The 144179-nt window shown below is 45.2% G+C and overlaps 1 long non-coding RNA gene across 1 annotated transcript; it reads right to left on the reverse strand.

The window, feature by feature from the left end:
* Window positions 1–37442: 37442 nt before the first annotated feature.
* On the reverse strand, window positions 37443–100882 carry LOC135460419 (uncharacterized). Its single transcript, XR_010443228.1, has 3 exons — window positions 100450–100882; window positions 73497–73612; window positions 37443–37639 (listed from the first exon to the last, which is right to left on the reverse strand). It is a non-coding gene; the product is annotated as an uncharacterized LOC135460419 (long non-coding RNA).
* Window positions 100883–144179: the final 43297 nt, after the last annotated feature.

Below are 144179 nucleotides of genomic sequence, written 5' to 3' on the forward strand. Positions count from 1 at the left end.
ACCTAGCTATTGAAGAATGGAGGGAGAAGACCCACCTTGCATTGATCAGCATCAACTCCGGTTTATTCATCAATCAGGCACCTTTTATAACAGTGTTAATTCACTTCATGCATATTGCAAAATCTGAGCTCACAATAGGTCAGAGATAACACACCAACTCCACCTTATGTTTCCAATACCAAGATTTGGGTTCTCAAAATTATTTTTGCTTTCCCAAAACAGCCAAAGATAGAACATCCACTTGTTATGAGAAAGCTGCCTGAGAACTCTGATATGCAAGGTTCTCAAGGCCTTTATGTTTGTCACTTTTACTTGTACTTAAAAACAACCTGAGAACCTCTGCTGTTTACAGAAACAGGCTGTGAGAACCTGTCCCCCACAGCTACCTTCCAAGCCATCCCTGAAAAAATCTCCAACACCTAGCAAGCAAAGCTGAAATCATAAGAGCTGCCTAATCACGAAGAGCTGAATATTCCCTGCTTGCTAGGGGCTGACCCATGGCCTTGGTTGGAGCGAGCTGGCTGCTGGCACCCAGTCCCCTTGGGGGCTGAGCTCTGGATCTGTAATAGCTTGCATAGGATAAGACCAAGCAAGGCTCATTTAGCCTACGACTCCTTTTCTCAGGAGCAATGAGCTGGAATTCCTCATTGAACAGCTTGTGCAACGGGGCGTGGACTGACACCTGTCCACTGTAGCTGTCCAGGGATAGCTGGAGACTGGCATTGCTCTGGAGCAGGTCCTCGAGCATCTTTTTGGTCAATCTCTCGGGAGAGTTCTTTCCCTCCTTAGAAAGTTTGACTGGAAGGTGAATACATTGAAAGTCACAACTGGCCAGCTCACGCAATCTTACCCTGGCCTTCCAGATCAGCTGAGCTATCAGGTCCTGTGGCTGTGTGATGGTTTTGGATTGCTGATGGGAGAGGAAAACCCTCTCTATGATTAGAAGTGAATACTTCTGACCTTTAAACCACTGGAATATCAACCCGTGTATGTGTGGTAACTTGCCCAAAACAATGAATTTGAAAGGCAGCTTGGGCTGATAACGATGAGCCTGCTTCTCAGCAAAGCCTTCTGCACTTTTTGGAGGGAGGTTTTTGCCTCTGGGATCAGTTCCCTGGAAGAAGCTAGCTCTCTCTCTCCCTTCAGTAAATTGAGAAGGGGAGCTAACTCCTCGTTGGTGAGGCCTAGCCAAGGCCTGACCCAGTTCGAAGACTCACACAAGGAATGGAGATCTGCTAGGGTTTTTGGATCACTCCTAATTTTCAATTTCTGTGGTACAACGGTCTGTGCAGTGATTTCCCAGCCCAGGTAATTCCAAGGTAGCATCCTCTGAACCTTGTGTTCCTGCAGTTGGAATTCAGCAGAGGTTAAAACTTTAACCACTAGGTCAAGTGTGTCTTGGAGTATTATGTCATCGGGGACACACACAAGCACATCATCCATGTAGTGTAGGATGATTGCGTCTTTTTTCTGGGTGCGCACTGGGGACAGCAATGAAACCACGTACCCCGGGCAGATGGATGGACTGCACTTCATTCCTTGATGCAATACTTTCCAGTGGTAGCACTTCATTGGGGCTTCTCCATTAATGGTAGGAAGAACCAAGAAGGCAAACCGTGGTGCATCTTCCGGGTGTAGGGGAATATGGAAGAAACAGTCCTTGATGTCTAGGTCAGACAATTGCCAATTTTGGGGAAGCATAGTTGAGGAGGGCATCCCTGGTTGGAGAGACCCCATGTCCTCAATTACCTTGCTAATTTCTCTTAAATCATGGAGGAGCCGCCACTTACCCTTCCCTGGCTTTTTTATTGCAAAGACTGGGGAATTACAGGGGCTAGATGTCTCTTCAATGTCTCCTTTAGCCAATTGTTCTTCCACAAGCTCCTCGAGCGCCTCTATCTTTTCCTTACTGAGTGGCCACTGTTGTACCCAGACTGGATCATTATCTAGCCATGTTAACTTGTGGACAGGGCAGTCCACAGTGGCCACTTCTAAAATCCTGGGGTGTCTTAGGGATGAACAATTTGACCCCCCACTGCAACATGGTGTCTCCACCCCTCAAGGGAGCTTTGTAATCAGTGACAAACAGGCGAACACTGGCCAGCTTTCCATCTGGTCCCTCAATTTGCACCATGCTTTTTGATATCTTTGCCAATATGACTCCTCCTACACCTTGGATTTTACCAGCCACGGGCTGCAAATCCCAATGTGACGGCCACAACCTTTCAGGTATGATTGTCACATCTGCCCCTGTGTCAAGCAACCCTTCCATGTGAAGATGTTCTGCTCCACGCATTAGGTTGCATCCCATGGGTTTGTCCTTGCCAACCACTTCTGCCCAGTATACACCTGGTGCCTTGTCATCTACTGAAATTTCTGCTGGAACAGGAATGGCCTGGGGGATGATTTGCCTCTTGGCCAAATAGAAGGGTGGCTGTGGACAGCGTGCCAGGAGAATGAGGTTAGGTATGTCCCCTTTGACGGTCATGGGAGCCACCTCAATCTCAATGGGTGTGTGTGCGGTGTCCCCAATAACAAAGTACTCACTGTCCAATTGTCATGGTTTGATGCTGGCGCAGTGCCAGTGCCCCCATGAAAATACACTCTCCCTGGTGTCTGCTGTGAGATGTGACCAGGAATAAGCAAAGTAGGGTCCCACTTAGAAATAAAGAAAACTTTATTAACTAAACTACAACTGTAAGTAAAAAGAAACACACAGGGAAAATTAAAACCTTCCAAAAACATTTCCTCCTTCCCCCACAAAATTCCAATTCATCCATCCCCCAAATTCCAACTCTCAGTCCATCACCACCTTTTAGATAATAAATTCTAAATTCATCAAGAGAAGAAGAGTCCTTCTTGTGCCATAGGCTTCCCCACAAAACACCGTTGAAATCTCTTGTGTTTCCATGTCACTCGTGGCAACGCCCGGAAAACATCTGCCATCGTGACCTCTTCCTTCCATGTCCAGTGCTCTCACTACTGAACATGGACTAGAGCTGATCTAGGGTTGTCTTTTTAAGGATGCTTTGTCCCGTTCCAAACAGAGCACAGTCTCATCTTTGGGACACTTGTCCCCCCCAAATTTCAACCCCTTGGGCCGAGGGGTACCAACACTGAACCCTCTTGGCTCTGAGCCATCGCCTCCCCCTGGATGCAGTCTCTGTGTCACAAGGAAACATGGTTCTGTCCATGGCTATAACAAGAAGAGTCCAGCAAAAGCTACTCCATCATCTCTTCCAGCCTAAGAGTCTTCTCTACTCTTCTGGCATCTTTCACTTGCATGAACTTTCATCATACTTGCCCATTTTGTCCTCTATTTCATCTCTATCTCTCTTCTAGGAAAGGATAATGTTCTCCAAATTTTTCATTGTCCAAAAAAGAGTTAAAAGCTCAGGGTCTGACTCCCCGGAGACTCCCACAGGGGCTGGACACCTTCTCGCTGCACCCCCCCCCCCTTCTTCTCCTTCTTGACTGTGCTTCTGGCACATGTTATCAAGTTTCAAGGTAGCAGTCACAGGCACAGGCTGTACTCTCTCTCCTGGGGGGGCTGCCACCTCCTGGTGCTTCTCCCATCCTTCCATGCCAGGGCCTCTTCACCTCCCATCTCTGTCCAAGGCCCAGGCCTACCTCACCCAGCCGCATGGCTTCCCCCTCCCCCGCCCAGCAGCAGCAGCTGGACAGGGGAGAGATCCGAACTCTTTCCTCGCTGAAACCCAAGAGAACTTCCCACAGGAGTGCTCTGCTTTTCAACCCCTGTGTTCTCAGAGGCATATCCATTGTCCCCAGTGGCCACATCAGGTGCCAATATTAAAACCTGAACACCCATTGGTGTGACCACAGCATTCCAGAAAACTTACTTCCTCTCAAACCACGACACCAATCTTGTGCGATCTTTTGTCAAGTTCTGCAAGTCCTCTGGTAGGTCCACTCCAATGACTGTCCACTGGGTAGACCTGAACACAAAAGCTTTGGTGGTCACAAGCTTGAAACGCTTGTGAGGCCACCAGATTTTATCCTGTATACAGTTATTTTGCTTTCCTGCACCCCGCTTCCCTTTTCTGTTTTGAGGGAGGTTTTCCCCTTAAGGAAGCCCACTGCATTTATGTTGTGGCACAGGGCGGGCAGGCACTAGTGTCCTAGTTTTTTTTGGTGTGAAGGGTGTCTTTTGTTGCTGGCTTTGGGGGCAGTCTTGGGCAAAGTGTCCTGGTTTTTGCATATGAAGCAAATGACATGTTGAAGGTGCTCTGATGACATCTGTTGCCTCCTGACTCCTGGAGATACAGCTGCCACAGTCTCTGGGTTTGTTGGCCTTTACCACGCCTCCCATGCAGCAAACAGTTCCGCCTTCCTAGCACACGCTTAGATCAGCTCTGCCAGTGTAGGTGGGGGGTTGAGAGGCAGTCCCAGGAGCACCCAGCTGCAGACTTCATTGGCATTCCTCTGTGCCATCTCTTTCACTATCTCCACTTGTGTCTTGGGGTCCCACACTTGTCTTTCAACCTGTGCACAGATCCAGTCAACAAACTGCAAGAAACTTTTTGAGGGAGACTGTTTAATGTCAAGGAAACTACTACTAGCTTCAACAGTTGGTAGCTGGTTAAAAGCCTTATCCTCAGCTTTTGAAATCTTATCTAAAATGAATTTTGATAACACTCGACCTTGGTCTTCAGGCTTATCCCACTCCCCCTAGCCACATAGATTTTCATAAGTGATGTTATTATTTTCTAAATCCTTGGCACCCTGAGGGGTTTGCTTAAGTTCCTCCAAGAGATCCCTGAGAGATCTCTTCCAGGAGCTTTCCCATAGATCAAACTGTGACTGGGTAAGCAGGCACCAGAAAAGATCTAGGAGGTCAGTAGGAACCAATTCAAGGGATGTTAACGTAGCTCTCATCATGCTTCTAAAAATTTCGCTATTTCTCCCAAATTCTAACTGACTTTTACATAACTCGCGCTTTGTCTGATAGGAGAAAGGCTGGTAGGTTCTAGGGCCGCTTCTACCACCTGTGTATTGAACAGGGGCTACCAAGGGAATTACTTCTTCCTCCCAGTTTTGAACCCCAGGGTTTTCCCTTTCATCTCCACCCCCATGGGACCGGGCAGGGGGACCACCCCCTCCTCCAGTCCCACCCTCATGAAAACCAGACAAGGGAATAACCCCCACCCCACTCCCTTGGGAAGCAGGTGGGGAAACACCCCTCACCCCACCCGCTTGAGGACTCAGAGGAGGTACACCCCCTGCCTCTGACCCCCCCACCCTGGCACCTTGGTAACTGAGAGGGGAGACATCCCCTCCCCCTGCCCCACCCCCGTGGGAACCAGGAAGGGGCCCACCACCCCAGCCCTTGGCTCCACCCTCTTGGGACCTGGGCAAGGGGGCGTGGGAAACAGGAACAGGCAAGGAAGCGAGGCAACCGTGGGAACCAGGGTCAGGGTTGCTGGATGATGTCATGGAGGGCGGGGACATGAAGGGAGGGGGAGGAGCATCCAAGGGAAGGAAGGGGTTGTGAGACCGGAAGGCGCTGGGGGAGGACACAGGGGGGCAAAAGGGATTGTGGGGAGAAGTAATTTGAGGGCTCAAACACGTAGATGCCGCCATTTTGGGCTCCGACAATATGGTCAGCAGTATCTTGAATGCCAACCATGTGATCGTAGCCATTTTGGGGATAGGGGAGGTCAGAACGCAAAATCGGGGTTACATGAACTAAGGTTAGAGGGGTGCAGGGAAGGTGCTCTGTCAGCCTGCGCACAACTGCCAGAGCCAGGGTACTGAGAGGGAGGTGGGAGGCCAGAGAAACAGTGGCAGTGCCAGGTACCCTGTGATTGCCGGGGAGCCTCGCTCATCTCTCTCAGTTCAGGGGCAGAAGATTTGGGAGGAGGGGTGGGAGAAGCCGCAGGAGGGGAAATTTGCTCTGGCTGTCCTTTCAAATTCCTCTTTAGCACTTCTTTCCAAATCACAAGGAACACAGGAAAAAATTGAGACACTGTCCCATCTCCCTGTTCCGCTTTCGCTGTTAACAAGGCTGCAATTTTGTCCCAGGCAGAGACAGAATTAACATTCTGCTGGGTCAACTGAGGGAAATGAAAAGATATTTAGCAAACAAAGCGTTTCAAAACTTCTTTGGAAACCATAATGTTTCCACTACTTAGGGTATCTAAAACTAGGATATAAATGCTTCTCTGTGTTGCAGAAAACTTTGCACCCATTTGGATGCTATTTGCTCTCTGCAGCACTCAATCTACCTTCCTTAAAGCCAGCACAAACAAAAACTGAAAGCACTGTGTCCACAGCCAATCCAAGAAAGAATCTGGGCAGTCTCTCTCCACCTCCTCTCTGGGGAACAGATGAAACTGCTGGCGTGCAAACTGTGCAGGTTTTAAAATGGAAGACAGCGGCTGTCGGCTCCCCCATGCCACATGGCCGCCACGCGGGTGCTCGGAGCTGCCTGCGCCGGTCCGCCGCCCCTTGCCGAGGTCCGCCGCTGCCCAGGCACGACTGCTCACGACAAAACCATGAGCCGCGGCTACTCTTCCACTGCCCGGGCCACCGCCGCGCTGAAACCTGCTCGTGCCACCGAGACTACCGCGAAACTTGCCCATGCCTCTGAATCACGCCGCACGTGACATTCTGCTGCTTCTCGGAGCGGCATGCCACAGGAACACAATCGATGGAACCACGCACCCTCTGGAACTGTGCGCAGTCACTGCTGCACCGCCGGAGCTGCTCCGCCCCTGTTCAACCCTGTGGATCCGCAAAAGAGACCCGCGGGACACACAAAAACCCTCACTCTCAGGACCAGACCTTTCCCTGCCCTGGGAGCTCACCCCCACCCTCTGGGGGCCCCCCCAGGGTCCTACTACTGAAATAAAAAGGGCCAGGAGACTTCTTCTCCTTTTTAAGGCCTTTATTAAAAGTGATCAGCTCCGGATTGGGCTGCAGTCTCCCGTCGCAGTCTCCCGTCGCGTCTCCCAGGGCGACTCAGAGGAGGAGGATATGCGCAGCTTTGTCCACTAGAGGCAGAGCTGGGGGATCCGGTCCTCGTGGGAGCCTTTAGGGCGTGGTGATCCCTTCAGATGTTGTTTTGGTCTGAGTCTCGCTTCCTCCCAGACCTGGCCCGGGGGCTCTCGAAGACAGGGTGAAGAACAACGAAGGTTTCCAGCGTCTCTGCAGGCTCAGCACTCGGCTCCTCACGTCCAGACATCACTCCAGTCTCTCAACTCTTAGGTGGCTCATTGTTTTTGGGGTTTTCTCAGTACGTTTGGAGCCCTATCCTCCCACAGCATGCTGGTCCTGGAGTCACTTTGCATAACCCCTCCCCCACCCTCTCAGGTCTCTTCACCCTTCTGGGAAAAGTGCACCTTAGCCTCGGGCAAGGCTCTGCTAATACAAAAGGAGCGATTAGCTACAATGACCCGTGATTACAATAACAAAACACGCAGAACTTTGGCAGGGACAGTGATCTGGCTGCCTTTTTGTAACTTTTTCTCACAAAAAAAAATTTTACAGAATTTTTGTTCATAACAACTACCACTCCTGGGCAATACTCACCTCTCTTGGGGACTTTGGTTAGCTGTGACAGCTATAAAGAAGCCCTCATCTGAAATCAGTCTGCCAGGGGCACAGCGGGTTCCCAATTCCACCCTCTAGCCTTCTTGCTGACAAAAACACCACAAAGAAGTCAGAGGAAGGTGAAAGTCCCAAAAAGCTAAAGTAATCCACTTGTGTGAATTACCAGCTTCTTCGTGCTGTCTGACCATCGTGGGAGATGACCACATGGGGCGCCACCTGTAGGATAGCCCGTGTCTCTAAGGCTGTTGTTTTGATAGTGGGGCCCTGGGAAAATGTTAAAGACAGACTCTGAAAATGTTAGGCTTTTTGTTTTGTCAGATCACTGCACCTGCGTAAGCAGTATGATAAATGATATAATTGTTAGATGTGAAGATTATTTAGTAATTAAATATAATTTTTGTATAATCATAAGAAGAATCATGAGAAACTATGTTGGCAATTTAAGGGGGTTATGCTTGGCTGAAATCTATGTATACAATAGGACAATATAAGTTTAATAATTAACATGAAAGTTATATCACAATAGAATATAAAAACATGTTCATCTCGAATGTATGATCGGAGTCAGATTTGGGTTGAAAATACCCCGATTCCCAGAGCTCTTAATAAAAGCACTGACATAATAATTTTCATGATTATGTGTTTCTGAACGCTAACAGTTTGAGTCCACTGTGGCTAGCTATGGACCCTGGCCCACACGGTCTTACATGGATGAAAGCAAAAGACGAGAAACGCTCTTCTTCATGTGGGAACAAGTGTCCTCTTTATTGGCTTAGGAAGGGACACCTCAGACTTTGTCGACCTCCCAGGTAGAAAAGAGACCTTTGCCTTCTTGCAGGGGACTTTTATACCCGAGGGAATGGGGGCGGGGGAAGAGGACCGCAGCCAATGGGATACCATTGAGGAGGGGCGAGGGGAGGGGTAACCAGGGGACAGACCACCAGGGGGTATAGGGCAGAGGGGTGGATGAGGAAGAGACCATGTGATGGGAGAAGGGAATAACAATCCAGGTGACATAACATAAACTATTTCGTGGAATACAACATATGACTGGTGTAATTGCACCAATTTGGAGGATTATAACTTTTGTTATTTGGTGTTACATCTTTTCTATCGGTGGACCTAATAAGGTCAAGGCAGGTCAAGTATTGGCTAGGATGTCTATAATAAAAATGCACACAATATACAGCTTTGGAGGACCCCAACAGCTCCAATTCCTGGGGTTTCTCTGGTGTTTGTGGCAAGATTTTGGTCCACTCATCTCAAGTGCCTACCGGAATGGGTTTCTTACCTGTATATGGGTATTCATTTGTTGCTAAAGGAATCCTGTACCAGGCACATCGACAGCAAGTTGTCTAGGCTGCCTATGGACAGGCATAGATTGTCTTGTTGTAAAGTCTTGGCCAGTGTGACTCAGATGTTCTGATTGGGCTGAGGGACAATCCCTGCACCAGTTGATGGAAAGGTGAGGAGCATCAGAAACCTTATATGGAGCAGTTGGAGGTTCCCTGCTGCTGAAGACTTAGGGATGACAAGTTGATCTGTGAGTTTGAAAAAATGAGTTTTTAGACTTGTATAACTGTAACAGCCTCTCATATTTTCTCATCCTATTCCTTCAGTTTATACTGAGTAGAAATGGGTGTGGGAAGAAAGAGGGAATAACAGTATAACAATTTAAAAAACGGGTAACAGTGCAATACAATCTGTGAGTAAAACTTCATGGAGAGTCTCATAATTTTAGTAGGTGGAGCAGTGGAGGATCATCTTCTTTTTTGACAAATATCTGAGTTTACTTTTCTTTTCTTTCTTCTCCTCCATGCCACCTGAGCCTGGTCTCTTTTCTCTCTTTGAGGTTCGGGGGAAGTGTCTCTGGGTGCTTGTCAGGATCCGTCCTAGTGAACAGATGACCTGATGGTTCGTAGGAGTGATCTCAGAGTGCAAAAACCAACACAATATGAGGGGGTTTGCAGTGATAATCAAAACAAATGCAGTTTTATTGAAATAACAACAGCAAAAATGTGATAGAGGGATTAAGGGAAAGAAAAAGAGAGGGGGGGGGGGGGGGATATAGCTACCAATGCAGAGACAAAGTCCTGTGGTTCAGTCCAGTCGAGGGTCCACCTGTTACTCTGGGGAGATCTCAAAGGCACGGCTGAATTGCACCCCAATTATACTCTTTTTGTTGGGGGAAGGGAGAATAAATTTCACAACTGAAACAAAGGCCTTTGGGGGGGAGGAATAAAAAGGGGGGTACACAGAGTCCAAGCTAGGCAGCAGGCAAGAACTATTGTGTTCGTGGTCCAGTGGTCACAACCTGCAAGCAAACATCTCACTTTGCTCAGCTTGCCCCCCCCCACACACCTCCCCCGGGCTGGGGGTTTCAGTCCCAGTCCTTGGAAGGAGCAGAGGGGCCTTTCAGGAGTTTCATGTCTCCGTCCTTGATGGAGAGGTTCCTTACGTCTCAGTCTGTCTGTCATGGTGGTTGTAAAACAGGTGAGGGTCTTCTGTGGGAGACGACCTGAAACTCAGAAGTCCAGCCAGGCCGAGAGGTGGGACAGCTTCCAAAGCTGCTATTGTGGCAAACGGGGCACAGTGCCCCCTTCTTAGCATACAGCAAACACACCTGTGAAAACAATAGCTTAACACTGAGCTTTCAGGTCTCAGGGCCTTGTTGGCATGTGACTTTCTCCTTCGGAGCCAGATATTCTAGACGGGGGGGGGTCTTCTCTTCAGTGGTCCTCAAGTGATGATTGTGAGGCAGATGAGGGAAAATTCGGACAGACTCTCACAGTGCTGCTTTTGGTGGTTCAATGTACAGCTTGATATTCTTGCCCGGAATCCACCATGGGCCAGATCCTGTAGACACACAAGCATAACCTCTACCCCAGGTTATTAATGGAAAGGGGCCCATTATTGGTTGGATTTGGGGTCCTTGATCAGCACAGGTGGCTTCTCTGTGAGCTGAGATCTGCTAGTGTTTGAGAAGTGCCTGACTATGGGGGATTTGGTTCCATAAATGAATTATTAAGAAAATTGATTATGTAAAGGGCCTTATATAATCTTTTTATGCTCGATGGTATTTCAAACCCCTCCCCCCTTCCCGCCTCATTACTGATCAAAGATTTTTTTGAGGGAGGAGTGAGCCCTCTACAATAGGTTGTCCCATTTGGGGAGTGGGGTATGCCAGTGGTGTGTTTCACCCCACATTGATTTAAGAACTGTTTGAATTTCTGGGAGCTGTAAGCAGGACCATTGTCTGTTTTTATAGCTTGGGGAATGCCCAGGATGGAAGAAAACGCTGGAAGAAAATGCTTGGTAGCATCTTTTGCCTTTTCTCCTGCATGGTCTGATGCAAATACAGCTCCAGAGAATGTATCTATGGACACATGTGTTATGAACAAAAATTGGGTTCATATTTTTTTTGTGTGAGAAAGAGTTACAGGGACGCAGCCAGGTCTCTGTCTCTGCCAGGGTTCTTGGTGCTTTGTTATTGTAATCACGGGTCGTTGTAGCTGATCTCCTCTTTTGTATTAGTAAAAGCCCTGGCTGGGTGGGGTGATGGCCCTTCCCCAAGGCAGTGCGCTCTTCCAGCATAGGGAAGACACCTGAGACGGTGGGGGAGGTTATGCAAAGTGACTCCAAAGACCAGCATGCTTTGAGACCTCGACTCCAAAATGCAACGAGAAAACCCTAAAAACAACGAGCCACCTAAGAATTGAGAGACTAAAGTGATGTCCAGACGTGAGGAGTCAAGTGCTGAGCCTGCAGAGATGCAGAGCCCCTCTCGCCCTGAGCAGAGAGTCGTCCAGACGCCGGGACCGGGCAGGACTGAATCAGGGAAACTAAGATCTGACGGGGACATCACGCCCTAAATGCTCCCACGAGGACCAGATCCCCCGGCTCTGCCCCTAGTGGACAGAGCTGCGCATGTCCTCCTCCTCTGAGTCGCCCTGGGAGACGCGACAGGGACTGCAGCCCTGCCGAGCCGCCCAATCCTAAGCTGATCACTTTTAATAAAGGCATTAAAAAGGAGAAGAAGTCTCCTGGCCCTGTTTATTTCACATGGATGTATGTAAGTCTCCTGAAGGGAGCATAATGGGTAACATTTGTTTGCCACAATTGTAGACTCTTGTGGCCCCGGGGATTAACTCCGGTCCCTATAGATGGCATAGCAAAGTCCTGGCAATTGAGGCAGGAACCCACAATTGCTCTTGCCTGTTCCCTTGTGATTTTAAACATACAAAAAAGGGCTGGTACATCTGGTGGCTTAACTTTGCTTGATTGAAGATGTCTGGCAGGGTGATGTGCACTGCCATGGATAAGGCATCTGCCCTCCAGTTGCCCTCTGTAACTGGTCCTGGGAGGTCGGTGTGTGACCTGACATGCATAATGTGGTACGATTGCTCTTGGTGGAGAGGAGATAGACCAGCTTCGAGAGCAAGCTATATAAATTTGGATTTGACACTTCTTTTAATAAATAATGTTCTTGTCTTTCAGCTGTTCCAGCAACTTAGGCTGAATCAGTAACCAGATTCTAAGGGATGTTTGAACTTCTCAAAGGCTCTGATAATGCCTGCTAATTCTGCAATTTGCGAGGATCCCTGAACAATTTGAACATCAGACTCCCACTCCTGAGTGTCAGGATTTTTCCAAGTCATAACTGACTTGTCGGATTTTCCAGAGCCATCAGTAAAAACAGTCAGGGCCTTTAAAGGAGTTAGACTCTTTAATGCTTTTGGGACCAAATTATAATATGCATTAAATAGTTTTTATTTTAGTTGGTGGATAGAGATTTCACCAGGGTAGCGGTCAAGAGTGAACTGGAGGTGTTCATTGGTCTGAAGTAAAGCTTCCAGACTACATGATGTCAATAGAAGGTAAATGCATGTGAACTCACACCCCACTAGGGCCCTGAGGTGTGCTCTGGCTTTTATAATGAGCTGAGCCATCATCTCCTGGGGTGTGGTAATAGTCTTATGTGGTTGGTGCAATTGGAACACCCACTCTATGATTAAATGCTGGTCCCTCAGAGTGGGGTCCCACTGGAAAATGAGTCCATGAAACTTGGGTGACTTACCTAAGATGACAAATTGGAAAGGCAGGGTAGGATGAGTGTGTGAGTGTGGTGGGCTTGTCTTGTGGACAGTGCCTCTGATACCTTTTGGATCACTACCTGGGCCTCCGGTGTAATAGTTCGTGGTGAGTTGAGGTCATCGCAGCCTCACAGGAGCTTGAAAACGGGTGCGAGGTCCTCATTTGTGATCCCTAGCAGTGGACAAACCCAGTTTATGTTCCCACATAGTTGATGTAGGTCTCTCAGGGTTCTTGGGTTGTCCTTGATTGTGAGCTGCTGGGGTACGATGGTCTTCTCACTGATCCGGAGTTCTAGGTAGGTCCACAGTCAAGTGCACTGAATCTTTTCTGTAGCAATTTATAATCTTGCTCCTTCAATGACTTGAATAGTCTTTTTGAGAACAATATCCAAATAATAGTCAGTCTCAGTGCATATTAAAATATCATCCATATAGTGAAAATTGGTAGCATCAGGGAATTTTTCTCAAATGGGTGAGAGAATGCGGGCAACAAACATTTGGCAGATAGATGGTGAATTTTTCATCCCTCAGGGAAGAACTTGCCATTGATACCTTTTTAGAGGGGCTTGTCTATTAAATGATGGCACAGAAAATGCAAATCTTGGGGCATCTCTGGGATGGAGAGGGCTGTCAAAAAAGCAATCTCTGATATCAATGACTGCCAATTTCCAAAGTCTCAGGAGCATTTAGGGTGAGGGTAAGCCAGGCTGCAGAGGGCCTATGTCCTCAGTGACTTCATTGATCTTCCTGAGGTCTTGCAGGAGCCTCCACCTGTCTTTGCCAGGTTTACGAATGACAAATACAGGGGTGTTCCAAGGGCTAATGAATGTTACTATGTGGTCCTTGGACAACTGCTCCTGCATGAGGGATTTGAGTGCCTTTAACATTACTTCTGAGAAGAGCCATTGACCAATCCACACTGATTCATCAGTTTTCCATGTGAGTTTTCCCACAGTGGTGAGGGAAATTCTAGCATTGTTCCCCATTGAGACAATAGGTCCCTGTCCCATAAGGTGATAGGTGCCCTTACCAAGAAAGGTCTTACTGTGGCAACTTGACCCTCAGGTCCTTCAATAAGGATTGTCCATTTGCTCCGCACAGAGGTGGCAGCTCCTTGAATCCCAGAGATGACTCCATTGGCTGGCACAAATTCCCAGTCCTTTGGCCACTCGGAGAGGGAAATTGTGGGATCTCAGGATCTGAGTCCTGAGATGCTGGGCCACCGAGACCACCTTGGGGGGCTCGGGAGTCCTGGAATGTTGCCAGAAGTGTCTGGTGGCTGCACTTTGACCCTACACAGGAGACGACCTGTATGAGGATAGGAGGACTTCACCGGGATGAATGGTGAAGGGATTAGTTAATTAGAGAGTGAGACACAGGGTTTAGGATTTATGTACAGGGGGGTTTAGAGAAGTAAGATGGAGGAATTGGGGTGTGTCCTGTCCTTCTTCTTCTTCTTCTTCTCCTCCATCTTCTTTGGTGATGGTGGCACTTTTGGATTGGTTATTACTGAAAGTGCACCCAGCAATAAGAATAAATGGTATTGGGGAAAAATGATAAATATTGTACACGTAACAATGGGTATAAAGATAGGTGGCTGTCCGGAGGACGGCACAGTGTGCTCATGGCTGACTGCTGAGCAGATCTTTGTTCGGCTGAAAGAACATCTTTTAGATAAACAATTAATAAACATAAAAACCGAAAGAAGAACTGAAGCCTCTTCTCGTCCTTCGATACGCGGGCTGCCCCAAGGCCACCTCGGGCCTTTCCAGGCCCCTCAAACAGCCGAGAAAACCCGACAGGAAATGATGGTCACTTTGCTCCGGTATCTGCCACACCTGGAAGATAAACTTTGTCCCCTTTGTTAAACAAGCCACACTCTATAGGAAGTCTGTCTTGGCCCACAATCTCTGCCCAAAATAACATAGGATTTTCCGGCAAAATGTCAGTCCAGGTGGGTATGAGAAAAGCTTGGGCAATGGGCGTGCCCTTAGACAAAAACCAAGGTGGCTCTACACATAGGACAGTCACAGTAATCTCATCCCTTGGTCCCATAGTTTGGACTTCCGGAAGTACTTGTAACCTGTCTGGTGCGTTAATAGAGTCCCCTATGATTAAAATGTCCCTTAGCCCATCAGAAGTTCCAAATTAACCAGTGGGAATTTGGTAGCTCACCTCATCATCAAACTGGATAGAAAAGGGCACTTACCAGCCTGCATTGTGTCCTTGCCTGAATCTGTTGGTAGCCCTCGGCAAGTGTCGGAACTCAGTACATCCCTCTGGGTGTCCACAGTTGCCGAGGACCCCACCAGGGGGCTCGGAGATCTTGGCATGCTGCCCAGAACACCTGGGGATTTGATTTTGACCCTTGGAGCAAGTTGCCAACTTTGTATGAGGACCTGAAAGTCACACAGGTTTGAATAGTGTAATAACAAAATTATCACAGGGTGAAAATGTAGATTTTAAAAATTTTGGTATGGGGGTTATGGGGACAAGATGGAGGAACCTGGGTGTGTCTAGCCTTTCTTCTTCTTGTTCTCCATTTTCTGCAGTGATATTGGCACTTTGGGATGGGTCTAGAGAAGAAGTGCACTGTCTAACTATTGGAATATGGAATCCCAATATTACCAGTCAGATGGTGCCTGGGCCAGTTCTGACCCTCGCTGCTGGGCCAAAGGCAGCACTGTGGTGTAATTCACCCCAGAGATACCTTGGCTGCTGGAGATTGCAGCAGGGCACTGAACAAGTCCAGGCTTGTCAGGAACTCCGTTTACCTCAGGAGAGAGAGCTTCTGGCGATGGTGAAGAGAAAAAGGAGAGGATTCCGCTGGAGGGTTGAATGTCCAGATGTTTATTCCATGGTTACAGAGGTCTGAACCGGGGCAACTGCTCGAACAGAATCCCGGCCGCATGGTCTGATTAGCCTTTTAAGCCCAAGGACAGGGGAAGGGGAGGGGACAGGTGAGCTACCAACCAGGTGAAAGGGGCAGGGTCTCAAGGGACTAGGGACACCTAGACAGGCCAATGACCTCTGGGCATAGGGGAGCATCCTTTGAATTTGACCAACCACACGACGCCTTGCTGGGATGCTACAGGGCACACTCAGCAAGGGGCGAGGGGGAAGGGAGAAGGGAATATTGGCACACCTGAGGAAGGGACCCGGAAGCTAAAAACACACCACAACACCTCCCCCTAGTTTTGTTTAAAAAGAAGAGGACTGTGTTTATGGTGCAGAATGATTGCCAAACCATGGTTGGTAAATCGGTTCTTCTTCTACAGGAGGGTCAGTGTTTTGCACTGAGGCCTCCAGGTCATCCATTGGAGCACTCAGGGATTCCAAATGGTAGACCTCAGGAGGGGGAGATGAGCTTGAAATTAACTTGAGAACCATGCGTTTGATTAGTCCAAAAACAATGCTAAAAACTACAATAACTATAACTAAAATAAACAGCACTAAAAACACAGCTTTCAGAATAGATCCCAACCAGCCCGCGAGTCCCCAGCCTTTGAACAGTCCATTCAGCCAGTTGTCAGTTTCTCTGTTGATGTCTGAGAGCCTTTGTCAAGGTAGTCCATACGTGGTTTGGGCTGCGGTACTATGTAGGAGATCGCAGGTGGGATGATCACGAGTAGGACAAGAAGCAGGCTCGGTCTCATGGCGTCTTGAGGCTACACACGAACAGTGGGATCTAAACTAGTACAAGGAACTTGAGACAGACATAAATTACAAACTATTCCAGATAGGAGGCTTAAATGGAATTTCCTCCAGAGAACGCGCGCGGCGTTTTCTTCTCCAGGCAGCGTGAGCAACCTGGGGTGCTTCTGCAGATTTCTCTGAGACTTTGGGAACATAGGGCTTTACCCATTTGGAAGGAACCCACCTTAAACCAGAGGGGGTGGACACACAGGCGTATCCACGTCCCCAAGTAACCAATTTGTAAGGTCCCACCATTTTCCAAGTCTCAGGGTCCTTTACTAAAACTGGAGGTTTTTCTTTCATCAACCTGTGACTGCTCCCCCCAAAGTGGCATAGGATGGGTGGGTTCAGGCTGGCAAAAGAACAATTCAGAAAATTGATTGTGAATAGCACCCTGGTTAACCAGATGTGGGGAGGTTCTACCTTCAGAACCTGTTGTTGCTGGTCCAGGACCCTTTTAATATCACGGTGAGTTCTTTCTACAATGGCTTGACCTGTAGGGGAGTAGGGGATGCCAGTTTTGTGCTCTACTCCCCATTGTTGCAGGAAGCTCCCGAATTCCTTGGATTTATAAGCAGGCCCATTATCAGTTTTCAGCTCCTTGGGGATGCCCATGAAAGAAAAAGCCTGTAAGAGGTGCTTAATAGCATCAATAGATGATTCTCCTGTGTGGGCAGAAGCATAGACCGCTCCAGAAAAGGTATCTACACTAACGGGAACATATTTCTGCTGTCCAAAAGCCTGTATGTGTGTTACATCTGTTTGCCACAGTTCACAACTGTTCAGTCCCCTTGGGTTTGCTCCCGTACTCACTGTAGGGAGTGCATGTTGTTGGCAATTTGGACACGTGGCCACAATCGCTTTGGCCTGTTCTTGAGTGATGTTAAACTGACGAACCAGGCCAGGTGCATTTTGGTGGAAAAGCTGGTGGCTGATTTTTGCCTGTTCAAAAACATTTGGGAGAGTGGTCATCACTGCAGGTGCAGCAAGAGCATCTGCCCTTCTGTTGCCTTCAGCGATAAACCCTGGCAAGTCAGTGTGTGACCTGACATGCATCACATAAAATGGTTGCTCTCGGTGAGTGACTAACTTTACTGGTTTTGAGAGCAATTCAAAAAGTGCGATGTTAGACACTTCTTGCAGTATTGCTTGATCTGCCCTGGATACTACTCCTGCCACGTATGCAGAGTCTGTAATCAGATTAAATGGTTCTGAGAACCTTTCAAAAGCCCCAACAACCGCAGCCAATTCAGCAACCTGAGGCGAACCTTCCACCTCAGCAATGTCTGTCTCCCCCTGCTGGGTTTGAGGATCCTTCCAAGTCATAACGGACTTGTGGGACCTCCCGGACGCATCTGTAAAGACAGTCAGAGCCCTTTTTAAAGGTCTCCTACTTAGAGCACTTCTCAATTTTTAAGTAAATTGAACATCTTGTTCAAACAATTTTTGAGCGGGCCGCGCTACGGAAATTTGTCCTGAGTAGGAATCCAGAGCAAACTGCAACACTTCATTTTCTTGAAACAATTGTTCCAGTATTTTCATAGTATTTTGACCTGATTTTAACTCAACTGGGATGTGAATGCACTTAAAATCACATCCTGCTAACTCCCTGATCCGGGTCCTTGCTTTCCAGATCAGTTCCGCTAACAGCTCCTGAGGCTTTGTCAGTCTCTTGGACCTTTTGTGACTGAGGAAAACCCATTCTATGATCAAGAGAGAGTCCCTCTGGTCCCGGTCCTTTTTTGGTGTGTCCTTTGCCTTAGGTGTTTGTTTTTCCTCCCACTGGAAAATAATTCCATGGAGGTGTGGCAACTTACCTAGGATGATAAATTTGAATGGCAGGTCAGGCCAGCATCGGTTGGCCTGTCTTGTGGACATTGCTATCTGAACCTTTTCTAGAGCTTTCCGTGCCTCTGGGGTAATAGACCTAGGGGCACCTGGGTCCTCTCCCCCTTTTAATAAATTGAAAAGAGGGGCAAGGTCTTCATTATTCAGACCAAGCCATGGTCTTACCCAATTCAAAGACCCACACAACTTGTGGACATCCGCAAGGGTCTTGATCCTTGGATTGATTTCTAGTTTTTGAGGAACAATGGTCCTATTTCCAATGTCGAAGCCCAAATACTTCCAAGGTGGCATCTTTTGAATTTTCTTTTCCTGGAGCTCGAACCCTGCAACAATCAATGCATCGATCGTTAGATCAAGCGCATGTGTTAGTAAATCATCATTGGGGGCACACACAAGGATATCATCCATATAATGATAGATGATGGCCTTCTCTGCGGCTGCACGCACTGGGGAAAGCAGGGAAGAGACATACCACTGGCAGATAGCTGGAGATACCTTTAATCCCTGAGGAAGAACAGTCCAATGGTACCTTTTCATAGGGGATTCCATGTTGGTGGAAGGGACTGAGAATGCAAAACGTGGTGCATCATCAGGGTGCAATGGGATTTGGAAAAAACAATCTTTGATATCAATAACAGCTAATTTCCAATTTTGGGGATACATTGTTGGGGATGGCATACCAGGTTGGGGAGAACCCATATCTTCAATTACATTATTAATTTGTCGGAGGTCACAGAGGAGTCGCCACCTCTTTTTGTCAGCTTTTTGGATGACAAACACTGGAGAGTTCCATGGGGACATGGTCTCCACAATGTGGCCGTTTTTTAGTTGCTCTTCTACTAGTTCCTCAAGCACCTTTATATTTTGTTTACTGAGTGGCCACTGTTTCACATCAACTGGTTCGTCTGTTTTCCACTTAAGTTTTTGAGTGGGGCGCTGTTGTTTAATGACTGCTGCACAAAAATGCTGTGGAGAGTCTGGAATATTAATTGTGACACCCCACTGGGCCATTAAATCTCTCCCTAACAAAGGTTCTGAATAATCTAACACAAACGGACGGATATTTGCCAATTGTCCGTTTGGACCCTCGAATTGAATAATGCTTTTGGATTGCCTTGCCAATTGCAGACCTCCTACACCTCGAAGGTGACCAGCAACACTTTTTAAAGGCCAGTGTGCTGGCCAGTCTTGTACTGGAATCACTGTGCAGTCTGCACCTGTGTCTACAAGCATCTCAATGCGTTTTGACTCCCCACCCCCACTGACATTGCACCACAATTTGGGTTTATCTGTCCCAATAACTTGGACCCGGGCGACTGTGGGCCCTTGTTTATCGACCTTTTCAGGTAAAGATGGCACAGGGATAGCTTGAACAACAATTTGTCCCTTGGGAAGAAACAGGGGTTGGTGGAAACAGTGCAGGCCGAGAACAAATTGCTTGGGATCTGATGTTGTCATTCGCGGAGCAATTTCAATCTCTTGTGGTGTGTTTTTGTCCCCAGTTATGATGTACTTACAACGAATTTGGTTCCAAGTACCCTTCTGTTCAGGATTTACAGAGACAAAATGCCAGTCAGTGTCCTTCAGGGGGAGTGACTCTGTCAGCTGCAACCTATAAGGCTCATTGACAGAAAACATGGTTAACATAGGATCACCTAAATCATAACAAAGGTTATTTTGTTTCACTTTCAACAGTGGACTAGCAGACTTGGTCTTTGAAGCACCTGCTTCACTTACACAAATGTTAATATTATCATGTGCTTGATTTGTTTTGCTACCCTTATTCCCTTGGCCTGCTCTTTTTATGTCTGCACGCCTGGCAGGCCGGCGCTCCCTTTTCAGTTTTTTTGTTGTTGTTGACCCCCAGGGAGGGCTTGTAGTTCTCTTCCCCTGCCATTTCTAAATTCATCAAATTGCCTTTTCAGGGGGCACTGGTTACTCCAGTGCCCTAGGTTATTACAAAGCAGGCATGGTTTTGTGGGCTCAACCATTGCCGGTCTCCGCTGATGCCCAGGGTACTGCTGTGCTGAGGGAAAAGGTGCAGGGCTGGCAACAGTGACACGCTGAGGTGGTCTTGGCAGCAGCCTTGGTCTGGTGTCTTCAGCCACAGTCATCAGAGGCACTTTCCTGTTACAGACTAGAAGTATATCTTTTAGTGTAGGGGGAGGTTCTAAAGGAAGGCTCAGGATTGCTGCTCGACACTGTTCATTTGCATTTGTAAATGCCATTTCCTCTAAAATCGCCCCCTAGCATTCACTTTTTTAACTGGTATTTCAATGGCTCTAGTTAACCTTTCTACAAATTTCAAAAAAGGCTCTGATGGTAGCTGTTTAATTTTACTAGAAGTATATCTTTTAGTGTAGGGGGAGGTTCTAAAGGAAGGCTCAGGATTGCCGCTCGACACTGTTCATTTGCATTTGTAAATGCCATTTCCTCTAAAATCGCCCCCTAGCATTCACTTTTTTAACTGGTATTTCAATGGCTCTAGTTAACCTTTCTACAAATTTCAAAAAAGGCTCTGATGGTAGCTGTTTAATTTTACTATAGGGCTCAAAAGGCCCTACAGGTTGGAGGGAAAAGAATGCTTTTTCAGCTGCTTCTTTTACTTTCTCGAGTGTTTCTGCAGGAATTGCAGTAGCTTGGATAGAGGGTGAAGACCATTGACCCTCACGACAAAGGTGCTCAATGGTGATAGGGTTACCACTGTTGTCTTTCGCTGTGTTTGGATCAGCATGCAAGCCTGGGAGAGCATCTTTTAGCAGTTGTTTCAATGCTGATTCCCATAATTTGAATTCCGTGGAGGTCATGAGACAGGAAAAGAGCTGTTTTAAATCATGTGGGATCACCACAGTCCTACTCAGTTCGGAATTTAAAAGGCCACGGAAATATGGACTGTGTGGAATATATTCTTTATGAGATTTACAGATCTCTTTAATCAATTGTCATCCAAAAAAACTCCAATTAGCAGTTGGAGCCGCCCCGGCCTGAGCTGCAGGCTGAAACGTAACATGAGCTAGTGACAACATGGGACTATGCATTGGGTCTGCTGCTCCCTACTCTGTATCCCTTGAATCAGAAGCATTGGGATCACAGCTACAGGTTTGGGAACAAGCAGTGGGTGGGTCCCCACCGTGGGAACCAGAGGAGTGGGCGGGGATGCAATGGGCACAGGGGGCAGGGTCAGAGGGCTGGCAAGGGGCGGGGAAACCATGGGAACAGGGGGCGGGGTCATGGGGCAGGCAGGGGTTGGGGACACCGTGGGAACAAGGGGCGGGGTCAAGGGCAGGCAGGGGGTGGGGACACCTGGTGACATCACATCAGCAGATGCCCCCTGGGAGGAGTAGAGGGGTGGAGCCGAGGATACTGCAGGAAAGTGAGGGGGAGGGGGGAAGGTGTCATGAGGAACAGGAGGAGAGGGGGATGGGGATGGAATTTTGGAATGCTTAAGAGGATTTTGGGAAGAAGAAGACCAGGTTTGGGAAGATGCCACGTGGCATTCACCATCTTGTGGACCCCCTAGGGACTGGGGGCCATTTTGGGCATCACTGCTCTCTGGAAAGCTGACACGTGCTCTGGGTTTCAGAGCAGGGGACACGGGGGATTGGGAAAGGTTCCACGCAGCCTGGCCAGGGCCTTGTGGACAGGAAAACTCAGGCATTTTAGCAAACTCTGGGAGTCGACTTCCCAATGAGTGTGCTCTCTTTAAAATACCAAGTTTTGGGGTAAGAGGTTTAGGGGTTTTAGAGCTAGGAGAGGGAGAAACAGGGAGAGCAGAGGTACATGGCTTGGCATTTGACTTTTTCTCCAATTCCTTTTGTTTGAGCAAGGCTGCTCGAATTTGTAAACTCTAGAACACAAATTTAGCTGAGGGTGTATTCCCAGATTGTCCTAAGGTTAACAATTCATTCGCAGCTTCATCCCAGAATTGAATATTGTGGATTTCTTCAGGAGAGATTTTTGGGAAGTGTAGAAAAAGCCATCTTATAAACTGTTTCAATTTTCCTTTTGAGAACTTCACATTACCACTGATTAAAGTGCTAACAATATTATAAAACACTCCTTTTTGTACAATGCTGAGTTTCGAACCCATGTTAGATGTAAAAGGCAAAGTACTAAATCCCACCTGACCGAAAACAAAGCCAAAATCAGGTACTGATTTCTAAAAAAAACCACAGATAGGAAAGCGATAATGAACAGACAAATGCTTCACAATGCAGCTGTATATACTGCTTTTAAAATTCCCGGGCAGCAGCAGCAGGGCACGACCTGCTGAGCCGAGGCAGACACAAAGCCTCCCCCGCCGTGGAATGCAGCCCCCCCGCGGAGCTGAGAGAGCAGCCACGCCACGTGGCAAACCGAAACCGGGGGCCCCTGCGCCGCATGTGCAGAGAACCCCCCCCCCACTCCACACCGAGAGAGATCCCCCGGCCACGTGTAGAGAGCCCCCTCCCCCGCACAGAGAGAGATAGAGCAGAGTCCCCCTCCCCCGCACAGAGAGCCGAGCACGCTGTGCTGCCGAGCTGGGGGGAAGGGCAGAGACCACTCCCGCTCCGGCGCGAATTCTAAAAGAGAACAACACACGCGGCAGAAAGCTAAAAGCCTAGAACGCAATGAATTGCCTCTGTGGAGGCTGCGCAGCCAAAAATGCAAAGGCGAAAAAGGAACAGAACTCACGGCAGAGGATGTTTTTGAGCTTCTGCTCTACCGAGAGCAGAGATACTCACCTGAAATGGAAGCTGTAGCTGGCTAGGGTCCAAGCAGGTCGCCTCACCGGAACAGGACCTCTCTATGTGCAAGAGAGGCTACCCTGTCCTCCCTCTGGAAAATCTGCTCACCAAAATGGACCTGGGCTTTCCAGAGGCGCCGAACAGCCTGTGAAACTTCTTCTGGAAATATTCCCAGAGTCTCTAGCTGAGAGCGATGCAACCAAATCCCTTTCAGCTGGGTGCACAGCTGCCAGAAGCCTGTCCGAGGTAGTGAGAGTCCGTCTGGGGCTGCAGAGTCGCTTTGCCCGACCAGGGACGCCAATATATTGGAATATGAATCCCAATATTACCAGGTAGATTGAGCCTGGGCCAGTCTGATCCTTGCTGCTGGGCCAAAGGCGGCAGCTGTGGTGTATCACCCCAGAGACACCTTTAGCTTGCTGGTGGTTGCAGCTAGGCAGCCGAACAAGTCCAGGCTTGTTAGGAACTCCGTTTACCTCAGGAATAAGGCTTCAGGCGAAGGTGAAGACAAAGGAGATGGATTCTGCTGGAGGGTTATATATCCAGAGCTTTATTCCATGGTCACACGGGTCTGAATCTTGGCAATAGCTCCAACAGAATCGCGACCGCATGGTCTGATTCACCTTTTAAGCTCCCAGGGGAGGGGGAGGGAAGGGGCAGGTCAGCTACCAACCAGGTGAGAGGGGCAGGGTCTCAGGGGAGGATGACACCTAGACAGACCAATGACCTCTGGGCCTGAGGGGCATCCTTTGAAAGTGCCGAACCACACAACGCCTTGCTGGAATGTTAAAACTGATTGACAGCCCAGCAGGGGGCGAGGGGGGAAGGGGAAGAGGGGTACTAGCACACCTGGGGTAGGGACCCGGAAGTTTAAAAGAGGCTATTACAACACACTGCAACACTACCTGCAGCCAAAACAAGCCAGCTGTTTCCCAGGGGTTAATTTCAGGGTGGCAAAAGCATCTGCTATGCCTTGCCCCATGGCTTGATATGTGACTGCCGTGGTGTGTTGTAATGTCCCCAAGCGGTTGCACGCTTGTATCATATCGAGTAAAGTGGGTTCAGGTTCAGGGGGTAAAGATTTTAAAAGCTGCTTACAGTCTGGGTTGGTGTTCTCGACGGCCAGTTTGAGGAGTATAATCTCCCTTGCTTGCTCGCTATTGATTTGTCTCCAAAATGTTTGTTTCAATTTGTCCACAAACTGCATGTAAGGCTCTTGTGGACCTTGTTTGATATTTATGAAGGACTGTTGTGGAGTTTCAGCATCAGGAACCTCAAGGAATGCCAGGCGAGCTGCCTCTGTAATACCCTGTAGGGTTCTCTCGGTAAGGTGGCTTGGCCATTAGGGTCAGTATGTGTCCCCTCCCCCACAAGGTGGTCAATAGTTAAGGCAGCCAGAGCTTGGTTTGCATGCCCTGCATATGTTGCAAATAAATTTTCCAGTCCTTTTTTCCATTCTCGATAAATATAGCATATTGTATCGGTGTGAGCAACAGATTTCCCAAAAACTTAACATCACTAGGAGTCATAAGGTGAGTAGTAAAGGTTGGTCTTAACAAATTACTAAAGTAGGGGGACATCAGTCCATTTTCTGCAGCAGTACGGTGCAGTTCCTTAACTTCAGAGTGATCTAGGGTCTCCCATTGTGGATTTCCTCCCCTTGGGCTAAAGGCCTTCCTTTGTAACCTTAACCAATTGTTATACGTATCCGAAGGGAGTAAGCTTGCATCTTTTTTCAGGACGGGGTTGAAAGAGTCAAGCTCCCCTTCACTGCAAGAGTGAGTGTCTGCCGCATAAGCGATAAGTGTCTGACGGCTCTGGGATCGCTGACAGTGTGGCGGTGGGACTGGGCGTGGTGATTGGGCTCTGTCCCTGGGGCTCGCCAGGGAGGGCATGTGGATGGAGGATGGGGAGCAGGACCTGGGCAGGTTTCGATCCAGTGTGGTTGCCAGGGCCGTCTCAGCAATAGCCTCATAGGGAGTAGCCTTGCAGGCTTCCCTGCTCCATCCCTCTTTTTTATCGCGTCCATGACCGCCCTCCAAGCAGGAAGCATTCAGAGCTCTGACTCGTGGCCAGGTAGCATAGCCAGGTCGTAGAGCTGTATGCCGACCTTTTCCCAGAAGCGGAGAGTAAATACAGAAGAAGGGGTAGCGTCGGGGACCATGTGTGACACCCATCGCAAAAGTGACTTAAGGTCATGCTTTGGGATGGGGGAACCATGCCTGCCCAGAAGGGCAAGCATGGTTTCATGGACATCTCTCTCTTTGGACATTTCCTTTCCCATTCCTTTAGTTCCCCTGGCTCACCTGTCAGTTGCAGCAGACCGGGTTTGCCAGCCCAGACGCGGTTCAATCACTGTCATGATCAGTTCCAGGGGCTCGCCAACTGCCCGTCAGTCAGGCTGGGTTTTCTTTCTCCACTGAGGCACCAATTGTCGGTGATGGAGAGAAACGGGGAGACTGACTTGGTGATCAGAATCCGATTTTATTTCGGGATACAAGCACTTATATACTATTTTAGGGACACTAGTAATGTGTACTACAACGATTAGGTTGAAATCACGTACACAAACGTATGCATATAACAACATCTCTTGCTTGCAGAGTTAAATAGAATTTCCTTTTTCCAGTAAACCAGTCTAATTAAATCTTCTTGCTATCTAGATCTAATTTTCAAAGTTCTGTTTGCTTTTGCCAAGGCATTTTATCTATCAATTCTCTTATGCTAATAACGTCCAAAGTACTCTCTGTCTCTTGCACCCCAATAGTGGATCACTCTTCCACAGGGTGCAGTCCTTCAAGGACAGGCTGCTCCAGCATGAGACCAGGATCCCTCTCTCCACTGGGTCTCCCACAGGATCACAGACTCCTCTCAGGCATCCACCTGCTCCGGCATGGGGCTCCTCCATGGGCTGCAGGTGGATCTCTTCATCCCCCATGGATCTCCATAGGCTGCAGGAGGACAGCCTGCTTCACCATGGTCCTCACCAAGGGCTGCAGAGGAATCTGCTCTGGCACCTGGAGCACCTCCTCCCCCTCCTTCTTCACTGACCTTAGTGTCTTCATAGTTGTTCCTCTCACGTGTTCTCACTCAGCTCTTCTCTGGCCTCAATTAAAACTGCATCACTGTAGTGAAACAATCAACTTTAGCCAGGGCCCCTTGGAGAATAGAATGCTGACACAGCGGCAAAGAAGCTTCCTGACTCCAGGGACATCCACCCTATACCCTATCCCTATAGCCATGTAAGGCAATATCTTGTTAACCCTACTATTGGTCACTTATGGTCACTCTAACACCTTTGCCATTGGTCAGGATTGGATCCGGGCCAAGGGTATAAAAGTAGCATACTGTACCCCTACTAACTCGGAAGAAGAAGAGCTGAGACCCTTCACGAACCCTCCAATAAAGCCATACTCGTGGAACAGCCGACGTCTTCTCCTTCTCCTCTCTCTACCATCTGCTGGAGCCTTAGGCCAAGGGAAAAGCTACCTAGCAAGCATAGCTGAAATCACAAGAGCTGCCTAATCACTATAAGAGCTGAATACTCCCTGCTTGCTAGGGCTGGCCTGCGGCCTTGGTCTGAGAGCGAGCTGGCTTCTAGCACCCAGTCCCCTTGGGGACTGAGCTCTGGAGCTGTAACAGCTTGCATAGGATAAGACCAAGCAAGGCTCATTTACAAACCCTTCTATCTGTTTGTAGATATAGAAAAAGTGGTAGCACATAGAGCATAGAGTACTGGCCCAGGACTGGGGAGGATCCAGGAAACCAGTGGCCTATTTTTCAAAACTGCTAGACCCTCTCAGCCGGGGATGGCCAACCTGCATTCAGGCAGTGGCAGTGACTGCTATACTTGTACAGGAAAGCAAAAAAATGTTTGGGGGAAAATGGAAAATTTATACCCCACACTCAGAAGTATCCAAAGCCAAAAAGCTGAGAAATGGTTCATTGATTCCCGAGGGCTAAAGTATGAAGCCATCTTAATGAATAGTGATTTAGAGCTAATTGTGAGTGACCAGCTCAACCCTGCCTAGTTTTTATATCCGGAACCAGGTGAGGAATTAATGCATAATTGTCTAGAAGTTATAAACTATCAAACTAGAGTAAGAGAGCACCTAACAGATCAATCCCTCCAAGGAGGGAAATGATTATACATCAATGGATGTTTAAGGGTAATCCAGGGGCACCGGGTATCAGGGTATGCTATAGTGGATGAAGGGTTGGTAGCAATAGAAAAGGGAAAATTACCTTCCAACTGGTCAGCCCAAGTCTGTGAGCTATATGCCCTAAAATGGGCTCTGGAACTATTGGCACAGATAAGGAGAACAATATATACAGACTCAAAATATGCTTTTGGCATAGTGCATACCTTTGGAAAAATTTGGGAAGAGAGGAGGCTATTAAATTCAAAGGGACTGATTCATAAAAAACTTGCTTTAGAAGTGTTTGAAACCTTACAATTACCAGGGAAAGTAACAGTAGTATATGTTAAAGGGCATCAAAAAGGAGCGACTCAAGAAGTGCAAGGGAACAATTCAGCCGATTTAGAAGCTAAAAATGCAGCAGAATCAGGGACAGAAAAACTAATGATGGTGTTACCCCCCGTGGGAGAAATATGAGAAGTCCCCATGTTTAGTAGGGCAGAAGAGGAAGAACTCCTCAAAATAGGAGCCAAGAAAGATAAAGAAGGGAAATGGAGATTAGCGGATTGGAGGCAAATGTTGAATAAGCCCCTTGCCAGGAAAATGCTGGAAGGGATACATGGGACAACACATTGGGGTACACAAGTGCTAAGCGATCAATTTCTGAGGGATTGGGGATGCATAGGAACTTTTGGGATAGCTAAGCAGGTGACTGAACAGTGTGTGATATGTCAACAAGTGAATAGGAAGGTCATGAGGAAAACAGCCAGGAGAGGGCGAGAACTAGCCTTAAGGCCCTTTCAAAACATCCAAGTAGATTTTACTGAGCTTCCCCAGGTACAATGTTGGAAGTTTTTGCTAGTGACAGTAGATCACTTGACCCATTGGGTAGAGGCAATACCCACTGTGAAAGCCAATACCAATGTTGTGAGCAAAACCCTCCTAGAATCAATCATTCCCTGATATGGGATGGTAAACAGGATTGATTCAGACCGGGGATCTCATTTCACATCAAAGATATTGCAAAAAGTAGTTTGAGCCCTGGGAATGAAATGGAAGTTACACACCCCATGGCATTCACAGAGTTCCGGTCAGGTAGAAAGAATTAATCAAACTCTTAAAAGAACTCTAGTTAAGCTAATGATTGAAACCCAAATGTCATGGATAAAATGTCTCCCTTTGGCCTTATTAGGAATTAGAACCCAACCCCGGTCAGATTTGGGGGTGTCACCCTATAAAATGATGTTTGGGTTACCCTTCCTAACCTCACTCCAGAAAGTTGCCACCTATGAAGAAGGGGAAGCAAATGCCAAAAAATATGTTATGTCTATAGCACAAACCTTAGAAGGGCTAAGACATAAAGGGGCAATTCCTCAAACTACCACCCTAGATTTCAGAATTCATAGTATTAACCCCGGGAATTGGGTGATGATTAAGTCACGGAGAGATCAGCTTCTAACTCCTCAGTGGGAAGGTCCCTTTCAGGTACTACTCACCACAGAATTGGCTGTGTGACCTGCAGAGCGGGGATGGACTCATGGCAACAGAGTCAAAGGCCCAGTAGAAGAACCCAAAGAATGGACTCTAACATCCAGGCTGGAGGAAATGAGATTGACTCTCTAGCAGAGACTGAGAGACAACCAAGAAGACACCAAGACACCCAAAAAGTAGAATCAAGCTTTCACCAGCCAACCCAAGAACTGTTGTTTGTTTGTTTTCATGTTTTAATGGGGAAGGATTACGAGTATCTGTTGAGGGGAAGTACATGAGGTACAATAAACAGGGCAGGAGATCTTTCTCCTTTTTAATGCCTTTATTAAAAGTGATCAGCTCGGGTGGGGAGAACCGACGGGTCCGCACTCACGCCTGCCAGGAGTGGTATGGAGGAGGAGGAAGAGTGCAGCTTTGTCCGCTGGTAAGCAGGCAGAGCTGGGGTTTCCATCCTCAGGAGAGCATTAGGAGATTCCCCACCTTTCAGTCTGACATTCGAGGTTCTCTTTCTAGCTGACATCTTTTTAGGTTATGGTGAAGAGTAAAAAGAGTCTTAGCAGACCCTGGAGTCTGTTCCTCATGTCTAGACATCACTTCAATTTGTCAATTTTGCATTGACTTGTTGTTTTTAGGGGTTTTTTGCTAGGTTTGGTGAGGGGCTTCTCCTGTTGCATGCTGGCTCCGATGTCATTTGCATGCCAACTCCAATGTCCTCTCCTCTTCACCTTCTGTGTGCCATCCTCCAGGAAGCAGCAGGGTGCCACTTGACAAAAGGGGGAATTCTTAACCATCAAAGACAGGTAGTTAATGAAAACAACAGGTGATTACAATAGCAAACAGGTAGAACTCCACCCTGGCAGCAACTAGCCCAAGCTGTGGACTCTGCAACCTTTTAAAAAAAAATGGGCAGCTTTTCTACTCATAACAGTCCCCCCTCTTTTTCTTTGATTTGGCTTAAACTTCAGCTTGCATCAACTTGCAATTTCTGACTCATGAGCATAGAATTTCTTTAATTTTTTTTATTGATTCTAAATTTCTTGAGCACTCTGGTAATCATGGTTACTTAACTTTGTTACCTCTCCTGGTTTCTTCAGGTTAAATTTTTTAGAGATCCCTAGGTTGGTCTGCATGGCAGATATTACCATTTTAATGAAGCAGGGAAGTAAGCATAGTAAAAAGAGCAAATCAGCAAGTGTACACACAGTGAAGAAAGCTACTTTTTTCCACCAATCTCTTTTGAAAGTCCATAGTGTTATCCCCCTGAGTGAAATCAAGTGTAGGAGTCCGTTCTTGGTTACTTACATGTGCTAGTTTTTTTATTTCGTTCGAGAAGTTTCTAATGAGTGCACTCTTCACCTTTAATGCTGCCTGAAGCCTGATGATTCTGTTTAACATAGATATCGGGGTCCAGTAACCCCAGGACCCATCTTGAGCCCAGGTGGCTGGGCCATAAGTCTTGATAATTTTTTTTGGGGTCCAAACCTGGCTCTTATAATTTTGGATTCTCCCAATTTCTATTGCACTTTGCCTCTTCTGTTTGGTTTCTCTTAAATCATTGTATATAGGAACTCCTAAACTTGATCCACATTCTTTGGGTAATAAGAAGAAAGCTGGTTTTATCATTCTAATGGTGCAACTGCCAGACCAGTCTCTTGGCCATTTAGTGTACGCAGTAGTACTACAGATCCAAAACAGGTGTTTAGGGGCCTCCCAAATTGTGTTCTTAGTTTCTGTTGGACATTTCCAATATTCAGAAATTTCTTTTATTCTCCAAAAGGGGTTTATCCCTTTTTTAGTACACTCATAAAGTTCATATGCTTCATGGTAGATACACTTATTCCTTTCTTTTCTTTCAACAGACCAAAATCTATTTGGATGGCTTGGGATCCACCGGGTAGCAGAGTTCTTTACTGCTAAATACCTTTTATAAACCATTCTTTCTGCTGGCGTACTGTACCCCTTAACATTAAATTCTGAGTTATTCTGTATCCAATTTAAGATCTCCAATGGCCCTAGGCTAATCCTTTCCCATGGCCAAATTTCAGTCATCTGGGTACTTCTACAAACTCGACAATCAGTTAAATTTAGTTTGTGGCTGACTCTTTCTACTGAATCTATGAATAGATTGTTACCTCGAGGTATCTCCAAATGGTCTTGTTCTCTTATTGCTTTTACTATCTCTTTCTCTTTGACCAGATCTACCAGGCTTGCTTCAGTTGCATCACGTTCAAAGCACAACCAGGCTTCTCCTACAGGGCACTCTCCCAGGAGTCGCTGCCTAAAAGTGGTGGTATTCTGGGCTATCCAATACAGTTTCTCATCTTCCTGACAGAGGACCAATTGGGATAGGTTAACACAATTAGGGTTAAAATTGGTGTGGACTCTCGACAAGGAACTTACTTCTTCCTCCTCATAGTGGGGTTGGTAGCACTCACTGCATGGCTCTTTTGGGCTCCCCAGAGCACCACCAGCAATGAAAGCCATCATTACTACCCTTCCCAAGAGTCCGGTATGGGTCATCTTGCACGACCTGCCCACCCGGCCTTGCCTCTTGGGGACTTTACTAAGAAGAAGCCTCCAAGCTCTTTAGAGTCCCTTCTATGTGCTTCTCTGGTTAAACCTTTCTTGGCCCATCTTTCTTAATTTAGTTTCTCCTAGGGGAATACTCTGTAAAAGATTAACCTAGGGTCCTTGGTAGTAAATTGGGGGAACTTCATCAGAATTACTTGTTAACAGTCTTTAACCTTTCTACAAACCTCTTGTAAACACAGAACTGTCTTAAAACACTTTAAGATATGTTATGGCTCTGATACCAAACTCTTTTCTTATTCAGTTCATCAGTCTTTTTGGCTCTTCTTTTGAGAGTCCACTTTAAGTCTTTCGGTCCTTTTATAATGGTATACTCAGGTGAATTAACTCGTGATGTGGTTGAATCCTGTCCTGAGTTAGGGGGTGAGAGTGGTGTGGACTCTGGTCCAATGCCAGAAGGAGAAACTGATGTTGAGTCCTGTCCAGTGCCCAGAGGTGAGACTAGTCCTTTTATTCTTGTGATGTGGGTCCAACCCTTTTCTCTGGTCTGCACAGCTGAATTAGCAATGAGGAGTACCTGAAAGGGGCCTTCAAATTTAGGTATTAATGATCCACTATTCCATGATTTTATCAAAGCCTAATCTGGGTTAATGTTATGTACTTTCATGTCTGGAGGGGAAGTTTGGGGGAGGTATCCTCTTTTTCTAAGTCCTTCCAGGGTTCTTCAAATGACTTCTAAATATTGTCTGGTAGCTTCTTCTCCTTCCAAATAGTCTCCTGTGCTATAGGATGTTAACAAGAATGGCAGTCCAAACATCATTTCATAGGGTGAAATCCCTATATCAGACCGGGGTCTTGTTCTGATGCGCAAAAGCACTAGGGGCAAACACTTCAGCCAATTCATTTTCATTTCTTCGATCAATTTAGTCAATACATTTTTGAGAGTTTTTTCATCTACTCCACCCTCCCAGAACTCTGGGGGTGCCACGGAGTATGTAATTTCCATTCCATTCCTAAAGTTTTGATTATATTTTGCAATGTTCAGGCCACAAAATGTGGACCTCGGTCTGAGTCTATGGTGTTCACCATTCCATATCTGAGGATAATGTTCTCCAGGATTACTCTTGCCACAACCTGGGCTGTTTCCCTTTTTGTCGGGAAGGTTTCCACCCAATGGGTGAGATGACCTACTATAACCAGTAAATATTTGTATCCCTGCACTGGGGGCATCTTAGTGAAATCTATCTGTATGCCCTGGAAAGGTCTTAGAGCTAAATCCCTCTCTCCGGGTGCTACCTTTCTCATAACCTTCTGGTTTACTTTTTGACAAATTAAACACCCTTTTGTAATTGTTTTTGCTAGGCTATAGACGCCTATGCACAGGTTATTTCTTAAGAAATGATCACATAATCCTTGGACTCCCCAGTGGGTCAATTTATGTAGTTCTGTTAGCACTGTCCAAGCAAGTGCTTTGTTTAAAAACACCCATCCATCCGAGGTTAGCCACTCCCCTCGCTGCCCTTGGTGTAACTTTAAATCTTTTATAACCTCCAATCCTCCAATTCTTTTGCACTAAATATGGGTTCCTCTCTTCTCCCCCCCCCCCCCCCAGATGTGGTTTCTCCTTTAAAAACTTTCACTGGATCCCCTGGTTCTAAAGCTGCTTCCTTTGCTATCTGATCAGCCAGTCGGTTTCCTCTAACTTCAAAACTGTCTCCTCTCTGGTGCCCCTTTATATGGACCACCACTATTTCTGTTGGTTTCTGTAGCGATTCTAATACAGACCTGACCAGGTTCTCATGGGCTAAGATTTTTCCTTTTGAGCTTAGATATCCATGCTCTTCCCATATTTTCCCAAATGTGTGAGCTATCCCAAATGCATATTGGGAATCTGTATAAATAGTTCCCCGGTCTCCCTCCAGTAAGTCTAATCCGCTTTTCAGGGCATATATTTCACAACTTTGGGCCGACCAGTTTGGGGGTAATTTCCCTCTTTCTTTAATTTGTAAAGTTTCTCCATCTATGATGGCATAACCTGAAGTTCTTTTTACATCTACTACCCTCAAAGAACGATCTAAGAACAAGATTCTTCCAGTTGCTAGAGGCTGATCTACTAAATCCTCTCTTGCTTGAAGATTAATCAAATCAAGACAATTATGTTCTAAATTTTCTATAGGCTCTCCCATAAGGAATTGTGCTGGATTGAGGGCATTTGATGTGATGAATTCTAAATCATCCATGTTTGTTAGTATTATTTCATATTTTAATATTCTTGCATTGGTTAGCCACTGCTGAGCTCTCTGGTTCAGCACTGTTTTAAGGTCGTGAGGAGTATGTACTTTAATTTTTCCTTGTAAGGTCAATTTTTGGGTCTCTTCTATCAGGATAGCAGTAGCTGCTACTGCTTGTATACAAACTGGCCAACCTCTAGCCACTGGATCTAACAATTTGGAGATGTAAGCCACGGGTTTCCTGCAGCCTCCCCACTCCTGAGTTAGTACACCATAGGCTATACCCCCTTCAGCACTCACAAACAGATCAAAGCCCTTCCTGAGGTCTGGTAAGCTTAGGACCGGGGCAGAAGAAAGCTTGTCTTTTAAGCTCTCCAGTTGTTGATCATCTTCTACTGTCCAAATTATGGGATCTGGAACTACTAACTTATTGTATAAAAATTTTACACTTTGAGTGTATTGATCGAACCATAACTTGCAATATCCAAACAGGCCCAGGAGTTTTCTCACATCCCTTTTTGATTTTGGAGCTAGGAGAAATAAAATACCTGAAATTCTGTCAGGGCTTAACTTCTTATATCCCTCCTCTATTATGTGCCCATGGTATGTTACTTCTGATTGTACGAACTGTCGCTTCTCTTGGGAAACCGTTAGTCCTTTTTCCCCCAGAAAATTCAAAAGCTTAATACTAGTTGTTCTGACCTGATCTTTTCTCTTCCCTGACACCATCAGGTCATCAACATACTGCAGGATCTGTACTTCCTTTTCAGGAACAAACTGTTCTAGCAAACCCTCCAGGCCTTGTCCAAAGAGGTCGGGGGATTCAGTGAACCCTTGTGGTAATTGGGTCCACCTTAGCTGTTGTCTCCTTTTTGTACTTGGGTCCTCCCATTCAAAGGTAAACCAATCTTTACATTCTGTTGCCAGAGGACATGCCCAGAAAGCATCCTTCAAATCTATAACAGTGAACCAAGCATGTTCTCTTGGAATTCGGCTTAGGAGACTATACGGGTTGGGCACAACTGGATGTCTAGCAATGGTCCTTTTGTTGACCTCCCTCAGGTCTTGTACCAGCCTATATTTCCCTTCAGCTTTTTTAACTGCCAGTATAGGGGTATTGTGCGGTGACATACAGGGTTCCAAAATTCCTTCTTGCAACAGTTGTTCAATAACTATGGCAAGCCTCTTCTTTCCTTCTAGGGAAATCGGATACTGTTTAACCCGTATGGGTGATGTACCATCTTGCATTTTTATTGTTATAGGCGGAATGTCCAATAGGCCCCGCTTTCCTCTTTCAGCCCATACCTCTGTGACATCCCCTTGGGATAACTTCATTATTTGTACCACCATCCTCCCTTCTCTTGGGACAATCCCAACCCCCAAATGAACTGGCAGATCTCTTCCTAACAAACTTTTTTCTAGTTTAGGTAGGTAATTAAAATTAGCTCTACACTGTTTTGAGTTTTTGATTATTTTTACATCTTCAGTCACTGGGGCTCTAAATGGTTTCCCTTCATCCTCTAATACCTCACAAAATTTTCTACCAATTACCATGCCTTCTAGTCCTTTGTTGAGACAGGACTTATCTGCTCCTGTATCAACCAAAAATTCAAATTCTTCATTTAGCGGTCTCACTTCAAAGTTTACCAAGAGCTCCTCTAGATGTTGCATCGGGTCCCCTAACATGTAAAGCCCCTGACACCCCTAATTGTCACCACTTAGAACCTTCTCTAAGGCTTCTTGTTCCCTAGCTATTGCCTCATCGAGACTGAGCTTTTCACAAACCCTCCTAATGTGTCTGGTCTCCACAATAACAGCAGTGCCTTTCGCTCAAAGGGACTTGAGATCTCTCCATTCCCCTCGTACCTGACAGTACTGGCCTATCCTTGCCTCCTCCTGGTGGTAGACACGCTCACTCTTTTGTTACCTTGGATTGTGGGATAGAGTTGCTTGCCCCCACACTTTCTCTAGGTACAGCAACCATGATCCTAGCCTTGGCCTTTGCTCTTTCTTCTTCTCTCCTTAAATACACCTTCAATGCTTCTCTCAATAACTCATTAATGTCCTTCTCTTGACAATCTTCAATCTTTTCCAGTTTTCTCCATATATCAGGCCAAGATTTGGTAACAAATTGGACCTTTAGTAGCACTTGACCTTCTGGGGTGTCTGGGTCTATTTTAGAGTACAATTGGAAGTTCCGCTTTAGGTGATTAAGCCAAGTAGCAGGAGTTTCATAGTTTTCTTGTGCACCTTTGAATGCCAATTTGGTATTAGTTCCTTTGGGAACTGACTCTTTGATCCCCTGTATTATCAAAGACCCATATTCTATCATGGCCCTCCTCCCTTCCTCCTGATTAGGGTTCCAGCTGGGATCGTTAGTAGCAATTTTTGCTCACCTGATGGCACTTGGGGTCCCAGACGGTTATCTTTCTCCCAAATTCTTATGGTAGCAGCTCTAATCATCCAGACCTCTTCTGGGGAAAATAATATATTTAAAATAGAATTCATCTCCCCCCAAGTGTAGATATTTGGACGTAAGAATTGATCTACTTGGCTATCCATGCCCACTGGGTCCTCAACTAAATGCCCTAACTGTTTCTTGAATCCTCTCACCTCAGAAGCAGTTAGAAGAGCATTCACAAAGCCAACTCCTCCTGCTACTCCTCCCACAGGAACTTCTCTGAGGGGAAAAAGTCTATCTACTTTAGAGGTCTTGGATCGGGTACCGCAGTATGGCCCATCCTCCGACCCAAAACTACTCATTTGAGGGGTATTAGCATTACCCTGGACTTTCTGTACGTCAGCAGCTGCATTTGGTGATAAGAGTTTGCCAGGTAAGGAGGCATTTGTGTCCCAACTAGGAGGAGATAAAAGGACAGCAATAGGAGGGGGAGAAGAGCTTGAGTACATATTAAGTGGAGCTGGAGAACGGGTGGAGAGTGCAACAGGTGGAGTAGGCACTTGTGGTGGTGCAGAAGCAACTGGAGAAGCTGAAGGGGGTGATGAGGGAGTGGCCACCAGGGGAGATACCGGGTCTACCATAGAGAAAGCCAAGGAGGTGGAAGGAATTAGAGGGTGCAGTAATGGGGTGGCAACTGGGGAAAAAGCTGGATCTGCCATTTGAGGTGCCCGTGGAAGAGGATTATAAGGTGGAGGTGCATCAGGAGACAAATAGTCCAGGGGGTCCCACCTTTTACTACTCTCTCAACTTCATCATCCCCTCCTTCATTCCCCTCTTTCTTCCTCTGCACCTTACAAATTCACACACCTTCATCCCCAATAGCACTCTTTAACCAACAAGCTGCATATAATAGTTGCTCGGGATTGGTATCTCCTCAAGCTGTCGGATAGTGACTCAATTGTTGACGCATCCACTTGTCTTTTGTCCCACACCACGGCCATCCTCCTTGCACATCTAACTCTGGCCAGACTTCTATACAGTAGTGAATTATCTTAATCTTATCTAATCCCTTTGTGGCCTCTATAGAATCCCATCTCTCTAGCAGTTCACTTAAGGGACTATGGGGGGGGGTATATTCTTCAATCTCTCGCCTCTCTTCTTACTATTACACCTTCCCATTTTTCGGGTCTCAACAGAAAAAACTCACAAAGGTGACTCTACTCAAAAAGAATGTACTAAAAGGTGAGTCAAGAAAAATCTTATTTGAGGAGTCTCCACTTCCTCCACCGAACCCAAGATTTGCATGACCCTTCTTTTCAGGATTTTACAAGGAAAGAACTGACTGATCTCTAGTTTGCCTAACTTCCCCAATGCTAGGACTTACGTATCAGGACTTGAAAAAACCCCAGCTTTCTTCACTGGGATTCATGCCTGATCCCTTTGTCAGGATTTAATTTGCCTGTAGGACTTGTGGGCTTGCCCAAATCCTTCTTGGGACTTGCAATCTGCCTGACTTCCCCCTGTCAGGACTTCTGGGTTGCGTGCCACTCACACACTATTTCCTCCGCACGCCTGGAGGGGGGCCCTCTCTGCCCCTTAGGAGGCGACTCATTCATGGTGATTCCACTCGCTTCTCCCCATTCCCAACCAGTCCCCTTGCAGGAGTCCAAAACCATGGTACCAGGAGGTCCACACTTGCTCCGAGGCTCTGAGCTGCCGGCCTTCGTCTCACTCACACACTCTCGCTCGCCCTCTACTCCTGCCACCGGATACTTCTCACCAGTCTGGCACTCCTCCGTGTCACTGGTCCCAAGTCGATCTTCTCTGGTCCTGATAGCCAGCTGTACTGGAGGTCCAAGATGGCCAGTCTTGATGTCCTCTTCAGGCATGGCTATCCTGGACGAGTCCCCAGCTGCAATAAACAGGGCAGGAGATCTTTCTCCTTTTTAATGCCTTTATTAAAAGTGGGGAGAACCGACGGGTCCGCACTCACACCGCCGCTGCTCCCAGGAGTGGCATGGAGGAGGAGGAAGAGTGCAGCTTTGTCTGCTGGTACGCAGGCAGAGCTGGGGTTTCCATCCTCACGAGAGCATCAGGAGATTCCCTGCCTTTCAGTCTGACATTTGAGGTCCTCTTTCTAGTTGACATCTTTTTAGGTTATGGTGAAGTGTAAAAAGAGTCTTAGCAGACCCTGGACTCTGTTCCTCATGTCTAGTGAAACAAAGTGGAAATTTTCCAGGGCAGAAATCCATTTTGATTTAGGTGAAATGTACATTTTTGAGTTGAGTCTGTAGTTAGAAACCATAGCTATTTAGCCTGACTGCAGAACCTAGGCTCAGTGAAGTTGCTTCAATGAAGGACAGAGACAAGGGGGGGGAGACAGAGAGTGATAGAGAGAGAGACAGAGACTGCTGTGAGAACAAGTCAACCTGACCTAGGAATTCTTTCTGATAAAGAAGAACTAGTGGCAAATGTCACACGAAATTTGTAAAAATGAATATGTATGAACCTATTGTGAAACTGTATGCATATGTATTTGAGAAAGGGATAAAAAGAGACCTGAAGTTCCCAGAGGTACGCATGCCTTTTAAGGAGAGTAATCTCTACATGCGTCCGGCCCTGTAATAATAAACATACCGGCTTTACAACTTTCACAAAGTTGTGGAGTTTTTGGCTATATCTCCACAAAACATTTTGGCGACCCAGATGTAGCTTCTCTGTCCCCGCAGGGGCAGAAGGGATAGACGGACCTCCAAGGGGCACCCCGGGATTTTCCCAGAGGAGCTCTGCTCATCTTGGCTTGCCTCCTGTGTGGACAGACAAGGACCTGCTGGCATGCGGAGGATACGGTTTGTATATCAAAGGGCCCCGGGAGAGAGTGATAGGACTGCTGAGTAAGTCTGAGTAAGTCACTCAGAGACATCTGAGTGAGACGTTCCTGTACCTGCAGGCAGACCAGTTGATAGAGCAACTGGGAGACAGGGATTCACTGTCTGATAGAGCAGACTGCTAGGGACCCTGGGGGTGGGAGAGTGAACCTGTGTGTGTGTGGTGTTCGGACACTGTATCATTGTATGGATATTGCATTGTGTTGTTAATGTCAATGTGTTTGTAATCGTGCAAGTGTGTGGCATATGAAAAAGAGAGCAAACGAGTGAGTTCACCCATGGTGCGGGGGGGTGAGTTCTACCCATGTTTGAAGTGGCCGAGTGAGGCTTGAGGCGCCGGCTGAGGCAGGCTGTGGGGGCAGAGAGTGCCCCGCGGAGAAGTGGAACAAGTGGAGAAACATGTGAGGTTATTTATTGTGTTTAAATGTGGTGATTTGTGGAGATTTGGCACATTTTAACCATGAGTACAAGCTCAGGGAGTTCCTTTGCCCTGGTAGTTTGGACTTGATCTCTGGAATTTTACTGTGTGCTGTTATTTTGATTGTGTCAGGAGAAAGCTGATGTGGGTAAATGCTGAATTATTGTATGCTGTGTTGTGATGAGAAAAGTGGGCACTTTGAGAGATATGCCCTTTCCCAGTGAGTGTGTGTGGTGATTTTCTTCCACCACATTGTGGTAATTTGATTCTCGGATTGTATAGTGGTGTTTGTGGAGATTTTAAGATTTTGTTTGCAACAAGTATAGCATTTTGCACAGAAGAACTATGGTATCGTGATTTATGTTTAACTATGGTAAAGCGAATCAAAGGAATTCTAAGAATTCCCTCCCCCCCCCAGCAATTCAAGCCCTGACTAGTGAATTTGAGATAAGGGGGGGTGTGTGTGTCTATGTCTGTTTGTGGGCATATCAGACTTTTTGCTGTAACAAGCACAGTCTTTTGCAAGGCAGTAAAGTGAGTGTCAGTAGAAACAATGCTTTAATCAGATTGTGCAAGAAGAGAACTAGAAAAGACTGACATTTTGTAAAACAGAGTTTAGATAGAAGAGATGAATGAGTTTATGGGACTTCAGTGGGTAATATAGTAAGTTTGGACTGAGAACAACTCGCCATAGAGGTTAAGTGATAAATGCTGAAGTGATAAATGGGATAGCCTGCAGGCAATTCCTGGGAGTTTTTGGTGCATTGAGAGGCTGGCACCTTATATGCAATGCAGAGTTTCGGAGAGGCACTGGTATTGCTGTTCTGTGTCTTAAGTGTAAATTAAAGGTTCCTGATGAAGCCAATTCAGAACCCGAGATCTTAAAGCTTGTGTGTGGAGAGTCACATCTGATACCTGCCACCTGGAGATCTGTGTGTGAGGAAAAACTGAAAAAAACCACTGTGAGGCTTGGGGAGAAACAAGATAGCATGAGGGGAAGGAGATAATGAGAACTAACCAGAGCAAAGAAATTCCTGAACTAGCCCCTTTTGGGAGGGGCTCACTGGGACAAGGCTGCCAGTAGGGGCGGCTCAGAAAATAAAAACATTTATAATACCTTATTGCAGTTAATGCTGTTTTAAGATTAGAAGGTAAATGGGATGAGGTTTCGTATGCTGATATGTTTTTTGTTTTAAGAAATCACCAAGAATAGCAAAGAGACTGTGGGATCAGAGCTCCCTCTGACCCACTGGTCTTGACCCTTGAAAAAGAAAACAAAGCAAGGAGAAGGCAAATCAAACATGTTGTTCAGCATGCAGCATAAGATAGCAATGTATGAAGTCAGACAAAGATTATCATGCTGAAACACAAAGCGATTACAGTTCGCAAAATGAGTACATATGATTTGTTAAAAGCTCCTCCTAAAGTAAGGGAGGAAGGATAAAGATGACCTCCTCAAAAGGGAAGAGGACTCAGGCTCCAAAGGCGTACCCATTTGCACCCATCCCCCTCCTGGCAGTCTAATTTCATCCAGAACTAAGAGGTAACAGACCCCTCTGCGAGAGGCAGTGAGATCAGAAGAAAAGGGTGGAATTTTAGTTGATACAGGGGCCATATATTCAGTTTTAAATAAAGCTTTAATACCTGTGGAGAATGTTTATGTTGTAGTGTGGGGAACAACTAGCCAGTTTGAGAAGGCATACTTTTGCAAACCTTTAAAGTAACATGTGTACTTGGAAGCTTTTGTATATGCTCAATTCGCTAAACATTCTCAAATGAGGAGGTTACTCTGGAGGCAAATGATATAAAGATGTTAGGCTTAACACTAACAGCCACTGACGTTAGGAAAGACATCAGTAAAGAGATATTAGAGTAAGTAAATAGGTATTTTCGGGGATATGAGCCTCTGCTGTACCACAGAGGGTGAAAAATGCCCCCCCCCCATAGTAATCAAGCTCAAGGAAAGAACACAACCAGTGAGAATTGAGCAGTACCCCCTCAAAAAGAAGATAAGGAAGAAATCAGTCCAATAATTGATAGTACTGGATTGAGGGCTGTCAATAAGATAAAAAAGAATCTATATCCTGTGGTAGCAAATCCATATTCTTTACTAACTTGCTTAACACCTGAACTAAACTAGTTTACTGTTTTAGACCTGAGAGATGCCTTCTTTTGCCTCCCTATCCATGAAGCCAGCCAGAAAATTTTTGCATTCAAATGAGAAAGCCCTAGAAGCAGTGCAAAACACAGCTCACATGGTCCATGTGCATGAAGACTTAAAAAATTCCCCCACTCTGATTAGAGAACAACTTGCAAAGACCCAGAGTCCCTAGAAGCTCCACAAGAAGAGAAGCTGTTGCAGCACATGGATGATCTTCTAGTAGCCACTCAGACGAGGGAAGCATGTGTGGCCTAGATGGTAAGCCTTTCAAATTTCCTAGGACTCCAAGGATACAGAGTATCAAAGAAAAAGGCACAGGTTTAGGGCAAATTTGTTAAAGAATCTGCAAAGGAGGGCCCCTCCAGAAAACAAACGCACATGGCCCCTCCCCCCAACTGGTTCGGGAAGAATTCCTCAGAGAGAAGTGGAAAGAACCTGTTTATTTGACAGACACAGCACCCCCAGCACACAAAATGAACAATACCCGATGACACCGCTCTGAGAAAGATGACAAAATCAGAAAGTCTCTTTCGGGGGTGGTTGCTCTGTTCTCAGTCCCTCGGCACTGGGCAGCTGCTGCAGCCAAACAATGCAAATCCTCCATGTTCCCAGGTCTCAGTCCAGAGCAGGTTCGAGATCTTCACAGAAACAGGAGAGGAGAAACAGTCCAGGAAGGAATTTGGACTGTTTAGCTAAACTAGCTAATAAGCAGAGGCCAAAGCAGAGCAGAAGCAAGAGCAGAAAAGAGAGCAAGCAAAGCAGCAAGCTGAAAGCAAGAAGTGAAAAACAGCCCTATGTACTGCTTGTCTCTGTGTCTCTGATAAGAGAAACCCAAACAAAACTTCCACTCTTCAGAGCCGGTCTTAAAGGCACAGAACATATGAATGGGGATACAAGCATCATAATGTCACCCCAGGACATCGTGAAACAGAAAGTAATCTACCTGGGGTACGAAGTGAGCGCTGGGCAATGACTGGCAGTAAAGGGCAGCCACTGGTTCTCACCACAGAGGTTCCTGAAATACCAGGCCATCATGGTAGAGCAAGGTGATGTAGAGATAGTAGTGACTAATATTGTCAACCCAGCTTCTTTTCTCAGTGGAATCAAGGAGAAGCAGTACACCATGATTGCCTGGAGACCATTGGAGCTACTTAATCCAGATGCCCAGACTTGAAAGACACTCCTCTGGACAATGCAGAGACCTGGTTCACTGACAGGAACAGCTACATTGCCAGTAGAAAGTGACATGCTAAGTACACAGTGACTACCTGCAAGGAGCTAATAGAGTCTGGACCCTTACCAACAGATGCCTCTGCACATAAGGCCGAGATAAATGCACTGACCCATGCCTTAGAAATGGCAAAAGGAAAGAGAACAAACATCTACACAGACTCGAAGTATGCATTCAGAGTCGTGCATGCACATGGAGCCATCTGGAAGGAGAGGGGACTGCTGACCTCACAAGGAAAGAAGAGACAATCCGGCTGCTAGAAGCAGTTTAGCTGCCTGAAAAGGCATATTAAGGCACACCAGAGAGTGAGCTCAGAATTGGAGGAAGGAAATGAGCTGGCAGATGGAGAGGCAAAGAAAGCAGCAAAAGGTGAGGTAATTAGGGACAGATTTTCCTCAAAGGTAAGCCAGAATATAATAATACTAATCAAAAGAGACATGCAACCACAAGGGGTGGGCTACCATTGAAAGAGAGCTGGTAATCCCTTCCCGTTTTCATGGTCACTAGTGAAGGAGGAGCACTAGAAAACACACTGGGGCCTAACTACTTAAAAGCTTTTATAAAGTGTTGTTCCTTTCCCAAAATGACCAAGGCTGCCAGTGATACAGAGTGCATCGAAATGAAGTGTTGACTTTGAAGTAGTAGTTTCTACAGGCTTTCTAGAACACACATCCGATTGAAAGAATCGTTGTCAGGAATTTATATGCCACTATTACTCAGGTAAACCGACAGTGTGATGCTTGCCTCCGGACTAACCCCAAAAATACCTCCAGGCCAAAACTCGGTCAGACTGGGGGAGACCATGGGCCTGGACAGCAGTGGCAAATTGACTTTTCAGAACTCCAAGGAAAGGGGGGTATCAGTATTTACTGGTATTGACAGATACAGTTTCAGGGTGGCCAGAAGCATTCCCCACCAGAACTGTCAAAGCTCGAGAGGTGACCAGGGTATTATTACAAGAAATAATACCACGGTTCAGAGTTCCAGCCACAATATCCTCAGATAGAGGATCACATTTCATTTCCAAAGTAGTGCAACAGATTAGTAGCCACCTGGGCATAGATTGGGAACTTCACACTCCATCCCGCCCCCAGTAAACCAGCCAAGAAGAGAAAATGAGTCATTTGATTAAGCAGCAGATTGTAAGACTGGGGCAGGAAGTTAATCTACCCTGGCCCCAAGCTCTTCTACTGACACTATTGCAAATTTGAACTAAACCTTGGGCTAAAGGAAAGCTGAGTCCTTTTGAAATGCTTTATGGAAGACCATATGGAACACAAAAGGGAATGTCCACCCATATTGGAGAGGTAACACTGGCCACCTACATGGTGGCTTTAAGCAAACAGCTCACAGAAATTGAGAAACACGTGGCTGGAACTTGAAGCAGGGAGCTAGATAGACCAGTACATAACATACAGGCTAGAGACACTATGGAAGTATCTGGCAGCTTCTCACAGAAGCCACCTCTGTGGTATCCCTCCTGCAAAAAAAAAAAAAAAAAAAAAATCAGGCTGTGTTAAACCAACACATAATGACAATGTAAGGTGCATACTTCTAAACACAACTTTCATTTAAAACTACACTTTTGAATGAATGTGGGTTTGCCTTTGCTAAAAAGTTATGCCAGAGACTCTACAGCTTGCCTATTATTACTTTGTTAAAGGATTTAAAAAGAATATTAATAGTTTCATGTCTTCAGTTTTGCATCAACTTCAACTTTACTGAGTCAGTGGAGTCCCATTTGTTTTAAATTTTCTAATCGCACTGAAGTTTAATGATGCAACTATGCTCATATGACATACATTAAAAAATTAATTTAACTTAAAAGCTGTATAGTTTACATAGGTGCTATTTAGAACTGAATATTAATTTTTAATAGAATATATTTTGGTTAAGGTGGAATGAGGGAGGTTACAATCCAGTATGGTTTTACCATTTGCTTAGTTTTAACATTTTCTTTTATATGTTATATCAAATCTTACATCTTGAAATTTAGGATGCAGTAATTATAGAAGACAGACAAAGGAAATGGAAATATGCTATTTCATGTAATAAAAAAAAAATGAAAAATTATCTTTCCAAGACAAAGTCTTGAGAATTGTAAGATTATACTTCTTTCTCAATTATGGGGAAATATGTCTCAGCTATTATTAATTATTGTAATCATATTGTCAGTAAAAGCCTGCTATCTTGGAAAAAAATAAAATTGTACAGGGAAACATGTTATGCTGTTTAAAATATAATTGATAAAAAAGCTTTGATTTATGAAATAGTGAATTTTAAAATTGAATAATTTCTCAGCTGTTGATGCTTATGTGAAAAATTTAAGTTGCATCCTCATGAAATTGGACAAATTTAGTTATGTAATTTTTCAATTGCATAATAACAGACAAATTCTACTTTTTTTATTATTTATCTATGGGATCATGTCCAACTGAGACCTTTGCCTCAGTTGCATTTACCAAAGACTTTAACCATAGACCATGGAAAACAGTATACTGAGGGGACACATCATGGAGTCCAGGCCTTGGTGGGAAGAGTGGGGTCATGGGAATTAGTAGTATGGTAATAGGACCATCTTATATTTGGTCACGTTTGTGGTTCTTGTTCTCAGTTGGTTCATTCAATACCTGGTACAAATAAGGTCGTGTTCTGAGTTTGCGTTCGCGATTGGACCTTTGCCCTCAGATGCCCCTATACCTGGCTGCATTTGCCATGCCCACGGGTCTTTAGATCTAGTCCCTGTACTCTGTGGTTTCCATGTTTGTTATTTTTGTTATTAAAGTTTTATTTTCTGGGCTAGACCATCATTACCATCCCTCATTTTGCCAGCTCCCTCTGGCAGAGCCAATAAAGGGGTCACAGTGAACTTCGAACTGTGATATTTATCTATTGGTTCTGTGTTCAGCCTAAAGTTGACTGTTTCAAATTTCTGTAGCAGTTGTAAAACTTTAATAAAAATGTCAATTTTTCATTTGTCATTGTACAGAAATCATAACAAATCAATACTCAAAATGTCTGTTTAAAATGAACAGGTCAAGAAAATGAACAACAAACAAAGCATTCCATGTTGCATGCTAAAGTCACCAACGAGCACCATACAAAATGTGGAGAAAACTTAGTCCTACTCTGTAGCTAGCAAGCTCAAAAATCATGCTTTCATCTCAGGTTCAAAAGTTAGTACTATTTGCAAATAAATCTGTTCATGTGGTGCTCTCCTCTGTGATGGATTTTGGGGTTTGAATTTTTTAAGTTAGAACATATATATTAATAGTACAGTATGATTTTATGATAATTTGTATATGAATATATCAAATAATGCCATTGACAGATTTAAAACTGCATCTTCTTTTGTTTTCTATTTTTCTCACTCCTCCCACACATTTATTTCTTTATTTAAATTCAATTCACTCAGTAGAGAGAGCAGGGAAGAAACATGACAGGGAGCCACTTACTCATGGTACAGAATTTAGTAAGGAGGCAATTTTTTCTTTGGCCTATGGTGACTTTTTCTGACTAATGTATTGGTCTTGCATGGCAAGTTGTTGGTCACAGAGGGGCTATAGGGGTGGCTTTTGTGAGAGGCTGCCAGAAGCTTCCCCGCTGTCCAAGAGAGCCAATGCCAGATGGCTCCAAGATGGACCTGCTGCTGGTCAAGGCCAAGCCAATCAGTGGTGTTAGTAGCGCCTCTGTGATAACATATTTAAGAAGGGAAAGGAAGCTACTGTGCAGAAGAAATTGCAGCCGATTTGCCAATTGCAGTAGTGAGAATATGTGAGGTAAACAAGTCTGAAGACACCAAGGTCAGTGCAGAAGGAGGGGAAGGAGGTGCCCCAGGCACCAGAGCCGAGATTCTTCTGCAGGACATGGTGAAGACCATGGTGAAGAAGGCTGCCCCCTTGAAGCCCATGGGTCCATGGGGGATGCAGACATCCACCCACAGCCTGTGGGGGAGGTCCCCATGCCAGAGTGAGTGGATGCCTGGAGGAGGCTGTAATCCACTGGAAGACCCAGTGGAGGAAGAGGGCCCTTGCTTCCAGGCTGGAGCAGCCTGTCCCAGGAGGACTGCACTCTGTGGAAAGAGCCCAACATCACAGCAGTTTTGGGAGGACTGTCTGCCTGTGGAGGAAGTTCACGTTGCAGCAGGTGCAGTATGGCTGCTGCCCATGAGAGTGGACCCATGCCAGAGCAGTTCATGGAGAACTGTCTCCCATGGGAGGGACCCCATAGCCTCATAGGGGAAGGACTTCTCTCCCAGAGCAGCAGAAGAAAATCTCGGTGAACTGACCAAAACCCCCATGCCCTTTCACTTTCCCTGTGCTTTTGGTGGGAAGGAGGGAGGGGCTGGGGGGGAAAGCTGTTGTAAGGGCTTCTTTCACTTCTCATTATCCTCCTCTGATTCTGTTAGCAATAAATTTCACTTTGCAACCTTCAGTTGAGCCTGTTTTGCATTTGAAGTGTTTTCTCCTGGTCCTTATCTCAACTCAGGAACTTTGCATTAACTTTTATTTCCTTTTGCCTCCTCTGCCCAGCTGTAGCAGGGGAGGATGAACGAGCAACTTTTGTGGGTGCCTGGCATTGAGCCAGTGTCAAACCATGACACACATTCATTATTGATCTGGAATTAATTAAATTTACAGGTGGCATAAAAGCAGGAGAAACTGCTAAGAGAACCCAGGACACCTGGGGGATCAGACCCAGCCAGCATGTACTTAGGAAAGGCAGATCCTGCTTGACCAACATGATCACCTTTTGGATGAGGGAAAGGCTGTAGATGTTGTTTACCTGGACTTCAGCAAAGCCTTTGAAACTGTCTCCCATGGCATTCTCCTGGAGAAGGTGGCAGCCCATGACTTGGACAGGTACACTCCTCATTGCATTAAAAACTGGCTGGATGTCTGGACTCCAAGAGTGGTGGTGAATGGAGTTAAATCCAGTTGGTGACTGGTCACCAGTGGGGTTCCCCAGAGCTCAGTATTGGCACTGGTCCTGCTTAATATCTTAATTAATAATTTGGATGAGGGGACCAAGCAGACCCTCAGTAAGTTTGCAGACAAAACTAAATTGGGTGGGAGTGTTGATATGCTGGAGGGTAGGAAGGCTCTGCAGAGGGATCTGGACAAGCTGGATTGATGGGTCGAGGACACAGGTATGAGGTTCAATAAGGTGAAGTGCTGCACTTGGGTCACAACAGCCCTCTGTAGTGCTACAGGCTTGAGGCAGAGATGAGACAGAGTAGGCATTTTCCAGGGTAGAAATTCATTTTGATTTAGGTGAAATGTACATCTTTGAGTTAAGTCTGTAGCTTACAAACATAGCTGTTTAGTCTGACTGCTGTTCTCATAAAAAGCCTATGCTCAGAGAAAACTGCTTTAGTCAAAGGACAGAGATAAGGGGGAGGGAGACAGAGAGACTGCTGTGAGAGCAGGTCAACCTGACCTAGGAATTCTTTCTGATAAAGAAGAACTAGGGGCCAATATCACGCGAAATTTGTAGAAATGAATATGTATGAACCTATTGTGAAATTGCATCCATATGTATTTCAGAGTGGGATAAAAAAGGATCTGGAGTTCCAAGAGGTACGCATGTCTTTTAAGGAGAGTAATCTCTACATGCGCCCAGCGCTGTAATAAACATACCGGCTTTACAACTTTCACTAATTTGTGGAGTTTTGTTTGTCTTCGCCAAACAGAGTGGCTGGAAATCTGCCCAGCAGAAAAGTGAGATGGGAAGCATGCATGATTATGAAAATTCAGAATTTTAGAGGCATATAATGTACTTAAGCAGGGGGTGGGGTAAACAGAAAATGTTTAGCAAGTTTGTAGAAGCAGATACAGCTTGTACCAAAGACACATAGGAATGTAATTTGCTAGGTAGAGACACATTGTAATAGAACATAGGAATTTAGTTTCTAGGCAAAGGCCATAAAGATAAATGTATAGTGCGTGAACTCAGTAAAGCAAAACTTAACGTATTGTTGAAACCCAAAAGACAGAACCCCAAACCAGCAAGAACCAGGCTCGTGGTTTGGCCAGGACAAACTGACCTGGGAGAAAGCCAAACCTCCACTGTGCCTGCCCAGAAGAAAAGGTCAAGCAACAAACATCGAGGAAGATGATGTTACTTCATCGAAGACTCCCACCCATGACCACCAGGAGGCGTGGCACCACCAAAGACTCTGGGTGGGGAATGGGCGGACAGGTGTGGGCTTGTGGGATCAGTGTGTACTTAAACCTGTAACCTGTCTCACCCGGTACGCATGTCTTTGGTGGAAATATCCCCCATGCGTTCCATCTGGAATAAAACATACCTGCTTGACAGTTTTACTTGTAATTCCATATTCACCAACTCAAAAGGATCTGGGGATGCTGGTCAACAGCAGCTGAACATGAGCCAGTGTGTGCCCAGGTGGCCTAGAAGGCCAATGGCATCCTTGTCTGTATCAAAAACTAATGTGGCTAGCAGGACCAGGGCAGTGATTGTCCCTCTGTACTCAGCACTCATCAGGCTGCACCTTGAGTCCTTTGTTGTGGGCCTCTCTCTTCAAAAAAGACAATGAGGTGCTGGAATGTGTCCAGAGAAAGGCAATGGAGCTGGTGAAGGGTCTGTAGAGTAACTCATGATCTTGTAGGTCCCTTCTGACCTTGATGATTCTGTGATTAGCCGGTACCAAATTCAAAGTAACTTTGCAAAAAAAAATATATCTAGTATCGTTATGGCTATATCAACCAAAATGTGTGGCTGAAGAAAGGTACTGAAGTTCATCTTCAGAGAAAGATGTTGGAAAAGAAATGAAATTTAGCAAAATGTTTTATTATAGTTTAGTTATGAGTTTTGTGTGAATTGGTTTGTAAAAATAATTTTGTAGCCGTTGATATTATATGTTGAGTTCTGTGTAACCTTGGCAGGTGGCCTTAGGAACTCAATAAACATTAAGCCAGGGTAGGAGAGTAAAGAAGACTAACCGGTTTGGGGGGGGTAGCATACAATAGGACAAGCAAAAGATTTATGATTTTGCTAGTGAACTAGGGAATGTATTACAAGGGTCCGTAGTTTGGCAAAGGGCCACTGTTTCTTGGAGACTTTGTTATGAATTGCATGTATATAAAAGGAAAACACCCTTGAGTGAATTTCGGGGTTCTGATTTTGGGACGTTAGTCCGCAGGTCCCCGGGCCCTTCAATAAAGCGCCGCACAAAACTTATCCGAGTTTTGTGTCCTTTATCAATTGGGCAACAGTTTTCTGGCGACCGTGGCAGGACTCCGAGGGCAGCTGGGGCGGCTCGCGTCTCGATAGACTCCAAGATGGCGCCGAGCATTTCTCGGAGGAGTCATCAGTTGTGCCCAACTCCCCTGCGCCTGTCGGATGACTGCATAAGGTAAGCCCGAAGGCGCTTTATATTGGAAAAAGGTGATAATTTGATTTGGTTTGGTGGTTAATGGAAAAAGCCTAGGCTCCGGCCATAAGATGTCTAGGGTACGCAGGTCCGGAATTCGCCTCCTATTTTTTTTTTTTCTTGGGGAAGGACGGCGAAAAGGTCTATTGGTTTATTGGGACTAAAGATGGAATTAAAAATTAAAGGTTATAATATGATGTCTTTTAAAACTTTTAAAACCTTAGTGCAGGCCAATGGAAAAATACCTGGAAATACGCCATTAGGTTGTATATTGAAAAGGTGGAAAGGCGAAGGCTATTCTCAAGAATTAGATAAGAACAAAATGATTGATTACTGTAACCGTTGGTGGCCTGAATATGAGACTGGGGAAGCGGGATGGCCGGTGAATGGTACACTGGAATTGGGGATAATGGAATCTTTGATGCAATTTTTAAGGAGGAATGAGAAATGGGATGAAATACCATATTTAGATTTGTTTTTCGTTTTATATCGGAAAGAAGAATGGCAAAAGGAGTGTGGTATTTTGGTTTTACAGATGAATGATGAGAGCGGGTGTGTTGGATGTAAAGAAAGAAAGGAGCGTGATTTGTATCCCCCGACTGAGGAAGATTTGTCCTATTGTGTAGCACCTCCGAGGGGTCCGGTTGTTCCTAATGTACCTTTTGCTCCCCCTGCTGACATAACTATAAAAATGGGGTCTAGCGAGAGCGATACTGATAGTGAAGAGAGTAAAAATGTTAAAAGGACTCCGTTAGCAGAGCGGACTCGCCAAGGAAGGAAGGGGCAGAAGGGGCCACAGTTAATTGCGCCGTTAAGGGAAGCTGTGGGACCACAGGGAGAAAGGATACTTATAAAGGTGCCTTTCTCTCCAGGGGACTTGGTAATATGGAAACAATCGGCTGGGAGTTACCGGGAGGACCCTGAAAGGGTGGCAAGGGTGGTTAAAATGGTGATAAAAACTCAGAATCCGGACTGGAATGATTTACAGGTATTATTGGATACTATAATGGATTCCACAGAAAAGGAAATGGTTATTAAAGCCATGAGAGAAAAGGCTCGTGAGGAGATTAGGTTGCGACAACTAAATGAAACAGATGATGAATTGGTGCCAAGTGAGGAACCCAGGTGGGATCCAAACTCTACGGGAGGAATAAGGGCTGTAAAACGATATCAGGAATTGTTGGTGGAAGGAATTAGAACAGGAATACCTAAGACTATGAATTGGTCTAAGTTGTATTCAGTCAAGCAGGACAAGAATGAGTCTCCGTCTGCCTTTTTGGAACGATTAAAAGACATGTCTCGGAAGTTTACTAATTTAGATGTAGAAGATCAATCAGGGAAACTTCAATTGGCATTATTGTTTTTAGGGCAATCACAAGAGGATATTAGGAAAAAGTTACAAAAGCTGGAAGGGGAGGATACTCGGAATTTGGATAAAATGTTGGAGGTAGCATGGAAGGTATACAACAACAGGGAAAAAGAAACTGCAAAAAGACAACAAGCTAGTATTCCGGCTGTAATGCAACAGACAGGGACAGGAGGAAAATTCATTAGGGGACGAGGTTGGGGAGGAGCTAATCGGGGACAGAGGGGGATGATGAGAGGTCGGGGAGGATTTGGGTTTGCACCTAACACGGGGAGGTTGGATCCAAACCAGTGTGCATTTTGCCGACAATTGGGGCACTGGAAAAATGAATGCCCAGTTAGAGGGGGTAATATGGGATTAATAGGGAATGCTCATGTGGGAGGATTTACGGGAGGACCAGCAGAGACTGCTCAAGCACTAGTTTTGGGAAATTATCAGAATCAAAGCTGACTAGACCAAGGTTTAAGGGTAGTTTTAGAGATAAATGGGAAAGGTCAGGAATTTATGGTAGACACTGGAGCTACATATTCTGTACTTAATAGACTATTGGGGCCTTTGAGTGACACAACTGTACAGGTGGTGGGGGCAACAGGGAAGCTAGAGGAACAACCATTTTTACAACCTTTAAATCTTAGGTTTGGGGGGAAGGAATTAGATCATCAATTTTTGTATATGCCAAATTGCCCCACACCCCTTCTTGGCAGAGACCTATTGTCCCGACTTAAAGTGGAAATAATATTTGAAGGGGGAAGGGTGAAATTGGAGATACCTGAGAAACAAATAGTGGGCATTTTTGTGATTAAGGAAGTGGATTCCTCTCCTATTCCAGAAGAAATTGAGCAGGCTGTAGTACCCTGGGTGTGGGAGTCAGGGGTCCCTGGAAAATCTAAAGCTGCCCAGCCAGTAAAGGTGGAACTAAAGGAAGGGGCCCGACCAGTGAGGGTAAAGCAATACCCCTTGAAGCTTGAGGCAAGGAGGGGAGTAGCCCCGTTGATTAAACAATTTTTGGTTCAAGGAATATTACAGGAATGTGAATCGGAGTATAATACTCCAATTTTTCCAGTGAAAAAGCCTAATGGTAAATATCGTTTGGTACAGGACTTGAGAGCTATTAATGAAATAGTAAAGGACATACATCCAGTTGTTGCTAATCCTTACACATTGTTAACATCTGTATCGGAGGAGTTTAAATGGTTCTCTGTGATTGATCTTAAAGATGCTTTCTTCTGCATCCCACTGTCAGTAGAGAGTAGGAAATATTTTGCCTTCGAGTGGGAGAGTCCTGATTCTGGGAGAAAGAGGCAGCTTACGTGGACCAGACTCCCACAAGGGTTTAAGCTCAGCCCCACAATTTTTGGAAATCAACTGGCCAAGGAGCTGGAGGAATGGAAGACAACCCAGGTAACAATATCTCCATCCTTGTATGTAGTCCTGCAGTACATGGACGACATTTTTCTGGCCACTAAGGAAAGGGACATGTGTGTGGAATTAACAATTAAATTACTTAATATGCTTGGCCAAGCAGGGTACAGGGTCTCTAAGGAAAAGGCTCAATTGATCAAAAATAGCGTTATTTATCTCAGTTGTGAGATCACACAAGGACAGAGACATTTGGGAGTTAACCCAATAGAGGCAATATGTGCTATTCCTTTGCCTCGTAACCATCAGGAATTGAGATCTTTTCTAGGAATGGTGGGATGGTGTCGACTGTGGATCATGAACTTCGGTCTCCTAGCCAAGCCACTGTATGAGGCCTTGAAGCAGCATAGGTTGGAATGGACGACACAAAAAAAGAAGGCCTTCCAGGAATTGAAGCAGGCACTAAAAGAGGCCCCAGCCCTAGGGCTCCCTGACCTGACCAAGGAATTCCAGTTGTATGTGAATGAGAGGCAAAAACTGGCATTGGGGGTCCTCACCCAGAAGGTGGGATCATGGAAGAGGCCGGTAGGACACTTCTCTAAACAACTGGATTTGGTAAGTTCCGGGTGGCCCTCGTGTTTACGAACCGTGGCGGCAACAATAATCCTTATTCAGGAGGCCCGGAAATTGACTTTGGGGGCAAAAATGAAAGTGTTTGTTTCCCATATGGTCATGGCTGTTTTGGAGCAAAAGGGGGGTCACTGGCTATCATCAAGTCGAATGTTGCAATACCAGGCTATCCTGAGAGAACAGGATGATATTGAAATAAAGACTACTAACCATGTTAATCCAGCAGAGTTTTTACGCAGTGACCAGGAGGCTGGGGGACTGGTGCACGATTGCGTGGAGGTAATTGAACAAGTGTATTCCAGCAGACCTGACCTAAAGGATGAACCATTGGAAGACCCTGAATGGGAACTATACACTGATGGATCCAGTTTTGTCAAGAATGGGACTTGCTATGCTGGGTATGCAGTGGTAACATTGGATCAGGTAATAGAAGCAAAGGCTTTGTTACCTGGAACTTCGGCCCAGAAGGCAGAGGTGATTGGACTCACCAGAGCTCTGTACTTGACCAAGGACAAAAGGGTTAATATCTGGACAGATTCTAAATATGCCTTTGGTGTGGTTCATGTGCATGGGGCGTTATGGAAAGAAAGGGGGCTTTTGAATTCACAGGGAACCAACATCAAGCACCGGGAGGAAGTGCTACAGCTACTGGATGCGGTACATAGTCCCAAAGCAGTTGCAGTAATGCATGTTAAAGGACATCAGAATGCGGAAGGAGAAGTTTACAGAGGAAATCGATTTGCTGCTGTTACAGCACGGTGAGTGGCACGGGAAGTATGGACTCAAATGGCATTGGTACCGGTAAGAACAAATCCGGCTACCCCATACCTGAATCAGGAGCCCAAATATTCAATAGAAGATGGAAAACTAATAAACTTGCTAGGGGCACAGAGGAATCAGCTCGGGTGGTATGTTACACCGATGGGACAAATAGTGGTACCTACTCGCATAATGAAATTTATTTTGGAATCAGAACATAATAAATGCCATTGGGGGGCAGAAGCATTGGTAAAATTTTTAAAGAATGAGATAATCTCTAATCAGATGTTAACAATGGCAAAAAGAGTTAATGCAATGTGCCCGGTATGTTTGAAAAATAATCCAGTAGTTAGGAGACAAATACAAATGGGAAAGTTGCAAATTGGGCCACAACCAGGAGATTATTGGCAAGTTGATTTTTCTGAATTGCCTAGGGCACAGGGATACAGATACTTGTTAGTGTACGTATGTACGTTTTCAGGGTGGCCAGAAGCTTTTCCGTGTAGAACTAATCAGGCTAAGGAGGTGGTAAAAACCTTGTTAAAAGAAATAATACCAAGATTTGGAGTACCCTTAGGATTGTCGTCAGATAGGGGTCCACATTTTATAGCCGGGGTAGTGCAGGAATTAGCACGGATGTTAGATATAACCTGGAATTTGCATACTCCCTGGAGACCTCAGTCTAGTGGGCAGGTGGAAAGAATGAATCAAACTCTGAAAGGACAAATCAAAAAGATTTGCCAGGAAGCTAAACTGCACTGGCCTCAGGCTTTGCCTTTGGCCCTACTCAGGATTCGAATTAAACCAAGGGAAAAGGTAGGCGTAAGTCCATATGAGATACTATATGGCAAACCATATCATGCAACTGTATTAAAAGGGGAGGTACATGTGAGTGGGGATCAGGCAATTGCAGAGTATGTTATGTCACTTAATAAGATTTTGAATTCTTTAAGAAATACGTTACAGTGGAATAAACCGCTCACGCTGGAGAACTCTGTCCACGACATCCAGCCTGGGGACCAGGTGTACGTCAAGAAGTGGATTACGGATCCGCTACGGGAATCATGGAGCGGACCCCACCAGGTGATGATGACGACCTACACGGCAGTGAAGGTCCAGGGGATGGACGCTTGGATCCATTACACCAGGGTAAAGAAGGCACCGTTCCAATGGGAAACCCAGATAGTGTCTCCAACCCGGATGATCTTCCGCGCAAAGCCACCTTCTTAATTATATTGCTGCTAGTAATCATGAGACTGGTACCCGTTCAAGGGTCTATTTTAGTACAGGTTAAAGAAACAAAGGTTACAGTCATGGAAGGGATGGATGTTCAATTAACTTGTGTTATGTTTCACAGCCAGAAAGTTGAGGCCGGTGAAGTTATTGCAATATGGCAACGGGGGGCTGAAAGAAGCCGAGGCAAGATAGAAGTCGGTTGGGATAAGGATAAACAACAAGGAAACGCGGTACTGAATCTTACTAAGGTATCCACAAACGATACGGGAGAATATACATGCTTGGTCAAAATACTAGATAGTTTTGATTACAAAAGAGTGAGTATGAGGGTTTTACCATGGACAGGGGATCGTGCTGGGAGGAAGCAAAATAGGGAACTGACCTGGGACAGAGTAGAGGACGGGACCAGCTGGTGGGAGAAGGGAGACAAAGGTTGTGGGTGGTTGAATGTCACTAATCCTAGAATAGGGAATGCATGGTGGAGGTATGACAGAATGATGTCATCCTCACAGAGACACGGTAGAAGGATAACACGGGAGACTAATGATACAATAGAACAAAATGCTGAGCAGGAAAACTTAGTGGTAGGATTAATTAGAGATTTTGGGATCATGCAGAACGTGACTAAAATAACAGCTTGTCTGCCATTACCACAGGCTGCAGGTGAACCAATTCCCTGGGGAATAATACCGGTAACCAAAATGCCTGAATCATTCAAGAATGTTTCATGCTCCTGCCAGTCAGTTCCCAAACAAGTAGAGGTATGGAGGGATTTGTGCATGACCATTTGGGCTATGACTAAAGAGGAATGTGAAATGAAACCCAATCATTATGGTTGGATTCAAAATACCAGGAGGTGTTTGATTGCAACCCCAGTAGATGAGCCATGCAATACAGTACGAATAAGAACGAAATCCCAACGAAATGAGATGAGTTGTCAGAATATCACACAGAATTTTGACACCTGGAAAAGTTGGAAGACATTGTGGGGACCCAGTGTTTTGGAACACTATAATTACCTTGGGGAAGTACAATGGTGCATCCAATGGTCAGGGGTAAAGAATCAGTCACATTATAGGGCCATCATCACGTCTACATCTTCCCGAGAGTTCAGACCGCAGAAGGAGGATTGGAATTGTACTGAGGTTTTTACATGTGATACACCGGAAGACCGAATTGGATTGGTACCGGTGAAAATGGCATTAAAATGGGGATGTGAGTGTAGGGGGTATAATCACACGGTTAGCAGAGAGTCCATGGATGGACCTATAGATTGCAGATATACTACTGTGCACAGTCCTGGAAATCTAGTTTGGGTGTTGGGACACGGACAGTGGACCACACATTTATCTTTAGATGGATCAGTAACACAAATTACCCTAGGGGTTCCCACATTGTGTCCATACTGGAAACAGAATAGATTGATTCAAAGGAAAGGACTCAAAAAGAGGGAAGAATCCCTAGAGGAGCAGTGGCATGAACCTGGTGCAGGAGTACAATTTGGGTGGATATTAGAGTCATTATTCCCTCCGATAGCGACATATCGAAATAGTGAAATGCTCAATAACTTGTTAGGACAGACAGAAAGATTGGCAGCAGCTACTAAGAAGGGATTTAAAGATCTAAATTTGCAATTGCAAGCTACATCAAGAATGACCTTACAAAACAGAATGGCATTGGATTTGCTACTGTTAAAAGAACATGGAGTTTGTGGTTACCTGAGTAGGAGAGTAGATCATTGCTGTGTACACATTCCAAATGTCACACTTGAAGTGGAGAAAGATATTTCCCAATTGGCAGAAGTGGAAGCAAAAACCAAGGAAATTGAAAGGGAAGCACAGCATAATTGGATAGGAGCAGTATTTGATTCTCTGGGGCTTCACCTGTCTGACTGGATTACTTCCGTTATACAGTATGTACTAATGCTTTTGGTATTTTTGGTGACTATATGGATTGTATATAGATGTCTTTTAGGTGTGATCGAAAAGGAAAAGAAGCGATCTCTCCGGTTGCTGAAGGTGATGACCAGTGGGCGGCAGAACGAAGAACATCCCCCACCTTGTTATGAAGATGTTACTGTCAATACCGTTGGTTGAGCATCCTTGCAGCAGGACTGAAGGATGCTCAAAAGGGGGGAAATGTTGGAAAAGAAATGAAATTTAGCAAAATGTTTTATTATAGTTTAGTTATGAGTTTTGTGTGAATTGGTTTGTAAAAATAATTTTGTAGCCGTTGACATTATGTGTTGAGTTCTGTGTAACCTTGGCAGGTGGCCTTAGAAACTTAATAAACATTAAGCCAGGGTAGGAGAGTAAAGAAGACTAACCGGTTTGGGGGTAGCATACAATAGGACAGGTAGAAGATTTATGATTTTGCTCGTGAACTAGGGAATGTATTACAAGGGTCCGTAGTTTGGCAAATGGCCACTGTTTCTTGGAGACTTTGTTATGAATTGCCATGTATATAAAAGGAAAACACCCATGTGTGAATTTCGGGGCTCTGTTTTTGGGGACGCTAGTCCGCAGGCCCCCGGGCCCTTCAATAAAGCGCCGCACAAAACTTATCCGAGTTTTGTGTTCTTTATCAATCGGGCAACAAAAACATTGGCATGTGTAAATAATCAAGATCAAACTCCTACACTTGATCCCAGTGAGTGGGAGAACTTGGAGATTTTCAGAAGAAATATATGGGAAAAGGTAGTTTTTCTTACTGTGTGTGTACTTGGAGTATTGCTCTTTTTACTATGCTTATTTATCTGTTTTAGTAAAACAGTATTGGCTGTACAGACTAACCTGAAGAAACCAAGAAAAGTAACAAGGTTAAGTAACCATGATTACCAAAGTGCACAAGAGATTTATAGTAGATTCAAAACTAAAAATTGTGAGTTGATGCGAGCTTAAGAATTTAAGCTCGATCAAAGAAAAAGAGGGGGGACTGTTATGAACAAAAATTCGGTTAATATTTTTTTTTGTGAGAAAGAGTTATAAAGAGGCAGCCGGGTCTCTGTTTCTGCCAGGGTTCTTCATGCTTTGTTATTGTAATCACGGGTCGTTGGAGCTTATCTCCTCTTTTGTATTAGTAAAAGCCCTGGCTGGGTGGAGTGATGACCCTTCCCCAAGGCAGTGCTCTCTTACAGCATAGGGAAGACACCTGAGAGGGTGGGGGGGGTTATGCAAAGTGACTCCAAAGACCAGCATGCTTTGAGACCTCGACTCCAAAATGCACAGAGAAAACCCCAAAAACAACGAGCCAAATAAGAATTGAGAGACTAAAGTGGTGTCTGGACATGAGGAGCCAAGTGCTGAGCCTGCAGAGATGCGGAGCCCCTCTCGCCCTGAGCAGAGACTCGTCCCAACTCCGGGACCAGGCAAGACCGAACGCTGAGAAAGTAAGATCTGACGGGGACATCACGCCCTAAAGGCTCCCACGAAGACTGGATCCCCCAGCTCTGCCCCTAGTGGACAGAGCTGCGCATATCCTCCTCCTCTGAGTCGCCCTGGGAGACGCGACGGGGACTGCAGCCCTGCCGAGCCGCCCAATCCTGAGCTGATCACTTTTAATAAAGGCATTAAAAAGGAGAAGAAGTCTCCTGACCCTGTTTATTTCAGGTAATGTTCTGTAAATTTTTCATTGTCCACAAAAGGGTTTAAAGCTCCCACAAGCGGCCAGACACATTCCCGCTGCACCCCCCCCCCCCCCCTTCTTCTCCTTCTCAGCCGTGTGGCCAAAACATGTTTATCAAGTTTCAAGATAACACAGTCACAAGCACAGGCTGTACTCTCTCTCTGTCTCCCAGGGAGGGGGAGGCCTGCCCGATGGCTCTCGGTGTCTCTCTCTCTTCCACCCTTCCACCTTTCTGGGTCAGGCCTACCTCTCCTGGCCGCATGGCTTTCCCCTCCCCCCACCCAGCTGGCACCTGGGACGGGGCGGGGAGGGGGACGGGGACATCGAACTTTTTCTAGCCAGAAACCCAAGAAAGCTTCCCCCGGGAGTGCTCTGCTTTTTAACCCCTGTGTTCTCAGAGGCGTATCCAATGTCCCAGTGGCCACACCAGGTGCCAATATTAAAATTTGAGCACCCATTGGTTTGACCACAGCATCCCAGAAAACCTACTTCCAGTCAAACCACGTCAGGGGATCAGGAAAGCCGGATGTAACAGGACTTGGAAAGGCATGTGAAAAAATAACAAGGAGGGGATCTGTATATACCTAAGTCAGAAAAGAAAGGCCAATGCAAGTGTACCCCCTCCAATAAATGAGAAGGGAGAACTGGCATCAAAAGATTGGAGTAGACTGAAGTACTCAATGAGTTCTTGGCCTCAGTCTTCACTGGCAGTCAGTCTTCCCACTTCTCTCAAATCCCTGAACCTCCAGGTGGGGGCTCGCAGAGCAAAGTCCTTCCCATGGTAAGGGAAGGGATGGTTCAAGACCACTTTTCAAAAGGGCCTGATGAGATGCATCCCAGGGTCCTGAAGGAACTGGATTATATTGTAGCCAGGCCACTTTCCATCATATTTAAAAAGCCATGACGGTCAGGTGAAGTCCCCAGTGTTGTAGAAAAGTAATGTAAAAGTTGGCTCTCACAATTAAGAAATAGATATTATGTCTATGTTAAGATATGTAGTGATGTTATTGTAATATGTCCCCCATGGTCCTCTTTCCCCTCCCCTTGTAATAGCCTTAGTAGTCAGGGCATTTGAGGGAAGGGCAGGCTTGTTACTAAGAAGCATGGCATGGCAACACCTGACCTCCAATCAAGTTGCAAGAAAGCAGTCTCCACCAACAGACGGCGACGAAGCGTTAACTGATAGAAAGGGAAGGGCAAAGGTTGCCTGATGCAACACCAAAAGGTGTCTCACCTCTGTGCCTGGTAAGATCATGAAGCCGACCCTCATGGAAGCAATGTTAAGGCACATGCAAGACAATGAGGCGATCTGAGACAGCCAGCATAGCTTACTAAGGACAAATTGTGCCTGACCAGTCTGGTGGCCTTCTTTGATGGAGTGCCTGCAACAGTCAACAAGGAAAGAACTACCAATGTCACCTACCTAGACTTTTATAAGGCCTGTAATACAGTCTCATATGACATCCTTATTTCCAAATTGGAGACACATGGATTTGAAGGGTGGACTATTTGGTGGATGTATGTTATGACCCATCCCAGGAGATGAGAATAACCCAGGCTCTTGTTAATCGATCCCTTGTGGTGGATTAGAGTGAAACAATACTGGATGATTGATGTGTGTGTAAATATATGTATACAGGGTTTATTTTATAGGGTTTATATGGTTGCAAAGGAAAGCAGGTATGTAGCCATTTTAATGATGATGATTATTATTATTATCTGTAACAATATGAAAGCAAAAAAATATTACTCAAGGACACATAAGGGAAAAGAATGAGAGAGAATAAGAGTGTGAAAGTGTGAAAACCTCATCACCCTGTTGACCTTTGATGAGTCTTGATTGTTGCAGCTTAGATGTCCTTTGGTTGAAGTGATGGTCTGTCACAGTTGGGGGGGGGGAGAAGCCCACAAAACATAAAGTCTGATGGATTAAAATACACTGAGGTTAGGTGGGAACACACAGGTACCTCCCATCAGGTAGGGACCTTTAAGTCCTCTGGTGAAAGGCCTCAGAAATTAGTCTGAGGGCACTTGAGGGCACTTTGAAAGTCTTTGGTTGTTTATGACACCTTTCTAAGACATGATAGCATCTCGCAATGGGATGCTATAGTTCTTATCAGTCATGCAGTGACATTCAATAGCCTATTATCAGCAGATGTCCCCCCAGAGGAAGGATTGGGTGTGGAAGAGATAAGGACAACTGCCCACTTAACAGAAGACAACTGCCATACAGATGGCAAATAGAATACAATTTGCTTGGCAATCCAGGACAACTTGTGTCCTGGGTAACCCAAAATGTTATTGTATTCCATATCCATCTGTGAAGGCTAACAGCTGGCCTGAAAGCCTCACAGACACAACCTTGACCTTGACTTAACCTTGACCTTGATCAACCTGTACTCGAGAGAAAAGGAAGTAAACATCTTTAAGGAAGAAAGTACTGAAAAGCAGAAGAGCTTAACTGCAAGGAACGGATGCTGGCCAATCTTTGGCAAGCACATACACAGGCAGCTATTGGCCAGTGAACTGGGTGGCAACAAGTTACTAGCCAATTGGTATTGACTACGCAGTTTTTGAAAACCATATAAATATGAGCTGTGAACCTTAAAGATTGCTATTGCCACTTGAACCTTGGAGTGTCATGTCCATCTCTACTGCAACATCTATCTGTGCCTGATTTGCAGATTAAAAAAACTCTATAACTTGTACAAGTTGTAAAGTTGGTATGATTTATTTTAGCACTGGATGCATGCTCCCTAAAGGACATGAGCACCCCCAAAAATTCTCAAGTCTATTTTGCCTCTTAACTTGTTGTATATGCACAAAAGACATATGCATATGTATTTAAACAGTATTATCAATTTCATGAGCTTGCACAGTTCTTTAGTCACGTAGTTGTAATGTGATGTTTGTAACCCAGATTCAGTTTTTCTGTCTGCTTTAGCCTCAAGGTGGGGGAAGGGGGGCTGTCCTTATCTCTCTTGAAATTGGATGCTTGCATTACTTTCTAAGTAGCCTTGAATTTCTTTTGTTCTCTCTGTAGGTCTTTTTGCGAGCACACAAGTTAACAGACTGAACTCGTAGACTCTAGTTAAATCCAAAATTGGTTTTTACCCTAAGTAAAATTTCTAACTCCACCATTTTGTAGAAAACGAGTAAATTCTTTTACTTAATACAAATTTTTTATAATAGGTGTCTCTTAATGCTTTGCTATGTACATTTGATAAACAGGGTAACACTGCTACTCATTGTAGTATTTTTTAATTCTAAATTAGTACAATGAAAGATAACTTTAAACTTACTCTCACTAATATTAATAAAACTACAATGGGGTGGTACAACATATTGAAAATCTTAGTTGTTATGAACAAAAATTCAGTTGATTTTTTTTCTGTTACCACTACTGCTGGGCTGCTGCCTGTGTTATGGTAGTTACGGGTCGTTGTTGTTAATAGTTGTTTTTGTATCAGTAAAAGCCCTGGCTGGGGCGAGGTAATGGCCCTTCTCTGAGACAGTAAAGGGTGGGGACCTTCCCGAACAGTGAGGAGAAGAGACCTAGAGGGGGGGGGTTATGCAAAGTGACTCCACGGACCAGAATGCTTTGTGGGACCCCAACTCCAAACGCATGGAGAAAACCCCAAAAACAACGAGCCAAATAAGAGTTGAGAGACTAAAGTGATGTCTGGACGTGAGGAGCCGAGTGCTGAGCCTGCAAAGATGAGGAACACCTTCGGAGTCCCTCTCGCCCTGACCATAGGAGTCGTCCCCAGCGGTGAAACCAGGCCGACTGGGCTGGGAGGACTAACATTTGACAGGGACACCACGCCCTAAAGGCTCCCACGAGGACCGGATCCCTCAGCTCTGCCCCTAGTGGACAGAGCTGCGCACATCCTCCTCCTCTGAGTCGCCCTGGGAGAGACGACGGGGACTGCAGCCCTGCCGAGTCGCCCAATCCTGAGCTGATCACTTTTAATAAAGGCATTAAAAAGGAGAAGTCTCCTGGCCCTGTTTATTTCATTAGTTGTAGTTGGTGACTAAAGATTACATTTCACTAGTGATGATTTGTATCTTGTTTTATTTTTTCAGAATTTTGTTTATTTCTTTTGTATTATGATGGACTTTATTAGAGGGGTTATTGTCTTTTTTTGGATCTTAAAAATTTTAATTAGGTCTTGGTGTTCAATTAATTGTCTTACTAATGTAAGGTCTATTCTAATAGGAGTAGGTGATAGTCTGTGATACATTGTGTAATTGGTTTTGAGTAGTTGCTGGGATGTCACTTGTGTTAAATAAGAAAAATTATAACATTTTTCTACTTGGCTACTCAGTTGGGGATGGAGTATGAAGTTTTCAATTTATGCTTAGGTGGTTGCTAATTTGACAGTCTTGGCGGAGAATGCTTCTGGCTACCTTGAAAATGTATTTGTTAATACTAATAAATACTTATACTTTTTTTTTCTTGGGAATTTGGAAAAGTTAATTTGCTATTGTTGCTTAGGTACATGACCCCTCCCAATCTAAGTTTTGGCTTGGTTGCTGTTCATTTGTGGTCCCCGGGAAATCCCGGGGGGGCCCCCTAAGCTGTATGTTTGCTGGTAGCAGCAGGCAGGCAAAGAGACTCCACACAGCTTCTGAGGGTACTAATTAGATGAGGGTTTATTGGGGGTCTCACCCCTGGGAGCAGCATAGTTTCTGAGGGAGAAGGGAGGAAGGGGGAGGGAGGGAGAGTCTAGGGAGAAAAGGGCCAAGAGAAAGCTTGGTCTCCCTCGCACAGCTTAACAGGGACATTCAAAGTGGGCGCAGAATAAGACTTGGGCCAATGAGATTACAGGTACATGATACTTCAGGGGAGGATCACAGGCTTGGAATAAACCGCACATTTTCGAGGGGTGAAACAGAGCATACCATTTAACTAAAATGTAACACCACAGGGGAATTCTTGGAGTTATCTGGAGGTAAAGATCACACTGTGGGGTCACTTGAGTAATTGCGGCATATAAATTCTTGGCAACAATTTTCTTAATTAAATAGGTGTTCAGGGTATCAATTCTCCAGTGTGTTTTTTGGTGTTCTTCCTTTGTTAGTTGTAATTTTAGAAGTTTAATGTGGGAACTCAGCACATCACTCCTGATGTCCAGAGTTGCCGAGGTAACCCCTGGAGGACTCGGAAATCCTGGAATGTTGCCAGAAGTGCTTGGTGGTTGGATTTTGACCCTGCACGGGATGTGCCACCTGTATGAGGACATAAGGATCACTTGGGGATAAGTGGTGAAGGAATTGATTATTCACAGGGTGAAAACACAGGTTTTGGGATCTTGGTCCAGGGGGGTTTTTAGGATACAAGTTGGAGGAATTAGGGCGTGCCTTGTCCTTCTCCTCTTCTTCTTGTCATCCATGTTTGATGATGATGCTGGCACTTTGGGATTGGTTCACATTAAATCTGCACTTGTTAATAAGGGTAAAAGGTATTGGAAGGTAAAAGTAAATATCTTATACGTAGTTTTTAGTATAAAAATAGACGACCGCCCAGTGGGAGGTCAGTGTGCCCAGGACTGTCTTGCTGAGCAGACCTCTGTCAGGCTGGGAGACAACTTTGTAGATAAGCATTAATAAACAATATTGAAGACAGAAAAATCTGAAGATTGCTCTCGTCCTTTGGAGCGTGGGCTGTCCCAAGGCCATTCTACACCTAACCAGGCAGAGACAACAGGCCGAGAACGGAGAGTTTAATAGTAATGAAAATAGTAATAAAAATTAGGACAATAAGCAACAATAAAAAGCAAAGAATTACGGACAGCTGGGTGCCTGGCACTCTGCCACAAAGCATGCCTGGCTAACAAAGGATTACCCCTTAAAAGCAACAGCCTATTGCATATTCATATATCTCACACACGATTCAAACATTCGTTTCACACTAGGGTGTTTCTGTTTAATTTTAGCTTCCTCCCCCTCATCTTGTAAATCAATCTTCTTGATTCCGTGAAGTCTGAGCTTTCCCAATAAGGAGGCAATAATTCTTCTCTTAGGATCTTGTTGTCCATTGCTGTTATCTCTATTTAGTTAGGATAATGCAAAGAATTTCTTGGTTATCTTTTCCATTCCTTGCGCTGGTTACAAAAAGTATCTTACATCACATAGTTTCTATTTTAATATTATGCTGTAGCCTAAAAACTATATTTACCACACTACTTAAAAAATATTAATACAGTATAACTTACCAACATGACACATATTGTATTCATTTTAATATTTGCGATGAGCCAATCATATAATATGCACTTTTCACATTAGTGACTGCAAGAAATGGGAAGGCATTACTAGCTTCCTTTTAATAGTAGCCCACTCCTCTTGGTTATATGTCTTTTTTTGATCTTCGATTAGTTTGCTATCTTTTTTATTATATTTTGACTTATTTTTAAGGGAAATCTGGCCATCTGGAATTAGAGTTCTTTTAATGATAATCTCACTTTTTGCTGCTTCCTTTGCCTCTCTATCTGCTAGTTCATTTCTTTCTTCTATATCTGAGCTCACTCTCTGCTGTGCTTTAATATGCATCATTGCTACTTTTTTAGGCAGCTGAATTACTTCTAACAGTTGATTATTTCTTGTGCATGTTTGGTGTTCTTTCTTTGTGAGGTTAACAGCCCCTTCTCTCTTCAGATGACTCTGTGTGTGTGCACAACTCTAAACACATACTTCAAGTTTGTATGAATGTTTATTCTTTTTCTTTTTGCTATTTCTAAGGCATGGGTCAGTGCAATTATCTCGGCTTTCTGTGCAGAGGTACTTGTTGATTGTCGCAGACATTTTTTCATAGAAATCCTTTCTTTGGGATTTGTTCATCTTCTGGGAAGCTAAGGCCCCAGAAGAAGAATGTAAACAATTGTTATCGGCTGGTGTGGAATGCAACAGGTGCAGCAGTGATTGGTCTTCTGTGAGTGTTTGGATTTGCTGACCACTCACAGGAGAGTTTGTCCTTGCTTTCTGCTGGACACAGAACTTTGTTATGCATTCTTTTCTATTCTAGTCTTAGCTTAGCAGCCTCTGCAACTTCTCTCTTTATTCCTTTTAGTATAGTTGTAATGTATTATATATCATATATCAATAAATCCAGCCTTCTGATCATGAACCAAGATTCTCGTCCACTTCTCTCACCCTGAAGACCTCATCAGGTCCCTGTAATAGTTGATAGGGGTCCAGATTCTATTACCTCTCTGTAGGTAGTGACTGCATACCTACCGTATTGTTTTCTACTGGCAACATAGTTACTCTTATTAGTGAACTAGGTCTCTGTATTGTCTAAAGGAGTGTCATTGAAGTCTGGGTGGCTGGAGTAAGTAGCTTCAAAAAGTCTCCAGGCAGTTGTAGTGTGCTACTTCTTTTTGATTTTTACTGAGAAAAGAAGTTGGGTTGACAATATTACTTATTACTATTTCTACATAATTTTGTTCTACTATGATGGCTTGGTATTTCAAGAACTTTTATGGTGAAAGTTAGTGCTTACTCATTATTTCTAGTACAGTGGACACTCTGTGGGACACTAGCATAGTTATTTTCTGTCTTAGGGTAAACTTGTGTGCTTCTTGGATATTTAGTACAACTGTTGCTACAGTTCTGAGGTAACTTGGCTATCTTTTGGCTGTTGCATCCAGTTGCTTGGAAAAGTAAGCAACTGCTCTTTGATATTGTCACGGTTTAGAGCAAACTTGGGGGAGAATTCCCCACAGGAGCTCTGGTGGGAAAACAGATCCAAATCGGCCCCTCCCCCCAACTGGTCCAGGAGAAAAAATACCTCCTTGGAGAAAGGTGGAAAAAGCCTGTTTATTAAACAATAAAACCAAAACAATATCAAACAATAAAATCCCTTACCACTCCAAAAGAGATGACAAACTGAGAAAGTCCCTCCCCGGGTTGCAGTTCAGCCCACTCAGTCTCTTATCAGTCCCTCCGGTGCTGGAAATATCATAGGCCAGGTCTGGCCTGGTGGGCCACAGGTGCAGCTGCCGGTGCCCCCCTGGGGGTTCAGTCCAGAGCAGGTTTCAAGAAGTCTAAAGACTGTCAGGGTCCGTCCTAGTGGACAGATGACCTGATGGTTCATAGGAATGATCTCAGAGTGCAAAAACCAACACGGTACAAGGGGGTTTGCAGTGATGATCAAATCAAATGCAGTTTTATTGAAATAACCACAGCAAAAATGCGATAGAGGGATTAAGGGAGAGAAAAAGAGAGAGAAAGAAAGAGAGAGAGAAGGAGAGGGCATATAGCTACCAACGCAGAGACCAAGTCCTTTGGTCCAGTCCAGCCGAGGGTCCGCCTGCTACGCTGGGGAGATCTCAAAGGCTCTAGCTAACTCAGAGGTTTTTATTACTGAAAATTGTGAGGGGGGGAAACAGATACAATAGGGAATAGATGTAACAGGTAGTCTATGTTCTCAGCAGTAAGCGAGAGCCATTGTTTTCTTGCTCCAGTGGTCACAACCTGCAGGCAAACATCTCGCTTCGGTCAGCTTGCCTCCCCCACACACCTCCCCCGGGCTGGGGGTTTCAGTCCCAGTCCTTGGAAGGAGCAGAGGGGCCTTTTAGGAGTTTCATGTCTCAGTCCTTGGTGGAGAAGCTTCTCACATCTCCGTCTGTCTGTCATGGTGGTTGTAAAACAGGTGAGGGTCTTCTGTGGGAGATCACGTGGAACTCAGGAGAAGTCCAGTCAGGCCGAGAGGTGGGACAGCTTCCAGAGCTGCTATTGTTGCAAACAGGACATGGTGCCCTCTTCTTAGCATACAGCAAACACTCCTGTGAAAACAATAGCTCAACACTGAGCTTTCAGGTCTCCGGGCCTGTGGCATGTGACTTATCTCTTTCAGAGCCAGATATTCTAGACAGGGGGGGGGTCTTCTCTTCAGTGGTCTCCCAAGGATGATCGTGAGGCAGATGAGGGAAAATTTGGACAGACTCTCACAAAGACAAGGAAAAAAAAAAGCCCAAAAGTCCAGGGAACTTCTTTGCCTCAGCTAGATAACACTAAAAAGCAAAAAAGAGCTCTGTCCCGCTGTCTGTGCATCCACAGACAACACAGTCCAAGAGCAGGAATGTGGATGAGGAGTGCAGTGTCTGAAAACAAACTGCGCACTTCTTCTCTCCCCCCCTTCACTCTCTGAAACACTCTTAAAGGTGCAAAACTTATTATTCAACATAAACAGAATGGGACGATTGGGGATAAAAGCATCATATAGTCAGCCCAGGACAGATATGGACCTAAGTCCTGGAATAATATTCTTAAGGTAATCCCTTGGTTTTCATGGGAAAAGAGGAAGAATGGTTTACTTACATGTGGAAGTTTCAAAGCTGGAGTTGAGATAAGGGCACTTTTTAACTGGTGAAATGCTTGTGTGGCCTCTTTTGTCTACTGGAGATTTCTATTTCTATTGGTAATAAGAACATATAGGGGGTCTTATGAGTAGTTCATAGTTATAAACTTACAGTTGGCACTACTTAGTCATGATTAAGAAGGTTCGGAGTTTCTTTATTGTCTGGGGTTTTGGGGTCTGGCATGTTGCTTCCTTGCGTGCTTGCTCTAAAATTTGTTGTCTAGCACTAACTTCATACTTTAGGTAGACTACTTTCTCTTTTGTTATTTGTGCTTTTTTCTTTGATACTCTGTACCCTTGGAGTTTTAGGAAGTTTAGAAGGCTTACTCTCTAGGCTATATATGCTTCTTTCGTCTGAATGTCTACTAGAAGATCATCTTTGTACTGCAATAGCCTTCCTTCTTTTGGTGGAGCTTCTTAAGACTTTAGGTTTTTTTTAAGTTGTTCTCCAAACAGTAGGAGAGTTTTTAAAGCATTGAGGCAACACTGTCTATGTGAGTTGGGCTTTACGCTCGCTTTAAGTGCTTTCTCATTCGAATGCAAAAGTTTTCCAGCTCGCTACATGGATAGGGAAGCAAAAGAAGGCATCTTTCAGATCTAAAACAGTAAATCAGGTTAGCTCAGGTGTTAAGCAAGTTAGTAAAGTATTTGGATTTGCTACTAGAGGATATAAATTTTTTTGTTAGCTTATTGATAGCCCTCAAATCTTGCACTATCTTATATGATCTGTCAGGTTTCTGAACAGGTAAGATGGGAGTATTGAAATTAGATTGACATTCTTTCAACAATCTTAATTGCAGCAATTTTTCAGTTATTGTGCTGATTCTTTCTCTGTCTTCCTTTTTAGGGGGTATTGTTTATTTTCACTGGTTGTATCCTTTCTTAAAGTTTGATTATTATGGGAGGGGCATTTTTCGCTCTCTCTGGTACATCGGAGGCTTATACTCTGGGAGATACCTGACTTAATATCTCTTCATTAATTTTTTCTTTAGGTTTAATGGTCATTAATATTAAACTTAACACTTCTATGTACTTTTGAATATTTTCCTCTAGAGTAACTTCTCCTTTTTTAAATGTAATGGTCACTTGTAACTGTTCTAATAGATCTCTCTTTAAAAGTGCCTTTGGTGAATTGGGTATGAGTAGAAACTTGTGAATACTCTATTATTTCTCAAGCTTATACCTTAAAGGTTTGTAAAAGTATGCCTTCTTAGACTGGATAGTTGCTCCCCGCACCACAAAATAATCATTCTCTACAGGTACTAAAGCTTTGTTTAAAATGGCATATGTGGCCTCTGTATGAACTAAAAATTCAACCTTATTCCCCTCTTCCTAGAGCCTCATTGTTATAACTAGTGGATCCACTAGGTAGGAATCTCTTGGTCTTTCTCAGTCATCTTTCATATGTGCGATCACATGTTGGTCACCTCGTCTCCACTCTGGGCATTGGTCTTTCTAATGACTATTTCTTCTACAAATTGTACACTGGTCTCTGTCTAACTGAGGTAGACTTTGTCTGGGTGATCCCTGCTTGTGTTTCCATTGCCTTTCCTCTTGTACCACTGCTACTAGACTTTTCATTCCTTGTTTATATCTTTCTTCTTGGTTACTAAATACTTGCCATGCCTGCTCTAACAGGACTTCAAGGTTTCTCCCTTCCGGCTTTCAGATTTTCTGAAGTTTACGCCTAATATCCATAGTAGACTGTCTTTTGTCTCTTTTTGGTCTTACTGCCTCTTGCAGAGGGGCTTGCAACACTGCTTGCCTCCTGATTCTGGACAAAATTGGACTGCTAGGAGGGGGATGGGTTTGAGTGGATGTGCCTTCTGAGCTTGCATCCCCCTCTCTTTTAGGAAAGTCCTCCTCTCTTTGGGGAAAGTCCTCCTCATCTTCATCTTCATTCTCATCTTCATCCTCTCATCCCCTAGGAGGAACTTCAAAAAAATTTAATGTATCCTGTTCTTGAGCTACAGCATTATAAACCTGGTTTGATTTCGTACATTGCTGTCTTATACTGCATGCTGAACCACATTGCTTAATTCACCCTCTCTTTGCTTTGTTTTCCTTTTCAAGAGCTAACACTAGTGGGTCAGAGGGAGTTTTGAATTTATAGTCTTTCTGCAATTCTGGGTGATTTCATAAGGCAAAAAACATATTAGCATACAAGACTTCATTTCACTTTCTTTCTTGCCTTAAAAACAGCATTAACTGTAATAAGGTGTTATAATCTAAAGTTCTAGTAGGTGGCCACTTTGCTCCATCTTTTAACTTGCATAATGACTACTACCATGTGAAATATTGGATTAAGTCCTTTTTATTTTCAGAGCCCCCCCTGCTGGTGACTTCCTTTCAGTGGGCCAAAATACACCCCAAGTGGCTAGCTCGGCAAAGTCTTTTCTCTGGTTAGTTCCCATTATTTCTTTCTCCTTGTCTTATCTCGCTTCTACCTAAACCTCTCTTCACAAAGCCTTACAGTCTTTTCTCAGTTTTCCTCCTACACACACTGGACCTCAGGTACGAGATGTGATTTTCTACACACAAGCTTTAAAATCTCAGCTTCAAAATTGGCTCAATTAGGAAACCTCTGTTTACACTCGGGGCATATGCCTTGCTGCCTACTAGAACAACTATACTAACGCCTCCTGCAAACTGTACTGCAATAGTAACTATGCAGAGTGCCAAGCCTCTCGATGTGCTAAAGGCTCTCGAGAATTACCCACAGAGGCAGGCTATTCTGTTTATCCCATTGGGGATTTCTAAATCCTCTATGGCAAGTTGTTCTTAGTCTAGACTTACTAAAATAAACAGGGCCAGGAGACTTCTTCTCCTTTTTAATGCCTTTATTAAAAGTGATCAGCTCAGGATTGGGCGGCGCGGCAGGGCTGCAGTCCCCGTCACGTCTGCCAGGGCGACTCAGAGGAGGAGGATATGTGCAGCTCTGTCCACTAGGGGCAGAGCCGGGGGATCCAGTCCTCGTGGGAGCCTTTGGGGTGTGATGTCCCCATCAGATGTTGGTCCTTTGAGCTTCTCAGCTGGTTGGTCCTGGCGTTGGGACGACTCTCTGCTCAGGGCGAGAGGGGCTCCGCATCTCTGCAGGCTCAGCACTTGGCTCCTCATGTCCAGACACCACTTTAGTCTCTCAATTCTTATTTGGCTCGTTGTTTTTGGGGTTTTCTCGTTGCATTTTGGAGTCGAGGTCTCAAAGCATGCTGGTCTTGGAGTCACTTTGCATAACCCCCCCCCACCCTCTCAGGTGTCTTCCCTATGTTGGAAGAGCGCACTGCCTCGTGGAAAGGCCATCCACCCCACCCAGCCAGGCCTTTTACTAATACAAAAGAGGCGATAAGCCTCAACGACCCGTGATTACCATGACAAAGCACTAAGAACCCTGGCAGAGACAGATCTGGTTGCGTCCCTGTAACTCTTTCTCACAAAAAAAATATTAACCGAATTTTTGTTCATAACACTTACTATATTACTAGCCGAAGTCTGATAAAACCCTTCTAAACAAACTCATTCATCTCTTCTATCTGTCCCGGCCTCCTGCTGAGAGCAGATTTGCCCCCGAGCAGGCTGCACAGGCCGGATAGCTCAGTCCTCTTACGGGGACAGACTGCCCAAAACCCAAGCAGCTCTCAGCTGCTGGCTACCTTTAGCAAGCATAAGGGATATCAGCTCTTTAGTGATTATCAACTCTTTTGAGTTCAGCTCTTTTGCTTGCTAAGGCGCCGCAGGCTGGCCGGCAGACACAGGGTGAGAGAGGAGAAGGCTGTCTTGGCGTTCCACAGCGATGTCTTTATTGGTGGTCTGTGAAGGGTTCCAGTGACAGCTCTTCTACCACACTGGGCTAAAACAGCCCATTATATAGGGTATAGGGGGACCAGAAACTGTCGAATAGCAGGGGTTAAGGAGAAGTGACCTATGGGCTTACAGAGAGATAAGCAGGCGTCTGAAAGGCGGAAGACAGGGGCTTGCCGTGACTTGGCATTTCCTATCTTTAGGTCTCTGCTCTCCACGGGGCCCTAGCAAGCCCATGGACTGCTACATCTATCTATCTAATGATTTCCAGGATTTACAAACTCTTAGGGATCAGCCCAAACCACTGGGGCAGACGAACTCCCTCAGTTCGTCTAGCTAGAACTGAAAGTGCAAATCACTACATCTAAACACAATACATGTCCTCACCCATACATCTCTATTTTCTCCACTTCTCCACTTCTCCTCATCCACCTCCCTGCGGGGCGTAATCTGCCCCCACAGCCACCCCGGCCGGCGCCTCTCAGCTGGCTCCCTGGGGCCCGCTCAGTCACCTCAGAAGAAGGTAGAAGTCTCCCCCTGCTGTGGGTACACTTATTCGCTTGCTCCCCCTTTCATATAACTGAGCCCGTTAAGCTACTCACTCACACAATTACAAACTGCATGTGAAAAAAGCCTATTATATGATTGGCTCTTCGCAAATATTAAAATGAATACTATATGCATTATGTTGGAAGGTTATGCTGCATTAATCTCTTTTAAGGAGTGCTGTATTAATCTCTTTTACGTAGTGTGGTAAATACAGTTTTTAGGCTATAGCATAATATTAAAATAGAAACTATGCGATGTAACATACTTTTTGCAACTAGCTCAAGGAATGGATAAGATAATCAATAAATTCTTCGCATAGAGATAACAGCAACAAACAACAAAATACCAAGAGAAGAATTATTGCCTCCTTATTGGGATAGGCCAGACTTCGAGGGACTTAGACGAATGACTTACAAGATGAGGGGGGGAAGGTGACATTAAGCAGAAACACCCTTAGTGTGCAAGTAATATTTGAATCATGTATGAGATATATGAATATGCAATAGGCTATCACTTTTAAGGGTTAATCCTTTGTTAGCAGAATGTGCTTTGTGGCAGAGCAAAGCACCTGGATGTCTGTAATTCTTTGTGGTTTTTTGTCTTTTATTTTCCTAATTTTTATTACTGTTTTCATTACTATTAAACTTCTAAAATTTTAACACAAGTGAATGGTGTTTTCCACACTACACTAACAATGTCCAGACACCACAAGCACACAATAGTAGCAATAAGGTCTAGATTCACTCGCCTCAGCCCCAGAGCCGCTAGCAGTTGCTCAATTGAACAGTGAACCCCTCCTCAGTTGCCCTATTGACTAGGGGATCCCTCTGCTGCTGGTGATACTCTGCCAATGGCTGCTGGCAAAACTTAAAACTTTGAGTCACATAGGGACGAGGCTGTGCACTCAGATGTCTCAGAGCAGCCCTATTCCTTCCTCTCCCCCGTCCCCTCCCCACACCTTCCCCCTCGGGCCCTTCTAAGGATACATACCATTTATCCACACACCAGCAGGTTGTTGTCTGTCTCCACAGAGGGCAAGCTGAGACACGGAGCTCCTCCAGGGAAGATTCCGTGGCGTGCCTAGGAGGTCCGCTCCCACCCTGGTCCTGCTGGAACAGAGACGATCTCCTGTCTGGCTTCACCACAAATGATTTGTGGATAAAAAAACTCCACAATTTGTAAAAGTTGTAAAGTTGGTATGATTTATTCTAGCACTGGATGCATGCTCCCTAAAGGACATGAGCACTCCCAAAAATTCTAAAGTCTATTTTACCTCTTAACTTGTTGCATATGCATTAAACTGTCTTATCAATTTTATGAGCTTGTGCAGTTCTTTAGTCACTAAGTTGTAATGTGGTGTTTGTAACCCAGATTCAGCTCCTCCAGTTTTCCAGTTTTTTTGTCTGCTTTAGCCTCAAGATCAGCGGGGGGGGTTAGGGTAAGGGAGTGGAAATTTTCCAGGGTAGAAATACATTTTGGTTTAGGGGAAATGTACATCTTTGAGTTAAGTCTGTAGCTTGCTGTTTAGTCTGACAGCCTGTTCTCGCAAAGAGCCTGTGCTTGGAAGGGCTGCTTCAACCGAAGGACAAGAGATAAGGAGGGAGGAGGGGGGCAGACAGAGCAGGGCAACCTGACCCATGAGTTCTTTCTGAAGAATTAGTGGCAAGTGTCACTCGAAATCAGTAGAATGAATATGTATGAACCTATTGTGAAATTGCATGCATATGTATTTAAGAGAGAGATAAAAGGGGATCTGGAGTTCCTAGGGGTACGCATGTCATTTTAGGGGAATGATTCCCACATGCGGCCAGTGCTGTAACAAACATACTGACTTTACGACTTTCACAAAAGTTGTGGAGTTTTGTTTGTTATAAATGATCAAATCGGTAGCCAAATTTATGAAAAAATTTGACAAAAATTTATTAGATTGATAACAAAAGTAAAAATTTAAGAAAAAAAGAAAACCACCACAGCCAAGACAGCGTCAGTCCCGGGAACAGCGCTGGGTGACCTAGGGTTCCAGCTGACAGAGAGAGAGCATTTCCCCAGAGGTACACCACGAGTGCTTCCAGCCGCCAGCTTATATACAGTTTATTCTGCTTGGGGCAGGGATGACCACATATTTCTTTGTGTTCCTTCACATGTATAGTTTAATCCATACAGATGTAGAAACAGACAAAGGCGAACTCGGAGATGCAGACGAATGTCTGAGTGTCCAGGCAGAAGCTGCATTCACATGTACTAGTTTCTGAGTACCGCGATGAAGTCATGTCCAGGTGCATGTCTTGTGAGCTCCTCGAGACATTCCATTCAGGGAAGGTCCAGATGCTATCTCCTGAATGTAGGAGCCAGAGGAAATCCCCCATAATAGCCAGGGACCATTCCATTAATGTTATGAACAAAAATTCAGTTGATTTTATTCTGTGAGAAAAAAGCTACAACTATTGCTGGGCTGCTGCTTTTGTTATGGTAATTACGGGTCGTTGTTGTTAATAGTTGTTTTTGTATCAGTAAAAGCCCTGGCTGGGGCGAGGTAATGGCCCTTCTCTGAGACAGTAAAGGGTGGGGACCTTCCCGAACAGTGAGGAGAAGAGACCTGGGGGGGGGGGGGGGGGGAGTTATGCAAAGTGACTCCAGGACCAGCATGCTGTGGGGGACTACTACTCCAAACGTACTGGAAAGACCCCAAAAACAACGAGCCAATTAAGAGCTGAGAGACTGGAGTGATGTCTGGACGTGAGGAGCCGAGTGCTGAGCCTGCAGAGATGCGGAACACCTTCGGAGTCCCTCTCGCCCTGACCATGAGAGTCGTCCCCAGCGCCGAGACTGAGGGGGACGGGGCCGAGAAAAGTAACAACCAAGGGATCATCACGCCCTAAAAGGCTCCCACGAGGACCTGATTCCCCAGCTCTGCCCCTGGTGGACAAAGCTGCGCACATCCTCCTCCTCTGGGTCGCCCTGGGAGAGACGACGGGGACTGCAGCCCTGCCGAGCTGCCCAATCCTGAGCTGATCACTTTTAATAAAGGCATCAAAAAGGAGAAGAAGTCCCCTGGCCCTGTTTATTTCAGCTGGGGCGCTCGTCCGGGATAGCCATGCTGCAAGAAATCTCAGGACTGGCCATCTTGGACCTCCAGGACAGCTGGCTATGAGGACCAGAGGAATCGGCTAAGGACCAGCGACACAGAGGAGCACCAGAGCACCGGACTGGTGAGAAATCCGGTGGCGGGAGTGGGAGATGTGCACATGTGTGTGTGAATGAGACGAGGGCCGGCAGCCGGACCTTCGAAGTGAGAGCGGACCCTTAGTACTGGGTTTCTGGCCTTTCGTGAGAAAGCCGGCTAGGAACAGAGGGCGGTGCTTGGAATTAGCGTGAGTGAGTCATCTCCTAAAGGGGAGAAAGGGCCCCCCCCCCTCCAGGAGTGCGGAGGGAATAGTGTATGAGTGGCACGCCAAAGGGAAGTCAGGCCCATTTGTAAGTCCCGAGAAGGATTCGGGTAGGATTTGTAAGACCCGAGAAGGATTCGTGTAGCTCACAAGCCCTGCAGGCAAAGTAAGTCCTGACAAAGGAGTCAGGCACAAACCCCAGCGAAGGAAGCTGCGGTTTGCTTTTAAGTCCTGATACGGTGAAGCCTAAAAATTGGCGGGTTAGGCAAACTAAAAATCAGGCAGTTGTTTTTCCTGACTGAGGGAGTCAGGCACGACCCGGATTCTTAGGCCGAGGCTTCGTGTGTTCAAGTCCCGATAGATGTAAGACCTGACGTTGGGAAAGTTGGGCAATCAAGAAATTGGGCAGTTGTTTCAGTATAAAGTCCTGAGCATCAGGCAGAAAACTGAAGATCAGTGGAGGAGGCTGAAGCTCCTCAAACAAGGTTTTTTTGAAATTCCCGGTCAATGGAGGCACCTTTGGGACTTTTTTTACTATAGAGACCTGAAAAATGGGAGGGTATAATAGTAAAAAGACCGGCAAGAGACTGAGGGATATACCTCCCAGTAGTCCCTTAGGAGAACTGTTAGAGAAATGGGATTCTATAGAGGTCACGGAGGGATTAGATAAAGTGAAAATGATCCATTATTGTATGGAAGTGTGGCTAGAATTAGACATACAAGGAGGATGGCCTTGGTGTTGGAAAAAGGATAAGTGGATGTGCCAACAATTAAATAATCATCTGGCAGCTCAAGGGGATACTGATTCTGAGCAATTATTGTATGTAGCTTGCTGGGTAAAGAGCGCTGTTGAGGATGAAGGGGTGTGAATTTGTAAGGTAGAGAAGAAGGAGGGAAATTAAGGAGGGGATGATAGGACTAGTAAAAGATGGGATCCCCTGGATTATTTGCCTCCTTCTGCCCCTCCACCTTATAATCCTCTTCTTCAAGCACCTCAAATGGCAGGTCCAGTTCTTCCCCCGGCTGCCAACTCATTATCACCAGCTCAAATTCCTCCTTCTGCCTCTTCAGCTTCCACTACGGTAAACCCAGTATCTCCTCCGGTAACCACTCCCTCACTGCCTTCAGCCCCTCCAGTTCCTTCTGCACCACCACAAGTGCCTACTCCACCTGCTGCATTCTCCACCCCTTCTCCAGCTGCACTTAATGTCCACTCGGGCTCTTCTCCCCCTCCTATTGCTGTCCCTTTACCTTCTCCTAGTTGGGACACCAATGCCTCCTTGCTCAGTAAACAGCTATCAGCAAATACACCGGCTGATGGGCAGAAAGTTCAGGGTAACCCAGATATCCCTCAAAGCAGCTTGGCATCTGAAGATGGGCCGTACTGTAGTACCAGATCCAAGACCTCCATGGCGGAGAGACTCTTTCCCCTCAGAGAGGTTCCTATGGGAGGAGTAGCGGGAGGTATTGGCTTTGTGAATGCTCCTCTAACTGCTTCTGAGGTGAGAGGATTCAAGAAAGGGTTAGGGCATTTAGTTGAGGACCCAGTGGGCATAGCCAACCAAGTGGATCAATTTCTAGGTCCAAATATCTACACTTGGGGGGAGATGAATTCCATCCTGAGTATATTATTTTCCCCAGAAGAGGTCCAGATAATTAGGGTGGCTGGCATAAGAATTTGGGAGAAAGGTAACAGCCCAGGACCCCAGGTGCCAACAGGCGAACAGAAATTGCCACTAACCGATCCCAGCTGGAACCCTAACCAGGAGGAGGGGAGGAAGGCCATGAGGGAATATAGGTCTTTGATAATACGGGGGATCAAAGAGTCAGTTCCCAAAGGAACTAACACCCAATTGGCATTTGAGGGTACACAAGAGAAAGATGAAGCTCCTGTTGCCTGGCTTAACCTCCTAAAGCGGAACTTCCAGTTGTACTCTAGAATAGACCCAGACACCCTAAAAGGTCAAATGCTACTAAAAGTCCAATTTGTTACCAAATCTTGGCCTGATATAAGGAGAAAATTGGAAAAGATGGAAGATTGGCAAGAGAAGGACATAAATGAGTTATTAAGAGCGGCATTGAAGGAGTATTTAAGGAGGGAGGAAGAAAAAGCAAAGGCCAAGGCTAAGATCATGGTCGCTGTAGCTAGGGAAAGTGCAGGGTGGGCGGGTTCACCACCAGGAGGAGGCAAGGATACGTCAGTACTGTCAGGTACAAGATGGATGGAGACACCTCAAGTTCCTTTGAGAGAACGACATTGCTATTACTGTGGGGAGGCAGGACACATCAGGAGGTTTTGTAGAAAGCTCAGTCTCCATGAGGCAATAGCCAAGGAACAAGATAATTTAGGAAGGATTCTTAGGGGTGATGACTAGGGGTGTCAGGGGCTTTTTACTATAGGGGACCCAATGCGACATCTAGAAGAGCCCTTGGTAAACTTTGAGGTGGGACCCCTAAATGAAGAATTTGAATTTTTGGTTGATACAGGGGCAGATAAGTCCTGTCTCAACAAAATACCAAAGGGTATGGAAATTGGGAGAAAATTTTGTGAAGTATTGGGTGCGGAGGGGAAACCATTTAGAGCATCAGTGATTGAAGAAGTGAAAATAATTGGAAACTCAAGACAAAATCAGCTAGGTAGAAAGGATATCCAATACCACCAAAACTGGCCAGTAATACTTAACTTGTAATAAGAGATGTGAAAGTAAATGGTACCTTATTGTTGTCTTGTTGTGTGTGTGAGAGTGAGTCACAAGCAAAGTCAGCCTCAAATTCCCAGGCAGGTGGCAAGGGGGCAGTGGAAGTGTGTGTGTGACCTGCAAACCAGGCTGGTGTCCCCCGGGCGGATGGGGGCTGTGGCCAAAGGGTGTGTGCGACCTGCAAACCAGACTAGGGCTCCCCAGATGTGTGAGGAAGCCGTAGCTGTAAGAGCGTGAGTGACACGCAGATAGCCTCACAGGTGAAAGTGCACCAGAGGCAACCAGAGTCAGCGCCCTTCCAAGAGGCCCAGAGATGCTGAGACCTATAAACCAACCCCAAGGTGAGGGGGGGCTATAGGGACCCATGATTTTCTAGCAATGATGATCCAGTTTGTGTCTTGAGGGTGTGAAAGAATGTGTGATAGTGAATGAGAAATAAAAGACAGTGAATATAGACAAATTAGAATAGAAGTAATGTAGATTGTGCATTACAAGTTTTACCACATCTCCTTAGAGGGAAGTGTAATGTGTAGAAGAATGGTGTAAAAAAAAAAAAAAAAAAAAAAATTAAGTGTAAGGGGTTGAAAGAAGTATTTAAGCTCTAAGTGAAAGTAAGAAACAGAAGCAAGAGATAAATAGATAAGATCTTAGAACAGAAAACCAGTGAATTAAATGCACAGAAAAATAGGAGAATAAAAGTACTTTGAGAATTAAGTTAGCTGAGAAATACAACTCCTTGCAAAATACAGAGTATGTAGAAGTTGATGAGAGAAACATACAAGCTATGGAAAAGGAGAAGTTAACCAGTAACATTAAACAGAGAAACTGAGTTTTGATATAATCATAACATTGCAGACCATTAATGCCTGTGTTTGAAAGCCCGTTTCAGGTACTCTTCATTACTAATTCGACTGTGAAGACCAAAAGAAAAAGGTTGGACTCACATCACTCTCACCCCCTGGCATTGGACCAGGATTCAACATCAGGTTTTTTTCCCTCTGGCATTCTGGCATTGGACCGGACTGCACCCCATTCTCCCTCTGGCATTGGGCCAGACTCCCAGTTTTTCCCACTGGCATTGGGCCAGAGTCCACACCACTGACCTCTGGGAACTGCATAAGGATACATCCACATCACAAGTTAATTCACCTGAGTATACTGTGATTTAAAGTTGACTCTCAAGAGGAAGAGTCAAAAAGACTGAACTGAATGGGAAAAAAATTGGTATCAGAGTTCTAACATTGCTTAAAATGTTTCAAGACCATTCTGTGTAAACTATGTTGGTAAAAAGTTTAAGGCTGTAAATAAGTAATTCTGGTTTAAGTTCCCCAATATATATTTCTAAAGACTCCACGTTAACCCTCTACAGACCACTCCCCTGGGGGGAGAAACTAAAATTTGTAGGGAACAGACCAAGAGAGGCTTAACCAGAGAAGCGGGTAGAAGGGACTCTAAAGAGCTTGGAAGCTTCTCCTCAGAAAAATTCCCCAAGAGGCAAGGCCGGGTGGGCAGGCTGTGCAAGATGACCCATACCAGACTCTTGGGAAGGGCAGTAATAATGGCTCTGATTGCTGGTGGTGCTCTGGGAAGCCCAGTTGAGCTGTGCAGTGAGTGCTACCAACCCCGCTATGAGAAGGAAGTGCGCTCCTTGTGGAGAGTCCACATCAGTTCTAACCCTGATTGTGTTAACCTCTTCCAATTGGTCCTTTATCAGAAAAATAAGAGAGTGTATTGGATAGCATACAATACTACCACTTTTAGTGCCCTATAGGGGAAGCCTGGTTGTGTTTGGATGTGATGCTGCTGAAACAAGCTTAGCAGATCTAGTAAAAAGAAAAGAAATGGTGAAAATGGTAAGAAAAATTGTTTGTAGCAAGTATTTAGCAGTGGAGTATTCAGCCCCCCAGTGGATCCCAAGAGATCCAAACAAATTAGAACCTGTTGAAAAAAAAAGAGACAAGTGTACTCACCAAGAAGTTTATGAATGTTATGAGTGTACTGAAAAAGAGATAAATCCCTTTTGGAACACATTTCAGGGGAGCTCTAAACCCCTAGGTTTGATCTCTGATACCACAGCACACACCAAATTGTCAGGAGACTGGTCTGGCAGCTGCATCGCTAGAGTGATAAAACCAATTTTCTTCTTATTACCCAAAGAAATTGGATCAAGTTTGGGAGTTCCTATATATAATTACTTGGGAGAAATTAAACAAAACAGGCTAAGTGAAATAGAAATTGAGAAAATCCAAAATTGTAAAAGCCAAGTTTCGATCCCAATATCTATGTTAAACGCAGTATTAAAAATAAAGAATTCAATTATTAGGAACATTTCAAACGAAATAAAAAGATTAGCATGTGAAAATAATCAAGATCAAACTCCTACACTTGATCCCAGTGGGTGGGAGAACTTGGAGATTTTCGGAAAAGATGTATGGGAAAAGGTAGTTTTTCTCACTGTGTGTGCACTTGGAGGATTGCTCTTTTTACTATGCTTATTTATCTGTTTCAGTAAAATAGTATTTGCTGTGCAGACCAACCTGAAGAAACCAAAGAAAGTAACAAAGTTAAGTAACCGTGATTACCAAAGTGCACAAGAAATTTTTAATCGATTCAAAAAAAAAATTTTAAGTTGATGCGAGATTAAAAATTTAAGCTCGATCAAAGAAAAAGAGGGGGGACTGTTTTGAACAAAAATTCAGTTGATTTTTTTCTGTGAGAAAAAAGCTAGGACTATTGCTGGGCTGCTGCTTTTGTTATGGTAATTACGGGTCGTTGTTGTTAATAGTTGTTTTTGTATCAGTAAAAGCCCTGGCTGGGGCGAGGTAATGGCCCTTCTCTGAGACAGTAAAGGGTGGGGACCTTCCCGAACAGTGAGGAGAAGAGACCTGGGGGGGGGGGGGGGAGTTATGCAAAGTGACTCCAGGACCAGCATGCTGTGGGGGACTACTACTCCAAACGTACTGGGAAGACCCCAAAAACAACGAGCCAATTAAGAGCTGAGAGACTGGAGTGATGTCTGGACGTGAGGAGCCGAGTGCTGAGCCTGCAGAGATGCGGAACACCTTCGGAGTCCCTCTCGCCCTGACCATGAGAGTCGTCCCCAGCGCCGAGACTGAGGGGGACGGGGCCAAGAAAAGTAACAACCAAGGGATCATCACGCCCTAAAAGGCTCCCACGAGGACCTGATTCCCCAGCTCTGCCCCTGGTGGACAAAGCTGCGCACATCCTCCTCCTCTGGGTCGCCCTCGGAGAGACGACGGGAGACTGCAGCCCCGCCGAGCTGCCCAATCCTGAGCTGATCACTTTTAATAAAGGCATCAAAAAGGAGAAGAAGTCTCCTGGCCCTCTTTATTTCAATTAATACGTCAACAGACCTGATATCATCTTAACGCTGTCCAGGAACTGGTTACAATAAGAATAGAACTCTGTTCCCAGCCAGAGTGGTCAGAAACATAATTTTTGATCTTTGCAACATTTTTTACACATATATATCTACTTCTATAGCATGAATTATCTCTACCATATACTACAGTTCATATCCACAAAACATTCTGGCAACACAGGGGAGGCACTAGGTAGTATTTTCAGGTACTGGAACAGGGACCCCCAGCATCCCTGGCACCCCACTGGGCCCTCCCATCTCCCTGTGTTTCAGGGCCGCTCCTTGCTGGGTAGCTGGGGACGGGGACGGTGGGGGGGGGATGGGGAGGTTAGTTCAAAGCGGGTTGGCCACATGGGGCGGCGTTGCCGGCCATTGTGTGTGCCACATGCTCTGAAGGCTTAGGGAGGTGTCCATCTCCCCCGAAATCTCCTGCGGTGTGTTTTCCTCCCCATAGAGTTCAGTATTTAATAGTGTAATATATGGTAGGATAATTCATGCTATTAATGTATGGTATAAAGTATTGTGAAATCGAAACCATGTCTTTTGACCATCCCAGCCGGGAGCAGCTGTCTATATAGATTCAACTAGTTCCCAAAAGCACGTTAAGATAACGATCGATGGCTTAACGTAAGAATAGAAGCTTCCAGGGTGATGATCGTTGGTATCCTGAGTCGTAGGGAGCCACCCAAGAGCGATTATCGCCTTGCGGATTGCATCTATCAAGATAGCTAGCGGCACCAACCTGATACATCTGAATACACGGCTTCTCCGAAGTCGACTGATGCCGATGGCACACCTGAACTAGGCCTTTTTTCCACCTCTGCACATGGAAAGAAACAGCGATGCATGTGAAGAGATACAAAGGAAATTTGGTCATCTTTGCCTCAGGCAGAATAAATGTATAAAACCTCTCTGCAAAAAGCAGTGGGCGTGAACAGGGGGACTCTGACACTCGGGAGGTCAGATCCGAGTTCACCCGGCACCGATCCTGGGCTCGATGCTGTCTCTTTGGCTGTGGTGTTTTCGAAGACCGAACTTCAATCTCGCAGACAAATCAATAAATCTTTGCTAAATTCTTGATAGTTTTGGCTCACGATTTGATCATTTATAACAATAGTCTTATTAAATCCAAAACAGGCCTACATGGTTTTATAACTCTTATTGCATTTTTCTCCCCTTTCGAAGCTGCCTTTAATATAAAGTGACCAGTTCATTCCCATGTATTAAGATCAGAGGCAGTTTTTTTTGCTGTGTCAAATCGATGGGGTTTTGCCCATGTAATTAATTTAAACAGCGCGTCTACATCATAGTCTATGTCTCATTCCTTAAAGAAAATTTTCCATACCTGAATTGTGGGGTTTTCTGATGTTGAAAACCAAGCACCCATGGTCTTTGATGGCCTTTTTCTTCTTTTTTCAACTCCTTCAGTTTTTTTTCAAACAGCCCTTTGGCTGAGTTGTCTGGCAACTTTTGTTGCAATTTTTATCCTTGCAGCCTTTTCTGCCTATTTTGGGCTCTTCGAGCCTCTTTCTTTCCAGCTTTTTAAACTTCTTTTTCCACGCAGCGGTTTGGCTGTAATTTCCCATGACCTTTGTAGCAAAGTTAGCTCCTGCAGCCTTTGCTGCCTATTTTCAGGCTCTTTCCGGCCTCTTTCAGCTTTTTGCTCCGTCTCTCTCCCCAAAATCCACGGACCTTGGACTGCTTGTCCTCATGGCAGGGGGGAACCACGTATTATGGTAGCAAACATGATATTCGTATGTCTGAGACGTAACACACGACAGAACTCCCTTTTGGTCATCAGACAACAGCCTCATTTATTGTGCCTCGCACCCTTTTATCCCCTTCCAAACTCTCGGGTCAAGACAGGTCATTGGTCTATCTCTGTGCCCCTAGACTCTGAACCAATAAGATGCCTGCATCCTAGGAGAGCTCCCATTGGTTGTGAGCTTCTGTCAGTCAGCCCAGAGGCTGCTCCGTGGAGCTGAGGTTAGCCGCTTACTATAACTTAATTAATACTACTGCAACAGTAACCAAGCACTGGTCATCCACTTAGAGGCTCTTTCAGTTAACAAAGCATTAACTTGATGCAAAACTAGCAATCAGATATCCTCCTATTGTCAGTTTTTGGGCCTCAGTTAACATCAAAGCTGTGGCTGCACAGTTCTGCAGACAATGGGGCCAGCCTCTGGCCGCTGGGTCTAACAACTTAGAAAAATAAGCAACAGGCCACTGTGTTCTCCCATGTTCTTGCCCCAAAATTCCTTTAGCATGGTCCTGTTTAACATCCACATATAACTCAAATTCCTTTTCTGAGCCTGGAAGAGTTAATACTGGGACATTAACCAATTTGTCTTTTAATTTTCTAAAGCTTTGCTTTCCTTCTGGTGTCCATACCACAACATTAGGGCTGTCTTGGGTTAAAAAGGTCATATAAAGGTATGGCTAAACCAGAAAAATCCTCAATCCATGTTCTGCAGCATCCCACCAACCCTAAAAGCTGCTGTAACTCCTTGTTTATCTGGGGTAATGGAACTTGTAAAATTACTCGTATATTTTCTTGATCAATACACCACAACTCTCCAGTCAAAATGTGTCCCAAATATTTAACCTTTTTCTCCACCAACTGTGCTTTCCTTTCAGACACTTGATGTCCCTTTTTAGCAAGGAAATTTAGCAGCTTCACAGTAGCCTCTTCAACAGCCGTCTCCTGTTTCCCTTATCAAAGCAAATCATCCACATACTGCAACAACCTAACTCCCGAGGGTGAACTCTCCTGAATCATTAAAGCTGTAAGTCACAGACAAAGACTCTCTAACTAGTCAAAGTTAGAAAGTGGTATGTATATTACACTGGTAGGCGGCACCATGGGGATCGTCCCTGAAATGCATGACTGCACCACACAAGGATTTTTGCTTTCTATTTATTTTCCCAAAATAATACATATGCATAACTCTGAAAAATGCATATTTTGATCGGCTTTTCGCAAATATTAAAATGAATATTATATGTGTTATGTTAGAAAGATATGCTGTATTAATTTTCTGAAGTAGTGTGCTAAATATAGTTTTAGGTTATAACATAATGTTAAAATAGAAACTATATATGTGGGATATTTTTTTAAAGACTGGAATGAGGTACTTGCACCAGATAGCAGCCACAGGACACCTAAATCTTTCAGAGAAAAAGAATTTAGTGCCCTCTTATCAAAAGAAACTAACTTCTTCCTGCCTCGCTCAGTTCTGAAGATGCCTTCAGGATTAAGAGGAAGAAGTTGACACTGACCAGACAGACTGCTTTATTTGAATGGAATTTATGCATCATGTATGAGATGTATGAATATGCAACGGGCTATTGCTTTTAAGGGTTACTCCTCTGTTAACATGTGTCCTTTTTCAGGCTTATTTTGCCCAGAAAGAGGTACCCGGACTGTCCAAAACTCTTTGCTTTTATTGTCTCGTATTGTCCTAAATCCTAATTGTCCAAATTTTTATTACTCTAATTATATTACTAAAAACAAGTGATTGGCATTTTTCACAATTATGATAGCAGAGGATGGTTACTAACACCTCGCTGCCGGTGCTTTAGGAGAGTCAGGGTGAGGAAGACGCGCCCTGCCAGATTAGGCAGCCTTACTCTGTTACCCCTAGTGTGATCAACAGATGCAGGTTATGATTGATGGACAAAAAGGAGGCAATAAAACAAAGGAAAGGGAAGAAAAAACTCCCTAAAACCATGTTAATTGGCCCGCTAAGACTAGTAGTGCGCACGAAGAACCTGGAAAGGAAAAAGGATTGGTAAGTACTTTCCGGGGAGCAGGTATGGGGGGATGAATGTGTGTGTGGCTGAGAGGCGGGCTGGTTTTCCCAGACCTGCTACCTGAAGAGGAGTCTCCCACGCTGTGTTTTCGTCTTTTCACGAGAAAAGCGACCAGTAAGGAGATGAAGTGAGAGATAAAAAGGAGTGAGAGAATCCCCTGGGGTAACTGGGACTGGGTCTCAGGGAGCGGTGGGACCCCTTGGAGGAAGGGAGCAGTGGAGTTTCCTAGCCCAACCCACTAGGAAACAGGACAAAAGGAAAGGGCCCCTAAAAATTCTGCTGGATTGAGGGATAAGAGTGCCCTAGAGCATCTAGAATTAAAACCTGCTGGGTTGAGAGATTAGCATTCCAAGAGCATCCAGGGTCGAGAAAAAATCTGCCGGATTGAGAATATGCCCAAGAGCATCTGGGGTTGGACAACACAGCTGGGTTGAGGGATATCCAATAGCACCGGGACTGGCCAGTAACATCTAAAATTGTAATAGGTGATTTGAAAGTAAAAGGTACCTTATTGTCTTGTGTGTGTGAGTGAGTCCAACACAAAATCAGCCTCGACTTCCCAGGTGGGTGGGAAAGGGGGGGCTGTGGCATAAGGTGTAGGTGACCTGCAAATCAGGCCATTGTTCTCCCAGGCATGTGGAAAGGGCCACGGCTAAAGAGAGTGAGTGACACGCAGACAGCCTCACAGGTGAACTGGCATCAGAGGCAACCAGAATCAGGGCCCTTCCTGGAGGCCCGGTGACACTGAAACCCAGAGGCCAACCCCAAAGCGAGGGGGGGGCACAGGGATCCCCTTCGGGTCCTGAGGGTGTAGAAGAATGTGTGGAAATGAATGAGAAATACAAGTGAATGAATGTAGACAAATGAAAGTATATGTAATGTAGATTGTGTATTTTAAGCTTCACTATATCTCCTTGGAGGGAGGTGGATTGTATTGAAAAGTAGTGTGAGAAAAAGGTTTTTTTTTTTTGTTTTTTTTGTGTAGTCAAAAGAAATTGGTACTCAGGTTGGTAGTAAAAATGAGAAACAGAGGAAGGGGATGAATAGATAAGATCTTGAAAAATGGACCAGCAAACCAGTAAGTTGGATACAGGAAAGAAAAAAAAAAAAAAAAAAGAAAATAAGGCATACTAGCAGAGATACCCCAAAATAGCCCTTTAGGAGTTATGTTAGCTAGCAGAGATACAACTCCTTGCAAGAGGAGAAAATACAGGGTATGCAGTAGTTGATGGGAAAAACATGCAAACGATGGATAAAGGGAAATTAACCTTAAACTAGTAAGCTCAAACTTGTGAATTATATACTTTTTAAAATAGCACAAGAATATCTATCACAAAAGAAAGGAACTATATAAACTGATTCAAGGTATGCCTTTAGAGTAGCACATACCTTTGAAAAATCTGGAAAAGAAGAAGATTACTTAATTCAAGAGGAAAAGGATTAGTACATGAGGGACTTGTTTTAGAGGTTTAGAGGCATTAAAATTACTTAAGAGAGATAGCTATAGTACATATTAAGGGACACCAAAAGGGAAAGACCCCAAAAATAAGAGAAAATAATTAGGCAGATCAGGAAGCTAAGGATGCAGCAGAAAATGGAGCTGAAAGAGTTACTATTAACTCCAAATGAGGAAAAATTGGAAATTCCAATGTTTAGTGAAACAGAGGAAAAAAAAAGAATTTAACAAGATAGGAGGTGAACAAGATGAATCAGGGAAATAGAAAATTCCTGATGGAAGACAATTACATAATAAAATGCTTACTAGGAAAATATTAGAAGTCATGCATCAGAAAACCCACTGGGGTAGTCAGGCTTTGTGTGATCATTTTTTTAAGGAACTATGAGTGTCTGAAAAACGCCAATCACTTGTTTTTAAAATTTCAAAAGTTTAATAGTAATAAAATGGTTTAAAAAAATACTAACACAATTAGAGTAATAACAATTGGGACAAATTAAATTAGGACAATATGAGACAATAAAAACAAAGAGCTACGGACGTCCGGGTACCTTTTTCTGGGCATCATGAGCCCGAAAAAGGACCCCCATTTACAAAGGATTAACCCTTAAAAGCAATAGCCTGTTGCATACTCATACACTTCATACATGATGTATAAATTCCATTCAAATACAGGATTCTGCCTGATCATCATCAACTTCTTCCTCCGAATCCTAACAGCACCTTTGAGGCGGGAAGAAGTTCATTTCTTCTGATAAGATGGCAATAAATTCTTTTTCTCTGAAAGATTTAGATGTCCTGTGGCTGCTATCTCGCTGCGAGTCCTTTCTTTTAAAAAAGTATCCTACATAGCATCATTTCTATTTCAACAATTTTTATAACCTAAAACTATATTTAACACACTACTTAAGAGAATTAATACAACATTACTTTCTAATACAACACATATAATATTCATTTTAATATTTGCGAAAAGCCAATCATAAAAGGCATGCATTTTTCACAATTCCCACTCTTATTCTTTGTAAATCATTGGGCTTGAGCAATATTTCTTGCCTACTTGCATCTTCTGGACTATGCTGGCAAAATAAAACAGGGGATTACGCAAGGAAGAAATATAAAAACAGTTGTAACATAAATGAGCCTTGCTTGGTCTTATCCTATGGAAGCTATTACAGCTCCAGAGCTCAGTCCCCAAGGGGACTGGGTGCCAGAAGCCAGCTCGCTCTCAGACCAAGGCCACGGGTCAGCCCCTAGCAAGCAGGGAATATTCAGCTCTTAGTGATTAGGCAGCTCTTGTGATTTCAAGCTCTTTGCTTGCTAGGTAGCTTTTCCCTTGGCCTAAGGCTCCAGCAGACGGTAGAGAGAGGAGAAGCAGAAGACACCGGCTGTTCCACGTGTATGGCTTTATTGGAGGGTCCGTGAAGGGTCTCAGCTCTTCTTCTTCCAAGTTAGTAGGGGTACAGTATGCTACTTTTATACCCTTGGCCCGGATCCAATCCTGACCAATGGCAAAGGTGTTAGAGTGACCATAAGTGACCAATAGTAAGGTTAACACAGTATTGCCTTACATGGTATAGGGATAGGGTATAAGGCGGATGTGGCTGGAGACAGGAAACTTCTTTGCCGCTGTGTCAGCATTCTATTCTCCAAGGGGCCCTGGCTAAACCTGAGGGGTTTACTACAGTAACACATAAAATTAAAGATCTTAATTTCTTCTAATACATTAGGTTTAAACATTGTTTTCTAATTTTTGGACTGGTACCTGGGTTATTATATGCATATATATATTTTTCTTCTTTGATTTCTTTTGCTTTTTCTAGAATGACTTTCCTGTAGTCATCAATTTTCAACAATCTGATATATTAAACTTTCCACAAACACCCTCGTTTTTAACCAATAAATAGTCTAAATCCAACCTATTCTGATACACTACAGTTTTTGTTTGGCTTAGCTGACTTGATATTAACTCTAATGCCTGGGCAGCTGTTGCAGTGTGTTGCAATTTCCTGTTTTACTTCCCAGTCCCTCCCCAGGTGTGGCAATACCCCTCTCCCTTCCCCCTCGCCCCCTTGCTGAGTGAGTTCTGTCAATCAGGCTTAACATTCCAGCAAGGCCTTGTGTGGTTGGTCAAGTTCAAAGGATGCTCTTCAGGGCTGGGGGTCATTGGCCTGTCTGGGTGTCATTGTCCCCCGAGACCCTGCCCCTCCCACCTGGTTGGTGGCTCACCTGTCCCTTCCCTCCCCCTTCCCCCGGAGCTTAAAAAGTCACTCAGGCCATGCGGTCGGTATTCTGTTGGAGCTGTGACATAAGATTCAGACGTCTGTGACCATGGAATAAACTCTGGATATAAACCCACCGACAGAATCCGTCTCCTTTCCCTCCTCACCATAGCCTGAAGCCTTTCCACCAGAGGTAAACTGAGTTTCTAACATTGTCTGGACTTGTTCCAGTGCCTGCTGCCACATACAGCCAGCCAAAGGTGTCTCTGAGGTGAAATACCACAGTTGCTGCCTTTGGCCAAGGAGCAGGGGTCAGATGAGCCCAGGCACAATCTACCTAGTAATATTGGGATCCTATTCCAATAGGCGGCATTATTTGCTAAAATTTCTATACCTGCTTGGAGTTTTGTAATAAGACTCAATAGATAATTTGGGGTCAATACAGAGTTAAATTGCTGTGCTGGTTCTACCTTTTCTTTTACTATTTGTTTTTTTTTACTGACTCTTGAACCATATCGTCAAGATTAAATGTAAAACAAATAAGTCTCTCTCCTTTTGGACATTCAATTCCAAATCTATTATCACTTTTTCCTAAGTTTCCTGTAATCCAATAATTTAGTGTTTTGCCAACAGGTTCTTAATTTGGATGGGTGTCCTGGTTTAGGGCAAATTTGTTAAAGAATCTGCAAAGGAGGGCCCCTCCAGAAAGCAAACCCACACGGCCCCTCCCCCCAACCGGTTCGGGAAGAATTCCTCGGAGAGAAGTGGAAAGAACATGTTTATTTAACAGGCACAGCACCCCCCAGCACACAAAATGAACAATACCGGATGACACTGCTCTGAAAAAGGTGACAAAATCAGAAAGTCTCTTTCAGGGGTGGTTGTTACGTTAGTCCCTCCGTCGCTGGGGCAGCTGCTGCAGGCCAAACGGTGCAAACCCTCAGGGTTCCCAGGTTCCAGTCCGGAGCAGGTTCGAGATGGTCGAAGAAAAAGGAGAGAAGAAACAGTCCAGGAAGGAATTTGGACTGTTTAGCTAAACTAGCTAATAAGCAGAAGCAAAAGCAAGCAGAAGCGAGAGCAGAGAGAGAGCGAGCAAAGCAGGAAGCCAAAAGCAAAAAGCGAAAAACAGCCCTATGTACTGCCCGTCTCTGTGTCCCTGATAAGAGAAACCCAAACAAAACTTTCACTCTACAGAGGCAGTCTTAAAGGCACAGAACATATGAATGGGGATACAAGCATCATAACGTCACCCCAGGAAAATAGGTTATAACAGTGGCTGTTGACATAGGTGTGTGTAATAAAAGAGGAACTTTGGTTTCTTTCCATGTGATGCTTTCTGTAGCATTTGTGACACGATCTTGCTGGTATCCCAAAAGGGAAAAGAGAACAGATGAGTGCCAGAAACAGGAATAACAGAGGTCCAGTATGGCTTATACTCCCACCTCCCATGCCTGTGAGGTTGCAACCCACAGCAGGTGTATTTGATCTTCTGGTGGCAAAATACAGAGGCCAATCTGGTGTTGCCCTCTATTTCCTTGTCACATTCTCTTAACTAATTTCCAGGCAAATAGTTTTTGACACCCTTTAGCTGTGATCTCCCACCGTTCCTCAGGTATCTCTCATTCAACAGGCACTAATAATTCCTATCCACAAAACTAAGCTATTACTTTAACACTTTTTGCAATAAGAGCATAAATTTTGTGAACTACAATACTAATTATTCTCACAATTCAAGCATTTACTTATAATCCAGCTAGCATGTCCAGTATTGGAATTTATCAAATAAAGTTTACTAATGGAAATGGTAATTCCCCTTCTCCCCTGTACAATTTCACAGGCTAAGATCAGAATACAACAGTCTTGATCCTTCTATCTGAAGCATTCCTCCCCCAAGGAGATGTTTTATTCAGGCAGTGCTTGAAACCAGGGATATAAGTGTTATCTTATTTCTTAATTCAGTGTTATTCTTTGTACATTTCGTGGATCATTTGGGTTTTCCCAAACTATTACCACTCAGTCCCCATTGGAAAGTCAGTTCGGTATCACCCAGTTTAAATGTGATAGTCCATTCCTCAGGTTTCTTCAAAAGTCTTTTGATTCTGCTGGCATGAATTCACCCTCTTTCCATGATTCTGATTGTTGCTTCAGTAGTACCTGGAAAGGACTACTTAATAGCATAGTAATAAAAGAAAGATAATACTGCATTAATGTCTACCATTCACTTTTCTTCCAAACTTTCTGGGTTTAGCTAAAAACTTTCTCCACAGCAGCCTCTTCGTCTTCTATCCAGCTGTGCTAATAGCTGCAGAGACAAATTCTTCTTTCTGTGAGTTACAGTTAGTTAAATAAGAAAAGCTAGACGAATTTTAACACGAGATGTATCACATCTATTGCTTTTTACTTTTTGGGTAGCATTTAATTGTTTTAGCCTTACAAATCCATTCTTCAGGAAAAAGCTTTTTTTAACAGCAAACAAAACACACAAAAGAAAAACTTCTTACTTAAGAAAAACAAACCACTTTGTGAGGTTAGGATTCAGCAATCTCTGCTTTGATTTTATCTTTTAGTGCTAGCCCCCTCCCCCTCTTTTCACAGCTTTGCTGTCAACCGTTCTTTGCCCTACCCCCGGTGCTGCCACTTTGCTGCAGGGCCAGAGCAGGGGAGAACAGCCACGGACATGGGGACCCTGGGGGCTGCCTTGGGTCCCTTTTGCGCCCTCTTTCTCTCTTCTTCTCTCTCTTTCTCTTTCCTTCTCTCTCTCGGCCCACTTACCGGGCCGATGCTGCCATCCTGGACTCGGGACCCCGACAGTCTGGGAGCCACCCCGGCAGTCCTGCCACGGAACCAGCCTGCTCCTGCCCGGCAAAACTGTGTCATCTGTTCCCAGCACCGCCGCCGGTTCACCTCCATGGATCGGTCCCTGCCGCAGCCTCCGAGACCCTGCTGCTCGTAGGGAGCGGTCAGACCACTCTCAACCTTGACAACCCCAAACTTGGCGTCCCCAGGTGCTCCTGACATTCTTTTTCTTTCTCTAGTCAACTTATCCTCTTTTCCCTTCAAGGAGGGCCCGTTCTGCTAAACCCTTTCTGGACCTCAGTTCAGCATTGAATAACCTCCTAACAACCATGTGTTAAGACACTTCCCTGCCTTTCATGCAAAAAACCCGCATTCACACTTCTGCTCTCTTCTAGCACCAAGATGTCATCACTCCACATTCCAACATCTCAGAGTTTGCTAACCACCCCCCTACTTCAACTTCTCTTTCTTCTCACTTGTTTTCTTGGGTTTTTTTGTTGTTTTTTTTTTTTGTTTTGTTTTGTTTTTTGTTTTTTTTTTTTTTTTTTTTTGTTTCAACACACCTGAGACGGTATGAGGTGAACCTAATTTACTTCCAAAAGTAAGCTTACAACTTTCTTTTACTCGGATTGCAGTAGCTGTTATAACTTAAATACATACTGGCTAGCTGTGGCTTACTGGGTCTAACATCTTTGATATATAAGCTACTAGATATATTTTTTTACTGTTCCTCACTCCTGAATTAAAATTTTAGGAGCTACTCCATTTCCTGTATTTATGTATAAATGATAAAGGATTGTTCTAACAAGGGCAAGCTTAAAGCTGTTGCTTAGGCTAGTTTTAACTTAACTCTTTTAATTTAACAATATCTTCCTTGCTCCGTTTTATATCATCTCCTTCTGTCAATTTTTCATACACAAATTTTGCTGCTTGTGTGTACCTCTCAATCCATAATCTATAATATTTCAATAATCTAGGTAATTTTCTGATCTCCCTCTTTGAAGAGGGAGGGAGGAGGAATAAAAATCTTGCAATTTTCTCATGGTTGGGTTACCAGCTACTTTTATTAATAAGAGTCTAAGATATTTTACCACTGGGTAGTGAGTCTGAGTTTTTATTAACCTCCCTAAAATCTTGTACTAGTCTATAGCTCTCACTGGATTTCTTTACTGGGGGAATAGGGGTATTATGAGGAGACATACAAGGTTCTAATGCCCCATCCTTTATCAGTCCTTCTATTACTGGCTTCAAACCTTCCCGTCCTTCTAAAGATACAGGATACTGATGTACACATATGGGACAATCTTCTCTCTCAGTTGTAACCCTTATGGGGTCAATATCTAATCCTCTTGGCCTAATTTTAAAACTCTAGCTGTCATTTTCCCATTTTCTGGTAAAACTCCTGTTTTAATTGCACCTGTAAGACTCTTCCCAATAAGTTGCTACCTGCCCCTGGGACGAATAAGACATCCCCCATCCAAATTTTAGTTTCTTCCCTCAATTACCACATCTTTAATGACCGGAACTGTAAAACTTTCTCCTTTTGCCCCTGTTACTTTCACTGTACGTTTGCTCACACTATAGCCTTTTGGAATATTTAAGAGGCAGGTTCTTTCTGCCCCTGTGTCTACAACAAATTCCAATTCTTGTTCTTGGGGACCCACTTTTAAAGTTATCACAGGCTCCAGATGGTATTTGTCCCCTAAAAAATAAAGCCTATGACCTCCCTATTTCTCCTCTGTGCCTGATAGTGGAGCCCTGGAAAAAGTTAAAGATAGAATCTAAAATGTTAGTCTTTGTGCTTTCCCAGATCAACTGCACCTGCGTAAACAGTATGATAAATTATATAGTTGTTAGATGTGATGATTGTTTAGTAATTAAATATAATTATTCTATAACCATAAGAAGAATAATGAGAAACTATGTTGGAAATTCAGAGAGGGGCTAAATTTATGTATACAATAGAACAATATAAGTTTAATAATTAACATGAAAGTTAGATAATGATAGAGTATACAAACATGATCATTTCGGATGTATGGTCGGAGTCAGATTTGGGTTGAATATACCCCTGACACCCAGAGCTCTTAATAAAAAGCACCGCATATAATCCCCCATGATTATGTGCTTTTGAACGCTAACATGCCCATCTCTTTGAAGATTTTCAGATCTTCTGCTTGCTTAGGACCATTTTCCTATTTCTCTTAAGTTTGTTTATCTATTTAGTTGGATTTTCTGCTTTTCCCTTCTAAAAGCTGTCCCTTAAAAACCTTTTTTCTTTCATTTCGCCTCTGATATGCTGTCTTATTTATTCTTTTGATGATGTAATTACAATAATTACTCATGTGTTTCCTCCCCTTATTAGATTGTGCCTGGGCCAGTCTGACCCTCGCTGCTATGCCGAAGGCAGCATCTGTGGTGTATCACCCCAGAGACACCTTTAGCTTGCTGGTGGTTGCAGCCGGGCACTAAACAAGTCCAGGCTTGTTAGGAACTCCGTTTACCTCAGAAAGAAGGCTTCAGGAGAAGGTGAAGAGAAAAAAAGGAGAGGATTCTGCTGGAGGGTTATATCCAGTGGTTTGTTCCATGGTTACAGAGGTCTGAATCTTGGGAAGAGCTCCAACAGAATACGACCGCATGGCCTGCTTCACCTTTTAAGCTCAGGGGGAGGGGAGGGGAGGGGACAGGTGAGCCACCAACCAGGTGGGAGGGGCGGGGTCTCAAGGGACGAGGGACACCTAGACAGGCCAATGACCTCTGGGCCTGAGGGGCATCCTTTGAACTTGCCCAGCCGCACGACACCTTGTTGGAATGTTAAACCTGATTGACAGGACTCACTCAGCAAGGGATGAGAGGGGGAGGTGAAGAGGGTATTGGTACACCTGGGGAAGGGACCTAAAAGTTTGAAACACACCACAACATCCCCTCATTATTTTGACCCCACTCAGGACTTACAGTTGGCATTTTGTCTTCTCTGGGGGTCCCTGTGGATTATCTTTTTTTTCCCAAGCTTTTATTCCAGCTTCTCTGATTAATTGCCTTTCTTCCTGAGAAAAATATTATTTTCATTATAGACCACACCTCTTCTCAAGTATAAACTGTAATAAACGAATTCACCAAATTTAAGAGTCGTATAATTATCTTTATTATTATGCAAGCAAGAGTAAGCAAGGTTCAGCGCTGGGCGGCCAGGAGTCCCCGCTCCTCTTAGGTGCACGCCTTTCCCCCTTTAAAGTTCGCTTTTTATTGTCCCTTTCTTCCGGATTCCTGGATGACGTGGTCTGTCTTCTGCGCTCGCTCCTCTGGTTGCTAGGGGGTCTTTCTCTGCCTTCTGGTGGTCGTGGGATGAAGGCCCCAAGTTTTCCTCTTTGGCCGCTTTCCTTATAAGGCATATCTATAAGTCTAAATTCTACAAGCTAAGCAATTCTTGCAAGGTTAGTAATTGTTACCAGATGTAGCTGTATCTAGTTACAGAGGGTCTCCTATACTTATGAGGGGGGTTTGTAAACAAAGTAATTCTTACGCAGTTAAAGGTTTTACCATATGTGACTGCACATAGGTATACATTATATCCTGCTAAACAAGAGCTGTTTAGCTGTTGTTTTATAATTTAAATTATCTAGCTATTAATGAACAAACGTATTGCTACTTATTACATAAATGTTTGGACCTAAATATTGGTCTAATTGTTCAGCTATGCCTATGGGATCCTCCAAATATCCCTTTTATGTATTTCTTAAAATTTCTGACCTCAGACGAAGTCTAAGGGACATTTTCAAACCCCGGTCCCCCCCTGCTATGGGAACCTCTCTTAATGGAAATAGACCAATCCCTTTATCTCATTCTTTTTGGATTTTTATCTTCTATAGCCTTTCTCCCGTATTTTTAGGAAGAATGAGGACAGCGCTTTCTTTTAATTGAACTTGCAGTGTTTCGATAAGGTGATTCCTTTAGAGAGTTCCCCTGACCAGCCGGAGCTGTGGTTACCAAGGGAACGGGGCTCGGGGCAGGACGGGTGGAACTCGGCATGACTCTGAGTCTCGGTCCGCTAAAGGTGGGGTCTGCAGCCGGGATCGCCCGAGGGGCTGTTCCGGTGCAGGCCGAGCTGGAGCGTGGATCGCCTCCACATGGCTAATGGTGGCTGATCCGGCAGAGACAAAGCAGACGACTGACCCTGGCTGCAGCGGCGGTAGCCGACCAGAGTCAGGGCAGCCGGGGATGGGACAGACGGGACAGACGGGACCTCCCCCTTGGTGCGGTCAGCGCGGTAACCACGTTTCCACACGGCAGGACAGACCCACACTCCCCCCGGCGCGGCCAGCGTAGCGGCCGTGGGCCAGGCAGCCGGGACTGAGGCAGACGGACTGTGCCGGAGCCGGCACAGGGGCTGGGAGGGTGGTGCAGCTGTGAACGAGTGGGGGAACAAACGGGAATGGATGAAGTAATATTTTGATATTTTGCTCCCAGCCCTTTTCTTTTGCCATTTTTCTTTTATTGCTTTTTAAAGATGTTATTTTTTAAAAGCCTCCGCCCCCTTCCCCCCCCCCCCCCCCCCAGCATGTGGTATATTCTTTTTCTTCTGGATTAAACGGTTTTTTACAAATACATCCAGAGCTTAACAAATCCAAACTTCTGCTTGGATACTTTGAAATGGTCGACGAGTATGATAAAGCCCCGATCTTGGCCTTATCAACTGATCGATGCAGGATGGTCCGGGTACTCAGATCCTCTGGGAGACCGAGTGCCCGAATACCCAGTCAGCTCGCAGCCGTGGCTACCCTTAGCAAGCTCAGTGATTGTCAGCTCTTTTGTGATTATCAGCTGTCTTAGGATTTCAGCTCGAGCTGGCTTACTAGGGCGCCCTTGGCTGAGGCAGAAGCAGACAAGAGAGAAGAGAAGGAGAGGTCCTGGCATTCCACAGCGATGGTTTACTGGGGAGTCTGTGAAGGGTTCCAGTGACAGCTCTTCTGTCGAATGGGCTAAAACAGCCCCTTTTTATAGGGTATAGGGGGATCCAAACTTGTCCCATAGTAAGGGTCAGGGAGAATGACCTAAGAAGTTACAGAGATAAGCTATGGGGTGGGGGGGTCGAAGACAGGAGCTTATTTTGCTGTCTCATCATGACTCAGTAGTTCTCAGCCCTCCATGGAGCTCTAGCCAGCTCCATAGAGTCTGCTACAGATGAGCTAACTCAAGACCTTCTCATGTTGTTTTTCTCATCACCCTTTTATTTATCCTTTGGCAAATTATACATCTTTCAGTTACTTGTTTTTCTACTCCAAAAATCCTAATGCACTCATGGTTACTTAAAAAAATGAAAAAATGATCACACAAAGCCTGAGTATCCCACTGGGCTTCTTGATACATGTCTTCTACTATTCCCTAGTAAGCATTTTATAATCTAATTGTCTTCCATCAAGATGTTTCTATTTCCCCGATTTATCTTGTTCATCACCTGTCTTGTTTTAATTCCTTTTTACTCTGCTTCCCTAAACTTTGGAATTTCCAATTTTTCCTCATTTGGAGTTAATATTAACTCTTTCAGCTCCATTTTCTTCTGCATCTTTAGCTTCCGGATCTGCCAAATTATTTTCTCTTATTTCTGGGGTCTTTACCTTTTGGTGGCCCTTAATATGTATTATAGCTATCTCTCTTAGGTAATTTTAATGCCTCTAAAACCTCTAAAATAAGTCCCTCATGTACTAATCCTTTTCCTCTTGGATTAAGTAATCTCCCTTTTTAAATTTTTCTTAAGGTGTGTGCTACTCTAAAGGCATACCTTGAATCAATATATAACTCCTTTCTTTTGTGTTAAATATTCTAATGCTCTTCTTAAAGTATATAATTCACAAGCTTGCATGTTTTTCTCATCAACTTCTGCATGCCCTGTATTTTGCAAGGAGTTGTATTTCTGTTTGCTAACATAACTCCCAAAGGGCTACCTTGGGGGTATCTCTTCTAGTATGCTTTTATTCCCCTTTTTTCCCTGTATCCAACTTACTGGTTTTCTGTTCCACTTTCAAGATCTTATCTATTCATCCCCTGCCTCTGTTTCTCACTTTCACTAACAGCTTAAATACCGCTTTTCTTTCAACTACTTACACCCAAAAAAACCCCTTTTTCTCACCCTACTTTTCAATACAATCCACCTCTCTCCAAGGAGATATGGTAAGGCTTAAAATGCACAATCCACATTACCTATACTTTCATTCGTCTACATTCACTCACTTTTATTCCTCATTCACTTTCACACATTCCTTCACACCCTCAAGACAAAAAGTGGATCCCTGTCACCAGAAAATCACAGGTCCCTGTGGCTCCCCCTCGCCTTGGGGTTGGCCTCCGGGGTCTCAGTATCGCCAGGCCTCCAGGAAGGGCCCTGACTCTGGTTGCCTCTGATGCCAGTTCACCTGTGAGGCTGTCTGCGTGTCACTCACGCTCTTCAGCTAGGGCCCCTTCACACGCTCAGGGAACAATATCCTGGCTTGCAGGTCACTCACTCCTCTTTCCACTGCCCACCCGGGAAGTCAAGGCTGATTTTGTGTGTGACTCACTCTCACACACACAAGACAACAATAAGGTACCTTTTACTTTCATATCACGTATTATAAGTTTAGGTGTTACTGGCCAGTCCCGGTACAACTGGATATCCCTCAACCCAGCTGTGTTGTCCAACCCCAGATGCTCTTGGGCATTTTTCCCTCAACCAAGCGGTGTGGTACAACTACAGATGCTGTTGGGCGTTTAATGTTTTTTGGCTGTGTTGTCCAACCCCGGATGATCTTGGGTATGTCCTTGCTTTGGCAGAATTCTGCTCAACCCTGCTCTTGGATGCTCTTGGAATGTAAATCCCTCAACCCAGCAAGTTCTTAGGGGCCCCTCCTGTCCCGTTTCCTAGTGGATTGGGCTAGAAAACATTGCTCCCTACCTCTGAGGGGTCCAACCCCTCCCTAAGACCCAGTCCCAGTTACCCCGGGAGATTCTTTCACTCCTCTAATCACTTGCTTTGTCTCTTTACTGGTCGTTTTTCTCCCGAAAAGACAGAAACGCAGCATGGGAGATTCCAGCACTCACTTGGCAGGTCTGGGACAACCAGTCTGCCTCTCATTCGCAAACATTCATCTCCCCCACTGCCCCCCCGAGAAATACTTACCAATCCGTTTTCCTTCCCGGGTTCTTCGTGCGCACTACTAGTCTTAGGGGGCCAAATACCGCGGTTTTAGGGAGCCTTTTTCCCTTCTCTTTGTTTTATTGTCTCCTTTTGTCCACCGATCGTAACCTGCATCTGTCGGTCACAGTAGTGGAAACAGAGCAAGGCTGCCAAATAGGGCAGGGCGCGCCTTCCCCACTCTGACTCTCCTAAAGCACCGGCAGTGAAGTGATAGTAACCATCCTCTGCTACCATAATTGTGAAAAACGCCAATCACTTGTTTTTAAAATTTCAAAAGTTTAATAGTAATAAAATGGTTATAAAAATAGTAATACAATTAGAGTAATAATAATTTGGACAATCTGAATTAGGACAATATGAGACAATAAAAACAAAGAGCTACGGACATCTGGGTACCTTTTTCTGGGCATCATGAGCCCGAAAAAGGACACCCATTAACAAAGGATTAACCCTTAAAAGCAATAGCCTGTTGCATATTCATACACTTCATACATGATGCATAAATTCCATTCAAATACAGGATTCTGTAGTCATCATCAACTTCTTCCTCCGAATCCTAACAGCTCCTCTGAGGCGGGAAGAAGTTAGTTTCTTCTGATAAGAGGGCAATAAATTCTTTTTCTCTGAAAGATTTAGGTGTCCTGTGGCTGCTATCTCGCTGCGAGTCTTTTAAACAAAGCATCTTACATAGCATAGTTTCTATTTCAACAATTTTTATAACCTAAAACTATATTTAACACAGAACTTAAGAGAATTAATACAGCATTACTTTCTAACTCAACACATATAATATTAATTTTAATATTTGCAATAAGCCAACCATAAAATTCGCATTTTTCACATCGATTCACTTCCGCCTTTTCCTTCACTGCCTGCCCCCACCATGCTGCCAGTGTCTCGGCAATTCCCCCGGCTTTTCGCCCCTCCCCTGCCCCTCACAGCTGTGGATCAAGCCACAGCCTCTCAGGACCCCACTCCTCCCTCCCCGCGAATGAGAGCAGGACACACAGGGTACCTCAAGGCACAGCAGGGAAGGTGTTGTCCCCAGAGGAATGTTGATCTTCAGATTTCACGGCACGGTTGGGCGGGCTCCCAGCTGGGGATCTTCTTCAGCGCCACAGCTCGTGTCCTGGATGGGAGCCAGGCCAGCTGGAGCCAGCGGAGCCTGCGGGGACGCATCCCCGGCTGGCGCTGCAGGCACCGCTGCTGATGAACCAGCTTCAGGCTGCGGTGCAGGGGGGCTGGATGTACTCTCCAGCGCAGGGCTGCCAGCCGCTGTCACGGAACTGGCTGCCTCTCTTGTCGGCGGCGGGGGCGGCTCCGCACCCTCCTGCGGTGCAGGAGGGGGTGAACCCAGCGGCAGGGCCGACCCACACACACCACACGACGAGGAGGAGGAGGAGGCGATGGTGCCTCTTGCGCTGGCGAATGCAAAGGGGCAGCAGCGACCGCGGAAGCGGAGTTGCTAAAGGCTTCAGTCCCTCCTGCGCATGCTCCGGGAAGCCCGGAGCGAGCCGCTCTGAGTGCTCAGTGGGCAATGTCGCCCCCCCCGCCCCGCCGTGCGGGGAGTGCAGGGAAGGAAGGACCCAGCGGCGGCTGTCCGTGAAAACATCGGTCCTCCGTGAAAACATCGGTCCCCGGCTGGCCACCCGCCCGGGGGGAGGTGCTCCTCCACGTCCAAGTCGGACGTGTCCACTGAGGTGGATTCGCTTTCCAATGGGGTCTGGCCCCTCACTGCCCTGAAAGCATTGGTCAGATCAGTAGTAGTCAAGGTACATTCGCATCTCCCATGAGTTCCCTGCAGAGACAGAGACCCAGTGAGTCCAAGGCCCACGTGAAATAAACAGGGCAGGAGACTTTTTTTCCTTTTAATGCCTTTATTAAAAGTGATCAGCTCAAGATTGGGAAGCTCGACGGGTCTGCAGTCTCCGTCGTCTCTTCCAGGGTGACTCGCAGGAGGAGGATATGCGCAGCTTTGTCCACTAGGGGCAGAGCTGGGGGTTCAGCCCTCGTGGGAGCATTTTGGGTGTGACCCAGGTGTTGATGACCGTCCCTTTCCTCTCCAGGTCCCGGTTTCGGGATGACTCCCGTGCTCAGGGTGAGGGACCACGAAGGGTTTCAGCATCTCTGCAGGCTCAGCACTCCGCTCCTCACGTCTAGACATCACTCCAATTTCTCAACTCTATATTGGCTCGTTGTTTTCGGGGTCTTTTCAGTACGTTTGGAGTAGTAGTCCCTCATGGCATGCTGGTCTTGAGGTTATTTTGCATAGCCCCCTCCTAGTCTGGTCCCCTCTCGTCACTGCCTGGGGAGGGTCCACTCCCTTCACTGTTTTGGGAGAAGAGCCATTAACCCAGCCCCTGCCAGGGCCCTCACCAATACAAAAAAAACCCCATTTAACGACAACGACTTGTAATTATCCTAACAAACAGGTAGCAGGTAGCACTTCAGCACCAACAGTGGTCTGCCTAGTCTTTGTAACCTTTTTCTTCAACAAAAAATTGGCAGGTTTTTTTGTTCTTAACACCACAGATCCAGGGAGGATTCCACATCCACGGGGAAGCCATGAACTTTTGCCCAACTGAAAAGCCTGTAGAGAGCATCTTCCGACAATGGAAGTCTCTTATGACGAATCATATGTTCCCACACTGTAAGGGTTACATGCTCTGGCATAGAAATTTGGCCACCCATTTTGCAGGCACCTTTTCTCAACCGCACTCCGGGTTGCGAGCAGTGCTACTGTTGGGAGATTTAAGGCTACGGGGCCAAAACATGGTCCGAAGGGACCGATCTTCTCTAGGAAGACACGGGGAAAGATTACTGTTACCTTTCCGGAAAAGCACAAGGTGTCCGGTTACCAGCAGGCTGCCCGGTGCATCGCAGGTCCTAGTGGGGTCAGACGGAGTCTCAGTGGGGTCCCAGCAAGGTCCTGAGGCGTCTCCCATCCTGCGACTCCACAAAGGGTTGCCGGACATGATTTCTGCGAGAGTTCAGCCTCGGCTGCAAACACAGTCGAATCCATTAGGGTCCTGGTTCTTCAGCCTAGGCTGCACCCAATATCGGGGTCACCAATTATCACTGAAGGAGTCTCTGTATCACCTTTGTCTGTCCCCGATACCCCTTTGGTGATAGTAACCAAAGATAAGTTCATCCCTACAGGCAGAGGTGATATTTCTTGGACAGTAATTAAATTATTAAATTCACCTTTATATGTTGGTATGATACAACACGTGACTGATAGGAAAAATTACATCCCTCAATTTTGACACAGTTACAAATGCCCAAGTTAAACTGAGTTTCATTCACAGTGATCTCATCCACCATTATAGTGGGACATGCTGTTCTGAGGCAGACACAACCTTGTCTTGTGTACATAAGCAAGGTTGTCTGGTTAATGGGATGCATTTCAAAGTGACATACTTTGCTCTGTATCTAAACAAATATCTTTATCATTACTTACATTGCCTTCACATATAAACCCCAATTGTTCCCTCATTGATCAGGGTTCAAAGTTAATAGTTCGCCACATTCCTTCGACCTTTTGTGCCCACATTCTGTGTTCAAAAGGATATAGTATGGTCTCCTTGTGATTTAGTCCTAAAGGAACAATTGGATGTGTTAAGTGTTATAGGTTAGTTGCGGTGGGGAATGAATCACTGTCTAATAAGTCCAAATAAAATGAAATTTATTAATTGATAGAGCAAGAGATAATAGGCAAAGTCAGCGCCCCGGGCGCGCTGGGCGACAGGAGAGTCTCCGCTCTAACACTGTCGCACTCTTCTGATTTTCTGTGGAGTTCTTATACAGTCCTGCTTCCGGGCTGATGTGTAGTACTCTGCGTATTCTTCTGTGTTTAGGTGGTCATAGTCCACCTCCCGGGGTCTGAAGATGAAGGTTGGTAATTTTCCTTTGTCTGATTCCTGGAATTCTTAGACTCAATCTGCTGAGTTCCTGGAATCCTAGGTTTACTGAGCGGATAAGCTGATACTGTGTTATCAATCATAGCAAACCCCCCACCCATATTAACAGTTTACTAAACAGATAAACAAATGTTTGTGAAACCTATTGTCTTTTGGTTTCATCTTCCTTATTCTTTAAAGTCTGGAAATTTACTTAAACAAACTAGAGGTGTTGCAACAGTCTTACTGGAATTACTTTGTCAGCTTTGATGAACAAACTTTAAAGTTTTAACCCATTACATTAAGCTTACTGATGCATCATATATGGTTAAAACAAAAGCTGTTACTATACTTGTTGTGGGATCATAAGTAAAATTAAGTAAAACTCACCAGAACTGAAGTCCTTTTTCTAAATCCAAGTGCAGCGAGGGTGTGGTCTTAAGGTTAGGTGTCCGGCTGGCAGAAGGGCAGCCAACACCCAACTGCAAATGTGTGAACACCCCTCAGTGTCAGAAGGCTTCGGGCTGTGCTCACAGCGGACGGAATCGCTGCTGGCCGACGAGAGTAAAGAGTCCCGACACTCACTGGGGACTTGTCAGATTTATTGTCAACCAGGGAGTGACAGACACCCAGATGTTGAATCTAACGTGTCTGTCGCAGACATTTCTTCATAGAAATCCTTTCTTTGGGATTTGTCCATCTTCTGGGAAGCAGAGCCCCAGAAAAAGAATGTAAACAAATTGATATTGGCTGTTGTGAAATGTGGCAGGTGATCCTGTGATTGGTTCATCTTCCATGTGTATCATTAAGGGCCAATCACAGGAGCAGCTCAGGGACAGATTGCCTGGACACAGAACTTTGTTATTCATTCCTTCTATTCTATTCTTAGCTTAGCAGCTCTCTGCAAGCTCTCTCTTTATTACTTTTAGTATAATGTATTATATATCATATATCAATAAATCCAGCCTTCTGATCAAGAAACAAGATTCTCGTCCTTCTCTCACCACAGCGACCGCCTCGGGTCGCTGTAATACGTGTCTGCCAGTGAGTGACCCCAAACAAAGGGTGCAACAGGATTATAAAGGGGGGAGGAATTCATGGGAGGGGTTTACAAGGAACCAATAGGGGAAGGCAAGGGAGTGGACTTAGGATACCGGGCATGAGAGAAAACCCAATAGAAACAATGTAAAGGAGGGGCCCCGGAGCCACAGCCAATCAAGTCTCCCTAAGCACAGAAGATTCTGGCAAACTAGGAGGAGTGGGGAGTGATTGACTGCGCCCAGGGAGGAGAACAAATTTACATATAAGGAAACACAGGGGAGGGAAAATTATATAACAGAGAGGATTGACATAAATTGTGGCGGGAGTAACCAAGGTAACCAAATGACAGACAATACCATGGCGGGAAGAACTGGTGAGGGCAGAACCATTACAGAAAATGGGGGAGTGATACAGAAAATAGGGGAGTAATTAAATAAACTAACAGAACACACTACAACATCCAAGGCATTATCACAAATAACTTTTTGAATTTCAGCAGAGAATATGCCTTCTCTGTCTCTAATAATTGAAGCTGCCACTGATTGCATCCATAACTGTGCCTATGTACACCCAAAAGCTAAAGAAATGCTCACACTAGCTGTGCCTAAAGCATCAATTGTCAACTGATGATCTCATTCTTCCATATTTTCCCATTCTGGTAATATTTTGGACAATTTCCACTGGCTGGTACCTAATGCCAACAAGGAAGATGGTAAAGGTTGTTGCAATTTAACCATATCGCTACCAAGTGCTATCAATTTGTTCATTAATACTTCTGAATCCATTGTTTTTAGAACCCCTAGTCTTGTTCCCAATAATCCAGTAAGGTCTTTATTCTGTCTAGTCATATAAGGCATATGCTTCTGCAGCGAGGTAGTCCAGTCTATAAAAGAGGTCCTTAAAAATGGAGCACACTCGGGCCGAGGGGCAGAGGCATTCACTTGCATTGCCATCTCTACCTGTTTTAATGACCACTTTGGATTAATCAGCAATTTTTGAATTCCGGCCTTCTTAACAGCATATGGTCCAATTTTGGTAATTATGGGAACCATGGGTTCTAGAGTGATTTGAGTAGTCATGGTTTCTCTCAGTGTTGGTTCTGGTTGAGTTATTTTAACCCTATCCATTTGGGGAGCAGTACAAAACTGAGTTATAATCAATCTTAAAATCTTTGATCGCACAACCTTCTATTTTGAGTCTAAACTCTGGGCAATTAATTAAGCATTTGTCACAGCATTCAGGGTCAATTTGAATAGGTTTCATGGGTTTTTTATGAGATTCATGGAACCCATCCTGGACAAACGCATATTCACATCCCCAAATAGCTTTCCTTTCCCACACAGCTGCATTTGTAACTCTTAGCATCTGATACAGAGACTTATGGGAGTCGGAGTCATAAGCTTTCCCTTGGCACCAGTCACATTGTATGCAAGTGGTACTGCATTAGCTGTGGTTGTAGTGATAATCACAAATTCTACAACTCTCCAGGCTACACCCACTTGATTATCCATTATAACTACAAACTTTTATTCTTAAACTATGCTTATCATTTTACCCACACCCTATTTATTTTCCTGAGAAAGTTTTAATTTCAGTTCATTGTCACCTGGTATAGCTTTCCAGAGTCCTTTGGGAGCCTTCTTCACTTGGGAATGATGGATCCAGGTGCTTTGTTCCTTAATCTTGATTGCAGTGAAGGTGGTGAGGAGCACTTGGAATGGTCCCCCCCACTGCGGTTCCAGAGTCTTCTCTGCAAAAGACTTAACATATACATAATCCCCAGGCTGTGCATCATGTAGTGGTCCATCTAATTCTCGGCTTTGAGCCCCAGTCACATGTTTCTCAATTTCTCAAAGTTGTTTGTTTAGGGCCACTACATATTTGTGTAGAGTTTCTTCCCCTACTTGAGTGGGTGTTGTCCCTTCTTGAATTCCATAGGGCCTTCCATACAGTATTTCAAAGGGACTCAATTTTTTTTTTTACTCTTGGTTTGGTCCGGATTTGTAATAATGCTAATAGAAGAGCCTGAGGCCAAGGTAACTTTGCCTCTTGTCCCAGTCTTATTATTTGCCGCTTAATCAAGTGATTCATTTTCTCCACTTGACTGCTTGACTGAGGATGATAGTATGAAGTTCCCAGTCTATGCCTAAATGGTGGTTAATTTGATGCACAATTTTTGAAATAAAATGTGGCCCTCTCTCTGAAGACATTGTGGCTGGGACTCCAAAGTGTGGTATTATTTCTTGTAACAATGCTTTGGTTACCTCCCACGCTTTGTCAGTTCTCGTAGGGAAAGCTTCTGGCCACTCTGAAGAGGTATCTGTTAACACCAAAGGGTATCGATAACCCCCTTTCCTGGGTAGTTCTGAAAAATCAATTTGCCATTGCTGTCCAGGTCCATATCCTTTTCCAATTTGCCCAAGTTTTGGTTTAGGAATATTTTTGGGATTAGTTTGGAGTCAAAGGCTACACTGACGAGTCACCTGAATCACTGTACCTGTCAAATTTCTGGCTAGGATTCTGTCTTTCCAGTAATTACACAAGGCATCTATTCCCCAATGTTTTTTCTCATGTTCATCTTTCACTAATGACCATAGCATATAAGAGGGGATGACAAGTCTTCCTTTCCCTTCATTTGTAACAGCTCACCCCTCTTGATTATAACTTACATTTTCTTTCTCAATAAGCCTTTTTTCTTTTTTTACTGTACCTTGGCTTACCTTCAATAGAAATTTGTCCATCTGGGATTAAGCCTGCCTCAACTGTCTCAACAACTTCACCTTTAGCTGCTTCTTTTGCCTTTCTGTCCACCAGCTCATTCCCTTCCTCCAATTCAGAGCTCACTTTTTGGTGCACCTTGATGTGCATGATGGCTACCTTTTCAGGTAGCTGGACTGCCTCCAACAGTTTTATTACCTCTTGTGCATGTTTAATGCTTTTTCCTTGTGAGTTCAACAGTCCTCTTTCCTTCCAGATGGCTCCATGCACATGGACTACCCCAAATGCGTACCTCGAGTCTGTGTAAATATTTATTTGCTTTCCTTTTGCCAGCTCTAAAGCCCAGGTTAAGGCAATTATTTCAGCTTTCTGTGCCGAGGTGTTGGTTGGTAATGATCCAGACTATTACCTCTCTGCTTGTGGTAACTGCATATCCAGCATGCCTTTTTCCACTGATGATATAGCTGCTTCCATCAGTAAACCAGGTCTCAGTGTCCTTGAGAGGGGTGTCCTTCAGATCTGGGTGACTGGAGTAGGTAACTTCAATAATCTCCAGGCAATCACGGATCATCGGTTCTCCCATACTGCCACTGAGGAAAGAAGCTGGGTTCACAATGTTATTTACCACAATTTCTGCATCATCTTGTTCTACCATTATGGCTTGGTATTTCAAGAATCTCTGTGGGGAGAGCCAATGTCCCCCCTTTACTTCCAGCACTGCAGACACTGTGTGGGACACTAGCACAGTCATCCTCTGGCCCAGGGTGAACTTGCATGCTTCCTGGATGTTCACTGCCACAACCACTCTGAGGTATCCTGGCCATCCCTTAGCCACTGCATCCAGCTGCTTAGAGAGGTAGGTGACTGCCCTGCGCTACGGGCCCAAATCTTGTGCTAGCATCCCAAAGCAATTCCCTACTTTTTGTGAGAAAACCAAAAGAATGGTTTACTCACATCTGGAAGTCCCAGGGCTGGAGCTGACATGAGGGCCTTCTTCAGTTGGCCGAAGGCTCATGTTTCTTTTTGTCCATTGGAGGTCTCTGTTTCCTTCCGTAATCAAGGCATATAGGGATTTGACTAACAGTCCGTAATTATAAACCCACAGCCTGCACTACCCAGTCATGCTTTAAAAGGTTTTTAGTTCTTTTACTGTCTGAGGCTTTGGGGTCTGGCATATTGCTTCCTTGCAATCTCATCTTAAAGTTCTTTGTCCAGCACCAACCTCGTAGCTCAAATAAACAACTGTTTGTTTCACCGTTTGGGCTTTGTTCTGGGATACTCTATACTCCTGTCAGCCCAAAAAATTTAAGAGGCTTACCGTCCACTCCATACATGCCTCTTGAGTTTTGGTAGCTACCAGGAAATTGTCCACATACTGTAACAGCTGTCCTTCTGATGGAGCTTCCCAGGATTCCAGATCTTTTGCTAGTTGTTCTCCAAATATTGTAGGGGACTTCTTGATCTCTTGTGGCAGAACTCACCATGTGAGCTGGGTTTTGTGTACAGTTTTGGGGTTTTCCCATTCAAATGTAAAAATTTTCTGGCTGGCCTCACGGAGAGGAAGGCAAAAGAAAGCATCTTTCAGATCTAAAACAGTAAAGCATGTTAGTTCAGATGGTAAACAAGTTAACAGAGTATAGGGGTTGGCAACCACTGGGTATAAATCCTCACTTATCTTATTAACAGCTCTTAAATCTTGTACTATTCAGTATGATCTATCAGACTTTTTAACAGGTAAAATAGGTGTATTGAACTCAGACTGGCACTCTTTTAATAGCCCTATCTGTAAAAAGTATTCGATTACTGGGCTAATCCCTTCTTTGTCTTCCTTTCTCAAAGGGTACTGCTTGAGCCTAACTGGTTGTTTTCCTTCTTTAAGCCTAATTTGCACTGGGGGTGCATTCTTTGCTCTCCCTGGTATGTTAGAAGCCCACACCCCAGGAAACACCTGTTCCAGTATTTTCCTGTGAATCTCATCCTCACTTCCAACTTTAGCCTCATTGGTTATTAGCATCAGGCTTAACAATTACACATATTGCTGGTCCTTAACCTCTAAAGTAATCTCTCCATTTTTGAATATTATTTTTGCTTCTAATTGTTCCAATAAATCTCTACCCAAAAGTACTGATGGAGCATTGGGCATATATAAGAACTTATGAATTCCCCATTTTTTCCCAAGTTTATATTTCAATGGCCTACAAAAAGAAGCTCTTTCAGATTGGCCAGTTGTCCCTTTTACCATTACATAATCATCTGTTATTGTTATTAAAGCTTTATTTAACATCAAATACGTTGCTCCTGTGTCTATCAGAAATTCCATTTCCTTTTCTTTGTTCCCTAGTGTCCAGGTTTAGAGCAAATTTGGGGAAGAATCCCCCAAAGGAGCTCCAGTGGGAAAAGCAGATCCAATCAGCCCCTCCCCCCAACTGGTCCGGGAGGGAAAAAATATCTCCTTGGAGAAAGGTGGAAAAAAACTGTTTATTAAACAATAATACCAAAACAATATCAAACAATGAGACCCCTTGCCACTCTAAAAGAGATGACAAACTGAGAAAACCCCGGGTTCAAGCAGCAGCTCACTCAGTGTCTGATCAGTCCCTCCGGTGCCGGAATTGTCGCAGGCCAGGCCTGGCCCAGTGGGCCACAGCTGCAGCTGCCGGTGCTCTCCTGGGTGTTCAGTCCAGAGCAGTTTCAAGAGGTCCAAAGAAAAAGGACAAAAAACAGTCCAGGGAACTTTATTGCCTCAGCTAGCTGAAACTAACTAAAAAGCAAAAGAAGAGCTCTGTCCCGCTGTCTGTTCATCCACAGACAACACAGCCCAGGATCAGGAATGTGGAGGAGGAGTGCAGTGTCTGAAAACAAACTGCGCAGTTCTTCTCTCCCCCCCCCCGTTCACTCTCTGTAACACTCTTAAAGGTACAAAACTTATTATTCAACATAAACAGAATGAGACGATTGGGGATAAAAGCATCATATAGTCAACCCAGGACACCTAGTTTCATTATAACCAGAGGGTCTTCTAGGGTAAGATCCTCCAGCCCACATCAATTTTCCTTAGCATGAGCAACCACCACCCCCCCTTTTTGATCTCTTCTTTGTTCATCACCGTTTCTTCATTCTGGGCACTGGTTTTTCCAGTGTCAAACTCTCTTACAGAATGCACATTGATCTCTCCTTAGCCAAGGCAGTCCCTGCCTTAGTGGCCCTTGTCCACATTTCCCTTTTCCTTCTTCCCTTACTACTGCTAATAATTTTTTTTATCCCTTCTTTGCACTTTTATTCCCAGTTACTAAATACTCTTCATGCCTCTTCTAGCAAAGTCTCTACATCCGGCACTGTCAGACCCTGTATTTTCTGAAGTTTGTGTCTAATGTCCCCTGTAGATTGTCCTAAGAATAAACCCACTACATGCTGTATCCCTTCCTCGGATTCAGGATCTAAAGTTGTATAATGAATCATTCCATCCCACAAATGTTCTAGAAATTCAGAAGGTGTTTCGGAGGGACTTTGCTTAATTGTATTTCAGGCTGACCAGTTTACTGTTTTAGGAATTGCCCTTTCTAACCCCCTTACTACGAAGTCTTGATAATCCTCTAGTCTTTCCATATCACTACCATTGTTAGCATTCCAATGTGGATCCTGAAGAGGAAAGACATCTCTTATATCACTCTGTGTTATTCTACAAGCATCTTCTGCTAAGCCCCCTGCTACCTTTAAAACCAACTGTTTTTCTGTTTCAGTTAAGGCATCCAATAACAACTGGAGATCTGATCAATCAGGTTGATGCTGTTTAATCATAAACTTTAATTTCTTTGCAATGCCTATCGGGTCACTCAGATAATGTTTAGCAATCTTTTCCCAAACCTCTAAATCCGTTGTAGAAAAAGGAATTTTAACTAACATTGTCTTCCCTTCAGGACCTACTGCCTCCCTCAAAGGTGGTTGTATAATTTTCTTAGTTTGTTTCCGAGTCCAGGATGCTATAGGACCCTCTGGAGAGGGCTCCTCTTGTTCACTGTCACTGCTGGGTAGTTGGAAAGATTTAGGAGTAGTCGAGGTGGGGGATAGAAGCTGGAGTTGAACTTGAGATAGAAACTGGAGTGGATTCAGCTGAGCTTAAAACCGGAGCTGGAGTTGAAATAGAAATAGCTTTGTTTAAAGCTGGAGTTGAAATAATAGTGGCTTTAATTGGAGTGGGGGATGGAATATGAGCTGAAGTTTGGACAGAGGTGTTAGAGGGTGGAGCAAGAGCTGGAGTTGGAACTGAGGGTGAAGTCTTGGGAGATAGAATAAGAGTTGGAGCTGGAGTTGAGGTTGTCCCCAAATTTGCTGCCCCTCTCTGCCCCCCTTGCCTTCTAGAGGGTGGTTCAAACAAATCCCCTAACTCTTGCTCCAGTGAGTCAGCCGGGTATACCTTGTCTGGGTGTGTGCAGGGTTGATTTATGGAGCATGCACTACAACACCATTTCAGCCTTCCCCCACTAGCCTCATTATCTTTTTCCAGGGCCAACACAAAGGGGTCAGAGGAAGCCCTGAGTCCTTAATCCTTCTGCCACTCAGGGTGAATCTGGAGGGAGAAAAACATGTCACTTTTCCCCATTTTTTTTCACATCTCAAAAACAACATAAGCTGTAACTAAGTCTCATCATGTAGGGTTCCAGTTGGAGGCCACCTGACCCCCTCTTCAAGCCTATAGAGTGGCCACCACTTTGTGGAAAATTTCAAGAGGATCCTTTTATTTTCTATCCCTCCATACCCTACTAGTTCCTTCCAGTGTGCTAAAATACACCCTAAAGGACTACTTTGGGGATCTCTTTACTCTGGTTGCTTCCCATTGCTCCCCTTCTCCTTAACAAAACCAGCACTCTACTCCAATCCTTGTTACCACCTCCTTTGCTTCTTGTCTTGCTTCCACCCAAACCTGGCTCCACAGATTCACACAGTCCTTTCCCAGTCTTCTTCTCGCAGAGCCCACAGCTTGGGTACTAAATGTGACTTTCTGCACACCAGCTTTAAAATCCTTGATTCTAAATCAGCTCGATCAGGGAGCTGTTGACACTGGGCACACTCTCTGTACCAGTTAGCAAAAACCCAATAATAACGTCCTGCACAAAACTTATACTGCAGTAATACCCATGGACAATGCTAACCTCGAGATGCACCAAAAGCTGCAAGAAAATTCCCACAAATGCAAGCTATTCCATTCGCCCCTTCTTGACTCTCTAAATTTTCCACAGCTGGTTGCTCCCAATCCAAAGCCACTAGTCTCCCAGCAGACGTTTGATATAAACCTTCTAAATATATTCTCCCATTTCCCCTGTCTGTCCACCAGTTTACTGAGTTCACAAACTCCCATGAGTTGAGCCCAAACCACTGCAGCAAAGGAGTTTCTCCTATCTGTCTGGTCAGATTGGATTCTGAGACCAAAACTACCCCTATTATAATTACAAACACAATCCCCGTACCTAAAACCACAAGTGAGCCCTTAGCAAAGCCTGCAAACAAACCACTTTTACTACTTCACACTTCAACGTGTGCTACACTTCGACATGAGATGGCAGTGTTGCCTCAAAAAACCACCACAGCTCCAAACACAATTACAACATATTATTCCTGTGGGAAACGCTTCATACAATCTAACGATATACAAACGCACTACACTAAAGCACTCAACTTCTGTATTTCAAATTCCATAAACATAAACACCTAAACAGCAAAGCACCGCTCCTATAATTTTTCAGAGTCCAAATGCTTTTAATGTGAGCACCGGGTATTACAGTAAATTCTGTCCCCCGTAACCAAAACACACACACAGTCACACACACACACACACACACACACACACACAGAGTCACAGCGGGGAGGGGATTTTATTAAGGATCATGCACCTTACTCGGTTTGTTTTTCCCCAGCTGTTTCAGTCACCCGAAAACAGAACGGCGGGTCCAAACTCCCACTTGTGTCATGCTAACAGCACGTCTCAACAAACGCTCTCACAATCGTTCTCATAGTCAGGACACATTCACAATAGCATAACAGCTTTAGACCAGGATTTGCCCTTATGATTGGCAGCCCCAATTACTACCAGACTGAGGGGGTCCACAACCCAAGCTGGTCTCACAGTCGAGCAAAGTCTCCTCCTGCCTGGCTCGCCAATTGAATCTTTAAAACTGAAAATCACAGACAAAGACTCTCTAACTACTCAAAGTAAGAAAGTAATATGTTTATTACACTGGCGAGCGGCACCATGGGGATCATCCCCGATATGCATGACCACACCACACAAGGATTTTTGCCTTCTATTTATTTCCCAAAATAATATATATGCATAACCCCAGAACCTCCCATCCCCGCTTTGTATTAAAATGAGGTTATTAGTCATTCACGCGTGCACAGTTCTTCTCTTGAATTGGGTCGATGGTCTCAAATTGGGTCAGTGGTCCCAGGGATGAAGTCAAAAAGGTCTTAGTCAGGTCTCTGTGACCCTCTGGCACAATCTAAAGCCCCCTGCTTTGTGATGGATGAACATAGAGTCCAGGTGCTGGGCATTGTTCCACTGGTTTCAATATGTTCCTATAATGGTTCACTTGCTCCACTTCCTTCTACAAATGAGCTCATCTAATAATCATTAACCTATCATTGGTGTATCTAACTTCAATATGAATTGGTTCTGACCCTCAGCTATAATCTTAACCATTTAAAATCATGATTCACTATTAATATTTTCTGCAAGGCTTGCCCGAATAAAACCAGATACTCTGTATATCCCTGTGGGAGGACAGTCCAGGTCAATTGCTGTTCTACCATTTTCCCTCCTTCCTCCTGTTCCCACTCTAAGGTAAAATTCTGTTTACTGTCCTCTTTAATAGGACACCCCCAGAAAGCATCCTTCAAATCCAGTACTGAATAATACTGATGTGAAGAAAGGATCTGATTCAGGATGGTATAGGGATCCAGAACTGGGGGATGCCTTGGTTTGACAATTTCATTTATTATTCTTAAGTCCTTCACCATTCTGTAGGTTCCATCTGGTTTCTCAACTGGAAGGATAGGGATGTTATAGGGAGACATACATGGCTTCAAAAGATCTGCCTTTAGAATTGACGCAATGACACGTTGCAACCCCTTCCTTCCTTCCCTTGAAATAGGAGATTGCTTTTTAGACACCACTTGTCCTCGTTGCTTCAAAGTAATTTGAGGAGGCGCTATGTCTAGTTTTCCATATTTCCCTGGGGCTGCCCAAACTTCTGGATTTATTTCAGCATAAGCCTTCTCAGGCACTTTACACAAAGATATCACAGTATTAGCCTCTGTATCATTTTTCACAACACTAATTTGCATTCCTACTTGAGCCATCAAATTCCTTCCCAGTAAATTACAATCACATTTAGGAACAAAAAGGAATTTATGCATTTCAAACCTATCCCCTGTCATGATCCACTAGTACAAGCAGGGTTCGTGATGGTTCGTTTTACCGATCTCAGTACAAAAGACACACAGCAGGGGACTTTCAGGATTAATCAGAACAAATGCACTTTCTATTGAGTGCCCACAGCAAATGTGATAGAAGGATTAGAAAGGAGATAAAGGATAGAGAGAGAGTGAAAAAGAGAGGGGGGGAAGAGCTACCAAGGGAGAGATTAAATCCTCGTGCTACAGCCAATAGATCTGTCTTGTCACGTCGGGAACAATCTCAAGATCTTTGGTTAACTCAGGGGTCTTTTATAGTCTTCTGCCAGGGGAAGGGGATGTCGAGGGAACAGGTACAGAACAGTGGATAATAAGTCCATTGAGAATAAGTACAGACAGTCCAGTTCCGAACAGGACAAACCAGTCCCAGCAGTGAGTGGGGCCCATTGTTTCAGGACTGGTTCCCATGGGAAACCAGTCTTGGTCCAGCAAACACACCTGCAGGCTACCCTTGGCAGACATTCCGATTCAGTCAGGCCAGAGTCCCTGTGTTAGAATTTTAAGGGTCTCAGTCCCAGTCCTTGGGGGGGGGGGGACTTCAATCTCAGTCCTTGATGGCGGTCATGAGGCAGATGAGGGATCTTCTGTGGTGAATCACCAAAGTTACCTTAGAAAGTTACTTTTTATAGTTTTTCTCTAAAGGGAGTGGCATCTGGCCAAGAGGTGGGGAAATTCATGGGCTATTGTGATTAGCGGGGATCATGAAGCAGGTGTAAATGTACAGAGCAGGCTGCTACTTGCCAGGCCCTGCTCAAAGCAGTGTACCATGGCAGCACAGCAAGCACACCTGAAAACAATCACTTGGCAAGCATCCACCTCAACCAGGCCAGAACTCCGATCGGGGTCTTCAGGATCTTAGTCTCTGTGAGGCAAATGAGGGAAACTTTGGACCGTCTCTTACATCCCCCCCATCTACTAACAGCAGTTGAATAAAACACTCCTGCTCTTTCTTTCCACTCACTCCTTGAATAATCAAGGATCTTTCTGACAATTTTTGGGATGAAAGGAATGAAGGATTTGTCCTTACAAACAAACTGTAGGTCTGCTGAAAAATAAAATTAGATACTGAGATGGGGATGTGACAGCCTGGTCAGAGAGAGAGAAAGCTAGATAAGTTTTCCCAGAATCAGCCAGGCAGACTTTAGGGAGTTGAAGATAAACACTGATAGCTTATTATTAAAAACAACCTGCAGGTGTTGTTTTTCCTACTGTCTGTTTTCTTGTTATTCTCATAAGATTGTTTATAAATGGGCATCTTTTAATTAGCCAATCAGGTGAAATAGATTGATAAAATGACCAATTAGGTCTACCTGTATCAGTAGGTAATAGGTATCAAGCATTTAGAGAAGTCTGTACCTCTCAAGTACCTCAGACAATGGGGAAAGACAGAAGGAAACGTGGCTGGGAAATTAGAATAAAAAGGAGGCTGCATACTCCAAAAATTTGAGAGACCCCAGGGGAAATGCCCCATGACTTCTCTCTTTCTTTGAATAAAGTTAAAGGATTCCTCAGTGTCCTGGGGTGATGTTATGATGCTTGTATCCCCATTCATCTGTTCTGTGCCTTTAAGACCGGCTCTGAAGAGTGGAAGTTTTGTTTGGGTTTCTCTTATCAGGGACACAGAGACAAGCAGTACATAGGGCTGTTTTTCACTTCTTGCTTTCAGCTTGCTGCTTTGCTTGCTCCCTTTTCTGCTCTTGCTTCTGCTCTGCTTTGGCCTCTGCTTATTAGCTAGTTCTAGCTAAACAGTCCACATTCCTTCCTGGACTGTTTCTCCTCTCCTGTATCTGTGACCATATCGAACCTGCTCTGGACTGGGACCCGGGAACACCAAAGGTTTGGCTGAAGCAGCTGCCCCAGTGCCGGAGGGACTGAGAACAGAGCAACCACCCCCGAAAGAGACTTTGTGATTTTGTCATCTTTCTCAGAGCGGTGTCATTGGGTATTGTTCATTTTGTGTGCTGGGCCAGTCAAATAAACAGGTTCTTTCCACCTCTCTCCAAGGAATTTTTTCCCGAACCGGTTGGGGGGAGGGGCCATGTGGGTTTGCTTTCTGGAGGGGCCCTCCTTTGCAGATTCTTTAACAAATTTGCCCTAAACCAGGACACTCAGTCACCTTTTTGGACATAAACCTAGGGTGTTTGTGGATTAATTTTCCTGACAGGGATAAAATTTAAAGTGGATCAAGGGGCCCCTGTGTCTACCAGAAAATATACCTCCTCTTGATCTGGACCCACCTTAAAAGTTAACAAGGGCTCCAGTGTGGTGGGTCCCTGGTATAATGGGAGCCCCTGACACTCCTAACAATCCATTTCCATTATCCTCTGGACTTCCTTCTCCTGAGGGTCCAGCTGTTTTTGCAAACAGTCCCACTTCCAGTGTCCCTCTGCCCTGCAGATAGGACACTGATTCCTTCCCAACCACTGTTTGGGTTGGCTTTCCCCTGCTGAGGAGGGAATACCTCTGCCACATCCTTGTGGCGGACCCCATCCACTCTGTCCTGGGGGACTCCTTGGACCCTGCAGTTTATTCCTTTGGGGCTGTAAAACTCTGCCATCATCTTTGCCTTTGCCTTTTCCTCATCTCTTCTTACATATATCTGCTGTGTTTTGCGAACCAATTCCTCCAGAGGCTTATTCTGCCACTCTTCATCTTTCTGTACTCCTTTCCTTATATCAGGCCAGGATTTAGTAAGAAATTGTACCTTCAGTGATATGCCAAAGGCTGGTCCCTCAGGATCCATGCCCCCATGCTTCCACAAGGCATCCCTAATTCTCTCGAACCAATGAGAAGGGCTTTCATGTTTCTCCTGCTCTAACAACATAGCCTCAGCTATGTTGTTTGTTCTGAGAGCTGCCGATTTGATTGCCCTAGTCAAATAAGCATGGTAATCACGGCCTGATTATTTGGTTCCCACTGGGGGTCCACCTGGGGGATGGCATCATCCACTGTAGCTGCGTTGGGTCCAGCCTCCCCCTGCTGCTTGTGGATGTTCATCCTCCCCCAGCTGCAGAGCTTTCTGCAAAATCATTTCTTTCTCTGATGACCCAAACAAAATCCCCAAAATAAAATCCCAGTCCTTTCATGTATAATCTGTATTTCCCAAATATTCCTCTATCTTTCCCCCACCCCTATGGGATCATGGGGGGGGGGGGTAATTCTTTTTTCAACTCTCTTATATACTGGATAGTAACTGGTACAATTACAAATCCAAACCCTCCCCCTTGACCCCCCCAAGGGAACCTGGCATAGAGACATCTGGTGTACCCCTTTCTCTTGGGTCTAGGGGGCTTCTGATGTCCTATACTGAGTTCCTATTCTAGTTCTAGGAGGTGATAGGATATGCTGCCCCCCTCCCCTTTCACTGTCATTATCTGTGACATTCACATTTGCTGGAAAAATTCCTTTGCCCAGGATTTTTCTCCTGGGAAGCTAAGAAGCCTCAGAGAAAAGGAAAATAATTCTTATCTCATTTGCTTCTCCTGTGTTGTGCTCATGTGTGGAATGTGTTTGGAGATTGTTTACCCACAAGTGACTGTTTCATTGGATTCTGATGTGAGTTGTTTTGACTCATTGGCCAATCAGGGCCAAGCTGTGTCAAGACTCTGGAGTCACGAGTTTTGATTATTATCTTTTTAGCATTTTAGCAAGTATACTTTCTGTATTCTTTAGTATAGTATAGTATTCTTTAGTATAATATAGTATCATAAAATAACAAATTAGCCTTCTGAGAACATGGAGTCAGATTCATCATTCCTGCCTTCGTCGGGACATTCCCTGCAAATACAAGAATTATCCTCAGGTGGGACCGTAAGAACAGCATTTCCCTAGTCCCTTTGCTCTGGAAGTTGAGGATACAGGGGACCTGCAGCTGGCCCTGGGTCAGCTAGCAAAACTGGAGAAGACGGGGGAAGGTGTTGAACAACATCCCAATCCTCAGTGTTTTTCTCTTTCTCCCCTTTTTCTTCTTCTTCCTTCTTTCTTAACACATAGATCTCTCCTGTTGCTTGTTTCCACTACATTCACTCTCAATCAATCCTTTCCAATTCTCCTCTAAATGCAACCACATACTTTGACACAAATTAATTCTATCTCTTCCATAAGGTGGCCATATAAGCCGCTATGGCAACTTATACTCTAGCCACACGAAATAATAATTATTTACCATGATCTCCATAGTTACCTCTCAGTCAATGTATAATCTGTTCCAAGACCTCAGCATTCTCCCCAAGGGACTCTTTGGGGGTATTATGAGATCATCATCCCTTTTGCCAGGGCCCCTTCCCAGGTTTACCTCACACTGGGAGGAGTGGAGCAGTTCTGTTCCATGTGGTAACCCCATCCCACCAGCAGTGCCTGGCTGAGGCAAGAAGGCACGGAATCTGAGTCACTCCAGGCAGTTGCCTTGCCATCTTCTGCTGAGACGAAGGTGAAGTCCCTTTGTGAGTTTGTGGTGGTTTGACCGGAAATGAGATTTCTGAGATGCTGTGGTCACTACCACCAAACCACCAATGGATGCTCAGATTTTAAGATTGGCACTTGGTTTGACTACTGAAAATTACATCCACCTCTGAGAAAACACAGGGGTTAAAAACCAGAGCTGCTCACCTGGGAGGTCTCTTGGGTTCCTGCGGTGAAAGAGGTCAGAGCTCTCCCCTGCCCAGCTGTCTGCTGCTGGGTGGGGGAGGGGAAAAACCATGCTGCCTGGGGGAGGTAGGCCTGACCCTGAGGGGCCTAAGGGTGGAGGAATGGAAGGAATGGAGGAGTACAAGAGATATTCTACCTGCCCCCCCCCTCCCCCTCCAGGAGATGGAGAGAGAGAAGACAGCCTGTGCTTGTTACCTTGAAATTCCATAAACATGTGCCTGCAGCAGGGCCGCACGGCTGCAGAGAAGGACTTGGGGGGGGGGGGGTTGGAACTCCCGCAAGGTGTCCAGCCGAGTGTAAGGGCTTTTAACCCTTTTGGGGATGATGAAAACTTAGCAGAGCATTAACCTTCCTCTGGAGAAGATATGAATTTAGAGGATGAAGAAGGAACTGAGTAAAGGAGAGGAAGGTGTGAGCCGGAAAGACAGAGAAAGAAGAACCCCAGGAGGTGGGAAGGGTGATGTGGTAGCATGTTGCGGGACGCTTTTTGTATAGCTATGGACTGTTTCCATGCGATGCAGATACTGTATTCAAGGGGGAGCCCAGGCCTCAGAATCAGGAGGAGTGCAGTGTGGATACTCTTCAGCCCCAGGGGGTGCTAAAAATAGGGGGGGGACAGATGTCCCAAAAGTAGAGACTGTGCCTTTTGGAATGAGACGATGCATCCTTAATAGACAATCCTCGAGACAGCTTGGTTCCAAGTTCGGTGGTGAGAGCACTGAACATGGAAAGGAAGAAGACACCATGGCTACAAGAAGGACTCCTCCCTTTTGGATGAACTGAGAATTGGGTATTCTAAACGGTGGTGCCAGACTAACAGTTAGTGATTGTTGCAGTGTGCTGTAATAGCCTGTTTTAAACTAACGGGTACCTTCCCCAGGTGTGCCAATACCCCTCTTCCCCTTCCCTCCTCGCCCCCTGCTGGGCTGTCAATCAGTTTTAACATTCCAGCAAGGCGTCGTGTGGTTTGTCACTTGTAGTGTGTTGCAATGTCCTGTTTTAGACTTCCGGGTCCCAGGTCCCTTCCCAGGTGTGTCAAAACCCTCCCTTCCCCCCTCGCCCCCTTGCTGAGTGAGTCCTGTCAATCAGGCTTAACATTCCAGCAAAGGCGTTGTGTGGTTGGTCAAATTCAAAGGATGCCCCTCAGGCCCAGAGGTCATTGGCCTGTCTAGGTGTCCCTCGCCCCTTGAGACCCCGCCCCCCCCCCCCACCTGGTTGGTGGCTCACCTATCCCCTCCCCTCCCCCTGAGCTTAAAAGGTGAGTCCGGCCATGTGCTCGGGATTCTGTTGGGGTTCTTCCCAAGATTCAGACATCTGTAACCATGGAATAAACCTCTGGATATTAAACCCTCCAGCAGAATCCCTTCTTTTTTCTATTCACCTTCGTCTGAAGCCTCTTCCTAAGGTAAACGGAGTCCCTAACAAGCCTGGACTTGTTTAGTGCCCAGCTGAAACCACCGGCAAGCTAAAGGTGTCTGGGGTGAAGCACCACAGAAGCCACCTTTGGCTCAGCAGCGAGGGTCAGACTGGCCCAGGCACAATCTAACTGGTAAATATTGAGATTCATATTCCAATATTTGGAGTCCCTGGGTTGGCAAGCAACTCTGCAGCCTAGACGGACTTTTTCTACCTCAGGAGAGCTTCTGTCAGCCGTGCACCCAGCTGAAAGGAGCCTTGGCTTCAACGCTCCCAGCCAGAGACTTTGGGAATATTCCCAGAAAAAGTTTCGTGGACTGTTCGGCGCCTCTGGAAAGCCCAGCTCCCCTGTGGTGAGCAGACTTTCCAGAGGGAGAGGAGGATAGCCTCTCTTGCACCCAGAGAGAGGTCCTTTTCCGGTGAGGAGACCTGCCTGCCTGGACCCAGCCTGCTTCAGCCTCCATTTCGGGTGAGTATCTCTGCTCTCGGTGGAGCAGGAGCTCAAAAACAGACTCTGCCGTGAGTTCTGTTCCTTTTTGCCTTTGCATTTTTGGCTGCACAGGCCCACAGACGGGAATTCATTGCGTTCTAGGCTTTTAGCTTTCTGCCGCGTGTTTAGCTGCCTTTTGGAATCCGCGCCGGCAGTGCGGGAGTGCTCTCTGCCCTCCGCCCAGCTCAGCTGCGCAGCGTACTCGGCTCGCCACGCGGCGCGGGGGAGGGAGACTCTGCTCTCTCTCTCTCTGCGCGGGGGAGCCCGGTTTCGGCTTGCCACGTGGACGGGGGGGGATCTCTCTCGGTGCAGGGGAGGGGGGTGCTCTTTGCACACGTGGCGCGGGGGGGCCCCAGTTTCGGCTCGCCGCGTGGTGTGGGGAAGGCTGCTCTCTCTCTCAGCTCCGCGGGGGGGCTGCATTCCACCGCGGGGGAGGCTTTGTGTCTGCCTCGGCTCGGCAGGGCGCGCCCTGTTGCTGCCATCCAGGAATTTTAAAAGCAGTTTATACAGCTGCACTGTGAAGCTTTTGTCTGTTCGTTATCGCCTTCCTAATCTGTGGTCTTTTTAGAAATCGGTAGCTGGTTTTGGCTTTGTTTTCGGTCAGGCAAGAGTTTGTACTTTGATTTTTATATCTAACATGGGTTCGAAACTCAGCATTGTACAAAAAGGAGTGTATTATAATATTGTTAGCATTTTAGTCAGTGGTAATGTGAAGTTCTCAAAAGGAAAATTGAAACAGTTTATAAGATGGCTTTTTCTTCACTTCCCAAAAATGTCCCCTGAAGTAATCCACGATATTCAATTCGGGGATAAAGTTGGGAATGAATTGATAACCTTAGGGCAAACTGGCAATGCACCCTCAGCTAAATTTGTGTTTTGGAGTTTACAAATCCGAACAGCTTTGCTCAAACAAAGGGAAATGTAGAAAAAGCCAAATGTAAAGCCATGTACCTCTGCTCTTCCTGTTTCTCCCTCTCCTAGCTCTACAACCCCTAAACCTCTTTCCCCAAAACTTGGTATTTTAAAGAGAGCACACTCATTGGGAAGTCGACTCCCAGAGTTTGCAAAAATGCCTGAGTTGTCCTGTTCACAAGGCCTTGGCCAGGCTGAGTGGAAACTTTCCCAACCCCCTGTATCCCCTCCTCTGAAACCCAGAGCACGTGTCAGCTTTCCAGAGAGCAGTGATGCCCAAAATGGCCCCCAGTCCCCAGGGGGTCCACAAAATGGTGGATGCCACGTGGCATCTTCCCAAACCTTGTCTTCTTCTTCCCAAAATCCTCTTAAGCATCCTAAAATTCCATCCCCATCCCCCTCACCTCCTGTTCCTCGTGACACCTTCCCCCCTCCCCCTCCCTTTCCTGCAGTACCCGCGGCTCCGCCTCTCTACTCTTCCCAGGGGGCGTCTGCTGATGTGATGTCACCAAGTGTCCCCGCCCCCTGCCTTCCCCTTGACCCCGCCCCTTGTTCCCACGGGTGCCCCGCCCCATTCTGGCTCCCTGTCCCCGCCCCCTCCCTGGGTTCCCATGGTGGGGACACACCCACTGCCTGTCCCCAAACCTGTAGCTGTGATCCCAATGCTTCTGATTCAAGGGATACAGAGCAGGGGACAGCAGACCCAATGCATAGTCCCATGTTGTCACTAGCTCCTGTTACGTTTCAGCCTGCAGCTCAGGGAGGAGCAGCCCCAACTGCTAATTTGAGTTCTTTTGGACGACAATTCATTAAGGAGATCTGTAAATCTCATAAAGAATATGGTCCACACAGTCCATATTTCTGTGGCCTTTTAAATTCTGAATTGAGTAGGACTGTGGTAATCCCACATGATTTAAAACAGCTCTTTTCCTGCCTTATGACCTCCACGGAAATCAAATTATGGGAATTGGCATTGAAACAACTGCTAAAAGATGCTCTCCCAGGCTTACAGGCTGATCCAAACACAGCAAAAGACTATTGCAGTGACCTTAGATGGTCACTGTGGTGAGAGAAGGACGAGAATCTTGTTTCTTGATCAGAAGGCTTGATTTATTTACGTACGATATATAATACATTATAACTATACTAAAAAGAATAAAGAGAAGTTGCAGAGAGCTGCTAAGCTAAGAATAGAATACAAGGAATGAATAACAAAGTTCTGTGTCCAGGGAGTCTGTCCCTGAGCTGCTCCTGTGATTGGCCTTTAATGGTACACATGGAAGATGAGCCAATCACAGGGGCACCTGCTACATTTCACAGCAGCTGATAACAATTGTTTACATTCTTCTTCTGGGGCTCTGCTTCCCAGAAGATGGACAAATGTGAAAGAAAGGATTTCAATGAAAAAATGTCTGCGTCATCTCAGCTTTCTAAATTGTATAAATTAAAAGAAAAATGCTGATGTGAAATGAACAGGAAATGTCCTCACCTGCAAAATATACAATACTAACAAATCACTAAAACAATCCTACAATCTAAGAAAACGCAAAAAACAATGCAAAGAGAATTCAAGTCCAAGCAGCTGGGTTTCAGGAACAGTCCAAGAGTTGAAGTTGTTTCTTTTGGACATCTGAGAGTCCTTTTTGGTCCTGAAAACAGACTTGCTGCAAAAGAGTCCCATCAATAGTTATCAAAAAACCATTGACAGTCTTACAACAATTTCAAACAATTTCAAACAATTTGAACAACTTTGGAATGTCCCTTTCTGGCCCTTCAATGCTTCAGTGTTTCAGAGCTGCTGCCCGCTATTTTCAATCTTTTTTATTTAATTTTAAATTTTTTTTTTTTTTGATGGAAAATGAAAAGAGCAGCAGCAGAGCAGAGCAGTGCCAGAGAAGGAAAGGCCCTGGGGGCCCTGGCCCATGATGGACCAGGAACCCCAAAACTGGCCCACAAAGGGGGACCAGGACCAGTAGGAGAAACCTCAACCCCCAGTAACACCAAGAGGCCAAGTGCTGGCCCTGGCCCAGGAACTTCCTGAGTCCAACAGCCCAGGCCAAACCCATGAGGCAGGCTCTGCATTCCCACAGGCCTGCACCCTGCTGCCAGTACAATGGCAGCACGAGTGGGGACACGCTTCCTTTTCCCAAAACCACTGAGGCATGCCAGCAGCAGGGAAATAGAAGCCTTCCCCAGAAATCTCATCTGGGGTCTGGAGATGTTTGTTCCCCAGAGCAAACCGGCTATGGTCTCCTCCATCTGTGCCCTCTCCCTCTGCACTCCAAACGCAGCAGGTTTGTCTCTCATCTGCTCGATGGTTTCATCCCCACCCCCTCCGGGCTGGGAACCAAAGGCAGAGCTCTCGGGATGCACCTGCCCCCCGCCACTAGGGCGCAAGAGAGGCGGCAGAGATGGCAGCCTCCATGGGACAATCCCCAAAAAACCACCCCCGAACCCGCCGAGAATGCTGATCTTAAAAGCAGGGAGACGGGCTGTCCCCTCAGTCAGCTGGCGGGCAGCCCCCGCTCCACGGAAGGGAAGACCAGCCGCCGGGGCCGCTGCTACAGCAACCGGTCCGGGATGGTCCGAGCTCGAACAAGCCGCCGGTTCCAGGGCAGTCTCTGACGCCGACACGGAGGACACAGCCTCCGACAACGGCAGGACTGCTGGGGCAGCCTGTGCAGGCAGCGGGGGGGGAAGCCGGAACCGGAGAGGGAATCTCGCTGGATGTAGGAGTGGCCGCGGGCTTTTCCGAGGGTCCCGCAGGTTCGGCGCCGTCTCCAGCACCATCCTGAACAGGGACCGTCTCAGCTTGAGGCGGCGAGGAGGCCGATGGAAGCGGCAGAGGGGCCGGAGGGGCCGGAGAGAACAACTCCCCCGCTGAGCCGGAAGCTGGAGACGCGTCGTCGTCGCTTAGCAACTCAGCAGCCACAGGAAGTGCCTCTTCTGCATTCTCAGACGCAGGCGCTGGCAGGGGCGGGGAGGCCTGTGAAGCCGTGGGCGGGACCGCCTGGAGAGGCGGAGACGGGATCGCCTGGAGTGGCGGCCGCACCGGTGAGGCGGGTCTTGAAGGCGGACGCAGCGCTGGCAGGGGCGGCACCAACGGCGCTGGCTCGAGCGGGACCGCCCACTCCCATCCCCCCGGAGGGAGAGAAGGGGGGGGAGGAGAAGGTTCCGTCTGCGCAGGCTCCGGAGAAAGTGTAAAAAAAAACTTCTTCGCTCAGCGAAGTTTCGCCCCCCCCCCCGCCGCGACGCAGGGGATGCTGGGAAGCCCCAACTCATCCCCCACCGGGTCTTCTCCCGCTGGGGACGGTGGAAACAGAGCCTGCCCATAGCAGTTAGAAATCCATTGAAAAACAGCTGCTCTCCGTTTCAAAACTGGGAAGAGCTTTATAAATGCTGGGTAGATAGAAGGCAAAACACGTCCCTGGCCCCAGACGAACTGGAAAATGGAATTCATGCACTCCCAGACAAAAACATCCAAGGCGTACAGGACATCAGTAAAGAACCCAAAAAGCTTTGCCCATCGACAGAACTCATAGAGATCTGTTGCTGACAGAAAAAAACCATCTTCTCTACACCATTCTTGCCAGAGGGCAATAAGTTTCTCCTCTGAAGGGGAGAACTGAACCTCTTCCTGCAAGGCATGTGTCTGCCATACCAACAGCCACAAACTACGAAGGGTTCGTTCATCAGGAAGGGAAAAGCCAACAGTACCTTTTGAAAGTGTCCCGCTTGCTCTGGCCAGCTCCTCGGGTCTGCTGCTGTCTCCGAACATCTTCCTGAAGGTGTTCCAGAAGAAGGTGCACTTATGGTCAGCCTTGGCTGTGAACTCTGTCCAAATCAGGATCTTCAGTTCTGCAACTCCTGGCTGAATCCACTTCTGTCGTCACTTCAAAGCAACCATCACATGCTACACATACAGGATTTTTCCCAGTGCAGCAATTTTGCTCCTCTGGTCTTATCAAATTAATTTTTGCTCTGACACCAGGGGTCACCAGATATTGCAGTGACCTTAGACAGACAGTCACTGTGGTGAGAGAAGGACGAGAATCTTGTTTCTTGACCAGAAGGCTTGATTTATTTATATAAGATATATAATACATTATAACTATACTAAAAAGAATAAAGAGAAGTTGCAGAGAGCTGCTAAGCTAAGAATAGAATACAAGGAATGAATAACAAAGTTCTGTGTCCAGGGAATCTGTCCCAGAGCTGCTCCTGTGATTGGCCTTTAATGGTACACATGGAAGATGAGCCAATCACAGGGGCACCTGCTACATTTCACAGCAGCTGATAACAATTGTTTACATTCTTCTTCTGGGGCTCTGCTTCCCAGAAGATGGACAAATGTGAAAGAAAGGATTTCTATGAAAAAATGTCTGCGATAAAAGACAACAGTGGTAACCCTATCACCATTGAGCACCTCTGTGGTGAGGGTCAATGGTCTTCACCCTCTATCCAAGCTACTGCAATTCCTGCAGAAACACTCGAGAAAGTAAAAGAAGCAGCTGAAAAAGCATTCTTTTCCCTCCAACCTGAGGGGCCTTTGGAGCCCTATAGTAAAATTAAACAGTTACCATCAGAGCCCTTTTTGAAATTTATAGAAAGGTTAACTAGAGCCATTGAAATACAGGTTAAAAAGGTAAATGCTAGGGAGGAGATTTTAGAGGAAATAGCGTTTACAAATGCAAATCAACAGTGTCGAGCGGCAATCCGGAGCCTTCCTATAGAACCTCCCCCTACACTAAAAGATATGCTTCTAGTCTGTAACAGGAAAGTGCCTCTGATGAGTGTGGCTGAAGACACCAGACCAAGGCTGCTGCCAAGACCACCTCAGCGTGTCGCCGTTGCCAGCCGTGCACCTTTTCCTTCAGCACAGCAGTACCCTGGGCAGCAGCGGAGACCAGCAATGGCTGAGCCCACAAAACCATGCCTGCTTTGTAACAACCTTGGGCACTGGAGTAACCAGTGCCCCCTGAAAAGGGAATTTGATGAATTTAGAAATGGCAGGGGAGGAGAACTACAAACCCTCCCTGGGGGTCAACAACAAAAAAAAAACTGAAAAGGGAGCGCCCGCCTGCCAGGCGTGCAGACACAAAAAGAGCAGGCCAAGGGAATAAGGGTAGCAAAACAAATGAAGCGCACGATAATATTAGTATTTGTGTAAGTGAAGCAGGTGCTTCAAAGACCAAGTCTGCTGGTCCACTGTTAAAAGTGAAACAAAATAACCTTTGTTTTGAAAGAACTCACCGTGATATTAAAAGGGTCCTGGACCAGCAACAACAGGTTCTGAAGGTGGAACCTCCCCACATCCGGTTATCCAGGGTGCTATTCACAACCAATTTTCTGAATTTTTCTTTTGACAGCCTGAACCCACCCATCCTATGCCACTTCGGGGGGAGCAGTCATAGGCTGATGAAAGAAAAACCTCCAGTTTTAGTAAAGGACCCTGAGACTTGGAAAATGGTGGGACCTTACAAATTGGTTACTTGGGGACGTGGATACGCCTGTGTGTCCACTCCCTCTGGTTTAAGGTGGGTTCCTTCCAAATGGGTAAAGCCCTATTTTCCCAAAGTCTCAGAGAAATCTACAGAAGCGCCCCAGGTTGCTCACGCTGCCTGGAGAAGAAAACGCCGCACATGTTCTCTGGAAGAAATTCCATTTAAGCCTCCTATCTGGAATAGTTTGTAATATATGTTTGTTTCAAGTTCTTGTACCAGTGTAGATCCCACTGTTCGTGTGTAGCCTCGAGATGCCATGAGACCGAGCCTGCTTCTCGTCCTACTCGTGATCATCCCACCTGCGATCTCCTGCATAGTCCCTCAGTCCAAACCACGTATGGACTACCTTGGCAAAAGCTCTCGGACATCATCAGAGAAACTGACAACTGGCTGAATGGACTGTTCAAAGGCTGGGGACTCTCGGGCTGGTTGGGATCTATTCTGAAAATGGTGTTTTAGTGTTGCTTATTTTAGTTATAGTTATTGTAGTTGTTAGCATAGTTTTTGGGCTAATCAAACGCATGGTTCTCAAATTAATTTCAAGCTCATCCCCCCCTCCTGAAGTCTACCAATTTGGAAGCCCTCAGTGCTCCAATGGATGACCTGGAAGCCTCAGTGGAAAACACTGACCCTCCTGTAGAGAAAGAACTGATTTACCAACCATGGTTTGGCAAGCATTCTGCACTACAAGCCCAGTCCTCTTCTTTTTAAACAAAACTAGGGGGAGATGTTGTAGTGTGTTGTAATGTCCTGTTTTAGACTTCCGGGTCCCAGGTCCCTTCCCAGGTGTGTCAAAACCCTCCCTTCCCCCCTCGCCCCCTTGCTGAGTGAGTCCTGTCAATCAGGCTTAACATTCCAGCAAAGGCGTCGTGTGGTTGGTCAAATTCAAAGGATGCCCCTCAGGCCCAGAGGTCATTGGCCTGTCTAGATGTCCCTCGCCCCTTGAGACCCCCCCCCCCCCCCACCTGGTTGGTGGCTCACCTATCCCCTCCCCTCCCCCTGAGCTTAAAAGGTGAGTCCAGCCATGTGCTCGGGATTCTGTTGGGGTTCTTCCCAAGATTCAGACATCTGTAACCATGGAATAAACCACTGGATATTAAACCCTCCAGCAGAATCCCTTCTTTTTTCTCTTCACCTTCGTCTGAAGCCTCTTCCTAAGGTAAACGGAGTCCCTAACAAGCCTGGACTTGTTTAGTGCCCAGCTGAAACCACCATCAAGCTGAAGGTGTCTCTGGGGTGAAGCACCACAGAAGCCACCTTTGGCTCAGCAGCGAGGGTCAGACTGGCCCAGGCACAATCTAACTGGTAATATTGGGATTCATATTCCAATAAGTGATTTTGGAAGATGTATGGTATTGGGAATTTGGTGGGGGAAGGAGGAGAATGCTGTTGTAAGGTTTTCATTTTTCCTTGTGTGTTTTTCTTCCACTTGTAGTCTAGTTAATAAACTTTTTTTCCTTTCTTTTGAGCAAGAGTCTGTGATTCTTATTCCTGGTCACAGCACATCTCACAGCAGACACCAGGGAGAGTGTATTCTCATGGGAGCACTGGCATTGTGTCAGGGTCAAACCATGACAGAGTTCTAGCCCTGGACTGATACCAGCTGCCGGAATGTGCCAGCGGCTTTGACTGACAGAGCTGCTGCCACTGGAGACATAAGTGCCGGGGGCGGGGGGGGGGGGGGGGGGGGGGGGCTGCCACCATTTTCCCTCTATCTCCCTACAGACAGGTGCCATCTTGGGGGGAGGCGTCACTGTCATTTTGAGTTTGTCTTTGTTCCTGGGAAGTCTGCAAGATTTCAGCAACTTTGTAACTAGAGACTATTACTGTTAATGTTTTTTACTGTTTTTCATTTTTTTAGTAAACTGTTATTTTTTTCAGTTATATCTTCTCGTATTCATTTCTCCTTATTAGTGGAAAGGGATTGGTCAAAACTATAAGTGGAGGTAACTCATTTTAGTGTCCACCTGTTATAATTGTCTTAAATCAAGACAATGTGTTAGAGTGGGTTCAGAGTGATAGGGAAGATGTCTTTACAAAGAATTTGATGGATGAAGGTATGGGTGTTAACATCTTTGAAATGGGTCCTAATGTCTCTACTGACTTCAAGCAGCCCGGTTTGTTACAGAGCCCAGACAGCTAGATTCCTGAAACAGTCAAGTGGGTCTGCACAAGCCTGAACTTCCTTACTTTGGGGTAAAATGACAGGTTCAAGGAGGGGGATATGTGGTAGGTGGTTCTGGAAGGCTGTAACTTTTTAGTACCTCAGCCAATGGGGAAAGGAAGAGGGCAACATGTGGCTGGGAGTTTGGGATAAAAGGAGGCTGCACCCTCTGAAACCTTGAGAGAGACAACCGTGCAGGCATGTGGCCCAGTGGACTCTCTCCCTTTATTTGAACAAAGTTGCAGGACTCCTCTTCCTCCTTTGTGGACACTGGCTTTTCATGGCATGATTTTCCATATAAAATGGGGTATCATCTGGGATCCTTCCAACATCTGTGTCCGGCATGCAGCAAGAGGAGCTGGAGGCACGTCTCGCCCAGTTTTTAGGTGAGCAGTTCCCATCGATGCTGGCCAGCACTGGGCAATTAATCTCCTGAGACTGTCCAGGAGACAGAGAGGTGGACCAGGGGGGTCCGTGAAGAGTCCACAGGAAAGGACCACTGGACATGGACATCCAGGGTGGGCAGCAAAGGAAAGTTGAAAAGGGGTCTTGACTATAGGGATGATGATCCCAAAATATCTTCTGTCAGGAAAATTAATCCACAAACACCAGAGGATTATGTCCAAAAAGGAGATAGAGGAGTCCTTTTACTTTATTTGAATAAAGGGAGAGGCCATGGGGCATGCCCCTGGGAGGAGTCTCTCAAATTTTTGGAGGACGCAGCTTCCTTTTTGTCCTAATTTCCCGGCCGCATTTCCCTTCTCTCTTTCCCCATTGGCTGAGGTACTTGGGAGGTACAGACTTCCTGATATGTCTGATACCGACTATTTCATTCTAATGTATAACCTTCCTGTTAATTTTTAATTCTTATGGAATTTAGGGGTTTTCCCCATTGTTTCTTTCATTTTTTAATATCCAATTTCATTTATCAGGAAACCTACAGTTTGTTTGTAAAGGCAAATATCTTTTGCCATTCATCAATCAGTGGAATCCTTCCCATTGTTTCTTTCATCTCTCAGTGCTAGTTTTATCTACCAGCAGACCCACAGCTTGTTTGTAAATACAAATCTGTTATTCCTCTCAATCCTTCCTCTTTTATTTCTTTTTAATAATTTTCTTTACAAACTTTAATTATCATTGACTTAATTTCCCATTCCTGGGTGTTTTTTTGGTTTTGCAATTATTTGCAGTGACATCAATTTCTGTCCTTTTGTAGCCATCTCTGGACCAGTAGGCATGGCTATAACCTGCATCCCTTTGATGACATTTTGAATAAGTTGTACTAAGCAAGGAATCATGCATGGTAAAAAGATGAGAGTTGCTACAGCACATAAGAGGAAAAAAGGCATTTGTTTAACCCATACTCCACCAGGTAACCATGAAAACATGTCCCATTCCCATCCTTTCCATATTTGAACCAGTACATGAGCTAACTTTCTTATTTCTTTTGTTATTTGTACCACCACCATTGTCATCTATGTGCAAACAGCAGTTTAAGTCATTTAATTTGCCACACTTTCCCCCTTCTTCTGCTAATATATAGTCTAATACTATCCAATGTTGAAATATTGCATTTCTCATCTGAGTAGATTGGTCAGCAAGGAGGTCAAGAGCTGTAGCTGTCTGGTTCATTGTTACTTCAAAGACAGCTTGTAACCAAATTATCCGATTTAAATTACAAATTGGTTTTCTGGCACCTGATATTAATTTATTAGGATTCCATGTGGCTGGCCCATAGTGTTGTACAATTCGTTCAGGTGACCATTCATCTTTACCCCACTTTTGGGTGCTCCCTCCAACCAGGGATACATCAATTGACTGCTTTTCTCTAATTAGGTCATCATATACCCTGACTTCTAACTGATTTCCCTGAACTTGTGGTAGCAGAAAGAACAGTGGTCTAATATACACTACATAACATATCCCTGACCAGTTTGGGGGTAACCTGTGGTAAACATATTGGCCACAAATCCGGTAATGTCCTTTTAAAGCCCAGGTCCCATTGGCAAAGGGACCTTTCCAATTTTCATAATCAATGGGTGGGTCAAAATACAACTTCCTTCCTTAGCCTAACAGTCCCCCAACAATAGGTGCCCCTCCATAAGAATCATAGTATTTGCACTCCCAAGCTCCCACATGAGGTTTCCACCTGCAGTTACATCCCAGATCTGTTTTGTTACATCTGGACCAGAACTTATCAAAAAGGGTTTGAGTTCCGTTCCGGTGTTGCCACTTCCACTGATAGTCACGGACAACGTGTCCTACTTGTGGAATTATCTCGAGGGCAGCTTAAAAATAAGGGGTCAGAAAAACTTATCCTTCTTCACTGTATTACAGTCTTCAAATTTTTTTTTGGTAATTATGGAAGGAACAGCTTACCCAGCAACCCTTAGTGAGCTTAACATGCATTTGATTCCATCTGCCTTGATATCTGGAACAATCATAAGGAGAGCAGTTTGGGGTCCAACAACCTAAACCCAAAGATAAAGTCCAGTCACAAATGCTTTTTCTCACGTATGTGTTTCCTGCTCTATTTAGACAATAAATGCCTCTTTCAGAAGAATGAAGCTGCCATGGGCTTCCTTCTTCATCCCAAAATCCTGTTCCATTATGGACCTCACTCAGGGTGCTGACCCACCATTTAGGTTCTACTGGGCTGGCCACCCATGGCTAGTTTTCAGATCCTCCTGGCCCTCCGCAGACCTAACAATTGCTAAGGTTAAAGGTTTTTGCTACTTCTTCTCCCAAGATTAAAACATTATTTTCCCACTTTTGGTCACAATCCAACTGACAATATAAAGATAAGATTATTAAGAGAAACATCTCCTAATATAATTTTCACTTTCACGTTGTGTTCCACACCACCTGTGGTGAGAAAAGGCACAGAAACGGCTTAACATAAAGAAAACAATGACAGCAAGGATTGACCCCCAATGACTGGAGATCTGAGAGGAGAGATGTCCACACAAAATATTTCAGCAGGCAGTCTGTGGGTAGGCACACAAGGCTTCCCCCAAGGTCAATGCACTGGCTACTGCTCCAGTGCAGTCCTGCGGAGTGTCAGTCGCTGCTTCCCATCCTTCTCCTCCAGCTGAGATGTCCAAATCTCCAGGGCTTCAGACACCTTGACCCAAGTGTGATGAGTCCAGCTGTGTTCAGCTGTCTTGATGGCCATTTCTATGGTTAGCAACGCTTGGAAAGGTCCACACCACTTTGCCACCAGGGGTGCTTCTTGTTGCTCCTTAACAAGGATCCAGTCCCCTGGCTGGATGTTGTGAACAGCAAAGTCCAAAGGCAGGATCTGTGCCAGATGAGCTTCCTGTCAAAGAGATTTTACAAGAGACAGGATCCTGGCCACATATTGTTCCAAATATACATCACTTATTTTTACCCTCCCCCACCCCCACTTGGCTTAGAATTACAAAGGTAAGGAATTCCAAACATCAATTCAAAGGAAGATAATTGAATATCTCCCTATCTCCCCTGGGTCTGGCCCTTATTCTTGCCAAAGCCAGTGGCAAGAGCCATACCCATGGCATCTTAGTTTCTATCACCAGCTTCAGGAGGTGTTTCTTTATTTCTCCATTCATCCTTTCATCCTGGCCTGAAATCTGGGACTGCCAGGGGGTATGGAGATTCCATTGTATCCCTAAAGTAGTCATAACCCCTTGAAGAATTTTTCCTGCAAAATTAGTTCACCTGAGCCTATTGCTTCCACAATCCCATATCTTGGAAATATTTGTTCCAAGAATACTTTAATAACTGATCCTGTAGTTGCTGAAACCATTGGAAATGCTTCTGGCCACCCTATTAACTGACATACTATTACCAGAAGATATTTGAATCTTTCCACTTGGGGCATTTCAGTAAAATCCACCTTACATCTCTGGAAGCGAAGTACAACCCAAGGCCTCCCTCCCCTGGCAAGTTTTATTGTAACTCTGTTATTAGTTTTAGCACAAATGAAACAACCCTCAATAGCTCTCTTAGCCAGAATAAAAAGACCCACAGTAACATGCCTTTTGAGGAAGGTTTCTGTCAGTCCTCGGGAGCCCCAATGATTCCCTTAATGGAGTTGTTTTAACAACTGTAAGACCAGAGCTTTTGGTATCCCCTGCTTATTATCCCGTGTAAACCAATTATCTCCTCTTTCCTCTGCCCCACTCTTTTTAATTATCCTTAATTCCTCTGGTGGAAAAGACAGTTTCTCTGGCAGTGGTGTGTCACTGACATATTTTATGAAAAATCCTTTTGCCAGGATTTTTTATCCTGAGAAGCTGGGAAGCTTCAGCTTCTCCATGTTTTGCTACTTTGGAATGTGATTTGGAGAATTGTTTACCCAGCATGTGAATTGTTTTTAATTGATGACCAATCACACGTCCAGCTGTGTCAGAACTCTGGTCAGTCACAAGATTTTATTATCATTTTTTTCTAGCTTTCTGATGTCTCCTTTCTCTTTCTTTAGTATAGTTTTAATATATCATTATAATATAATATAATATAATATCATATCATATCATATCATATCATATCATATCATATCATATCATATCATATCATATCATCATATCATAATATAATAAATTAGCCTTCTGAAACATGGAGTCTAGATTCTCATCTCTTCCCTCATCCTGGGGACCCTCAAACACCACCACAGTGATGGGGTTACTGGGAGCAAAGGGAGGATCTTAGAGATTTCTGGCAGCAATGCAGCTTTTCATGCTTCTTCATCAGCCAGTCGGTTACGTATTGCCTGCTCTCAGCACGCTGCCTGGTGCCCCTGGATGTGTATTATCACTAACTTTTTTGCTAAGCTCACCACCTCCAATAGGTGAGAGATTAAGCTCTCATGAGCTAATGTCTTTCCCCTGCAGGTTAATAAACCCCTTTCTTCCCATAGTTTCCCAAATGCATGTATCACCTCATATGCATATTTAGAATCAGTAAAAACATTCACTGTCATATCCTGGTAGAATTCACAGGCTCGCACAAACACATACAGCTCCACTGTCTGAGCTGACCAAGTGGGCGTTAACCTGCCCTGTAGCAGCCACGGGGCCTGCAAGGCCTCCCTGGCAGTCACTTGCCTAAGATAAGAAATGCCTAGTCATGATGACTGGACCAAAGAAGCCCCTCTTCTATTTTCGGGCCCTCGTTATCTCTCTGTAAGACGATAAGTCACTTTCGCCTCAACCCTTACTATTGGACTGTTTCCCAAAACCCCTATTTCTGCACTGTTCAGCAGAAGAGCTGTCACTGTCACCCTTTGCAGAAGCTGCCAATAAAGACACCTCTGTGGAACCTCATACAGCACTTCTCCTCTCTCTCTCCCTGTGTCTGCCGAGGCACTTAGCAAGCAAAGAGCTGAAATCACTTAAGAGTTGAATTCACCAAAGAGCTGATCACACTTAAGAGCTGAGCTACTTGCTAAGATTGCCTGCGTCTGGGAGCCTGCCTGAGGGACCTGGACAGGTTGTGCTCAGCAAGACTTCACTATCTGGACACCTACGGCAGCTGGGGACAGAGACATCCTGAAAACCCCCGCCGTAATAAAACTGCCCCCTTCCTTTAATTGCCTTCCATTCACAATAGGGTACCCTGTAAATAGTTTCCCTTCTACCATCCTTGAAGACCCATCAATAAACATATTTTCTCCCTCAGGCCAGAGAGTATCACGTAAATCTTCCATAGCCCAGGTCTGGAGATCTATCACTTGAATGCAGTCATGGATTTCATTCTGCTTCTCCCCTTCTTCAGGGCCGTTCAAACAGGAGGCTGGGTTAAACCCTTCCCCACTTCCCAATTCTAAATTCTCTTGTTCCATTAAACAAGATTCATGCTGTAACAAGCAAGTGCTGATCATCCACTTCGAGGCTCTTTCAGTTAACAAAGCTTTAATCTGATGTGAAACTTTAACAATCAGATACCCTTCCCTTGTCAGCTTTCGGGCCTCAGCCACCATCAGTGCTGTGGCTGCACAGTTCTGCAGACAATGGGGCCAGCCTCTGGCCACAGGGTCTAATATTTCTGAAAAATAAGCAACAGGCTGCCGGGTCCCTCCATGCTCTTGCACCAAAATTCCTTTAGCATGGCCCTGTTTAACATCCACCTATAACTCAAATTTCTTTTTTGAGTCTGGAAGAGCTAAGACTGGGACATTAACCAATTTGTCTTTTAATTTTCTAAAGCTTTGCTTTCCTTCTGGTGTCCAAACCATGACATTAGGACTCTCTTGGGTTAAAAAGTCATATAAAGGTTGAGCTATAACAGAAAAATCCTCAATCCATGCTCTGCAGTGTCCCACCAACCCTAAAAACTGCTGTAACTCCTTTTTTATCTGGGGTAATGGAACTTGTAAAATCTCTTGTATTCTTTCTGGATCAATACACTGTAACCCTAGAGTCAAAATGTGTCCCAAATATTTGACCTTTTATTCTGCTAACTGTGCCTTCTTTTCGGACACTCTAAGTCCTTTTTTAGCAAGAAAATTAAGCAGCTTCACAATAACCTCCTCAACTACCTTTTCCTGTTCCCCTGATAAAAACAAATCATCCACACACTGCAACAACGTAACTCCTGAGAGTAGAGTAAACTCTCTTAATATTTTCTGCAAAGCTTGACTGAACAAAACCGGTGACTCTGCATATCCCTGCGGAAGGACTGTCCAGGTCAATTGTTTTACCATTTTCCCCTCCTTCCTCCTCTTCCGACTCAAAGGCAAAATACTGTTTATTATCATCTGTAATTGGACACCCCCAGAAAGCATCCTTCAAATCCAGTACTGAATAATACTGATGTGAAGAAGGGGTCTGATTCAGGAAGGTATAGGGATCCAGAACTGAGGGATGCCTTGGTTTGACAACTTCATTTTTTATTCTTAAATTCTGCACCATTCTGTAAGTTCCATCTGGTTTCTTAACTGGAAGGATAGGAGTGTTATAGGGAGACATCCATGGCTGCAAAAGATCTACCTTTATCAGGGACTCAGTGACAGGCTGTAACCCCTTCCTTCCCTCCCTTGAAAGAGGGTATTGCTTTTTAGACATCACTTGTCCTGGTTGCTTCAAAGTAATTTGGAGAGGTGCTATGTCTAGTTTTCCATATTTCCCTGGGGCTGCCCACACTTCTGGATTTATTTCAGCATAAGCCTTCTCAGACACTTTACACAAAGATATCACAGTGTGGGACGCTGTCATTTTTTACAATACTAATTTGCATTCCCACTTTACCCATCAAACCCTTCCCACTAAGTAACAATCATAATTAGGAACAAACAAGAATTCATGCATTTCAAACCTATCTCCCACATCTATTAAAAGGGGTAGAATTAAATGCACTGGTTCATAATTTCCACTCACTGCTTGAATAATCAAAGATCTTTTTGACAATTTCCCCCCCTTAGGTGTAAAATTTAAAGTGGATCGAGAGGCCCCTATGTCTAGCAGAAAACACAACTCCTCTTGATCCGGACCCACCTTAAAAGTTATCGAGAGCTCCAGAGTGGTGGGTCCTTGATATAATGAGAGCCCCTGACACCCCTAACAATCCATTTCCATTATCCTCTGGACTTCCTCCTCCTGAGGGTCCAGCTTTCTCTGCGGACACTCCCTTTTCCAATGCTCTTCTGCCCAGCAGATAGCGTACTGGTTTCTCCCCAACTGCTGTTTGGGTTGGCTTTCCTCGGCCAAGGAGGGAATACCTCTGCCACATCCTTGTGGCCAACCTTGTCCCCTCTGTCCCGGGAGACCCCTTGGACCCTGCAGTTTGTTTCTCCGGGGCTGTAAAAACTCTGCCATCATCTTTGCCTTAGCTTTTACATTTTCCTCATCTCTTCTTACATATATCTACTGTGTTTTTCTAACTAAATCCTTCAGAGGCTTATTCTGCTACTCTTCATCTTTCTGTACTCCTTTCCTTATATCAGGCCAGGCCTTAGTAACAAATTATACTTTCAGCAATGTGTCAAAGGCTGGCTCCTCAAGATCCATTCCCCCATGCTTCCACAAGGCATCCCTAATTCTCTCGAACCAATGAGAAGGTCTTTCATGTTTCTCCTGTTCTAACAACATAGCCTCAGCTATGTTGTTAGTTCTGGGAGTGGCTGATTTAATTGCCTTAATCAAATAAGCACAATAAGATCCAGACTGGCCTACTTATTTTGGTCCCACTGGAGGTTAGCCAGGGGGATGGCATCATCCACTGTAGGTGCATAAGGTCCAGCCCCGCCCACTGCTTGTGGATGTTCATCCTCCCCCAGCTGCAAAATCATTTCTTTCTTTGATGACCCAAACAAAATCCCCAAAAGAAAATCCCAATCTTTCTATGTATAATCCGCATTTCCCTAACATTCCTCTATCTTTTCCCCCATCCCTATGGGATCATAGGGGGAGTTAATTCTTTTCTCAACCCTCTTATATCCTGGGTAGTGTGGTACAACTACAAATCCAAACCCTCCCCCTTGACCCCCCCAAGGGAACTTGGTGTAGTGGCATCTGGTGTACCCCTGTCTCTTGGGTCCGGGGGGCTTCTGGTGTCCTATACTGAGTTCCTCTTCTAGTTCTAGGGGGAGATACGAAATGCTGCGCCCCTCACCCCATATCATCAGTATTCTCAGGCAGGACCGTACAAACAGCATTTCCCTTATCCCCTTGCTCCAGGAGTTGAGGATACAGGGGACGTGCAGCAGCTGGTAACACTGGAGGGAAAGATGGGGGAAGGTGCTGAAAAACATCCCAATCCTCCCCTTTTTCAGCTTCCTCCCCTTTTTCCTTTTCTCCCTTTTTTCTTAACACATAGATTTCTCCTGTTGCTTGTCTAATCCATATCAATCCACATTCCCTTTCAATCCGTCCTTTCCAATTCCCCTCTAAATATCTCCACATATTTTGACACAAATGAGTTGTATCTCTTCTATAAGGTGACCATATAAGTCCCTTTGGCAACTTATACTCTGGCCACACAAAATAACAATATTTTACCATGATGTCCATAGTTATCTCTGGGTTAAAGTATAATCTGTTCCAAGACCTCAGCATTCTCCCCAAGGGACTCTTTGGGGGTATTAATGGATCATCATTCCTTTTGCTGAGGCCACTTTCTGGCTTTACCCTTGCAACCCTCCATGGGTGCCTTGTTTCACCTGTGCTACCCTCCATGGGTGCCATCAAAGGTTTGCTCCCTGAAGATCCCATTTTCTTCACTGGTGAGATTTTCAGTGGTCCTTCCTTGTGGACTCTTCACAGACCACCCTGGTCCGCCACTCATCTGTCTCCTGGACAGTCTCGGGAACCCAATCAATTGCGCGGTGCCGGCTGTCACCAAAGGGAGGTGATCACCAAAACTGGGTGAGGCATGCCTTCTGCCCCACTTACTGCCCGCCGCCCCTGGACAGTGGAAAGGTCCCAGACGAGTCTCACCAGTTGTCAGGAAAACTAGTCCACAAACATCAGAGTTTTATGTCCAAAACATGAGACAGAGGAATCCTTTTACTTTATTCAAATAAAAACAGAGGCCATGAGGCATGCCCCTGATGTCTCTCAAATTTTGAGGACGCAGCCTCCTTTTTATCCTAATTTCCCATCCGCATTTCCCTTCTCTCTTTCCACACTGGCTGAGGTACTTGAGAGATAGAGACTTCCCTGAAGACCTGATACCAAAGATTTCCCTCTAATCTATAATCCTCTTTTTAATTTTTAGTTCTCATGGAATTTAGGAATTTTCCCCCAATGTTTCTTTCATATTTCAATATCCAGTCTCATTTATTAGTAAACCTACAGTTTGTTTATAAAGGCAAATATCTTTTGCCATTCATCAATCAGTGGAGGGTTTCCATCCAGAGCTTTATTCTGGCCCACAGGCCTCTGAATCCAGCAACAGCTCCAACAGAACTCCCCGAACCGTGTGGTTGCTGTTCCTTTTAACCCTGGGGAGAGGGGGAGGGAAGGGGTAGGTAGCCCACCAACCAGGTACAGGAGGGGAGGTCTTAAAGAACAAATGACACCTGGATGGCCCAATGCCCCCCTAGGGGTGAGACAGAGTAGGGATCCATCCTGAATTAGGTGAAGTGTCTAACAACGGTGAAAAGTCTGTGAGGCCAAAGCTGAAGGAAAAACTCGTATGCCGAGACAGCAAGGAGACAGAGAAATAAAAACAGAAAAGACCACGAGGTCAATTTGCCCCGACCTAGAAATTCCTTTGATAAAGAAGAACTGGTGCTAAATGTCATGCAGGATGAATATGTATGAACTTATTGTGAAACTGTATGCATATGCATTTGGAAGGAGGATAAAAGGAGGTCTGAAATTTTCAGGGGTACGCATGCCTTTTGAGGAGAATTTTCTCCGTGTGCGTCCGGGGTCGTAAATAAACATACTGAGCTTTACAACTTTTATAAAGTTGTGAGGTTTCTTCTTTTCTCCGCAAAACATTATGGCGAGCCAGGCAGGAGTTCTCTGTCCCCGCGGGGGCAGGGGGGATAGACGGACCTCCAAGGCACGCCCTAGGATTTTTTTCCTGGTGGGGCTCCACTTGTCTCAACTTGCCACCTGCGAGGACAGACAACGACCCGCTGGCCTGCGGAGGAAGATATGGTATGTACTGAGGGGCCCCAGGGGGGAGGAAGGAGAGCAAGGGAGTAAACTACCCAGAGACGTCTGGGTTCATGGGTTCAGCTGATAGAGCAGCTGTATTAGAGACGAGGTTCGTCGTTCTGATAGAGCAGACCGCTAGCGGCTTTGGGGGTGAGCCAAGTGAACCCGTGTATGTGTGTATTGGGGATTCGTAGTTCTGATAGAGCAGAACCGGTGAGCCTGTGTGTGTTTTGTTTGTGTGTGTGTGTGATGTCCGGACACTGTGTTGCTGTATGGTTAATGTGTGTGGTCAGTGCACTGTGTTTGTGATCGTGCAAGTGATAAGTGTATGGTGTATAAAAAAGAGTAAATCTACAGTGCCCTACAGTACGGGGGGGTCAGTACTCCCCGTGTTTGAAGCAGCCGAGTGAGACCAGAGGCGCCGGCTGCAGCAGGCTGCGGGGGCAGGGAGAGAAGTGCCCCGCAAAGAAGCGAGTGGAGGAATGTCAGTAATGGTATTTATCGTGTTTGAATGTAGTGATTTGTGTAGATTTGGTACATTTTAACCGTGAGTATGAGCTCAGAGAGTTGCTTTGCCTTGGATGTTTGGACTTGATCTCTAGACTGTGTGCTGTTATTTTGATTGTGTCCAGGAAAATTGATATGAGTAAATGCTGAATTATGGTATGCTGTGCTGTGTCGAGAAAAGTGAGCACTTTGAGAAATATGCCCTTTCCCAGTGATTTTGTCTGGTGATTTTCTTCCGCTGCATTGTGGTAATTTGATTCTCAGATTGTATAGTGGTGTTTATGGAGATTTTAAGATTTTGTTGCAACAAGAGTAGCATTTTACATAGGAGAACTATAGTACGGTGATTTATGTTTAACTTCGATAAAGCGAGTTAAAGGAATTCCAAGAATTCTCCCCCTCATAGTAATTCAAGCCTTGGCTCTAGTGAATTTGAGATAAAGGGGGGGGGGGGAGAGTGCGTGTGTCTGTGTCTGCGGGCATATCAGAGTTTCGGCTGTGACTAGCACAGCCTTTTTGCAAAGCAGCAAAACAAGTGTAAGTAGACACAGTACTTAATTAGATTGTGCTAGAAGAGAACTAGAAAAGACTGATATTTTGTAAAACAGAGTTTATATAGAAGAGATGAATGAGATGAATTAGTTAATGAGACTTATGAGATTTATGAGATTTCAGTTGGTACTGCAGTAAGTCTTTACTGGAAACAATCTGCTGAAAGGATTTAAAGTTGTCTGTAACAAACAGAATAGCCTGCCTTTATGAGCAATTTCAGGGAGCCTTTTGTACATCAAGAGGCTAGCATGCTGTGCGAGGTGACAGTGGCTGTGCCCTGGGCACAGGGACAGCTCTGGCTGCCCCGTCTCTCCAGGGAACACGGGAATGGCCTGTGAGCAAAAGCTAGATGTGCAGGTATTATTGCAGTGCGGTGTTTATGAGAAACACTGGCATTGCTGTTTTGCTGTTCTAACAGGAAGAAAAATGGGATAGAATTTTTGTATGCTGAAATGTGTTTTGTTTTAAGAAATCACCCAGAATGACAAAGAGACTGTAAGATCAGACTGCCCTCTGGTCTTGGCCCTTGAAAAAGAAAACAAGGCAAAGAGAGAGCAAATCAAACATGTTGTTCAGCATGCAGCATAAGATAGCAACGTATGAAATCAGGAAAGGATTATCATGCTGAAATGCAAAGCAATCACAGTTCACAAAATGAGTACATATGATTTGCTAAAGGCTTCCTCCCAAGGTAAGGGAGGAGGGGTAAAGGTGACCTTCCCAAAAGGGAAGAATTTTTGTCGGCACAAGGGTCACATGTTCAGTTTTAAATAAAGCTTTAGTACCTGTGGAGAATGTTTATGTTGTAGTGTGGGGAATGAACAACTGGCCAGTCTGAGAAGGCATACTTTTGCAAACCTTTAAAGTAACATGTGTACTATGTGTACCTAAAAGCTTTTGTACAATTCGCTCAATTTGCTAAACATTCTCAAGTGAGAAAGGTTACTCTGGAGGCAAATAATATAAAGATGTTAGGCTTAATATTAACAGACACTGAAATTAAGAAAGACATTAGTAAGGAGATATTAGAATAAGTAAATAAGTGTTTTCAAGGGTATGGGCCTCTGCTGTACCAGGGAGAGTGAAAGATGCTCCCCCATGGGATGCTCCCCCATCAAGCTTAATGAAAGAACACAACCAGTGAGAACTGAGTAGTACCCTCAAAGGGAAGGTAAGGAAGGAATCAGTCCAATAACTGATAGTACTGGATTAAGGGCTGTCAATAAGATAACACAGAATTTGTACCCTGTGGTAGCAAATCCATAGACCTTACTAGCTTGTTTAACACCTGAGCTAACCTGGTTCACTCTTTTAGGCCCAAGAGATGTCTTCTTTTGCTTCCCTATCCACGAAGCCAGCCAGAAAATTTTTGCATTCAAACACAAGCTCACATAGTCCATGTGCCTGAAGGCTTCAAAATTCCCCACTCCAATTGGAGAACAGCTTGCAAAGACCCAGAGTCCCGGGAAGTTCCACAAGAGGAAAGGAGGCTGTTGCAGTACGTGGATGATCTTCTAGTAGCCACTCGGACGAGGGAAGCAAGAGAAGCGTGGACGGTAAGCCTTTTGAATTTCCTAGGGCTCCAAGGACGCAGAGTCTCAAAGAAAAAGACACAGGTAGTGAAACAGAAGGTAATCTACCTGGGGTAAGAAGTGAGTGCTGAGCAGCAGACTTTAAGGCAGGGAAGCCCTATGCCAAACCCTGAACCCCAGAAAACGAAAGAACTGGGTAGTGCCAGCTGTGGGTTTATAATTATGGACTGTTCGCCAGACCCCTCTATGCTCTTATTGCCAATGGGAACTGAGATCTCCAGTGGACAAGAGACACCACACGGGCCCTTCGCCAGCTAGAGAGTCCCCTCATGTCGGCTCCAGCTTTGAAACTTCCAGATGTAAGTAAAGCATTCTTTCTATTTTTCCACGCAAGGAATTGCCCTGGGAATATTAGCTCAAGACTTAGGTCCATACCAGAGGGTATTTGCTTACTTCTCTAAGCAACTAGATGCAACAGCCAAAGGATGGCCAGGTTGCCTCAGAGCTGTAGCAGCAGTTGTGCTGAATATTCAAGAGGCACGCAAGTTTACCCTGGGACAAAAATGACTGTGCTAGTGTCCCACACAGTGTCCGCAGTACTGGAAGTAAAGGGTGGCCACTGACTTTTCACCAGAGAGGTTTCTGAAATACCAGGCCATCATGGTAGAGCAAGATGATGTAGAGATAGTGGTGACTAATATTGTCAACCCAGCTTCTTTTCTCAGTGGAATCAAGGAGAAGCAGTACACCATAGTTGCCTAGAGACCACTGAAGCTACCTACTCCAGCCGCCCAGACTTAAAGGACACTCCTCCGGACGATGCAGAGACCTGGTTCACTGACAAGAAAGCGACATTGCAAAGTTCACAGTGACAACCTGCAGAGAGGTAATAGAGTCTGGACCCTTACCAACAGGTACCTCTGCACAGGATGCTGAGATAAATGCATGGACCCATGCCTTAGAAACAGCAAAAGGCATTCAGAGTTGTGCATGCACATGGAGCCATGTGGAAGGAGAGGGGACTGCTGACCTCACAGGGAAAGAAGAGACAATCCAGCTGCTGGAAGCAGTTCAGCTACCTGAAAAGGCATATTAAGGCACACCAGAGAGTGAGCTTAAAATTGGAGGAAAGAAATGAGCTGGCGGATGGAGAGGCAAAGAAAGCAGCAAAGGGTGAGGTACAGATTTTCCTCAAAGGTAAGCCAGAATACAATAATACTAATCAAAAGAGACGTACAGCATCAAGGGGTGGGCTACCATTGAAAGAGAGCTAGCAATCCCTTCCCATTTTCGTGGTTACTAGT

This window comes from Zonotrichia leucophrys, unplaced genomic scaffold, assembly GCF_028769735.1.
Source record: "Zonotrichia leucophrys gambelii isolate GWCS_2022_RI unplaced genomic scaffold, RI_Zleu_2.0 Scaffold_41_468701, whole genome shotgun sequence".
Lineage (NCBI taxonomy): Eukaryota > Metazoa > Chordata > Aves > Passeriformes > Passerellidae > Zonotrichia > Zonotrichia leucophrys.